Below are 144179 nucleotides of genomic sequence, written 5' to 3' on the forward strand. Positions count from 1 at the left end.
AATCGTCTCTTGTTTCTGCATGATACGCGAAGGCACACGCACACACACATGACTCGACCCCTGCAACCACAAATAGGTGAGTATACACAGGAGGTGAAGATGATATGAGGAGCAGCAGAAGAGCTGAAAACAAATGACAACAATGGAGAAAAAAGAGATGGGAGAAGGAAAGAAGAAAGAAGAAGGTCGTTCAATAATCCTTAACCTTCTAAGGCTGTCAGATAATATGATATGAACAGCTCCATGAAGCTGGAAATTGCAGAGGCTCTCCGTACCTACCAACTTATGCCTAATTAAAAGTCTTTAGTGTTACATTTGCATCTTTATTCAACATCTGTGGCAGCCATATTGAAGAGTTCTGTATACTCTGTGATTAAATGAGAATAAGAACATAAGGAGGAACACTGCAGCAACAGGCCTACTGGCCCATACCAGGTAGGTCTTTCTCAAACCCAAACCCACTAACAAAAACACTCGCCTAACTCATCTTCAACGCTGTTCCATCCCTAGAGATCATTACACAAATTGTTGCTTTTGTGACATGACGGGTTTTTTTTATTATAAGTGATAAACTTTGTATAGCATGAGTATTGTTAATGCCAGAGATCATAAATGCAGTTCTAGTTTTAAAGATAATGTTTATTGGTATAAAAATATCTGGCAACTTAACCCATAATTAGTCATGTCAGCGACATGAAAGATTCCAGTTTCATTTTTACTTTCGCTCTCATCTGGTTCTGGAAGTGGTAGTGACCACTCTACCCCCAAGCCATAGCCACAGTGGTAAACCACGTCTCTCCCGCTCTCTTTCTCTTTTACACTGGGTTTACAAGGAATGGGCAAGGATTCCTATCTTTATCTACAAGCTAAGAGCTATTGTCAAGATCATCTCAATTTAAAGCTTTTATATTGTTATGAAACATACAAAGATGGAACAGGAATCTTAGGACAGAAGGCATTTCTAGGAAGAACACAGAGATACTCCCGAGTTTCCCTTGACAAATATAATAAATGCATACAAATAAGATCTAAGGGAATGAATAAAAAATGTCAGTAACACAAAATAGCTGAGAAACGAAGTTAGTGGGAAATTTACCCTTCATGTTCCTTCCCCCAGCACAACGTTTCCCACCATCTTCCCGTCACAGAGATTCCGCTATTACTGCATTTCTCCCCTCAGGGAAGGTTCCTTGATGCTGGTGAGGGGCTCTTGATCTAGGGAATAGGATCTGTGTTTCGGTTCCCTAAATCGATGGAAATAAATGGTATAAAATACCGACACAATGGAAATATAAACACAAATGCGTAGTCAATAAAGGATCACATTATACTGCATTTGTGTTTATATTTCCCTAAATCAAGCCTGAATACCTTTCATAAACCCCCCCCCACACATGAGCAGTATAATCCTATGGGTTTAGCGCTCCCCATAATTGTAATTATTATAATTACATCCCTCTAAGACTAATTACTAAAGTAACAATTAATAAAATTGGGACAATTGAAATCTACACATCTCAAAGTGAGTGACAAGGTGTGCTCTAACAAAACCTACCAATGATAAAAGCTTGAAGCCGCTCAGAAAGTGCATTCTCCAGTAATTGATCTGATTCCAACGATTCCAAGTGTTTTAACTATTTCAACTCAGATAGGATTGCCTATCTATTTACAGACTCATACGACATAAACACACCACACACACACACACACACACACACACACACACACACACACACACACACACACACACACACACACACACACACACACACACACACACACACACACACACACACACATTCATCAACAGAAACACGCAAATACAACAGGTTAAACACAATTACATTACAGAAAGACACACCCAAATACGAACCCACTATACAAAGACAGACATGAACCCAATATAGATAGACATACCCAGACATGAACGTACTTCAGAAAGACACACCCAGTCAGACATGAACGTACTTCAGAAAGACACCCAGACATGAACGTACTTCAGAAAGACACACCCACCCAGACATGAAAGTACTTCAGAAAGACACACCCAGACATGAATGTCCGCAAAAAAACAAAAAACAGAAATAAGACACGTGTTTGGAAGAACCTTGACTGGATCTCACGAGGGTGGCATTAACAACAACTACGTGACCTGCAGTTACAATAATATAATATTAATTTGTTTAATAAGTTAGTTAGTTAAAGATTAGCCGGTATTCTCCCGGCCCGGGCCTTTTCCAAGTGGTGGCCCGGCCTTGGCTCCCTCTTTAGGGAGTGTCTGAGACCTAAGTCTCCCATGGGAGGAGGCACAAGTACCTCCTCATCTTTGGGACCAACTGTCCCCAGGCCTAGCCACAAGCTAGGCCTCTTTGGTCTGCCATCCCCGCCCCAAGGGGGCAAATGGGAATGACAGTCTTATGAGCTAAAGGCTCGGGCTCAGGCACCTACCCTACCCTAGAAGGGTTAGGCATGGTGTCGATCTGTTTAATAAGCTTCCGTAAGCTAATAAGAACATATCAACACTCGCACATACGCACATAGTATTTGTGTATGCAATAATTTCGCAAAAATCATTTTGAATCTAACGAAAAAATATATTTCATTGTGTTTGTTTACTATTAAATTACTGTAAACCTATATAAAATACATTTAGTTGGATTACACTAAATAATTTGCGCTTGTTATAATAAGGTCAGGTAAGTTTCCTAAAGTTCTTTTGGTACAAAATCATTAATTTTTATATTACCATAAATGAAAAAAATATCTTTAAATGTATAAGAGAAACTTTTAGAAAAGACTTAATTTTAAAGAGTTCTTTCTAATTGACCAATTTTACTTATTCGGCACGACATATATATATATATATATATATATATATATATATATATATATATATATATATATATATATATATATATATATATATATATATATATATACGCAAACCAACCACTCTGAAAGAATAGAGAAATTCCAAGCGCTTTCGTGACTACTCACATTATCAAGTTCCTTGATAATGTGAGTAGTCACGAAAGCGCTTGGAATTTCTCTATTCTTTCAGAGTGGTTGTTTTGCATATTCTGAAATCACCTGTTTACTGTGATCTTATTGCATATATATATATATATATATATATATATATATATATATATATATATATATATATATATATATATATATATATATATATATATATATGTATATATATATATATATATATATATATATATATATATATATATATATATATATATATATATATATATGCAAAACAACCACTCTGAAAAAATAGAGAAATTCCAAGCGCTTTCGTGACTACTCACACACACACATATATATATATATATATATATATATATATATATATATATATATATATATATATATATATATATATATATATATATATATGTATATATATATATATATATATATATATATATATATATATATATATATATATATATATATATATATATATGTATATATATATGTCGTGCCGAATAGGCAGAACTTGCGATCTTGGCTCAAATAGCAACGTTCATCTTGCCATATAGGACAAGTGAAAATTTGTGTATGCAATAATTTCGCCAAAATCATTCTGAACCTAACTAAAAATATATATTTCACTGTGTTTGTTTAGTATTAAATTATTGTAAACAAATCTAAAATATATTTAGTTGGGTTAGGCTAAAATAAATTGTTCTTGTTATAATAAGGTTAGGTAAGTTTTCTAAGATTCTTTTGGAGCAAAATTAAAAATTTTTACATTAACTTTAATGAAAAAAATATATCTTTAAAAGTATAAGAGAAAATTTTAGAAATGACTTAATTTTAAATGAATTCTTGCTAATTGACCAGTTTTACATATTCGGCACGACATATATATATATACATACATATATATATATATATATATATATATATATATATATATATATATATATATATATATATATATATATACTTGTGTGTGCGTGTGCGTGTGCGTGTGCGTGTGCGTGTGCGTGTGCGTGTGCGTGTGCTTAGGAAACTGCGTTTTAATACGATTTGTTCAAGAGAAAACAAATGTTGAACTATTAATTAAACACAATTAGACAAACATTGAAAGGAAGTGACGTGTGTGCGCGTGGAGATCTCAACAACTTGACTTACATCGAGTTAGTGGTATGCAAGAAGTGGTTCCCACTTCCTGGCTGATCGTAGAGCACACCAAGGTAACCAGCCCTTGCTGCTCCAACATTCTGGCTCTTCAAGAAAGGTGCCTTGATGCCTCTGAAAACCTCTTGATCTAAGGAATTAGAGCAAAGCTTCCCTCTATTACATCAAACTTTATTTTATCGGATTTCCCGGGAGATGTATGACTTTGACGGGTTTAGCACTTCCAAATGAGTTTTACCCCCCTCCCCCCCAAAAAGGGTTCTAGCGTCTTGGGTAGAGTGCTTAACATTAGACAATTATCTTGTTGGTTAGTCTTGGTTAGGTATGATCTTAGGAAGGGGAGGGTAGCTCCATCTCCATGGATGAATGTCCCTTTACAATCATCAAAACTAGGTCCTTGAAGGAACCATCTGTATCACTAACAGTAATTATTTTCTTCTGTAATTGCGGTACTCGTGTGCAGTATTCATTTAGCGAGCCTTAAATTCTAAACTTAATGTAGTGAATATCTAACACATGTTCACTCAATCTACATATATATTGCTTGCAGTGAGCGGCGAGTAACTGACTAACTAGGCACGCAGCCTAGCTATAACTAAATTTAATTTAGTCTATACAAGAGTCTATATCGTTAAGTGAACCCAGGACACATGGAAAGCGGAAGCCTATGGAAATAAGTCACATTGTCTGCCATGTATGATAAGACGTGTAACTGTATTTGTGTATACCTGAAAGAATTTACTTACTAAGCCTCATTTTTTAAATGACGCTTGTGCCCAACGGAGCTTGTGGAAGCACCATTAAGTGTCAAACTTCGTCATATAAAAGGCTTGCTCTACCCATGTATCTCTAATACACCATTTGAACAGAATAAGCTTTTAACAACATGTGGCTTTCACTTCAGCTTTCTCAAGCTCCACTGGGAGCGAGAAGTCATTGCAATAAAAGACTTTAATTGTCCGCGTATTTTTGGTTCACCTTACTTCATAGACTTTACAAAACTCGTTTAATGGGGCTACGCTGCGTGCCTTAAATATTACTAGTTTGTCGGCTACCCGACCCTCGCTAAAACAATGTATATTTGATCAATGACATGTGAGTAGACTGTGTTGATGTATGTTGGTACTGAAGAAATAATGTTTGGGATTAAGTGTCGCTAAATGAACACTGCATGTGAGTACCGCAATCACAGAAATAATTACAGTACTGCTGCTGGTGAAGGTCCATCGATCTGAAGAATTGCAGCTATCCCTCTCCTTCCTAAGATCAGACCTGATTTCTTATTGTTTCCCAGGATCTTTAAAATCCGTACTAATTTAGCGTTTTCTAATAATATTATTATTAATAACAATAATAATAAAATTAATAATAATAATAATAATAATAATAATAATAATAATAATAATAATAATAATAATAATAATAATTGTTAGAATACCACTACTACTATAACTAATACTACTACTACTACTACTACTACTACTAATAATAATAATAATAATAATAATAATAATAATATAGTAATAATACTACTAAGAAGAAGAAGAAGAAGAAGTAGTAGTAGTAGTAGTAGTAGTAGTAGTAGTAGTAGTAGTAGTAGTAGTAGTTGCAGTTGCATATCCATATCCATAGTACTATACATTTAGTAAATCCCTATTAAGACGATACGTAGTTTAATACACTTGCTGTGATAAATGTATCCAGAGAGAAGTGGTCGTCATATGCAAATACTGGCTGACCTGTATGTGACTGAGCACCATACTCGTCCGACCTGTGTGTGACTGAGCACCATACTCGTCCGACCTGTGTGTGACTGAGCACCATACTCGTCCGACCTGTGAGCACCATACTCGTCCGACTGACTGAGCACCATACTCGTCCGACCTGTGTGTGACTGAGCACCATACTCGTCCGACCTGTTCAACAAAGAGAAAAAAAATTTCCACAAGTTGCAAAAAATGTCAAGGGTGTTCCCACCTGCATTATCACTTACATAGTAAGTAGAACAACTGCAATAACCCGTTAGTGAGTAATATTAAAATATATTCTATTATTATATACTTTCCAATAAACGTACTTAGGAAATTATGTACATTGTTTTAGTAAACTCGTCACTAAAAATTCAGTGGTGCAGAGCAAGGTTATAATATCGAGACAAAGTATCGTTCTATATAGACCTTTGTCAAAGAAATATATTCAGCACTATTTTACTGAATTAAGAAAATCACAGAAACAGTGAATAAGCACATGTAATTTCAGTTTTAAATTAAATATATTAATTAGTCACAAGCTACAAGTAGGATATACATATTCAAGGAGAAACGCAAATTTGTCAATATACTAATATAATTATAACTATTCTGTAACTTTGAATACCGTGAAATAACTGAAGAATGCCTTATCTGGTTGGCTTCAAACTTCTTGCGCTGGATTTCTTAGCTCAGCGAAAGGTTTGCGTTTCTATTGTGTTGTGTAAGTCCCAGTCTGTCAACTTTATTTAAAAAAGAAAACGTGAAATCAATGGTTTCCATGCAATAACTGGGGAATGACTCTTCTGGCCAGCTTCAAACTTTTAGCTTTAGCACGTTTTACCTACTGGGAGGTTTAAAATTTAAATGGGCAAATTTTCATTGAAAAAATTTCTTGAATATTATATCAGCTTAACAGTAGCATTATGAAATCCGACATTTAAACTGAAAAACTAAAAAAAAATATATATAATTTTGTACACACCTACAGTATATAAATTACTATAAATTTTCCTTTACCCTTTTAGCAGATGTTAATTTTTGTTTACAGCCTACCACAAATTTTATAATCTCAGTGTTATGAGATTATGGTTTAGCATGTATCACACACTGGAGAATAACTTGTGTGAATTTCATTAATATCAGTGTATGTCAGTGTATGTATTAAGTTTCCCATGATTTATACGGGAGATTAACCATCTTATCAACCAGTCGCTGTGGCCTGCAGTGTCCATAGAGTTTTACAAGCGCCATGTTAATTATACATTTGCCCGACCATGTTAGAACTAGAAATTTAACATATGGCTGTAACTTAACCTAGTGATTCGTTAGGACAGCTGTCCGAGTTATAATATGAGAATATATCCACGGATTTGTTTCAGACTTTCAATGTTGATGTTTGATACTTAAAGGAAGGTCAGGATTATTGCATTTCGTAGCCGTCTTTTAAATGTGTTGGTTCTTTATGGTTTTGAGGATGTGAAGCTACAGATTATTATTATTATTAATATTATTATTATTATTATTATTATTATTATTATTATTATTATTATTATTATTATTATTATTATTATTATTATTATTATTTTTTTTTTTTTTTTTTTTTATTTTTTTTTTTTTTTTTTTTTTCAACAAGTCGGTCGTCTCCCACCGAGGCAGGGTGACCCAAAAAAAAAAGAAAGAAAATCCCCAAAAAGAAAATACTTTCATCATTCAACACTTTCACCACACTCACACATTATCACTGCTTTTGCAGAGGTGCTCAGAATATAACAGTTTAGAAGCATATACGTATAGAGATACACAACATATTATTATTATTATTATTATTATTATTATTATTATTATTATTATTATTATTATTATTATTATTATTATTATTATTATTATTATTATTACATTCATGGTGAAGTGCTAAATCTGTAGGGACTGAACCCCTATGAACCCCTAATCAGTACTTAATTACCTCCTTTGAGGGGATTTTAAGGTGTTGGTCTTCAGCTCCTGGACCCCTTGAAAGGAATGAGTTATAACTCCCAGGTCTCACTACAAGGAGTTTAGCTCTCCTCTGCCTCTTGAAGGCTTGAAGGTTCAACTACTGTGTCTCTTGAGTAGTTGAGGTAGAGGGGGCTGGGGTTATGAGATACTGGAATACATTTCTCAGATCGTGCTACGACTGAAATACATTTAGTTTTGTTTGAAGATGAACTCACTGTAACTATCGATAACCGGATGTGTAGGGTAAACTTACAGTGTTTCTGGATAACAGAAGGTGTAGGGTAAACTTTGTCTTCGGATAACAGAAGGTGAAGGGTAAAAAAGTTGGTTCAGAGACCCAGTTATAGTTTTAAAAATCCGGTAAAAAAAAAAAAAGTTGAAATACTGGTTTCAAGAGTGAACCTGTACGAAGGGTAGTGGTAGTGCGGGAACCTAAGATGTAATGGTTAGCGAAGTGTTACATTCAGGCCACGATGATTTTAATTTTTAATATCAGCAAGGCCACCAAGACATGGTCACCTAAAGAATAAGACAACACCTTCACTCTCACTCGTTCTCTGGCTGCTCTGCGAAAAAGGTTAAGGCGTTATGGCCAGATGTTGACCTGTTCAAACCCACCTTTATTTTTCGTACAGAGATCTTGATGATAATTTGGTTTTCCTGGATACTTTTACCTTTATTTTTTAAACGTTTTCCCCGTCCTTTTCAATCTTTTGTAAAAAGGAATCATACATGCTGTCTTTCACTCGTGTTTTCTTTCAGTCCTATGGCACATTTTCTTCTACGAACACCTGTACTAAGACACCATCTAGTCAAATTCTCTCGACTTATATGTATACTTATATATCGACTTATATACTTAGCTGCACTTGTGTTCTTTTACTTTACTTATATATATTAGTCCTAATCCTATCCCCTCCTGTTACTTTCCCCTATTATCTGCATTAGTGTTGCTTCACTTACTCTCTTTACACTCGCTTCCAACTCTTGACACTTCAGTCTTGATACTTCGGTCATGACACTTCAGTCATGACACTTCAGTCTTGACACTTCAATCAGATGTTATTCCACTTCAACCCAAGCACTACATTTCTGCCTTCGTTCCATTATCTACATTTAACAATAATTCAATATTTTCTTCTTTCCCTGAAAATACATGATTTTTCTCAACGGTTTTCTAATATTTTTGTTTATAATTTTTTTTAAAACTATTTTTTATTCTCAGCTAAATTTCTCAACAATTTCAATCCTTCCTCTCTCACTGACTCTCATTTTGCGGCTCTTAACCAATCTTTTAACTCCTATTTAATTTCCATTTTTTTATTAACCTTTAAATCTTATTCTAATAATTAGTTCTCTCCATTCCTGTACTCACCCTCCTTATAACCTGTACTCACCCTCCTTATAACCTGTACTCATCCTTCTTATATCCTGTACTCATCCTCCTTATAACCTGTACTCACCCTCCTTATAACCTGTACTCATCCTCCTTATAACCTGTACTCACCCTCCTTATAACCTGTACTCATCCTCCTTATAACCTGTACTCATCCTCCTTATAACCTGTGGTTCATGAAACAACAGACACGTGTGAAACATCTGGGTATCTATATTTATAGATATATCGCCATCCAGTGGCTTAATGAATACAAATTCAAGGACATAATGGGAAGACTAGAACTCTATACAAATGACGAGGTAATCAGTCCCTCAGCCTTGGAGTTGGTGATTAGCTTCGGTAGTCTCGAAGACTACGGATGGCAAAAAGGCTACAGATAAAGACATCCAGATGTTATACATAACCTCAAACCTTAGCTGCACACGTTGACACTGCCTTCTTAAAATCCATCACACGCTTTCTCGACATCCTTTTGATTTTTTCTCACACTTACTAACTTTTCAGCCTACAGTAGCTCATTTCCTTCCCTTTTAAAATTTCTTTCCAATTCACTTTCTTTCACATTTGTGTTTACCTGCTGACGATCTTATCCTGACTGCAGACAACAGGCTGTGACTGGCGGTCGCCTTAACCAGCACATATTTACCATTAAATTTTTGCTTACAGGAAAACCTATATCCCATTTTTCGTGTCCACGAAAAGGGGAATTATTTCTTAAGCGAGTTGAAAATATTTGTAGATGAATGGTTCAGAGAACCGACATGTTGATAAATTAGACACATGTGCAACTCTTGGGTATCTTTATTGAGGAAACGTTTCGCCACACAGTGGCTTCATCAGTCCATACGTAGGAGAAGCTTGAAGAACAGGAGGAGAATGAGGTAATCAGTCCCTCAACCTTGAGTCGATGTGTTCAGTCCACCAATCTTGAATAGATTGATGGACTGATGAAGCCCCTGTGTGGCGAAACGTTTCCTCAATAAAGATACCCAAGAGTTGCACATGTGTCTAATTTATCGAGTTGAAAATAAACGAATATAAAATAAAATCACTGTAACGCCCAAACAATCGTTTGAGCTCCCCTACACTTTCCCTGATTGAATTGCCACTACCCCAGCGGAGTCAGGAAGGCTATTTCATTACCCAAGCCCACAAATTAGGAATGAAAACTGGAGGACGCAGTGTTCCCTCCTGTACCGAGAATAGTTCTATATTTTGACTGCGACCTGTAGTCCTAACTTTTGTTTTGTACTTTGCTGATCTAAGTCGGTTTCTCTTCATTCTCAATTTTAGATTGGGTTTTCTTAGTTAAGTTTGGCGTGCTGCTAACACCAACACCATGACTGAACAAATCATCATGTGAGAGGTTTGGTCTGGGTCTGGGCTGTGGGTATCGGACTCGACTATAGGTAGATTACAGGTAAGTTAAGTAACCTTAACGTCAATTACGAAAATTTAACTAATTATAACATATATTAACATAAGTCAAAGTAATGATACATTAAGGAGAGACTTTATTTTTATGGCCGAACAGAAAACAGAAAACAGAAAACAGAAAACTCCTGAGGAACCAGAGAATGCAAATGTAACAGAACGCAACTTTCACATTTTAGCTCCACTTTCGCCTTTTTTCACAGGATTTAATCACAGTATATATAGTCACAGAAACTATGGGAATATTTTAATGAATCAGTCATGAAATATTCCTACATGTTTTCCACTCTGAACACCTCCGGTAGGTAGGTATAATGTTTGCCAGGAAACAGGACAAGTGTTTCCTGACGCGGGTCTTAGTCATATGATGACCCACAGCTGGAGTTTTCGGTCATCTGACCAAGACTTCCTCTAGGTTATCGGTCAACCTCTTTAAAAATCATGGTTATTATTATGATCATTAGTTGTTAATTGAACACCTCCGGATGTGAAGCATGCGATGGGTAACCTAAACTCGTCGCTTCATCCTCAGAAGGTGGTGAGCGAGTGGTCCTGGGTGCCACACTGTAAGGTTTCTGGTAGGACTAACATGCAGGAACTAAATTATGTGCAGGAACAAGTGATCTGTACATGAATGGTATGCAATACCAACAAGATGAAAATTAGACACATGTGTAGCATCAGATATTGCACATGTATTTAATTTTCAACAAGTGATTTCATATCAAGGGTGATTATAGCACCAGGCTTCCACTAGCCTTATGAGATACTACGTTTAAGATAATTGCGATGGTAACTTAGCCAATATGTTTAATTTCGTAGCTGAAATATGCCCGTTGCAGACTGAATGCAAGTTTTTGAAGTGATTGAAAAATGTATTGAAAAATGGCAGAACGTTCTTGTGCTTTCATTTTTAACCAATAGTGATGGATAATTGCAGATTTAAGCTTCCTACAAGTCGGAAAGTTCAAAGACTTCACAGAAGATGACGTATATTTATGCTTTCTTTCGTGCACTGTGCAGTCTGTTACTAATTCTGGTAAGATAATTAAATGATTTTGGGGAACATAGACAACCGGTATAAAGAAATATTCCCAGTGTTTTTCCCCTCGCTGGGAATCGAACCCAGACCCTCACCGTGTGAAGCCAGAGCTTTATCCACTAGGCAAAGCTGCTATTTCCGTGTCATGGTTTTCAAGAACCATGATTTGAAATTTTAAAAGGGATTAGCCGGAATAATTCAGTTTCATGAGATATTTAAAGATTACATTAATTTCTGATCAAAATATTGTAGCGAGCAGATCTGTATTGCATCGAGGAAAAGGCTAGAAGTCACACTTCTTTTTATCTGTTCCGAGCGATGGCTCAAAAAGTGAAGGTAACTGGCTGAATAGTTTAGTTTTTCTATAGACTAAGAAACTCAGTAGAATATTTATCATTACATCTGCAAATGAGTAATTCCCCTCAGATTTCCATTAATCTTTAAACTTAATGCTGGGGAACAAAACTTTGTGGGTTATCGAGCACTGACAGGAGTTAATTACACTTTGTAGATTGAGACACTTGTGCAACATATGGGAATCTTTATTCAGGAAACGTTTCGCCACACAGTAGCTTCATCAGTCCAATACAAAGTATAAAGGCGTAAGGAGAGGAGGATTTTGAAGTGTCTCAATCTACAACTTGTCGGTTTTTCAAACCATTCATCCTAATTACACTTTACCTATTCATACAATAGAAAGATAATTTAAGTGAATACCAAATGATAACAAGAGAGTCTCACGATTAGCGTTTGGAGGATCGATCCTCTTCCATTCCTTGCACTGAATGACACGCTGGTTTTGTGATTTCACGAGTGAAGAAAAAATGTTGACATGTAGATAAAATATAATCTAAGTCACTGAACCAGTGGATACCATTAGGTTTAATCTGGGGAAATACTGTGAGTCTGCTTAAAAGTACATAAATTGAACAGTAGATCACAAGGGATTTCCAATACTGTATTCGTATTTCTGGCGAAAAAGTATTGTTAAACGGAAAGACATTGGATGGTATGCATAATTTTGTTCAGATAATGATCCCTGCAACAGATAATAGCAATTCACGAGATTTTCATCTCAGAAGGTTAAGAATATGGTGGGAATACCATGGCTTAGCATTTTGATGATATGCAGGAGGAAACTCCTGATGAGGAAATCTTCAGAATGTTTTACCTGACAGTTTGAGATGTTCCCCATGCATAGTGATAACAGTCAGCTTAGCCAATTGATGATCATATATAGGAAGGAACTTCTGCTGGACTTTATAAGTCTATGTGATTTGCTTAAGACAGTAAAGAATCCCAGACATTAACTTACACCTCTATGTAAGAGATTATTCACTCTTTCTTAATAATCTCAGTCATAGATGTGATATAGATTTTCTTTTTTGTTAAGATTTTTCAAAAGTCATTTGGTCTGGCTAAAGGATCGAATTTGCATAATCTTCACATTCTGCGCATATACTATATATATATATATATATATATATATATATATATATATATATATATATATATATATATGTCGTGCCGAATATGTAAAACTGGTTAATTAGCAAAAACTCATTTAAAATTAAGTCCTTTCTAAAATTTTCTCTAATACGTTTAAAGATATATTTTTTTCATTAATGTTCATGTAAAAAATTTTAATTTTGCACCAAAAGAATCTTAGAAAACTTACCTAACCTTATTATAAAAAACATAATTTTTTTTTAGCCTAACCCAACTAAATATATTTTAGATTTGTTTACAATAATTTAATCCTAAACGAACACAGTGAAATATATTTTTTTCGTTAGGTTCAGAATGATTTTGGCGAAATTATTGCATACACAAATTTTCGCTTGTGCTATATGGCAAGATGAACGTTGCTATTTAAGCCAAGATAGCAAGTTCTGCCTATTCGGCACGACATATATATATATATATATATATATATATATATATATATATATATATATATATATATATATATATATATATATATATATATATATATATATATATATATATATATACATACATAGCGAAATAAGTAAATTCTATATTACCCATTCAATTTAACAATGGTTATTAATTACATATACAATATTTAAAAAATGTGAAAGAAAAACAACACTCTAAAAAGTCAAATATTTATTAACGAATGTACGGAAAAAAATAACATGGGACACATTTTAAAGAGTTTGACCATTTTTTTGCTTCCATAGTTGCTAAAGTACACTCCAGCGAAGATGGTGACCAGGATGGGTCGGTGCTAGTACAAAACCTGAAGTTCAGGGGTGAGTGTCAGTAGCATCTCATACTTCGCCCTTTAAATAACAGCTTCATGGTCACTTTTATTTGAAGTTTCTTGCCTTCTCTTCTTCTAGAAGATCTGTGTCATTATTAGATTTGGTGATGTCTCACCAACTGGCCTGACTTTCTCTAAGAATCATTTCTGTTACTCTGGAAGTAGTATAAGATTATTTATCTTCATAGCATCACCTGCCTTCTGTCTTACATTAGTAGCCTCTAACCTCACACAGTAACTTCTCCACACCAATCATTTTAAGTAGGATTCTGTCCTCTATCCTCTCAGTAATCCCTGCTCCTCCATATAAGTATGATTCTAGCCACAATCCTGGCAGCAACTCATACACTATTTGAAGGATTCTAATAAGTCAGCATCCACTTTGCTGTAGACTGGCCACTGGGCCCAGTGGCCATTATGCCAGCTTTTTTTACATAGCCAAAAACTATAACAAAGAACTGTTCCAGGTGATTTTGGCCTTGATGAATTTAATAATAATCTTCCTTCTGCTACTTCTAAAAAGCACTCGAAACTCTATCCTCTTCCTAATTATTTCCCGACCTCTGACCTATTCCATCCATTATACTTCGCTACCCTTTGCTCTTATCATTCCCTCCCCCACCTTTCTGCTAGTGACGTCGTGACCTCTACCCTTAATTCACTCTTCCCCTGCAGCCTCCACCATATCAGAAAATATTGAAAAACTGACAATTGTCCCAAATGGGTGGTGGCGCTAAGCAACAAAGTGAGGGTGCTAGTATGGTGTCAGGGCTGCTTTCTGCTGACCTCCAGACACCAAGGTGGTGGTGGTGGTGTTAGTATGGTACAAAGGCTGCCTTCTTTTGACCTCCAGCCACAAAGGTGTTAGTGGTATTATTAAACCTACAAGGGTCATACAGCGCTGCTAGTATGGTGTTAGGGCTGCCTTTTACTGACCTCTAGCCACCAAGGTGTTAGTGGTATTAGTATGGTGTTGAGCTGCCTTCTGCTGACCTCCAGCCACCAAGGTGGTAGTAATGTTAGTATGGTATTGGGCTGCCTTCTGCTGACCTCCAGCCACCAAGGTATAAGTGGTATGGGTATTGTGTTAGGGCTGCCTTCTGCTTATCTCCAGCACCAAGGTGGTAATAATGGTATGGTGTTTGGCTGCCCTCTCCAGCGTTAACGTCCAAGTAATGCTAGTATGGTGTAAAGGCTACCTACTTTTGACCTCCAGACATCAAAGTGGTAGTAATGCTAGTATCGTGTTGTGGCTGCCTTCTGCTCACCTCCAGACACGAAGGTGATGGTGATGTTAGTATGGTGTTTCGCCTGCTTTCTGTTAGCACAGAGTTAGTGCTACCTGTCACTAACATGGTGCTAACGTGGTGTTAATGCTGTCTTCAACTAACGTCCAGCACTAAGTGAGGCGAGTGAGGATGAAATAGTTGTGTGGAATCAAAGTTAATGCTCCCACAATAGTAGTGTAGCAATAAAAGGAGTGGCATTAATAGTAGTGTGGCAACAACAATAGTGGCCACAATGGTGCCCAGAGTGTTGCTAATAATGCAATGGCCACAGAAACTATGTGGCCTGGGAAGCAGTAATGCCAGATGTGCTGTGTGGCCTGGCAGGCAGAGTTGTATTTAGTACACTGTACAAGTATGTCAGAGACAGTGTAAAGAGGGTAACAATGTGATCTAGGAGACAGTGGGACCAAGTTGGCAGTGTGACCTAGGAGACAGAGGCGAGGTCGACAATGTGGCCTAGGAGACAAAGAGGCCAGGTCGGCAGTGTGGTCATGGTGGCTAGAAAGACAGTGTGGCCAAGGTAGTGTGGTCTGAGTGGTAGTGTTGCCAGTGAGGCAGTCTGGCCAGAGAGAGAGAGAGTGTGAGGCTTCGGATGCAGTGTGGCCAGATGTATGGTGTGGCCAGGGTAGTAGTGACAAGGCTTCTTGGGAGACAGTGTGGCCAGTGTGATCATTGTGGCAGTGTGGCCAGGGCGGCAGTATGGCCAGGGTAGTAGTGACATTGCTTCTTGGGAGAGAGTGTGGCCAGTGTGACCATTGTGGCAGTGTGGCCATGGTGGCAATATGGCCAGGGTGAGCATAGTGTGGCTTGGGACATATTGTGTCTGGCTTGGGCCGGGAAGTAGTGTGGCCACTGAAGGACGCCGTAGGAGGTATAAGACGTCACACACCTCAAACGGACACAACAAAAACTTTACGGGACTTCAGGTAAACTTTTTTTTTGTCTGAATCAGGACCTTGGCATAGCCAATAACGTAACTTAAGAGTTCTCGTAACCTCTTCTTAAAATCCCTATATTGTGGGTATAAAGTTTAATGTTTTATATCGTTTTTATTAAAAAATCTACATTTTGTGCTAGTTAAATAGGAATAGCAGATGCAATGAGACTTGCTTACATGTCTTGTCTTGGTCGGGACTTGAACCCGAGACCTTTTCCCACTGAACGACTGCTCTGACCACAGCACTAACAGAGACAATTTAACCCTATCGAATACTCCGTTTCGTTGGACTTATTTTTGTTACAAGAATAACTGTATAAATCATTTTTGAACAATTATATGTTTTTTTCCACCCATGTTATGTTGTAGATCAAACAAATTTACGGAAATCATATTATATCCAGAATTCATTCAGTGCTGAACGAAAACATGTGACAGGCATCAAACACCTCTTCCGACGAAAGTGAAACTTCCACGTCAAAATCCCTTTGGGTAGCGGTCACCAGTTGCCCCTCACGGTCATACGCACTCGTAGCCACACCTGGCCGCACACGCACTCACACATAGATACAGACACACTTACACACACACACCCACACGCTCTCCGACCAATGCCTCTTAAGCAGTAAGTGACGGAAGGGGACTGTTAGTGTCTTGTTTCCCGCCCGACTGAAGGCATGCGCGCTCTGCAAGTAAGTCTTGCTGACGCCCATGGCCCGGCCCTGGGGGGTCCCATCACTGTGAATATTGGTGTTATTATTCCTGATCGCTGCGAATGTTGACGTTGAGTCCTCATCTATGATTTTTCTATAGTGGAGGAATGTTGAAATCTACGATGTTTAGTGTGTGTGTGTTGTGGTGGTTCGATGTAAACAGAATCTGTCATATACTCTGATATTCAACGCTCAGATTTGATAAGTAATGATCACAGCTGCTATATGTGCTAGAAGGTTAAGTGACTAATAAATTGTGGAAATTTTTAGTAAAATCCATGATATGGGGTTTCTTCTTTACAAAATTACGTACTTTGAATGTTCTAAATTGGGTTTAGCTCATTTCTCGTCTAGTTCATGGATTTACATAGTAATATATTAGAAAGAGCATTATCAAATTTATATTACTGTGAAAATTTACGAGAATGCACGAATGTGTTAGTTGGTTATTATTGATTATATTCTGGGGAAAAAAGTTTAATTATAATAACAGAATTAACGAGATTATCACAAACGAGGTTATTATAAAATACACGTAATGTATGTTGAAACACACAGATACAAATATTCTGATACACACACACACACACACACACATACACATACACACACACACACACACACACATTTTAGGACAGGCCTCATGAGGAAGGAGCTGCAGTTACCTAGTTACCTAGCTGCAGTTACCTAGTTACCTAGCTGCAGTTGCCTACTGACGACTGAGTTTTTTGAGTTTCAACTCTATGCCCGCCCCCTAAAGCTCAATATTTTATTTATTTTTCTTTTGTTGTGGAGCAGCGTCTGCATAATAGGAGATAATCAGATTTGATTCGGGAAAGGAGATGTTAATTGTAATTCTTTGGATCAAGATCACTTCACTATCATCAAGGCTTCCCCAGTGAAAACTTAAGCTTGAATTGGCTGATTTGATTCTAATTTATCATATCTTACATGTCGTATATTTTCTTGGCTTCTACAATGTCACTCTCTAGTTTGTTTCGTCTCTATACTGTTAGTAACGTCTTTGCTGTCTCCCCTTTTTTGTTTCCTCTCATACCAGAGTTGCTGTCTAATTTGTTTATTCCCATAAGTTTTTAATGCCATCATCATGCCTTCTGTTTCTACGTTTTTCAGTCTTGGTGTGCTAGTTCTGGTTGTCTTTCTTCATAAATAACGCTTTTCAACTCTACACCAGTTTTGTTTCAAACCTTTGCCCCTTGTCGATTTTCACAGACTTGTCTGGGTTATTAGCTCTTTACACACACACACACACACACACACACACACACACACACACACACACACACACACACACACACACACACACACACACACACACACATACACACACACACACATACACACACACACACATGCATACACACACACACACACAAAGACAGGATGTTCCAGAGACTGGACACAGCAACACGGGGACACAGTTGGAAGCTGAAGACACAGATGAATCACAGGGATGTTAGGAAGTATTTCTTCAGCCACAGAGTAGTCAGGAAGTGGAATAGTTTAGGAAGCGATGTAGTGGCGGCAGGATCCATACATAGCTTTAAGCAGAGGTACGATAAAGCTCATGGTTCAGGGAGAGTGACCTAGTAGTGACCAGTGAAGAGGCGGGGCCAGGAGCTTGGACTCGACCCCCGCAACCTCAACTAGGTGAGTACACACAGATTATCAGGAGAAGAGTGGTGGAACACCTAGAAAGGAATGATCTCATCAACAGCAGCCAACTTGGTTTCAGGGACGGGAAATCCTGTGTCACAAACCTACTGGAGTTCTATGACATGGTGACAGCAGTAAGACAAGAGAGAGAGGGGTGGGTGGATTGCATATTCTTGGACTGCAAGAAAGCGTTTGACACAGTTCCACACAAGAGATTGGTGCAAAAACTGGAGGACCAAGCAGGGATAACAGGGAAGGCACTACAATGGATCAGGGAATACTTGTCAGGAAGACAGCAGCGAGTCATGGTACGTGGTGAGGTGTCAGAGTGGGCACCTGTGACCAGCGGGGTCCCACAGGGGTCAGTCCTAGGACCAGTGCTATTTCTGGTATTTGTGAACGACATGACGGAAGGAATAGACTCTGAGGTGTCCCTGTTTGCAGATGACGTGAAGTTGATGAGAAGAATTCACTCGATCGAAGACCAGGCAGAACTACAAAGGGATCTGGACAGGCTGCAGACCTGGTCCAGCAATTGGCTCCTGGAGTTCAATCCCACCAAGTGCAAAGTCATGAAGATTGGGGAAGGGCAGAGAAGACCGCTGACGGAGTACAGTCTAGGGGGCCAGAGGCTACAAACCTCACTCAAGAAAAAGATCTTGGGGTGAGTATAACACCAGGCACATCTCCTGAAGCGCACATCAACCAAATAACTGCTGCAGCATATGGGCGCCTAGCAAACCTCAGAACAGCATTCCGACATCTTAATAAGGAATAGTTCAGGACCCTGTAAACTGTGTACGTTAGGCCCATATTGGAGTATGCGGCACCAGTTTGGAACCCACACCTAGCCAAGCACGTAAAGAAACTAGAGAAAGTGCAAAGGTTTGCAACAAGACTAGTCCCAGAGCTACGGAGTATGTCCTACGAGGAGAGGTTACGGAAAATCGACCTGACGACACTGGAGGACAGGAGAGATTGGGGGGACATGATAACGATATACAAAATACTGAGAGGAATTGACAAGGTGGACAAAGACAGGATGTTCCAGAGATCGGACACAGCAACAAGGGGACACAGTTGGAAGTTGAAGACACAGATGAATCACAGGGATGTTAGGAAGTATTTCTTCAGCCACAGAGTAGTCAGTAAGTGGAATAGTTTGGGAAGCGATGTAGTGGAGGCAGGATCCATACATAGCTTTAAGCAGAGGTATGATAAAGCTCACGGCTCAGGGAGAGTGACCTAGTAGCGATCAGTGAAGAGGTGGGGCCAGGAGCTCGGACTCGACCCCCGCAACCTCAACTAGGTGAGTACAACTAGGTGAGTACACACATTACCAGCAGCTGTGACTCGACCCCAGCAACCACAATTTGGTGAATACGTAATTACTTAAAATGGGTGCGAGAGCGAGAGGGTAAGAGAGAGAGAGAGAGAGAGAGAGAGAGAGAGAGAGAGAGAGAGAGAGAGAGAGAGAGAGAGAGAGAGAGAGAGAGAGAGAGTCAGTCTCGAGGCAACGAACTGTTTATTACTCCTAAATAAGATCAAAGCTTTAATTATAAGTGTTTATGAAAAGTAAAACTTTTATTTATGAAAATAGATTAAGCTTGCTTCAACACATGACAATAATTAATTTGACAAATCTGCCTTTGCAATCAGAGGCAAACTTCATTTTAGCAATGAACATTATAGCTAAAAAAAACTTCAGGCATAATAACGTTTGCAGCTCAATAATTATGCTAATTTTAAAAGCTATACAACATACTTTCATATCTACAAAAAAAAAAAAAATCAACTGAAAGATCACTATGAAAAATTAAATGCATTTAGTATTCCATTTATATCGTTTGCAAACGTGGACTGGATGAGTTATGGAGCGAAATTTTGCTGGCCAAGTTAGGAATCTCAGAGCCAGAGTTCAGTGAAATGCTCAATGTAGGTCACTGGTTTGTCTTCTTGGTAACTCTGGTCTTCCCTCGTGATATGTATCCTCTGATAGTGGTGAAGTCAGGTTAATTGTAGTTTTAGTACTGACAAAAATAGTAATAGAAGTAGTAGTAGTAGTAGTAGTAGTAATAGTAGTAGTAGTAGTAGTAGTAATACTAGAAGTAGTAGTGATAGTAGTAGTAGTAGTACTATTAGTAGTACTGACAAAACTAATAGTAGTAGTAGTAGTACTGGGAGAAACAGTAAAAGTTCTTGTGGCAGTAGTACTGATAGAAATGGTAGTTGCAGTAGTAGTACTAGTATTAATGGAGGTAGTAGTAGTATTTGCAGTAGTAGCAGAAGTAGTAGTAGTAGTAGTAGTAGCAGTAGTAGTAGTAGTTTTAGCAGTAATACTTGCATTAGTTAATATATTAACATCATCGTATGAGCTTATATAAATAAATATTTTATATATAAATTTAAAAGCAATGTATATAAATACAGAAGCAAATTAATAAAAAAATTGATTTCCTTAACACGGAATAATTTATCCCAAAACACATACAATTGGGGACACAAAATTCTCATCATCTAATGCTAAAAACCTCCAGAGAGGAACAGAGAAATAGTCAAGCAGAAACACAGGCAAACAGACAAATGGGAAGAAAATCTAGCAGGCAGACAGCTAGACAGAGAAGTAGCCTGACAGACGGAAAGACGGACAGACGGACGGACAGATGGCCATTAGCACTGACCGATGGGTGGGCTGGCAAAAGGATGGACTTCAACACAGCCAGGCAGACGGATGGACAAACATGCAGACAGGCAGGCGGACAGATAAAAAGAGACAGAGACATGATCCACAGTGGCATAAAACAGTGGGAAAGAATGTAACTGTAGTTGCTCTGGTTATTATCAAGGTCGTTGGACCAGTCCATTTTACCTGTTTCATGTGGACACATATGAGAGAGGTAGCCACGGACTTTGTGGACACGTACGAGCGAGGCAGCCACGGATTTTGTAGACACGTATGAGAGAAGTAGCCACGGACATGTGACGCTTGGCAAGTTCATGATACGAAAAAAAATATCAATGTTTTACAAATATTATATATAACAATTTAAACTTTTAGGCATGCAATAATTTATGCTTGCGTACATATAATAATTCTAAATTATTAAAACGAATTGTTACCGCACTTTTAACGTCTCTTGTAAACATTTTAACATCAAAAGCCATGCAATGTTATCAGACACACCTAAGATTCACTACATAGTAAGATATATTTATAGAACATTAACATTTTCCTTTGCTTTTTTTTTTTGTACCACACGGGTTGTCTACCACCAAAGACTGGTGAGCTGAAAGAAGGTATCAGTCAGTATGTTTCATTCAATACCTGTCGTGCCAGAAGTGCGCTGACATCAGAATCAAATAAACTAGCCACTACCGTCAGCAGGATGAATACGTAGTGCACAATAAACTAGCCACTACTGTCCACAGGATGGATATGGGGTGCATAATAAACTAGCCACTACCGTCTACAGGATGGATATGGGGTGAACAATAAACTAGCCCCTACTGTCTACAGGATGGATACGTAGTGCACAATAAACTAGCCACTACTGTCCACAGGATGGATACGTAGTGCACAGTAAACTAGCCACCAATGTCCACAGGATGGATACATAGTGCACAATAGACTAGCCACCACTGTCCACAGGATGGATATGGGGTACATAATAAACTAGCCACTATCCTTTGTACTATAACTTCCCTGCCCATCCTTCAAGAATGTAAGCATAATTCCCGCTCCCTCCAGGACTTTCGTCTGGCTAATCATTTCCTCTCCAATCACTTCAAAATTCGAACAGAACACACGAACAGTTCTTTTTTTTTCAAGTTTACATATGATTATTATGATGTTTTTAGAATTTGGCTCGCTAAACCCGTGGGGGGAGGTCATTTAGGGGTACTTGAGGCTCGATCTTTCGTCCGCCCTCTGACCAGACAACAGGTTGATGCTCACTCTTTATTATCATAAATTAATAAAAGTTTGCTTCTTTAGAAATTCAGTGTCTGAAAAGTTCTTATTAACATGACGCCTTTAGAAGATTCATAAAAGATAAACTTGAAATAACAAACATTTTGAAGCGTCATTAGCGAAGCGTCTCGTTGGCCCAATTAAGGAAACAAGCAAACTCTCGCTGGGCTTTTAAAATATTTATTTTATAAGAAGATTTCTAAGGGAGCAATGTGAGGTATGTGGATAACAAGGGAGTAATGTGTGGTATGTGGGTAACAAGGGAGTAATGTGTGGTATGTGGGTAACAAGGGAGTAATGTGTGGTATGTGGGTAACAAGGGAGTAATGTGAGGCATGTGGGTAACAAGGGAGTAATGTGAGGTATGTGGATAACAAGGGAGCAATGTGTGGTATGTGGGTAACAAGGGAGTAATGTGAGGTATGTGGGTAACAGGGGAATAATGTGAGGTATGTGGGTAACAAGGGAGTAATGTGTGGTATGTGGGTAACAAGGGAGTAATGTGTGGTATGTGGGTAACAAGGGAGTAATGTGTGGTATGTGGGTAACAAGGGAGTAATGTGAGGTATGTGGATAACAAGGGAGTAATGTGAGGTATGTGGGTAACAAGGGAGTAATGTGTGGTATGTGGGGTAACAAGGGAGTAATGTGAGGTATGTGGATAACAAGGGAGTAATGTGAGGTATGTGGGTAACAAGGGAGTAATGTGTGGTATGTGGGTAACAAGGGAGTAATGTGTGGTATGTGGGTAACAAGGGAGTAATGTGTGGTATGTGGGTAACAAGGGAGTAATGTGAGGCATGTGGGTAACAAGGGAGTAATGTGAGGCATGTGGGTAACAAGGGAGTAATGTGAGGTATGTGGGTAACAAGGGAGTAATGTGAGGCATGTGGGTAACAAGGGAGTAATGTGAGGTATGTGGGTAACAAGGGAGTAATGTGAGGTATGTGGGTAACAAGGGAGTAATGTGAGGTATGTGGGTAACAAGGGAGTAATGTGAGGTATGTGGGTAACAAGGGAGTAATGTGAGGTATGTGGGTAACAAGGGAGTAATGTGAGGTATGTGGGTAACAAGGGAGTAATGTGAGGTATGTGGGTAACAAGGGAGAAATGTGAAGTATGTGGGGTAACAAGGGCGTAATGTGAGGTATGTGGGTAACAAGGGAGTAATGTGAGGTATGTGGGTAACAAGGGAGTAATGTGAGGTATGTGGGGTAACAAGGGAGTAATGTGAGGTATGTTGGTAACACGGGAGTAATGTGAGGTATGTGGGTAACAAGGGAGTAATGTGAGGTATGTGGGTAACAAGGGAGTAATGTGAGGTATGTGGGTAACAAGGGAGTAATGTGAGGTATGTGGGTAACAAAGGAGTAATGTGAGGTATGTGGGTAACAAGGAAGTAATGTGAGGTATGTGAGTAACAAGGGAGTAATGTGAGGTATGTGGGTAACAAGGGAGTAATGTGAGGTATGTGGGTAACAAGGGAATAATGTGAGGTATGTGGGTAACAAGGGAGTAATGTGAGGTATGTGGGTAACAAGGGAGTAATGTGAGGTATGTGGGTAAAAAGGGAGTAATGTGAGGTATGTGGGTAACAAGGGAGTAATGTGAGGTATGTGGGTAACAAGGGAGTAATGTGAGGTATGTGGGTAACAAGGGAGAAATGTGAAGTATGTGGGGTAATAAGGAAGTAATGTGAGGTATGTGTGGGTAACAAGGGAGGGGTAACAAGGGAGTAATGTGAGGTATGTGGGTAACAAGGGAGTAATGTGAGGTATGTGGGTAACAAGTGAGTAATGTGAGGTATGTGGGTAACAAGGGAGTAGGTATGTGAGGTATGTGGGTAACAAGGGAGTAATGTGAGGTATGTGGGTAACAAGGGAGTAATGTGAGGTATGTGGGTAACAAGGGAGTAATGTGAGGTATGTGGGTAACAAGGGAGTAATGTGAGGTATGTGGGTAACAAGGGAGTAATGTGAGGTATGTGGGTAACAAGGGAGTAATGTGAGGTATGTGGGTAACAAGGGAGTAATGTGAGGTATGTGGGTAACAAGGGAGTAATGTGAGGTATGTGGGTAACAAGGGAGAAATGTGAAGTATGTGGGGTAACAAGGGAGTAATGTGAGGTATGTGGGCAACAAGGGAGTAATGTGAGGTATGTGGGTAACAAGGGAGTAATGTGAGGTATGTGGGTAACAAGGGAGTAACGTGAGGTATGTTGGTAACAAGGGAGTAATGTGAGGTATATGGGTAACAAGGGAGTAATGTGAGGTATGTGTGTGGGTAACAAGGGAGTAATGTGAGGTATGTGGGTAACAAGGGAGTAATGTGAGGTATGTGGGTAACAAGGGAGTAATGTGAGGTATGTAGGTAACAAGGGAGTAATGTGAGGTATGTGGGTAACAAGGGGAGTGAATGTGTAACATGGGAGTAATGTGAGGTATGTGGGTAACAAGGGAGTAATGTGAGGTATGTGGGTAACAAGGGAGTAATGTGAGGTATGTGGGTAACAAGGGAGTAATGTGAGGTATGTGGGTAACAAGGGAGTAATGTGAGGTATGTGGGTAACAAGGGAGTAATGTGAGGTATGTGGGTAACAAGGGAGTAATGTGAGGTATGTGGGTAACAAGGGAGTAATGTGAGGTATGTGGGTAACAAGGGAGTAATGTGAGGTATGTGGGTAACAAGGGAGTAATGTGAGGTATGTGGGTAACAAGGGAGTAATGTGAGGTATGTGGGTAACAAGGGAGTAATGTGAGGTATGTGGGTAACAAGGGAGTAATGTGAGGTATGTGGGTAACAAGGGAGTAATGTGAGGTATGTGGGTAACAAGGGAGTAATGTGAGGTATGTGGGTAACAAGGGAGTAATGTGAGGTATGTGGGTAACAAGGGAGTAATGTGAGGTATGTGGGTAACAAGGGAGTAATGTGAGGTATGTGGGTAACAAGGGAGTAATGTGAGGTATGTGGGTAACAAGGGAGTAATGTGAGGTATGTGGGTAACAAGGGAGTAATGTGAGGTATGTGGGTAACAAGGGAGTAATGTGAGGTATGTGGGTAACAAGGGAGTAATGTGATGTGGGTAACAAGGGAGTAATGTGAGGTATGTGGGTAACAAGGGAGTAATGTGAGGTATGTGGGTAACAAGGGAGTAATGTGAGGTATGTGGGTAACAAGGGAGTAATGTGAGGTATGTGGGTAACAAGGGAGTAATGTGAGGTATGTGGGTAACAAGGGAGTAATGTGAGGTATGTGGGTAACAAGGGAGTAATGTGAGGTATGTGGGTAACAAGGGAGCAATGTGTATGTGGGGTAACAAGGGAGTAATGTGAGGTATGTAACAAGGGAGTAATGTGAGGTATATGGGTAACAAGGGAGTAATGTGAGGTATGTGGGTAACAAGGGAGTAATGTGAGGTATGTGGGTAACAAGGGAGTAATGTGAGGTATGTGGGTAACAAGGGAGTAATGTGAGGTATGTGGGTAACAAGGGAGTAATGTGAGGTATGTGGGTAACAAGGGAGTAATGTGAGGTATGTGGGTAACAAGGGAGAAATGTGAAGTATGTGGGGCGACAAGGGAGTAATGTGAGGTATGTGGGCAACAAGGGAGTAATGTGAGGTATGTGGGTAACAAGGGAGTAATGTGAGGTATGTGGGTAACAAGGGAGTAATGTGAGGTATGTGGGTAACAAGGGAGTAATGTGAGGTATGTGGGTAACAAGGGAGTAATGTGAGGTATGTGGGTAACAAGGGAGTAATGTGAGGTATGTGGGTAACAAGGGAGTAATGTGAGGTATGTGGGTAACAAGGGAGTAATGTGAGGTATGTGGGTAACAAGGGAGTAATGTGAGGTATGTGGGTAACAAGGGAGTAATGTGAGGTATGTGGGTAACAAGGGAGTAATGTGAGGTATGTGGGTAACAAGGGAGTAATGTGAGGTATGTGGGTAACAAGGGAGTAATGTGAGGTATGTGGGTAACAAGGGAGTAATGTGAGGTATGTGGGTAACAAGGGAGTAATGTGAGGTATGTGGGTAACAAGGGAGTAATGTGAGGTATGTGGGTAACAAGGGAGTAATGTGAGGTATGTGGGTAACAAGGGAGTAATGTGAGGTATGTGGGTAACAAGGGAGTAATGTGAGGTATGTGGGTAACAAGGGAGTAATGTGAGGTATGTGGGTAACAAGGGAGTAATGTGAGGTATGTGGGTAACAAGGGAGTAATGTGAGGTATGTGGGTAACAAGGGAGTAATGTGAGGTATGTAGGTAACAAGGGAGTAATGTGGGTAACAAGGGAGTAATGTGAGGTATGTGGGTAACAAGGGAGTAATGTGAGGTATGTGGGTAACAAGGGAGTAATGTGAGGTATGTGGGTAACAAGGGAGTAATGTGAGGTATGTGGGTAACAAGGGAGTAATGTGAGGTATGTGGGTAACAAGGGAGTAATGTGAGGTATGTGGGTAACAAGGGAGTAATGTGAGGTATGTGGGTAACAAGGGAGTAATGTGAGGTATGTGGGTAACAAGGGAGTAATGTGAGGTATGTGGGTAACAAGGGAGTAATGTGAGGTATGTGGGTAACAAGGGAGTAATGTGAGGTATGTGGGTAACAAGGGAGTAATGTGAGGTATGTGGGTAACAAGGGAGTAATGTGAGGTATGTGGGTAACAAGGGAGTAATGTGAGGTATGTGGGTAACAAGGGAGTAATGTGAGGTATGTGGGTAACAAGGGAGTAATGTGAGGTATGTGGGTAACAAGAGAGTAATGTGAGGTATGTGGGTAACAAGGGAGTAATGTGAGGTATGTGGGTAACAGGGGAGTAATGTGAGGTATGTGGGGTAACAGGGGAGTAATGTGAGGTATGTGGGTAACAAGGGAGTAATGTGAGGTATGTGGGTAACAGGGGAGTAATGTGAGGTATGTGGGTAACAAGGGAGTAATGTGAGGTATGTGGGTAACAGGGGAGTAATGTGAGGTATGTGGGGTAACAAGGGAGTAATGTGAGGTATGTGGGTAACAAGGGAGTAATGTGAGGTATGTGGGTAACAGGGGAGTAATGTGAGGTATGTGGGTAACAAGGGAGTAATGTGAGGTATGTGGGTAACAAGGGAGTAATGTGAGGTATGTGGGGTAACAAGGGAGTAATGTGAGGTATGTGGGTAACAAGGGAGTAATGTGAGGTATGTGGGTAACAAGGGAGTAATGTGAGGTATGTGGGTAACAAGGGAGTAATGTGAGGTATGTGGGTAACAAGGGAGTAATGTGAGGTATGTGGGTAACAAGGGAGTAATGTGAGGTATGTGGGTAACAAGGGAGTAATGTGAGGTATGTGGGGTAACAAGGGAGTAATGTGAGGTATGTGGGTAACAAGGGAGTAATGTGAGGTATGTGGGGTAACAAGGGAGTAATGTGAGGTATGTGGGGTAACAAGGGAGTAATGTGAGGTATGTGGGGTAACAAGGGAGTAATGTGAGGTATGTGGGTAACAAGGAAGTAATGTGAGGTATGTGGGGTAACAAGGGAGTAATGTGAGGTATGTGGGGTAACAAGGGAGTAATGTGAGGTATGTGGGGTAACAAGGGAGTAATGTGAGGTATGTGGGTAACAAGGGAGTAATGTGAGGTATGTGGGTAACAAGGAAGTAATGTGAGGTATGTGGGGTAACAAGGGAGTAATGTGAGGTATGTGGGTAACAAGGAAGTAATGTGAGGTATGTGGGGTAACAAGGGAGTAATGTGAGGTATGTGGGGTAACAAGGGAGTAATGTGAGGTATGTGGGGTAACAAGGGAGTAATGTGACAGGAGGAAAAAAATTGTACAAACTACTCTGATTATGTGAACATGTGTACACTCACCTACTTGTGGTTGCTGGGGTCAAATTTCTTCTTCGCTATCGTCCGGTTTTTCAGGTTCCTTGGCACATGGGCCCTATCGCAGCTCTGCTTGAAATTCAATCTCCCGCGACCACTTCTTTAACTAGAGAGAGAGAGAGAGAGAGAGAGAGAGAGAGAGAGAAAGAGAGAGAAAGAAAGTGGTTGTAGTGGTCGAGTCTCAGCTCCTGGCCCTGCCTCTGCTCGCCACTACTGGGTTCACTTTCTTTTGGCTTCGAGAGCTTATCGTGCCTTTTCCTAAAGCTGTATATGGTTCCTATGTCTGCCACTCCACTGTACAGGCCATTCTACATTCTAAAGCTGTAAAAAATCCTTCCTAACATACTGACTCATCTGTGTTTTCCTTTTCTTAGTGCCCTTGTATTCCTGTTTTCCGCCTCTCTAATAATCTGTCCCTGTCTACCCTATCGCTTCCTCTCAGTATTTTGTACATTTATCATATTGTCTTTAGTCTCTCTTTTCTCTAAAATCCTCAGGTTTAACTCCTTTAATCTCTTCTCATTGCACATATTCCTTATTTTCAGGACTGGTCTCGTTGCAATCCTCTCCACTTTCTCCAGTTTCTTGACACGCTTGATCAGTTGTGTTTTCGGTACAGCGGCTGCATATTCCAATATGAGCCTCGCATATGTCGTAAAGTGTCGCGAATGGCTCCTCGCTTAGGTTTCTGAAAACTAATATTAGATCTGCTAGACGTGCGTTAGCTATAGCAGTTATTCAGTTGATGTGCGTGTGCCTCATATGATATGCTCGGTGCAATGCTCACCCCGAGGCATTTATCTTTAAGTGAGATTTGCATCCTTTGCCTCGAAGCCTGTACTCCGTTTGTGGTCATTTTTGCCTATCGCTAATCTTCATAAATTTGCACTCGCTGGAGTTAAATTCTAGTAGCCACTTGTCATATCAGACCTTCAGCCTGTCCAGGTTCATCTGTAGTCTTTCCTGGGCCTCTTCTGTTTGTATTTTGAGAAATTAGACACATGAGCAACACTTAGGTATCTTTACTGAATAAAGATTTCGCCACACAGTGGCTTCATCAGTCCTATACAAAGGAGAATGGTGAAGATTAGAAGGAGTTTGAGATAATCAATCCCTCAGCCTGGAGTCGATATAATGAGTTCATAAGAATACAAAATATGCGCAAAGAAGTGGCTTATATACTGTAGAAAGGTGAAGTTAAGCAGTCGTAGGCGATAACACACTGGACAAATCCATAGTGGCAGTAGGTCATGCCAAGATGTTAGTGTGTCCTCATAGGACATATCCCTTAGCTCCGGGACTAGGCTTGGTGCAAGCTTGCACTTTTTCTAATTTCTTGACATGCTTGACGAGGTGTGGGTTCCATACTGGTACTGCGTACTCCAATATCGGCCTGACGTACACGGTATATAGTGTGGTGAATAACTCCTTACTTAGAAGTCGAAACTCTATTCTCAAATTTGCCAGACGCCCATATGCTGCAGCAGTTATTTGGTTGATGTGTATCTCAGGAAGAAAAGACCTGCTTCAACTCCGTAACTCAAGAACCCTGTACCAACATCAGTAGTGGTAGTGAGAGGGCAGGTGTATGTGTTTAAGATAGCTTCGACACACGAAGGCTAGTGGAGTTTTAGCTAGGAGGAAATTCAGTAAGAATGGAGATTAGAAAACGAATAACAGAGAAAATTGAGACAACTATAAGGTCCGATGAGGAAAGTATAAGGGAGTAAGACACCGGAAACTCCAGAGATACAGAAGCTTCGGTCAAAGAACCGGAAGTTCCAACAAGCGGGTAATCATATGACCCGCATGTTGGACCCTTGTCAGAAACATTTGTCCTGTTTCCATACGATTATATTATCACCAGCAGTTGTGGCCGGAGGTAACCTGATGCCTCCAACTGGCTATATACTCATAATTAGAATTAGGTCAAATTTGTTGTGCTCAGATCAGGGATGAGATTCGCCAGAAATCACTACCATTGGTAAGATATAATTTGGAAAAAAAATAGGTGTAGAAACACGAGAAGCAATCAATGAAGGGCTAAGAGAAATAAATTGGGACGAATGTTGGAAACAATGAGACATTAGTGGTGATGGAAAAGACGATTGACAAAGAAAGAAGCAAAATTTAAATTAAAACCCAGGGTAAAAGCAGGCAGTGGTAAGATGATGGGAGAGATTATGCTAGAAGAGGAGTTGAGAACTTAAATTTTCAGGAAGATGCAGGAAGTCGAGAGAAGCCTTATTAGGAGAGATCAGAGAGAGCTTTAAGAATATGATAAGGCTAATAACGGAGGGGATTAGCAAGACCAGGGGAAGGAGACATGATAACTCCAGGGACGATGTTGCCTGGGTTATACCTGAAGAGGGTTTGGGGGTCAACGCCCCCACGGTCCCGTCTGTGATCAGGCCTGATTTCACTGAATATGAGAATAAGTGGATTCCTGTTTTTGACCACAAAAAAAAAAAGGAAAATCTCGTGGTACCCCATGTGCCGAGAAACATAATTTTTGGCCTTGAATTAAAAAAATATGAAATAAAGATACGCAGACCGCTTGGAATAACTCAGGGGCCCAACTGGGCCTTTAGACCACAAGCAGGATATGAAATGCAAGATGTCAGAGTGGTGGCAGAAAACAATGAGAGAAGGAGTGAGATACAGAGAAGAAAAAAGCATCCTCATTTTCTAGTTAATAATAATAATAATAATAATAATAATAATAATAATAATAATAATAATGTTGTTGTTGTTTTTGTTGTTGATGCTGTTATTACTCTTTTGCTATATTTATAAAACTAAATTGGTATGACTCAAACGGGTGATTAAAGACTTTAAATCATGAAAGTATAAGAAGAAAATGTGGATGAAGATAAGGCAGGTGAAGACCAAACTTTTATTTTGACAGTGTGTTTTGTTCTGTGTAGAGGTTAATATGAAGCCATAAAAGCGTTCTCTGCATCTGTAAAATTTTTATATTGATGATGGCAGTCCGCCTTGATACCAAGGTATGGAACATATTGGATTCATGAGGACTGTAATATATGTGACAGTCTGAAATCGTCTCAGATAGAGTCTTATATAAATAATCTGATAAGAGGAACCTGGAGACTGAAATGAAATCTTTGGGGTACACACAAGTTCGATGCTTTATTATTGGAGGGAGACGTATCAGATGAAGAGAGACGGGAGGAGAAAGAAATGGAAAAGGAACAGAGGTCAGGGGGGATACTCGACGAATAAGGAAAGGAGGGGGAATTATATTTTCCCCAGAGGGAATCCCTCAGTAGGAAATCATCTTCGAGGTAAACAGGGAAAGATGACATACACTTAATACTTTGTACACTTTTAGACTTTTTTCCTGCTCCTCCTAGATGTTTTCTTTTTCCTCTTCCTCCCATCATCTCCCACTTACCGACTTCTCCCTTAACTCTCCCTCTTCAACCTGTAATTCGCTCTCACAAAGCAAGCTTCAATTGTGACAAAGTTTCTTTATATGCAGAGCTTTATCAAAGTAAATAAACTGGTAAAGCTCTACATAGATCGGAACGATATCACAGTGAAAGCCTGATCTGCACCTATGGTTTCTTTTTTTTTCATCATTTCCATCCCTGATTAAAACTTAATAAATATACGGAGGTAAAAGCTGGTAGAGAGTTCGAGGACTCACCATCACTGGTGGTGACTAATTGTTATTTTGACTGATGAAACACGTTCCAGTAATGGTCAATAAAAACTGACCTAAATCCAGAGTACGTTGCATTTTTATTTAACTCTTTACCAAACTAATTGTACATTACTGTGATTGCAATTTACTAAGTTTGCTGACAAAATAATGCTTATAATTGTTCTTATTTTGTAAATACTGTGGCTTAGTTACAAGAATTCGTATACGTAAGAAAAGTGAAGCGCTCATATTTCTCACGAATTTACATAATTAAAATATAAAAAAGGCCTAGTTCAGGTCTTAAAATGCAGCATATTTCCTAATAAGATCATTTTTTTTTAAGGATCCTATCTAACTGCTCAGCTTCCTGAGTACCGCTATAATGACCTTGACAGATGCCAACCACTTGACGAGAAAATATAGCACTCAAGACAATGTATGGAAGGCAAGGTGGTAAATGTTTTATTAAGAGATATAAAATTAAATCAGAATAAGCAAGGGAATGAGATCGAAGGCAATTAAGAGAGGGAGTGGCATTTTCATGTATCTAGTGTCACTAATTGATCGTCAGATTATAGTTAAAAATCACAATATCATCAAAATAATTCTTATTCTATTAGTCACAGTCCAGACCATGAAAAAAATTCAATCCATGCAGTAGGTAATAAATCACAATGCATTTTGACGAATGGAAAAAATGCAATTATGCATTATGATCTCTCAACCCTTCAGCTACTGTAAGATGACCTATAATTAGGAAAAAAAGGGGGATTATACGGTACCTATCTGGGAAGTGCAAGGAGGAGAAGTAATAAATTATAACAATAATGAAAAGTGTCAGAGAAAGAACTGAGAGATCCATGATTCACCAGTGGAACTTCTACTCGGCTTAATCAAAACGAAGATGGTCATAAATAACCAAGTAGTGAGGTTGAGGAACATAGGAAGTTGTAAGATTTAAAGAGCACTTTGATCTTTGAGATCACTCGGCACTCTTGGCAGTAAAATGCAAATATAAAGTAATTTAACAAAAATGTGAACTGCTAGCATATACAAAACCATATCTAAAAACTACTCCGAGCCCAAAGCTTAATGTCACACAATAGAAACATCAGTACCAGCAGCATCGAAGGTAGAAGCAATGTCACAGGCTGATGCGTTAGCAGTCACTGAGTTAGAGGCAGCAGCTGCAGACGAGGGGTGTGAGAGGAGGCGATAGCGACATCATCAAAAGTATCAGCGGTGGCAGTGTTAGGGGCGACGGTGTCAGTGGCAGTTCTGTCAGTGTCAGCGGCACGAACAGGGATGAAGTCTATGTATTGCAGTCCCAGCCATATTGACAAGATGCTTCAAATCAGACGTCATAAGTGGTATCAGCAGCGGCGGCTTCTGTGTCTGTGGCATCAATGGCGCTAAAGCCAAGCCATCAGCTTATACGTTCTTGGTTAAAAATAATATTCCAAAACAAATTTTGACCAAAATGGAAATTTTCTCACTAGTTAAACAAAGAAAAACAGATCGAGTCTCTGAGTTCATAGTCAGACACACAGTAGCTGCCCAGACACCACTACCACAGTAAAGTGGCCCACCATCGAGAAAAAACTGAGAAAGTTTACGTTAAATGAAGAAGTATTATGCGAGGAGCAAAACAGACGGTTAAGAGATGTTCGCTATGGAATCCAGGACAGTATAGGAGAAACAACAGCAACAAAAAAAAAGATATGGCTGACCAGCGGAGACTGGAAAATATCTTTACATCATGGGATTAACTGAAGAAAATACTAAGTAAACAGGATTCAAGAACAGCAATTGAAGATGATAATATATCTGTGTAGAATCTAAAGAAGCGGAAGCACTGTGTACATTAGTCAAAGTATTCAACATGTCACAGAAAATAAGGGAAACTACAAGAGTTACGAAAACAATGAATGTAATACCAATATTTAAGCTAGAGTCCAGCACGAGAGTACAGCTGTGGCTGTACTCAGACCACAGAGTACAGCAGGTGCAAGCTGGTGGTTGTTTCTGCCGTAGTTGATTTCAGTGGCATCTCCAGAAATTTGTTACATGAGGGGCCTAGGGGGTGTTACTCTGGTTAGACGGGAGGGCTGGGGGACCTGTCTTGACGATGGGTTATTAGCATTATTATTAGTATCATCTGGGAGGGAGATGCTTTGCGGCTGTTGGAGATCATGGAAGATGCAGCTTCCCTTGTTTTCCCTACCGCCTCCACTGGTTCCACTCATACTACTGAATTAATAGTAATAATAATAATAATAATAATAATAATAATAATAATAATAATAATAATAATAATAATAATAATAATAATAATAATAATCGTTGTATTTCTACAAGTACAATGTATAGAGGCCTAGCTGACAACGATGACATACTACGATAAGCCTATGTTATGCAGAGCATTTCGTACAAATTCGATGAATTTTATCCCCAGGATGCAACCCACTAACACCCAGGTACCTATTTTACTGATAGATGAACAGGGAAATACGTCCTAATGTTTCCACCCGTACCGGGGATCGACCCCCCTGGACCTCAGTATGTGAGCTGAGTGCGCTCAGGCCACAGCAGAAGCGGCCAGTGGTCGCTTCTGCTGTGGCCTGCCATAAAACCAACGGCTGCCTTCAACGGAAAATTTCGTGACAAGTAATTTTCCCTGACATTTAATCCGACATCAAGAACACGAATGGCATCGTGCATTTGCAGTTCGTTCAAGAAGCTCATAATTCCACTTGACGTGACGCAAAAGTCTCTAAAAACCCAAAGAAAAATCACTGAAAAGAGAGAACATATACCATACATGGCTTATGGTTTCTTCTGGAGGTGGTAACATTGTTTCACAGTGTGGCCTGACATGAGCTGATATTGTGGTTGCGATTATTTGATCTGCCATTGTAAAGGTTAAAGCGGGTGACCCTTGTATGATGGAAGCTCTTACGTGCTGGAAGAGTGGTGGGGCGAGGAGGAGGAGGGGGAGGGAGAGAACAAGAGGGAGGAATGGAAGCAGAGTGGAGAGAAGGAAGGAAGGAGGGATTTTTGGGGAAAGTAGGCATGAAGAAAATATTGAGGATGAAAGAAGAGGCAGGGGAAGGAAAGGCAAACGATAAAAGAAGAGGTTGATGGTATGGAGGGAGAGAAGGAGTTAAGTAGAGGGTGGTGGCGGAAAGGAGAAAATGATGGTGGGAGGGAGAGAACAATGGATGAGAGAATGATGGTGGAGAGGGAGAGAGTGAGGGGGAAAAGAGAGTGATGAGGGCAATGGAGAGAAGCAGGGGAGAAGTGACTGAAAGTGGTTAGAAGAGGGAAGAAAGGAGAAAGGGGTGATGGGAAAAGAGTGGGGAGGAGAGAGAGAGATGGTGGGGAGGGAGAGAAGAAAGGGTGAAAAGAGAGCGATGTAAGGAAAAATGAGAAGAAGGTGGAAAGGAAACAATGATGAGGAAGGAAAGGAGGCCAGAAGAGTGACTATGGAGAGGAAGAGAAGTAGAGAGGAGAATGATGGTGGGGAGGAGAGAATGATGGTGGGGAGGAGAGAATGATGGTGGGAGGAGAGAATGATGGTGGGGAGGAGAGAATGATGGTGGGGAGGAGAGAATGATGGTGGGGATGAAAGAATGATGGTGGGGAGAAGAGAATGATGGTGGGGAGGAGAGAATGATGGTGGGGAGGAGAGAATGATGGTGGGGAGGAGAGAATGATGGTGGGGAGGAGAGAATGATGGTGGGGAGGAGAGAATGATGGTGGGGAGGAGAGAATGATGGTGGGGAGGAGAGAATGATGGTGGGGAGGAGAGTGGTGAAGACAGCTGCTAAGATTCAGTTTCCTGCTCACAAAAAAATAATTTACTTCTTTAGAACAAATTGAGTTTCGGGGCCACATTTTTATGAGAGAGAAAGAGAGAGAGAGAGAGAGAGAGAGAGAGAGAGAGAGAGAGAGAGAGAGAGAGAGAGAGAGAGAGAGAGAGAGAGAGAGTGAGAGAGAGTGAGAGAGTGAGAGAGTGAGAGAGGTCTCATACCAGGGAATGAGGGAAAAATTAATATATTTGAATGTCTTGCAGTATCCTCCAAGGGTTGTCTTGACGACCAGGTCTGGTGTGGTCTTGACCAGGTCTGGTGTGGTCTTGACGACCAGGTCTGGTGTGGTCTTGACCAGGTCTGGTGTGGTCTTGACCAGGTCTGGTGTGGTCTTGACGACCAGGTCTGGTGTGGTCTTGACGACCAGGTCTGGTGTGGTCTTGACGATCAGGTCTGGTGTGGTCTTGACGACCAGGTCTGGTGTGGTCTTGACGACCAGGTCTGGTGTGGTCTTGACGACCAGGTCTGGTGTGGTCTTGACAACCAGGTCTGGTGTGGTCTTGACGACCAGGTCTGGTGTGGTCTTGACGACCAGGTCTGGTGTGGTCTTGACGACCAGGTCTGGTGTGGTCTTGACGACCAGGTCTGGTGTGGTCTTGACGACCAGGTCTGGTGTGGTCTTGACGACTAGGTCTGGTGTGGTCTTGACGACCAGGTCTGGTGTGGTCTTGACGACTAGGTCTGGTGTGGTCTTGAAGACTAGGTCTACCTGGATGGAATTCCGGGGATCAACGTCCCCGAGGCCCGGTCCACGACCAGGCCTCCCGGTGGATCAGGGCCTGATCAACGAGGTTGTTACTGCTGGCCGCACGTAATCCAACGTACGAACCACAGCCCGGCTGATCCGGCACCGTCTTTAGGTATCTGTCCAGCTCCCTCTTGAAGACAACCAGGGGTCTTCCCGTAATGCCCCTTAATGCTGGTGGGAGGCTGTTGAACAGTCTTGGGCCCCAGACACTTATTGTGTTTTCTCTTAGTATACCAGTGACGCCCCTACTTTTCACTGGGGGTATGTTGCATCGCCTGCCAAGTCTTTTGCTTTCGTATGGAGTGATTGCTGTGTGCATATTAGGGACCAGTCCCTCCAGAATCTTCCAGGTGTAGATTATGATATATCTCTCTCGCCTGCGCTCTAGTGAGTACAAGTCAAGTGCTTCCAGGCGCTCCCAGTAGTAAAGGTGTTTGATGGAACTTATACGTGCAGTAAAGGTTCTCTGTACATTCTCTAGCTCTGCAATTTCACCTGCCTTGAATGGGGATGTTAATGTACAGCAGTATTCCAGACTAGAAAGAATAAGTGATTTAAAAAGGATCATCGTTGGCTTAGCATCTCTTGTCTTGAATGTTCTCATTATCCATCCTATCAGTTTCCTAGCAGATGTGATAGTGGCATTGTTGTGATCCTTGAAGGTGAGATCCTCTGACATTACCACTCCCAGGTCCCTCACATTACTTTTCCTCTCTATTGTGTGATTGGAGTTTGTAGTGTACTCAGTTCTGGTTATTATTTCCTCCAGTTTTCCATAACGGAGTAGTTGGAATTTGTCTTCATTGAACATCATATTGTTCTCCGTGGTGTGGTCTTGACGACCAGGTCTGGTGTGGTCTTGACGACTAGGTCTGGTGTGGTCTTGACGACCAGGTCTGGTGTGGTCTTGACGACTAGGTCTGGTGTGGTCTTGACGACCAGGTCTGGTGTGGTCTTGACGATCAGGCCTGGTGTGGTCTTGACCAGGTCTGGTGTGGTCTTAACGACCAGGTAAGGTATTATGGCCTTGATGTCCCAGTCGAGGTCTTGACTACCAGGTTTGGAGTGGCATTAACGACCAGGTTTGGTGTGGCCTCAGCTACCAGGTTTGGTGTTAAATATACAACGAGATCTGGAGCAAATATAACGACTACTAGATTTAGTGTTGATCTGACTTGGTATAAATTGGCCTAGTAACCTGGTTTAGTCTTCAAGACTATAATAATCGTGAGGCGATTCCAGAATATCTTTGCTTTTTACCTTCTCTTTTGAGAGATAGATAGATAGATAGATAGATAGATAGATAGATAGATAGATAGATAGATAGATAGATAGATAGAGATAGAGATAGATAGATAGAGAGAGAGAGACAGAGAGAGAAGCAGAGAGAGCTAAGGCATAATTTGGTTTTTCTTTTATTTTGATTAATTTGCAAAGCACCAGAACCGTACCCATAATACGTTTCATTTCATCAGCCTCCAGTATCAAGGGATTTAGACGAAAGAGGAAGCATCCCATCATTTACGCCGTAATTGACTCTGATTTCCTACTCATAGACCTCATGGGGAGATGGAGAGAATGACTCTTCCCAGAAACACTTATCTATAACAACAAACTGCTGGAAGGTCACCATCATGTTAAAGTGACCCAGTCTCGTGGAGTCTTATTTATCTGTGATATCTCTAGTAGAATATAACTGAAAGTCCAACAGAATTAAGTGTAACTACTATTTCTTTCTCTCTTTCTACAAATTATTGCATTCCCTTCCTCTTCGAATTATTCCATTCTCTCTTTCTTTGAATTATTCAATTCTCTCAAATTCTGAACAATTTTGCTCTCTCTCTGAACATCTACATTCCATCTCTACAAACTGCATATCATTCCAGCACTAGCTAGCAAAATTATTTAGAAAAGATGGCTTTTTCATGGTGAATTGAGTTTAAGTCCTATAGATTAATCAAACTGTCAATAAAGATGTAAGTAAGCATGGATTACAGTAAACTCTTAGCGTATATACGCTGAGAGACATACACTTTTGGGCGTATATAACCTTGAGATGGTTTTGTACTTAGGCATTTCAAACGTAAAACAATAGTTTTCGTTGTATGATCTATGCGGGGAAATTTAAAAGCAACAACAACAGCAACAACAACAATAACAATAATAATAATAATAATAATAATAATAATAATAATAATAATAATAATAATAATAATAATAATAATAATAATAATAATAATAATAATAATAATAATAATAATAATAATAATAATTTTTAACAGGAAGGACACTTCTAATTGCTGAAGAAAACTAATTTCAAGTTATGGTTGCAGACAAATGGCCTAAAATGTCAGCAAGGAAGGAGCCACTGAAATAAATTGAAGGCTTCAGCCACGACCTTTCCAGTCGTCGGGGAGCATATAATTATCCACTTCAACTTATTTTACTCGAAATAAAAAAGACGCAAGCAATATGCAATTTGCCGCTACCCTCTTTCAACTACAATTTCCATCGTGATGAGGTATAGAAAAAGCATTTAACACTGATATATATTGCGCTTGAAAAATTTCTTTGTGAGTTTGTTCTACGCATGTAGTTACCACAGGTTATATATTGTGTGGGGTATATATATATATATATATATATATATATATATATATATATATATATATATATATATATATATATATATATATATATATATATATTTATTTATTATTATTATCACACTGGCCGATTCCCACCAAGGCAGGGTGGCCCGAAAAAGAAAAACTTTCACCATCATTCACTTCATCACTGTCTTGCCAGAAGGGTGCTTTACACTACAGTTTTTAAACTGCAACACAAGACCCCTCCTTCAGAGTGCAGGCACTGTACTTCCCATCTCCAGGACTCAAGTCCGTCTTGCCGGTTTCCCTGAATCCCTTCATAAATGTTACTTTGCTCACACTCCAACAGCACGTCAAGTATTAAAAACCATTTGTCTCCATTCACTCCTATCAAACACGCTCACGCATGCCTGCTGGAAGTCCAAGCCCCTCGCACACAAAACCTCCTTTACCCCCTCCCTCCAACCCTTCCTAGGCCGACCCCTACCCCGCCTTCCTTCCACTACAGACTGATACACTCTTGAAGTCATTCTGTTTCGCTCTATTCTCTCTACATGTCTGAACCACCTCAACAACCCTTATATATATATATATATATATATATATATATATATATATATATATATATATATATATATATATATATATATATATATATATATATATATATATATATATATGTGTATATATATATATATATATATATATATATATATATATATATATATGTGTATATATATATATATATATATATATATATATATATATATATATATATATATATATATATATATATATGTCGTGCCGAATAGGCAGAACTTGCGATCTTAGCTTAAATAGCAACGCTCATCTTGCCATATAGGACAAGTGAAAATTTGTGTATGCAATAATTTCGCCAAAATCATTCTGAACCTAACGAAAAAAATACATTTCACTGTGTTTGTTTAGTATTAAATTATTGTAAACAAATCTAAAATATATTTAGTTAGGTTAGGCTAAAATAAATTGTTCTTGTTAAAATAAGGTTAGGTAAGTTTTCTAAGAATCTTTTGGTGCAAAATTAATTTTTTTTACATTAACGTTAATGAAAAAAATATATCTTTAAAGGTATAAGGGAAAATTTTAGAAAGGACTTAATTTTAAATGAGTTCTTGCTAATTGACCAGTTTTTCATATTCGGCACGACATATATATATATATATATATATATATATATATATATATATATATATATATATATATATATATATATATATATATATATATATATATACATACATATATATCTAGTTTGGAGATTAAAAATATTCTTGTCTGGTGGTGAAAAGGTTACCATGAAGCCTTAATGACCTCGTGTAGTTGATAGGCTCTAAGCCCCATTAACCAAGTATCTAGCTGCCAGTCGAAACTGTAGAGGTCATGATATACAGACAATACTGGAAGTCGTGTTAAACGTCTGTTCACTACCAGAAGAAAGATTTGTCTGATACATTACAAAACACTTTAAGATTTGAGATACGTTAAACACCAGAAGATATGAGATACATAAAACACTAGTAGACGTGAGATACATACATACTTGTACTTATAACACTAGAAAACTCTGGGTATATATACATACAACATTAGAAGGCATGGACAAGCTTGCAGGCTTCGGTTAATTATATTTCCACCAGAATGTGTTCAACTTTACAAGAAAATAAAACTGAATTCATATTTATAAGTTAGATTTGTGTTTAAAGCTGTCCTAACTGCGAGAAATTTACTATACAAAGGGAAAGTGAATAAAGAGGCTTGTGCTGCACAGAAAAGGTGTTGAATATCATACACAGTCATACTGTTTAAGAAACACATAGACCTGATTCAGTCTCGTTTTCGATTTTTTTTTATTCACTCCCTTGATGCTGCGTTTCTGCCGTTTCCTCCCTTGATATTTCTAGCCAAAAAAATCAAATTTTTTGAAATAATTATTTCAAGTTACTCTTGTAGAGATAATTGCACTGTATTTTTATTATCCTTTCAAATTTTGTTTTCCCTTCCTTCCTTCCTTCTCTCTCTCTCTCTCTCTCTCTCTCTCTCCTCGTTGGAGTTCATCCTCTTGCGCCACGCGACCAGTAGGGTGAGGTCGGCCGGGGTCAGGGCCTATACCAGGGGAGGTACAAGGAACGTGACGGAAGGCTTGGGGTGTGGCAGCGCGCGGGGCCGCCCGGGGATGAGGAGTGGGGGATTATCGTGACGGAAGGCTTGGGTGGGGCTGGTGTGGGTATGCATGGGCTGGGGATGACAGGGCTTGGTCTTACCCTTTCTACTGCGACCTTCGGGGAATTCAGCTACGCCACCTGCAAACAACCGCCATGATTTTAATTAGTTTTAGCGAGTGAGTAATTCAATGTTTGATCATTTGAGTAACATTTGTAATTGAAAGGTCTAGGTGAAGCGTTTTTATCTTGCTCGAATCTTTAGCTAGCCAGAAAGTGGGACATTGAAGGCAAAGGCGAGATGTAGCACAAGTTTTGAGAGGAATGACGTTGAACTCTATGTACAGAGCGAAACGTTGTCCAAATAAATGCTTGTTCTGCAAGCTGTGTCTTTCACTTCATTCCTGTTGGAAATAAACCAACTCATCCATGTTGGGTCCTAACCACCAGGTTTGTGTTAAATCTCACAGCAATAAATTTCCAGCCATATATCTCCAATTTTAAAGGAATTTCTTTGAGAGAAGTTAGTTGTACAGTTTGATGATCTGATCTGATCTAATTTTCAACTTCTCAAGTGTTCATAGGTATATTTACATATTTCCTCTTCGAGTTTGCTGAAAATACGCGATGTGTAATTTTGCATTCACGTGAATATATGTATCAGTTAATAAGTAAAAACTGTTATATTCATTATTATAATTAAATTTATTTTGTATGTCAACTGGAAAGAAATGACGGAGTCCACTGAAAAAGGTTCTGAGTTCCGAACCCACATCATTTACTGATTTTCAAATAAATGATATCCCTTTACAACTTATAATTAGTGTACCTATCATTGCATTGTTTTATGTTATTTTGTAACATGAAATTAAGACACATGTGCAACATCTGGGTATGTTGCACATGTGTCTTAATTTCATCTTGTCGGTATTATATACCATTCTTACACATATTTTGTAACAGACAGCTTTAGAATATAAATCACCTGTAACGCTTCTGAATTTGTTCCTTAGAACCTGAGCTTCATTATGTTCCTGATAAAGTTTTTTCAGAAAATGACGCAATCCTTAGATAAATCACAATTATTAGCAAATTGCGATTTTCTTCATAAGTTGTCCATTATGACGATCAGACTGATGTACACAGAGGACCATGTTACCAAACACCTTGTTTCAATGTTTGGTGATATGATGTATGAGGAAATCATGCTGGAGCAGGACTCATGATGAATCCGAAAAGCCTCAAATTGTCCAGATGCTGTACAACCCTTACGGTTCATGATTACAATAATTGCTTTGTAGCTGTTTACCCTCTAGCCCCGGCAGTGGTCAGGTCCGGAGATCCTTTGGTAAGGAGCTTCCCATGAAACACAAACTCCAGGTAATCCACGAGCTGCATCTCATCAAAGAACCTGTATTCAAAGGTGTTCCAAGTAGTTAGTTGTATTTGACATTCGGTACAAGGTCTGGCGCTTCGAAGAAATTAACTCTTGAGAAAACGTGGGATGTGGGGATGGGGGGGGGGTAATTTCTAAGTTTAACAATGACTGCCTTTTTTATGCATTGTGTGTAAAGTTCAGGGTTTAAGGAGGGCATGATCACCCTTGGCTACTCGTGCTTGTGTGTGCACGCCCGCGCGTGCGTGTGTTGTAGTTAATGACCACACACACATACATGCACACATACATTATTGCTCATGTAAAATAGAGAAACATATATATATAGAGAGAGAGAAAATGAGAGTGTTAATTTCACGAATTAGGCATTCGGTAGAGGAATATTAATGCAAGCATTGATCAATGAATATTGAATCTCATATACAGGATTTAATCTTGTGCAGTGATCATGTGCGCATCAGTAGAGGACGCGGAGGCATCTTGGCCTTAACGCGAACCCATCATTTACTCTCCGATAATTATTTCTTATTATATATTGAGAAACAAATTTTTGGTGAAATGTTGATTTGCTTACCTATTGTTATTGTTTGATGCCATAAAATTCTTCAGGAGAATAATCAGTGTTCTAGTAGCAACATGGAATTTTGGGGTTGTGAATGTTGCAATGAGGAGGAGGAGACTGGAGGCAGTGGATATGGAATGTCTGAGGGCAATGTCTGGTTTAAATATTATTCAGAGAATTCGTAGTTTGGAAATTAGTAGGTGGTGGGATACTAAAATAATTATCCAGAAGGCTGAGGAGGAGTTGTTGAGGTGGTTTAGACATTTAGAAAGAGCAGAGCAAAATATGATGACTTGGAGTATGCATAAATCTGTATTGGAAAGAAGGTGGAGTAGGGGTCGCCCTGGGAAATGTAGGAGGGAGGGGGGTAAAGATGGTTTTGTATATGACGGGCGTAGACATCGAGCAAGCATGTTAGGAGTGGAAGCAAGTGGTTTTTATAACCTGACATGCTGTTGCATGTCAGTCCAGCAGTTAGCTGGACTTGAGTCTTCGAGATGGAAAAAACTGTGACTTTATTCTCAAAGAGGGGTGGGGATATTTGCAGTTTGGAGGGGCATTTGAACTAGAGTATCGGCGCGTCTCTGGCAAGATAGTGATGGAGTGAATGATGGTGAATATATTTCATCTTTTGTGGGTCACGCTACCTGGTGTGAGACGGCCGGTGTAATATTCTTGTGGAAGCGTTAAACGCATATGGGTCACAAAGAGCATGGGGAATGGATGGTAAGGAAGTTCAAATCCTCGGATCCAGAGCTCTTCATCGGCATCAAGGTTGATGCCACGATATGCCCTCTCGGCGATGCTCCCTCGGGAAGGATCTGATTTATTAGCTGACAAATAAAAAACAAAGACTTCAGCTCGGTTACGGCCATGCACCACCACGCCCTGAAGGCTTCCGGCGACCTCTAGCCTGTCCCCCATCGTACCCTCCCTTCACCCTGCCCCGCCGCGCCCCGCCGCGCCCCACCTCCATCACTCTCGCTTTCCACTGCTAGAATGCCAATCTCATTTTCACAGGAACTGTCATTCATGTTCTGACGAATCCTATTCATATTCTCTCACGAATGCCACTTATTGTCTCACGAATGTTACTTATTTCACGAATGCAACGCATTTTTCCTCATGACTGAGACTAATTTTTTCACGAATGCCACTCATTTTCACCTGAAAATCTTACTTTCGTTTTCTCGTGTTGGCATAACGACAATTTTTTTGACACTTCAAACGTTTTTTTGACGGGTTTTAAACTCGTAAGACCCTGCGGGGAGGCTTACTTTTTTCTCTTTGAATTTTACTGGTTTTCTCCTGACGAGATTCCTAATTTCTTTTTTTTTTCTTTTTTTTTTTTTTTGCTGTTGTCTTTTTACTTATAATTACGTCGGGTAAAGATACACCTGTAACTCATAGATTATTTCATTAAGGACACTTTTAAAGTGTTGTAAATTTTGCAAACTGAGACGTGTAAAATTTCCCTCTCTGTCCCACAACAATTATTTACCTATATGTTAAACACGGACAATTGAAAATATACAAGATATTCAGGACTGCTAAGTATCATACAAGAAAAAAAACGATGCTGAAACAAAGAGGGAATAAGCAATAAGGACAGTGGATACACACTGGGCTAGGATGAGGGAGTCGACTCCTGCTGGCGTGGTCACGACGTCCAGGCAACGGAAGTCCTTTACTAAGCGATGTAGGCGAGGTTGGTTAGGGGGCAGGAGTCACCTCGTGATCTCAGTGAGAGTGGTCTTTCCACCTCTCCAAGGACGCATGAGCCACCGCCCCTATCCCTCCCACTTCTCAGATCCATCTGTCCGTCCTTCGTAAAACCCTATCACCTGCCCCTCCCCAAAGGCCCCCACCTGCAACACCCATCCTTTCCATAGGATAGGCCTTCCGAGAAATGGTAATTCACAAGTAATAATAGCTCCAGCTCTTCTGGAATGAAGTCTTAAAGCTCCCGTAGATAGTGCTATACCTGGTGATATGCTCATTCCTGTACTGAAGTCTGCCAACTCAAGCTGACGGATTTCAACACTATGCGTGAAACCCATCCTCTGTGGAAACATAGCTAGTTTTTGTTCTCAGTATGTGATTATCATGTAGAATAGGGAAGCAGTACATTGAGGAAGTATCCAATTTTACAAAGGGAAAAAAAATCTTTTCTCAGAAGCTGTGTTCTCTAAGCACCGTCTTCAGTATCCCTTCAGCAGCCGTGTATCCATCTCAGCACCAACGCTGATCTCTCTCTAACCAGCGTCACAATCACCTGTTCCTTCTCTCCACTTCTCCCCTGTCCTCCTCTGCTTCATCACAGTGTTCTTCATCTCCGCACAGACTCGCCTGCGTGTCCTTCACCTCCTCACAGACTCATCTGCGTGTCCTTCACCTTTCCACAGACTCATCTGCGTGTCCTTCACCTTTCCACAGACTCATCTGCGTGTCCTTCACCTTTCCACAGACTCATCTGCGTGTCCTTCACCTTTCCACAGACTCATCTGCGTGTCCTTCACCTTTCCACAGACTCATCTGCGTGTCCTTCACCTTTCCACAGACTCATCTGCATGTCCTTCACCTTTCTACAGTCACATCGACTAAGTCTAAACAAAAGCCAAGTTCCAAACCTATTAATATTTACCAGCTTCCTCCTCTGTCTCCTTTATCGTCTACTCCTTTTTCGTCTCCTATTCCTCCGTTTCTTTTCCCGTTTTCTCCTTCACTTTCTCATCATCTACGGTTCCCTTCTTTTCCATTTTCTCTTCCGTCCCCTTCCTCTCCATTTTCTCTTCCCTCACTTTCAGATGACCTCAGTTTAACCCCATTTACCTCTTCCCTCTCATATTATCCTACTCTCCTTTAATCTTGCTGTACCTAGAGCTAGGACGTCCGGCTTCTTTTCATTCGCAACGTATACAATCAACTGGAATTTTTTTCATCCGTGGAACACGAACTCACATTTAGTCATTCCAATTTTAAAATAGCCTTTTTTTTATATTGAGTAATTTATATGAGAGAATGGAGGTTATAAGGGTTGCAGGACATTGTTGATGCATCCAATTTTGTTAAAATAAAGTATCTTCCAGCCCTTCCCTAACTCTCCCTTCAACACATCCAGCGAGTTTTTATATAGGCTCTAGGTGCATAACATACAATTTTTTTTACAGTATTCTTGAGGGCACATATATATTATGGGTACATATGAAGTGCATCATATAAATTTATTCCAGGATAACCCAGTAAACTAAACAATGTGACTTGTTTCCGTTGGATTCCCCGAGATCTCAGAAGCTGCCCAGTGTTCTCACGTACTTCTGTAAGAGGCTAAACTTCTTTATTGTCCACAAAATTCTTAGCGGCTCCACCACATTGTTCTTCGTCCCCTTTTCCTCTATTGCTGCCACCACCTTTCATTTCTCCTTCATTCGCCCTCCTTTATCCCCCCTTGTTTCGCATCTTTCCCTTCCTCACTCCTTTTCTTCACTCTCTCTCCTTGCTCCCCTCTCTCCTCATCCGGTCTCTTCCTTTCCTTCCCCTCGCCCTTCCCATCTTTCCTCACCCCCTTTCAAATGTTTTCACCCTCTTCCCTCACCCCCTCCATAAATTCCTTTCACTCTCTCCCCTCACTCCCTCACTGTACTTCCAGAACTCGGGGATTCTTGAATCGAAATAGATTAGGAAAGTTCCTGTCAAATAAAACCCTTGGGATCAATACCTCAAAACTTTATATCGGAAATGTGAACCTAAAGTTGGAAGTTGGTGGCTGCGCGTGTAGAAGGGGGTTTAGGGGCGTCGGGGTGAGCAAGGAAAGGAGACACAAGGTACCAGAAAAATGAGGAAAAGTCCCGAGGAGATGGGAGCTCTGTAGAATGGACGGACATAATAGACAGGAAAAAACCTACAGAACTGGGAAATAGGCAAACGGTCTACATTATTAATAGCAATTAGGAAACATCCCATACCACGGGCGAGGACAGAACCCGCGATCAGAGTGTCTCAAAACTCCAGACCCCAGGAAACATCACCTGCTACCATATTATACATGATAGTTACATATTAGAACGAAAGCTATTTTTCTTTTCCCTGTCATTTTCCTTCGTACGAGGTGAATATTAGTGTTGAAATCTTTCAGCCTGAGATTGGAGCCTTCAATAAGGAAATGAAGATATAGTCAATTACTCCACTGAAAGTTCAGCGGCTGCGTGAGCTTCGTTCTAACAGACACAGATTATCATTACTTAGTTTTTTTTATTAAGTTTTCTCCATCACTACAGAGTAATCTAATAAAAATTAAATAAAGGGAAGAGAAAGAAAAAACAGGATAAGCAAGGAGGCTGATACTCATAAAGTCCCGTTACAAATAAAAAAAAATAACCACATCGATATGGTAAAGTATTTGAAAATAAAGTTCTCAACTAAGATATCACAATTATTGTAACATTAAGTTAATATCGACACCATGCCTAATTCTTCTAGGGTAGGGTAGGCGCCTGAGTCCGAGCTTGCAGCTCACAAGACTGTCATTCCCATTAGCCCCCTTGGGGTGGGGATGGCAGACCAGAGAGGCCTAGCTTCTCCCTACGAGCCCCGTGAGGGCGGGGATTGTGGCTAGGCCTCGGGACAGTTGGTTCCAAAGATGAGAGAGTACTTGTGCCTCCTCCCATGGGAGACTTAGGTCTCGGACACTCCCTAGACAGGGAGCTAAAGCCGGGCCACCACTTGGAAAAGGCCCGGCCAGGGAGATTACCGGTGAATCAAGAAGAAGAAGAAGAAGAATTAAGTTCCCTGGCATGGATTGGATGTGATGGTCCATATCAAATGGTTTCTTTTAATACCAAGCTTTCAACATCTGGCTGACTTTGTAAAATGTTTTCCAAATACCAGGAAGTGACACATACACATATACAACTTTCTCTTGTAAAAAGGAGCTTATTGACAGGTCAATTCATCGTGATCATTCAGCGTCACCAGATATTGCATAATATTACTATTATATATAAACCATCATATAACAAGCTTATTATAAAAAGATATATTAACAAGCTGAAATAATGAAGTTTGTTAAAAATCAATACAAATGCTAAAAAAAACTATGTCATATACTTTAAATGTACACGTGTCGATTCTTTTTATCCTAGTCTAACCGATTGTACCTCGTAGTCACTCTCGTTTTCTTTATTTATTGGGTTTGAACCCTATCGACTTCACGAGGGTCATTAAAACTACATGTCATCGGTACACCACCAGACAAGACAAGGATACTTAATCCTCAATACAGGGATAAAAGTAAACTCTAAGTTTATATATACTGAGATAAACTCTCCTTCAAGAGTACATACACACAGCTCCTTTCATTGTATTCACAGTATAAAAAATATATTCGAAATGTCGTTTTCCTAGCAAAGGATCACAAAAAAATGTCATAACCTTGGAGAATGATTGTGTTATTTAAATAATATGGATTAGCAGAAGTGATATGTAGTAATAATAATAATAATAATAATAATAATAATAATAATAATAATAATAATAATAATAATAATAATATTATTATTATTATTATTATTATTATTATTATTACTGTTTTTAAAACATCTGGAGAAGACAAAAGTCACAACAAGTTAGATAAATTCAGATTTAGAGAGGACACTGAAATGAAATTTGTTCCATGGGTGGAACAAACTGCTAAGTATCATTTATGCAAATATTTAAAGTAGCTTCAAAAATAAACTAAAAACATGCATGAGTAAAAGTGGTTGGGCAGTAGTAGAACCAGCCTACCATGAGTCCGTAGGCAAGTAATAGTGTTCCAGTATTATTGTGTTTTTGTATTTATCATACATATTTCACCTTCCTCATGCCTCACTCAATGCTCATAACCTGTATAATCTGTACTCAGCTATCGGTATTTTTCTTCCGATATCTATCTCGAGCGGAAAAAAAAATGCCAGGTACGTATTGTTCAAGTTTTTTCGTCTCTTTCAAAAGCGCAACGGTTTTCCCACTTTTATATTGTTTGTTCAGAAGAGTATGCAATCATTCATCTGTCATGCATGTGTCAGATATCAGGTTACTCCTGTCAGCAGGAGCGACTAATATGGTTTACTCGTGTCTAATTTTTGAGATCTGGCAGGGAGGGGCAAGACCTTGTGGATTATATAAACTCTAGCTGGTGACATTAACTCACACTGCTGGTCCCGTTTGCTGAGAAATATCATAGGTTGCTGGGATTCCATAGTTTTTGCTATTCGACTTAGAAATCACTTGAGGAAACTGCCAAGTGTCGCCACTGAAGAAAATACTTAAACAGAATTGGTTAGACAAATTTATGAAAGGAAATGGCTGGGTGTGAACAGAGACTACGTTTCAGGGCCAGTAGTCCTATTACAGTGTCCTACTCTTATGTTGTTACAACTAATTTGGTGATGTTAACATCGCTTAGAGCTCATGGATGTAATTCAGCTGCTATTTTCCTTCCTTGTCGACCCCCTCGAGGCTTGTGTAACTATCCTTCAGCTCTCTATTTTTAATAATGAAAAGAAATCAGAACAGTGTTCCTGGCGGTCTGGTCCCCATTGTTTCATACTTCTACCTCCCTTTACCCATCCCTCTCACTACAACCCACCTCCCTCAGCCTCCTCTTCTTACCCATCTATTCCGCCACACCTTACCCCCCCTTCCTCTTACATACTTCCCTCTATCTTCTCCTCTTCATCTTCCTTCTCTTTTTCCTCTTCCTACTCCACCTACACCTCCTCCTGACATCTCCATCCCAACTCCACAGACCCAGGTTGCTGGAACATGATGTACAGCATATGTATCAACAGAACACAAGATACCTGTGCATTACTAGAAATTTTCATTAAGGGCGAGACGTTTCCAGTAAAATGTTCTAGTGTTGCAAAGGTGTTTTCGTGACATCCACTAACTCTGCTCCACCGTTTCCCTTCTCCACACCAGGCTGCCTCTTCGCCTTGACCTTTGGCTCGTCCAGACTGGCTGTTCACCTTAACCTTTATAATATCCGCTGTGTTGGGGATGGTGGGGGGGGATGGAGCAAGATTCAGGGGATGGAATCAACATATTGATCTTAATATACACACACAACAGAATCAAATAACTCCTAATAAATTATTTTCCCTGGAAATTTAGTATTATCATTAGGAAGAACTAAGCCCGTAAGGGTTTAGTTCTTCCTAATGATAATAATAAGAGAATGAGAACTGCTGAGATTTGATTCAAGGAAACAAAGGGTAGTTATTTTTCATAATCAAGGACGCTTCACCAGAATCAAGGCATCCCCTCTTTGGGTTTTATGGTAAAATATGTAAGTATATCTTGATGCATTTGGGGAAATTGTCGTGAAGGGAAGGTGAGGGAATCGACACCTGGATTTTAAAACTAACATAAAAGAATCAAATTCTTTCCGATTAAGTTTTTTTTTCTAGTGGTTAACGCACTGACCTGGGAGTTTAAAAACTCCCCTTGCATGGATTCAAACTCCATCCGTTCTGTAGTTTCTCGATAATGCGTTCATCTATTCGTTTATTCCTGTTCTTTGGTGTTGTAAGTTCGTGTTCACAGGGACACATGGACAACACTTAAGTACGATAAAGATATTTAATAAACAATTAATGATATCTGAGTGTTGTCTTACTCAACAAATTGTCACTGTTGTAACACTGCTCGGTGTTGGCGTGTCCACCAGCATGGTTGGGACCTTGTATGTCCCTGGGCATGGGCTGGGTTCTTATGATTACCACATTTGCAAAAACATGAATAACAATTACTTCTGCAGTGCTTGAATTGTATATATGCTCATATTCCATCACGCTCGCGCACGCACACACACACACACACACACACACACACACACACACACACACACACACACACACACACACACACACATACATCAGTAGCAATGTCAGGATAACCTAGAATATCATCTCCATTGGATGAGGTTAAATCATTTCGTCTTACCTTCATAAAGTTTGAAAATATGCAAAGGAGGCTTTCCAAAATGAGATCAAATATATATTTTTCACATTTCAATCACAGTGTTATAAAAACAGATAATGACAATTTTAAAGCTGTAATGAAGTAAAGATTGTGCCAAAGCAAGTTCTTACTGTGACAACTTTACGTTTAATGTAAAGTTTCAAGACAATACCTAATATATCATGCCAATATTTGACATAACCTTCCGTGTACTTGTCTTTTCTTCTTTACTGTGGGAAGTACACCTTTGTATCCAACTATAAAACTAACACAAATGATAATAATTTGAAGACAAAGATGAGCAAGAGTACAATATTCGAACATATTAACCGCGTGAACACCAACCATAAGGTGACATCCGCCTGTTTACATATTAACCGCGTGAACACCAACCATAAGGTGACATCCGCCTGTTTACATATTAACCGCGTGAACACCAACCATAAGGTGACATCTGCCTGTTTACATATTAACCGCATGAACACCAACCATAAGGTGACACCCGCCTGTTTACATATTAACCGCGTGAACACCAACCATAAGGTGACATCCGCCTGTTTACATATTAACCGCGTGAACACCAACCATAAGGTGACATCCGCCTGTTTACATATTAACCGCATGAACACCAACCATAAGGTGACACCCACCTGTTTACATATTAACCGCGTGAACACCAACCATAAGGTGACACCCACCTGTTTACATATTAACCGCGTGAACACCAACCATAAGGTGACACCCGCCTGTTTACATATTAACCGCATGAACAACAACCATAAGGTGACACCCACCTGTTTACATATTAACCGCGTGAACACCAACCATAAGGTGACACCCGCCTGTTTACATATTAACCGCATGAACACCAACCATAAGGTGACACCCACCTGTTTACATATTAACCGCATGAACACCAACCATAAGGTGACACCCGCCTATTTACATATTAACCGCATGAACACCAACCATAAGGTGACACCCGCCTGTTTACATATTAACCGCGTGAACACCAACCGTAAGGTGACACCCACCTGTTTACATATTAACCGCGTGAACACCAATCGTAAGGTGACACCCACCTGTTTACATATTAACCGCATGAACACCAACCATAAGGTGACACCCGCCTGTTTACATATTAACAGCATGAACACCAACCATAAGGTGACACCCACCTGTTTACATATTAACCGCATGAACACCAACCATAAGGTGACACCCGCCTGTTTACATATTAACCGCATGAACACCAACCATAAGGTGACACCCACCTGTTTACATATTAACCGCATGAACACCAACCATAAGGTGACACCCGCCTGTTTACATATTAACCGCATGAACACCAACCATAAGGTAACACCCGCCTATTTACATATTAACCGCATGAACACCAACCATAAGGTGACACCCGCCTGTTTACATATTAACCGCGTGAACACCAACCGTAAGGTGACACCCACCTGTTTACATATTAACCGCGTGAACACCAACCGTAAGGTGACACCCACCTGTTTACATATTAACCTCATGAACACCAACCATAAGGTGACACCCGCCTGTTTACATATTAACCGCATGAACAACAACCATAAGGTGACACCCACCTGTTTACATATTAACCGCATGAACACCAACTATAAGGTGACACCCACCTGTTTACATATTAACTGCATGAACACCAACCATAAGGTGACACCCACCTGTTTACATATTAACCGCATGAACACCAACCATAAGGTGACACCCACCTGTTTACATATTAACCGCGTGAACACCAACCATAAGGTGACACCCACCTGTTTACATATTAACCGCGTGAACACCAACCATAAGGTGACACCCACCTGTTTACATATTAACCGCATGAACACCAACATTAAGGTGACACCCGCCTGTTTACATATTAACCGCATGAACACCAACCATAAGGTGACACCCACCTGTTTACATATTAACCGCGTGAACACCAACCATAAGGTGACACCCACCTGTTTACATATTAACCGCGTGAACAACAACCATAAGGTGACACCCACCTGTTTACATATTAACCGCGTGAACACCAACCATAAGGTGACACCCGCCTGTTTACATATTAACCGCGTGAACACCAACCATAAGGTGACACCCACCTGTTTACATATTAACCGCGTGAACACCAACCATAAGGTGACACCCACCTGTTTATAAATTAACCGCGTGAACACCAACCATAAGGTGACACCCACCTGTTTACATATTAACCGCATGAACAACAACCATAAGGTGACACCCGCCTGTTTACATATTAACCGCATGAACAACAACCATAAGGTGACACCCGCCTGTTTACATATTAACCGCATGAACAACAACCATAAGGTGACACCCGCCTGTTTACATATTAACCGCATGAACACCAACCATAAGGTGACACCCACCTATTTACATATTAACCGCATGAACAACAACCGTAAGGTGACACCCACCTGTTTACATATTAACTGCATGAACAACAACCATAAGGTGACTCCCACCTGTTTACATATTAACCGCATGAACAACAACCATAAGGTGACACCCACCTGTTTACATATTAACCACATGAACAACAACCATAAGGTGACACCCGCCTGTTTACATATTAACCGCATGAACAACAACCATAAGGTGACTCCCACCTGTTTACATATTAACCGCATGAACAACAACCATAAGGTGACACCCACCTGTTTACATATTAACCACATGAACAACAACCATAAGGTGACACCCGCCTGTTTACATATTAACCGCATGAACAACAACCGTAAGGTGACACCCACCTGTTTACATATTAACCGTATAAACAACAACCATAAGGTGACACCCGCCTGTTTACATATTAACCGCATGAACAACAACCATAAGGTGACACCCACCTGTTTACATATTAACCGCATGAACACCAACCATAAGGTGACACCCACCTGTTTACATATTAACCGCATGAACACCAACCATAAGGTGACACCCACCTGTTTACATATTAACCGCATGAACAACAACCATAAGGTGACACCCACCTGTTTACATATTAACCGCATGAACAACAACCATAAGGTGACACCCACCTGTTTACATATTAACCACATGAACAACAACTATAAGGTGACACCCACCTGTTTACATATTAACCGCATGAAGAACAACCATAAAATGACACCCATCTGTTTACAACCAAGAAGGAAGAAAATAATCGTGATTCAAAAAATGTTTTTCAGTCGAATAAAACACGCAACAATGGTTTTAAAATTGCAAGCAAACTATTTCAGTGCAACGAAGTGAAATATTTTGCCTTTAATCGAGTGAAGGTAACAATATACAGACCGAGGGATGTACTTCTCTCAGTGTATATATGTTGAGAGTTTAGGTTAATTCCTGAATTACGAAATAGATTATCTCTGACTGATAAGATACAGGTGACATGCAGCCTTAATGATCCCCTCGCGAAATATATTGACTTTAAATTTAATAAAGCAAAGAGCAATGGAGTGATGAAGAAAAACAGGAAACACCATTTGAAATGATATTATATATACAGACGAACATAAGCGGATAGGAAAGGATTAATATTATGACACTGTGTGTGTGTACTCACCTAGTTGTACTCACCTAGTTGAGGTTGCAGGGGTCGAGTCCGAGCTCCTGGCCCCGCCTCTTCACTGATCGCTACTAGGTCACTCTCCCTGAGCCGTGAGCTTTATCATACCTCTGCTTAAAGCTATGTATGGATCCTGCCTCCACTACATCGTTTCCCAAACTATTCCACTTACTGACTACTCTGTGGCTGAAGAAATACTTCCTAACATCCCTGTGATTCATCTGTGTCTTCAGCTTCCAACTGTGCCCCCTTGTTACTGTGTCCAATCTCTGGAACATCCTGTCTTTGTCCACCTTGTCAATTCCTCTCAGTATTTTGTATGTCGTTATCATGTCCCCCCTATCTCTCCTGTCCTCCAGTGTCGTCAGGTTGATTTCCCTTAACCTCTCCTCGTAGGACATACCTCTTAGCTCTGGGACTAGTCTTGTTGCAAACCTTTGCACTTTCTCTAGTTTCTTTCACGTGCTTGGCTAGGTGTGGGTTCCAAACTGGTGCCGCATACTCCAATATGGGCCTAACGTACACGGTGTACAGGGTCCTGAATGATTCCTTATTAAGATGTCGGAATGCTGTTCTGAGGTTTGCTAGGCGCCCATATGCTGCAGCAGTTATTTGGTTGATGTGCGCTTCAGGAGATGTGCCTGGTGTTATATTCACCCCAAGATCTTTTTCCTTGAGTGAGGTTTGTAGTCTCTGACCCCCTAGACTGTACTCCGTCTGCGGCCTTCTTTGCCCTTCCCCAATCTTCATGACTTTGCACTTGGTGGGATTGAACTCCAGGAGCCAATTGCTGGACCAGGTCTGCAGCCTGTCCAGATCCCTTTGTAGTTCTGCCTGGTCTTCGATCGAGTGAATTCTTCTCATCAACTTCACGTCATCTGCAAACAGGGACACCTCAGAGTCTATTCCTTCCGTCATGTCGTTCACAAATACCAGAAACAGCACTGGTCCTAGGACTGACCCCTGCGGGACCCCGCTGGTCACAGGTGTCCACTCTGACACCTCGCCACGTACCATGACTCGCTGCTGTCTTCCTGACAAGTATTCCCTGATCCCCTGTGTGTGTGTGTGTGTGTGTGTGTGTGTGTGTGTGTGTGTGTGTGTGTGTGTGTGTCGACGTGCACGGAATATTGTGCACATGAGCGAGTATATTACACAACCCATTTTGTTCCTTAAGTCGTGTCGATATTTTAGAGGGGGAACTGATGTTCGCCGACGATAATGTTTTTCTTCAATATTTGCCGAGTGTGCATGTAGTATGTGTTTAGTTGTTTAGTGTGCTCAGAAATGTTGTTTATCATTTTATTAGCCTCTTTCCCTCCCCGGGAAAATATTTGAGTTGTCCTTGAGAAATAGACTTGTCCCACTTTGGTAAAAATCTGTCTGCTTCCTTCATTTTCATGATCCCTTGTGTCGAGCCCTCTCTTAACCAGCAAGTACCCCACCATTCTCTTCCTTTCCCTGTACCCGTTCCTCTGTGACCTTCCTTTTTCCTACACCTCTATACTCATTCACTATCCTTTCCTCTGTGCTTACATTTCTTTCCCTTACCTATCCTAATACCTTCCTTTATCTCCCCAGTGCTCACTCTTTGTCTCTGTGCCTTTTTATTGTTATGAGACATACAAGTAGGTGTTAGGATGAAGTTGGAGCCATCAGTGGGCCAGCATTTTCATTTGATCAGCTGACTTTATCTCGTTGACATCATTATCCTGTACGAATTTGTTCCACACTCGAGTCATACTGGGTATATATGATCTCAGATGGAGTGTTTTGGAGAAGGGTACAGCCAGAGTGAAGTTGCTGCTTTCTGCCCGTCTTGTGACATAAAAGCTTGTTTCACGCTGTCCTCGAAGTGGATCCAAGTGTGGTACTTTGACAATATTGGCCTTGTACAGAACAGTAAGGCCACCCACATCCCTCCTGTGTTGAAGGCTCTGCTGAAATGACAGATCTATCCAGGATGGGTCCAGGCGAGAGAAGAGACGTCTTGCTTTGTTCTCTACTCTGTCAAGCAGTCGCAGATGAGAGGGGGGCAGGCAAACCAAGAAAGTGGAGCATACTCAAGGTGTGAGCGTACTTGTGCCTAGTACAGAATCTTGCAACCCCTACTGTCAAGCAGATTCGAGATACGGCGAAGTGCTGTAAGCTTCCTGGCTGCCTTGTTTGCAAGATTTACAACATGGTTCTTCATTGTCAGTTTGGAATCAAATTTCACCCAAAGGATATCAACTTCTTCTCCAGGTGCCAACACCCTCCCATTCATCCTTACTACTGCACCAGCATTACCATCATGGTGCCTAGAGACGATCATCATTTGCGTTTTCTCGGGTACAAATGTTACTTGCCATCTATTTCTCCAAGCTGATATAGCTCTTAGCTGGTGATTGATGTAGCTTAGAGCAGCTGGCATTTCTTCTCTTGGATAAATGAATGTCAGTTTACAATCGTCTGCATATGCATGGGATTCTGGGATGAGATGAAGAAGGTCATTGAAGTAGACATGCCATAACAATGGTCCCAGCACTCTTCTTTGTGGAACATTGCCCCAATAAGATGTCTTGCTGATTCCGTTCCATTGAGAACTACTCTTAGAGATCTACCATGAAGGTAATCACTGAGGAGACATAGCGTAGAGCCTGCAATTCCCAGTGCTCGAAGTTTTGCTAAGAGGCCCTGGTGCCACACCCGGTCGAAAGCACCAGCAATGTCCAGTGCTACCACACAACTGACTTTGGATTCATCCAGTGACTGGTGCCACTTAGTGGAGAGGTTTAACAACAGATCAGCAGAGGAGTAACCTTTCCTGAAGCCATATTGACGGTCACAAAGTAGTGAGTGGTAGTCAAAAAGCTCTGTCATTTGTCTTGAGATTATTGTCTCAGGGATCTTACCAGTGATTGACAGGAGTGACACTGGTCTGTAGTTGCTAATTTCTGTTCTGCTCTTCTTTTTGTAAACAGGGACTACATTTGCCTCTTTCCACAGAGAGGGCCATTTACACTGTACTAGGCAGTGCTGAAAGATGCGAGTTAGAGGTGCTGCTAGCTGGTCTGCACATCTTCTCAGCAATATTGGGCTCTCTCTTCCTCTCTCTCTCTCTCTCTCTCTCTCTCTCTCTCTCTCTCTCTCTCCTTTTCTAAAGGCAAAAAAAAAAAATGAATTTATTTCCAAACCGTTCAACAATACAAAAATAATCCTCACAATTTATATACAAAGCAACGTGGTAATTAGGTAGTTCCACTATAAAATTCTTTTTGTAAGGCAAAAGGTGGAACAGATGTTCATTTACGTGTCTGTCTGCTGCAGAAGCATAGTCCGGACTATGTTGCCTACACCAAAAGGTCGACAACCTCGGTTTTTCATCCACGTACCATATGACGTCCTTGGTAAGGTCGTTTCTGCCTTCACACACACACACACACACACACACACACACACACACACACACACACACACACACACACACACACACACACACACACACACACACACACACACACATACACACACACACACACACACACACACACACACACACATACACGTAGCTCCTTCTCCATCATTACTGGTGGCAGATATATTTCCTGTCATTTCTCGCCCTTATTGTATATTATGTGATAGAGATGAGGATAGAGATATTTCATTAATATGTATTAGCATTGTGGTTGTACTTTCTGTTATCTTTTGATAAGAAAAAATGTGTGCATTAGGACATTGTATATAGGAGAGTGTTTAATTCCATAGGCCATTGTATAGGAGAGTTTAATTCCATAAGACATTGTATAGGAGAGTTTAATTCCATAGGACATTGTATAGGAGAGGCTGAATCACATAGGACGTCTAGTATGGGAGGCCAAGTTCCATAGGATGCTATAAATAGGTACTTGCTTAATCCTATAGGATTTCTCGTACGAATGTAATTTGCATGTTGTTGCTGAGGTAATAAATTTATTTTCACCAGGAATAAAATCATTTTCCTCTTTCCCTCTGTCATGGCGTTCTTGCCCGTTCTCTATTCCCCATTCCGTTCCGTGTACTTGTCTTCCTAATGCTTCCTCTTTTCCCCACGTCTCTCTCCTCGTTCTGGGTTCTTCCTACCCCTTTCTGTGTTTCCCATGATGGTGTACTCTCTCTGCTTCACTGTCTTCAATGTCTTTCATCCTACTTTCCCTGACGACCCCATTAAACTCCGGACATCATCCTTCTCTTTCCCTCTGTCTCCTTACTCAGTACTCAGTATCCTCCTCCTTTCTCTCTGTTCCCTGTAAGGATACAGAGTATCATTAATACAGGTTCCATTATATCCTTGACTGATCCCTGCCTTCCTCATATCCTATATGTGTGCGTGGTAACTACCTCGCAACTCAGTATAATCTCCCACAAGCTCTACATAACATAGCTCTTCCTCTCCTCTTCTCAGTACTTACACGCTCCTCACCGCTCGAAGACTCCTTCCTCAATTCTCAACCAACTCATTGGCTTTTCCCTCACCCCTCACTGATTTCTTTCTCACCCCTCTTCTTCCACAAGTTGGTGGTGGTGGTGAGCGCAGCGCTGCTTGTGCTGGAGAATGGACCGCTTGTGATGGTGGTGGCGACGCCAAGGAGTGCACATTCGTACTACAGGGTGTACAAGACTGTCCCCAGTGCCTCCTACTCCTACTCCACCAGACATAGGTCTAGCTCAAGCCGAAGTAACGCCGTGGCCCCGTCCTCGCCGCAAGGTACGCCGCAAGCCGTGCAGCGGCGCAAGGTGCAACTGGGTACGACACAGGCTAGGGCAGATGCCACGTATAGGAGAGGTAAGTGGCGTCACGGAATGTTTATTATCACGTACGGGTGAGTTGTGTGTAAGAAGTGTATTACTGTAATAACTGCTGCTTAATTATGTGTGATTGGTAACGAATACGATACATGTACGTGTCCTGGAGGTGGGAAGTACAGTGCTCGCTCTTAAGGATGGTGTGGATACTGCAACTCGGAGAGCCATCTGAGCAGTGATGTGGGCACGCCTCTAGCAAGACAGTGATGCAGTGATGGTGGGAGACTGCCGGTGTAGGATCAACTCACTCCTCTTAGAAAGTTAGAGTTGAGCTTCTTCAAGTCATGACTTGATAAAGCTCAAAATAAAGACTTGATCTGTAGAATGTGTTTACCATACTTTAAAGAGATTTGTTGTAATTAAAATACTGTTATCAGGGAAACTCGAAACTTTCCATTGTAAAATATTTTCCTGTGAAAGGGAGAGCAAGGAATTCTGTCTTACGTTCCTGCTAAATAAAGAAAAATCTGATCCATGAAAGAAGTTCCTGATAAAATGATGGATAGCGCTTCTTTTTTTAATGGAATCCTTACGAATGAGGTTGCCAGAGATATTTTCCCTACCTTGGGAATGAGAGAGAGAGAGAGAGGAATAGAGAAAGTAGTGAGAGGGAGAAAGTAGGGAGAGAGGGAGAGAGTGCGTCACAGAGGCAGGAGCAGAGGGCTGGGTAGTTGGATATAGCAGTTATCCACCTCACAATAATTAATGACTAAAGCTGAGGTGTCACTCCTGCTGACACCAGAGGTGACCACAGTCCACCCAGGGGAGGGATGGAGGGGATGGAAGGTGAGCGACGGCGAGGTAAGGGAGGCTACCCCTCCAAGAGTAAATTAGATATATCCGAAGTGTGCTGTTGGAGGGATGAGGAGAGAGAGAGAGAAGGGGGGGGAATGAAGATGGGAAGCAGAACAACGGGAGTAAGAAGGGAAAAGAATTAGGTCATGTGTTCTGGTAACTTAAAAGAAAATGTGAGTAAGAGCAAATGGGTGACGTTCAAAAGTGGGCCATTGCTAAATGGGAGGTGGACACAAAAAGAAAGCTAGCATCAGGTAGGGTAGGCTCCAAAACCTGGTGGTCCCTGGTCAAGGACAGACAAGGTTATCTGCCTGATGAACTCATTCCACCTTTAAATCGACAGGATGGGACCACCTCTAATAGTAGTCAAGAGAAAGCGGACCTCTTTGCCGAACACTTTGCTCCCAAAATACAAGTTCCTGCTCCAGCAAGGGACCCTCCTTGGCTAGCTGCAAGAACTGTGTCAAAACTGTCAGTTGTGACAATAAGGCAGGAGGAGGTACATTTCCTTCATAAATCGCTTGACCAAGAAAAGGCTGTGGGCCCAGACAAGTTGAGCCCAAGATTGCTGAGAAGATGTCCAGACCAGCTAGCAGCACCTCTAACTCGCATCTTTCAGCACTGCCTAGTACAGTGTAAATGGCCATCTCTGTGGAAAGAGGCAAATGTAGTCCCTGTTCACAAAAAGAAGAGCAGAACAGAAATCAGCAACTACAGACCAGTGTCACTCCTGTCAATCACTGGTAAGATCCTTGAGACAATAATCTCAATACAAATGACAGAGTTTTTTGACTACCACTCACTACTTTGTGACCGTCAATATGGCTTCAGGAATGGTTACTCCGCTGCTGATCTGTTGTTAAACCTCTCCACTAAGTGGCACCAGCCACTGGATGAATCCAAAGTCAGCTGAGTAGTAGAACTGGACATTGCTGGTGCTTTCGACCGGGTGTGGCACCAGGGCCTCTTAGCAAAACTGCAAGCTCTGGGAATTGCAGGCTCTACGCCATGTCTCCTCAGTGACTACCTTCATGGTAGATCTCTAAGGGTAGTTCTCAATGGAACGGAATCAGCAAGGCATCCTACTGGGGCAAGTGTTCCACAAGGAAGCGTGCTGGGACTATTGTTATGGAATGTCTACTTCAATGATCTTCATCTCATCCCAGAATCCCATGCATATGCAGACGACTGTACACTGACATTCATTTATCCAAGAGAAGAAATGCCAGCTGCTCTAAGCTACATCAATCACCAGCTAAGAGCTATATCAGCTTGGGGAAATAGATGGCAAGTAACATTTGTACCTGAGAAAGCCCAAATGATGATGGGCTCTAGGCACCATGATGGTAATGCTGGTGCAGTAGTAAGGATGGATGGGAGGGTGTTGGCACCTGGTAAAGAAGTTGATATCCTTTGGGTGAAATTTGACTCCAAACTGACCATGAAAAATCACGTTATAAATCTTGCAAACAAGGCAGCCAGGAAGCTTACAGCACTTCGCCGTATCTCGCATTTGCTTGACAGTAGGGGTTGCAAGATTCTGTACGAGGCACAAGTACGCTCACACCTTGAGTATGCTCCACTTTCTTGGTTTGCCAGCCCCCCCCCCCTCTTCTACGACTGCTTGACAGAGTAGAGAACAAAGCAAGACGTCTCATCTCTCACCTGGACCCATCCTGGATAGATCTGTCATTTCAACAGAGCCTTCAACACAGGAGGGATGTAGGTGGCCTTACTGTTATGTACAAGGCCAATATTGTCAAAGTACCACACTTTGATCCACTCCGAGGACAGCGTGAAGCAAGCTTTTATGCCACAAGACGGGCAGCACGCAGCAACTTCACTCTGGCTGTACCCTTCTCCAGAACATCACTCCATCTGAGATCATATATACCCAGGATGACTCGAGTATGGAACACATTCGTACAGCATTATGACGTCAACGAGATAAAGTCAGTTGATCAAATGAAAATGCTGGCCCACTGATGGCTTCAACTTCATCCTAATCCCTACTTGTATGTCTCATAACAATAAAAAGGCTTTCAAATGAGCTGATGTAGGTAACAGCTCTTAGCTTGTCAATAAAGTTAAGAATCCTTAACCTGTAAATAGCTTGACAATAAAGCTAGGGATCCTTAACCTTGTCAAACCCTGTGTAAAAAAAAACAACAAAAAAAAAAAGAGGTAGTGATAGGAGGCAGAGGAGAACTTCAAGTTCTGAAGACGAGAGAAATGGCAAAAGTAAAGAGAGCTCGTGATACGAGAGAAGACACAAGGAGAAATAAAGGACAAGAGCATGGAAAAACAACAAAAAACAGAGGATGAATAAGAACAAGGAAGTGAACAGGAGAGCCAGATACAAATATTAGCGAGAAGGAGAGAGAGAGAGTAGTGGGAGGGTGAGCAAGAACCGTGAGAAAACATATAAAAGGAAGCAGGTAGGCTGGTAAAATTAAGGAATGCAAAGATATTTTGTTAGGTACACGGATACCTTTTGCCCAACGCCTGAATATTTCCAGCAGGTGCTTGTGTTTGTTAAACACAGACTAAAGAATTTCTTTACGCAAGGTTTGACATTCCAGCGGGACTGAAGTTTTCAATTACATTTATTTTCCTGAATGTAACCCCAGCTGACACTCAAGTGCTGTTTTAGCTGTTTGATGGACAAGGGTAGCTGGAGTGTAAGGAAAATTTCTCCACGTGTTTCTCTGTGTCAGGAAATCGGACCCTGGGCATTGCGATTGTGAGTCGAAGACTCTCACAAGTGAGCTACTCGACACCCGAATGTAGAGGAAGCAAAGATAATGTGACTGGGAATGAGGGATAAAAATATGACTAGAGGGAAGAAAGAGGCAAGGACGTGTAATAGAGAGGAAGAACCGAGAACATGTGACGGAGAGGATGAGGCCAGGACATGTGTTGGGGTAATGACCAATGATTCTAAGTGGTAATAAAATACTGGAATTTTCTTGAGATTGTATCTCCGTGTCGAAATCTATAGATTAACTATGTAAAGTAATTGTAATATTTAAAATGAATGTAATATTGAAAAGATGTAAATATGCCTAGTCTGATTAAAACCCTTTGTGATATCTGTAATACTTATATTTTATACATCCGCTTTCAGAATGAGCATGAGATGCACAGTAAACTAGAAGCTCAGACAACTTAACTCAACTTGGAAGGCAAGCGCAGGATGTGATAGGGAGAAAGGCGATGTTTTTTTATGATGGTCAGACAGCTGGAGAGGAGAGACGTGCAGTGGAAGGGAGGTGTAGTAGAGAGGCAGGGGGGATTTAGGGAAGACCAATTATTACATTATTTTGACGAGGATTATTATTGTACTCATGGGGAAGCATTAAGCTCCTCTGGGTAATGGTCGGCAATAAGCTCTGATAAAAGGAAGGTGAGGATAGTCTCAATTCCTCACAATAAGATTACTTTCTACAGCGATTGTGACGAGAAACCAAATATGAGAAAGGGGAGGAAGAAGGAGAGCTTTGGTTAATACTTATTAAAACCCCATAATTCCCATGTACTCTTAAAACCCCATAATTCCCATGTACTCTTAATAAGGTCTTCAATTTTCTTTCAGATATTTTTGTTATGTAATTTGCTGTATCCTATGATTTCAGACTTTTCTACTTATTCACAAATAATAATGTTTGTCTAATTATTTACGCATTTCTACAGCTGGTGACATACAGGCAGGTGAATACATGCAATACCATCCTGTCGAGAACACCCCAGAAGTGAGGAAGGCCCGTGAGGAGTTCTTCAGACTTTATAACAAGCAAGCCAAGTGAGTGTATCCGACTTAAACACACACACACACACACACACACACACACTGTGAAATGACATCAGCCATCACTGCTTGGAGAACAAATGCATAGTTGGTTAATTACTGGGGTTGAAAGCTTAGCCACTATATAAGGGTTATTTGTTCTATCAGGTCACTTGTTCTATCTAGGCTGGAATATTGCTGCACTCTAACAGCACCTTTCAAGGCAGGTGAAATTGCCGACCTAGAAAATGTACAGAGAACTTTCACGGCGCGCATAACGGAGATAAAACACCTCAATTACTGGGAGCGCTTGAGGTTTCTAAACCTGTATTCCCTGGAACGCAGGAGGGAGAGATACATGATTATATACACCTGGAAAATCCTAGAGGGACTAGTACCGAACTTGCACACGAAAATCACTCACTACGAAAGCAAAAGACTTGGCAGACGATGCACCATCCCCCCAATGAAAAGCAGGGGTGTCACTAGCACGTTAAGAGACCATACAATAAGTGTCAGGGGCCCGAGACTGTTCAACTGCCTCCAAGCACACATAAGGGGGATTACCAACAGACCCCTGGCAGTCTTCAAGCTGGCACTGGACAAGCACCTAAAGTCAGTTCCTGATCAGCCGGGCTGTGGCTCGTACGTTGGTTTGCGTGCAGCCAGCAGCAACAGCCTGGTTGATCAGGCGCTGATCCACCAGGAGGCCTGGTCACAGACCGGGCCGCGGGGGCGTTGACCCCCGAAACTCTCTCCAGGTAAACTCCATTAAGATTGCTTGTTCATCGCCCTCCAAGATCACTTCGTTCCTTAAAATAAAGACTAAATTAAACTCTGAGCATATATACACTGAGAGACAAACGCCTCTGAGTATATATACGAGTACATTCTCGGAGAAACGACGCCATTACCTGTTTCTAATGAGAGGGTAGAGCTGTGTATACCTGAATGTTGTCCCCAGATATGCAAACGAAAAACTCTCATGGAAGATTACTTGGGTAAAAAGAAAGTTGCATAAATTTTCGAAAAAAATGCTAGTCCATTGTTTGCAATATAGCAGAGAATACTAGATCAAAACAGAGCAATAACTATACACCAAAAGAAAGGAAATTTAGTGGAAAGATGGACAGGCTGACAAAAATAAAGAAAATCAGGTGAGGCAGGAAAGGCTGGTAGAAAATTTAAATAAGGAAAAGAAAACTTTGAAAAATGACACACAATAAATGAAGTTTTCAGTACAATAAACGCTGAAAATTAAAAGAGTATGATTATATAGAAATAAGAAGATATGGATCTGGAATTATTAAAAAAATAAGGATGACATGAAAAAAGAGGTAAAAGACGTGTAAGAGAGCAAAATTTAAATAGAAGGGAGTAACACTGGTATTACAAGCCAAAAGACAGAAATAGAATAACAGGTGCAGCAAGCTAGCTCAAAATATTTCAGCGAATGTTAACAAATAGATAATTACATTACACATGTGCACACACACTATTATGAACACAGGTGTAGTCTTGTGGCCTGCACATCTGTTTCGTAACTCTCAGTACAATAATCAATTAGCAATATAGGACCGAGCAGAAGACAGCAGAGTGTAAATACTTACATTATTTTCCTTCCCCAAATGTACATAATATTTGTAAGATATTTAAATATATACAGTATGACAAGTTTACAAATAAGAGACATGGTGAGATCCGTGAACGACCAGACTTGAGGTAGGTCTGCCAATGTTGTTTCACGAGTCCCAGACATTTCTTCACAACTTTGGCGGGCTTTCTAGTGACTGGTGGGTTGAACCAGGCAGTTTAGCATTACAGTGGGGCACATCCTGCTATACTCTTGAACTGCTGGTTCGCTGATCGGGAGGGCATGCCTATATGGGCGTGTGACATACGTCAAATAAAATGCAACATGCTAATAGCATTCCACACACACATACACACACACACACACACATACACACATACACACACACACTCTCTCTCTCTCTCTCTCTCTCTCTCTCTCTCTCTCTCTCTCTCTCTCTCTCTCTCTCTCTCTCTCTCTCTCTCTCTCTCTCACACACACACATTTGTAAACACAGACACACCTTCAGTATGGAAACTACACCTGATCAAGCAAGTCATGAAACTGGTAAAAGTGCAGAGGTTCGCAACGAGACTAGTCCCAGAGCGAAAGGGATGAGATATGAGGAGAGACTAAAGGAGTTAAACCTGATGACACTAGATGGCAGAAGGACCGAAGAAGACATGAATATAATCTACAGAATACAGAGAGGATTTAATAGGATTAACAAGGATAGGCTGTCTGAGAGGAGGGAGGCAGGCGCACGAAGGCACAGCTGCATATGTGATATGTTAGGAAATCGAGTAGTAGTGTTAACTGTGATATTTACAGAGCATTTTGACCGTGTAAGTCACTCAACATTCATACCAATACAAAATAACGATATACAGAGCACGTGCAAATAATGAAAGTTGCAATTGTGAAAAGAGAACCGAAATGAAGAGGGAACAACTGAGGGAACACATAAGAAGTCATCAATTACAGGAAAGAGAGGCAGAGGGGATGGTAATAGAAGGAAATACCCAGCATATAAATATCTCTCAAGGCTCACCCCATGCCCATCTCTTAGCATGATCTTCCAATTCCTTTCCCTAGCTACTGATCTTCAGTTTTATGGCCCTTCCCTCTGTAACAATTCACCAATATTAACATCGCCTCTCTCCTCTTTATAAATGATTATAAAGGGCCAAAACAAATCAGATTATACAATAAGAAAGATGAATTAAAAGGATGGATAACAGAGGCAACACCAGTCATCATAGCTTTCACAGAAATAAAACTGATTGAAATGATAACATATGTGATATTCCCAGCAGTATATGAAGTAATGAGGAAAGAAAGAAGAAACTGGTGAGGGGGAGGGAGGGAGTTGCACTGCTAATAAAAAACTTGTACAGTTTTGAAGAGATCAAAATGGTAAACAGAAATGAGTCGAATGATTACGCAGAAAACACAAGCAAGACTGAGAGACTCAAAGAAGTGGTGAAATTAGGCTACAACCCACCACCAAATAGTAGATCAAGAAAGCAATGATTTTCAACATAGTGGAAGCAGCAAGACGAGCCCATGTGGCTAGAGCAAAGCTAATAATCATTGGAGATTTCAGCTAAATAGAAACTGACTTTTAAAACTGGATATCACATAGACGACCAGAAATGTGAAAGATTAAGATGAGGCGGAATGGTGATAGAAAACTGTGTCAGCATGTCAAGGACAAAGCGAGTGATAGAGGAGATACACCTATATCAGATACACTGAAAGTGTATCTGATATGGGTGAAAGAAAATATAAAAGGCCTTTGGTTGCTAGCGATCAAATGGCACTGAATTTCGAATATCTTGTGGAAGTAAACGTTAAAGGAAGAATAGCAGGTGGGGAATGGGAGAAACTAGATTTCAGAACGGATCTGGAAGGAAAATCAATGAATAAGATGAAGAAGTATTGGGAGGCAGAGAACATCATAAGCAGAAGAAGAAGAAAATAAGTGAATGAATATAATGAGCTAGACTTTCAGTCAAAGATGCAGAGACGAAAGAAGCAAACATAGAAGCGAGCAGTTCTAAATCTATCCGAAATCAAAAGAGAACTTGTCTTCGTCATAAATCAAGCCACTCGCATTGCACTAACTCTTTTTTAGACGTTGTGCTGAATCTACATGTCCCAAAATTTAGGTTAGGCTACATAAACCTATAGAAACTTACACATTTCTCCCGTTTCCCTCGTAAAAAAAAGGCCTCTGTTTTTTGGCAACGAGGTGACCGAGGAAAAGCACTCAGCGTTTTACCCTGAGCGTTTATCATTCTTTTCTTGCGAGTATTTGTTGCATAGATACGTACACATCTAGAGCGGTGCTTCAGGTCCTGAATAAAACCTTCAGAAATAGGTTCTTCCCTTCGTATTCCTCTCAATATCCTCATCCGGCTGCTCATTAGGGTCTTGCGAATATCCTCATTATTCCCGTGTTGGCTTAGTGCCATGAGGAAGCTGCTCGAGAAGCTCTGAGTGACGTCTTGCTCAAGAAGCTGAGAGACGTCTTGCTCGAGATGTTCTGTTAGATGTTTCGTGTGAGAAATTCCGAGAAACGTCTTTTTTTTTAAGGCGCTCTGCGTTGAGAAATATTTTGTTCGAGATTCTTTTAGAAACGTCTTGTTCGAAATGTCTTCCTCAATATATTTTGCTCTTGACGCTCCTAGAGACGTCTTGCTCGAGAAGGTCTTACAGTTGTCGTACTGGAGACCCTCGGAGAAGCCTCTTGGTCTAGACATTTCGCTGGAAACGATCTGCGGGACAAGTTTCTCAAATCAATGATCTCATGTGATTAAATTAAACTAATATTAAACTCATGCGTGTGTGTGTGGGGTTTATGTGTAATAGTTCTTATACTCTAGTTGCCAGGAGAGAGACATGCCTGGCAATACCCGTGTTTTCATGCTCTCATCTTCTAGCAGAAATAAACACCACGGAAGCTCAAGGTCAACATATTTGCAAAATAATGACGAGATATAAAAAAAAGAAACTCTTTGAATTTTTAAATTCTTTTAGTCTGAAATAATATCGAAAATGTTTTCTTAAAATCTTAGAATGCGAGCTTGTCTTAGTTTGTCTTACTTTGCGTCTGACTGCAAGTGTTAAATGTTAATACTACTACTGCTACTAATATTACTACTATTACTACTACTACTACTACTACCTCTTTACTTCCTTTCCTTCTACCTGTCTTGTCCCGTCTCTGTCTGCTGGCCTATGTATACAGCCTCCACTTCTCCTCTCGGACCGAAAGGAGACGAGGAGTTATTTGTGTATTGCAGCATTAAGGTGAAGTGCTGAAAGTGCAAAAGTAAGTCAGGTGGAACAGTAAGTCAGATGAGGCAACAAGTCAGAAGCAGCAACAAAGTCATCTGCAGGATTCAGTGCCTAAGGGCAAAAATAGATATAACATCAGTTTCCCATTCGCCTTGTAAAATGATACTTGGTCATGATGCAGTCATAGCCTACTCAGGAACTTTGTGTCATACATACAATTTATTGAATAACTCCTTCTTGACTCACGAAATCGTAATAACACAATTGCAAACACTCTCGTGGAGTTTTACGACTCACTCGCAATGAGTTCAAACCCCACCCGTAAAGTGATTTGTTTTAATCCCACTTCAATCTGTCAGGTACATGAGGATTTTTGTATAATAATTCTGGAGGCGATTCAACACTAGTGTTGAAGTAATTATAAAGAGGTTTGACGAGACTGAAGTGGTTTGTTATTCATTCAGTACATTAAGCACATATTCCAACAGAACTGGTCCTGCCATCAATCTTCCAGGTAATGAAGAGCAGACACAGGTGTACAGCAATTTTTAAAGTACTAGTACTACTTAATGGTCCAAGTAGAGTCGAAACCTCGTCATAAGTTTCGCTCACTTATATACGGGTTATGAGTGTATTATTCCAGTTATGGTATTGTACCTTTTTATTCATTTATTTTTAAAGTATCTCTCTATCCACAATTGTAAAAAAATGTCTTTATGTCCAATCTTTTCTTTAGCCCTTGTTTTTAATAACTTAACTGTGTTGAGCGCAGATCACGCCAACTATAATTAAAACTTTATTTTGACACACCACTAACTTCATAATAAATGTCTGAGCCTGGAGCAACAGTGAGAGCAGCCCAGCAAATAATAGCCTCTAATGAATCATCAATAACAGAGGCGGTGTTTTCTAACATATTTCATTTGTTCGTATTACATTTACCACTTTTTCATTTGTTAATTAATAATTAGTGAAGAATATAGCCTCTTAAATTATTATTATTATTATTATTATTATTATTATTATTATTATTATTATCATTATGATTATCATTATTATTATTATATTTAAACTACGCAAGAAATTGTGGAGGGTCGATCCTCCGTTCGCTTATGGGAAGAAACGCTCTTCTCGCAGCCTGGCCTCCCACGATCCCATCAGCTGAACGTATGGTCAATTTCTTGTACAGCGTCATGTGTTTCGCCGCCAGGTTGAAGCGTGCAGTCATTACCAGCCGCCTCAGATCACCAGGCGTGGCTGGGACGTATGGAAAATGATTATAAAATTTATACCTGTGCCATTGCAAGGAAGACCACAATACCATGAACAATGGCAGACCTATATGAAGGACATAATAATATTGCTGATACCTGACTCTTACAGTAAATTCTTACCATTAAAAATATGAACCTGGAAGAGCGTCTGGAAAGCCCAGTCACCAGGTTACATTTTACTAGAGGAAACCATCCACAATTTTGGCGATTTGTTAAATACACTGGTCGCTCAACTAAACAAGTGGGCAGGTCCCTATACGCACACCACTAATATCAAATTTTACTGTAGTCATTCTTGCAGTGAATAAAAATAATATACGATTTTATTATATCAGCTGAATTTGCATTTTGTATACAAGATTAGAGAAATATAAAAGTCATAATAATGAGCTACCCAATAATATACATAATTACTAAATTGTAGTTAACCTGGACAAATGTCTCTGTATTACCCTCAACTATATTGTTACTGATACGCCTTTTTTATCACAAAAATGTCTTAGTGTCTAGAGGTCACATTCTGGTCATACCACACTGGTTACAGTCACTGAATATATATATATATATATATGCAAGGACAATGTTTCGTTCCGCAGTAATGTATACAATTAAAGTTTCACATTTTACATACATGTACTACGTACAGATCAATACAGAGGCGTTTGTCAGCCTGAGGTTTATTCATAACCTCAGTTTTAGCTACATATTAGCTACAAACGCCAGACAAGAAAAGAATGGTGTGCGGTCCACCTACCGCAATAACTTATACCCATTACAACTAGTGTGTGACAGATCCTCCTTTACCTGGAACACGAACCTATCCGTGTAAACTTTATATATTCTGGAAACTAAGTTTAATATCATATAGGCACGCTGAGGTTGAACTCTGCCTAGCACAAAACCACGTCCGTTTAATTTATATTTTTCGTACACCAGACACATGTTGATTGTGGTGCTGCTGCTGCTGCTTCTGATGCCTATAATGCGTAGCCCTGCTAGCAGCATGAGCGTTATCTCCTGCATGTGAGGCTTCCAAACGTATCTTAGTCATCTCGTCCTTTGGCTCGCTTCCAACGTACAGTTCTCTTACCTCCTTTATCAGTCTCTGTAGTTCCTCCTTCAGAGGAACTACAGAGACTGATAACGAAGGTGCCGATATCCGAGAAATTATTCTGTGCGTGCTTAAATCTTAAACCATCTAATTTAGGTTTCGTCTATTTTCCTTAGGTTGGTCGCCAAGCCAGCTGACACGAAGCAATACGACACTCTGAGCTACACGCAGTCTTCCCTGATCGGAAGAAGAGAAGATGATGATGATGACGATGAACAGCAGCAGTCCTACGACTTGTACGGATACTCAGAGGAGGAAGAGGACCACGAGCACGAGTCCGGTTATTCAGAGGGAGAGGGGTACTACGAAGACCATGAGTCCGGATTCGAGGAGGAGAATAGCGAGGAGATTGACGAATACGAACAAGACTCTAATGAGGGCGATGATTCTTCCTCCAGCGAGGAGAGCTCTGAGGAAAATGAATGGGGCGAGGAGAGCTCTGAGGAAGATGAATGGGGCGAGGAGAGCTCTGAGGAAGATGAATGGGGCGAGGAGAGCTCTGAGGAAGATGGAGGCGAGGAGAGCTCTGAGGAAGATGAAGGAGGCGAGGAGAGCTCCGAGGAAAATGGTGAAGCTTCCGAGGAGGGAGATGAAGGAGGCGCAGACTCCTCTGAAGAAGAAGAAGAGGGGAATTCCAGGAACCTGGTGTGGGGCCCAAGAGGATGGGCATACAAATCTAAGCCTAGCGCTCGCTCGTCTCTCAATACGAATTTTCTTGTCCCGCAGCCTGTGACGGAGACTCCGGCGGTCAGGTTAGCCAAGAGGAAGTTCTTCGATCTTTATAAAGTACAAGCTGAAATGTCATTCAACGCTCCCGACCACTGACTTCTCACAGACAACGAAGTCACAGGTGCCACCTGCAAGTTATCGCTTTCAACCTCATCTTCACCTGCGTATGCAGAAATGGGAGAGAAAACTATCGATATTCTGATAAACAGTATATCTGTGACTCTCCAGGGCTTTATCCCGACATTGGTCTTCCTGGCCAGACAGTACTCAGGTACACATCGACGCATGAGAGAAAAAACATTAAATTTTGTTTACAAAATATATAAATTGAATGAGTTTTACTTACATTCTAAAAGGAGACGATACCTATGAGCGAAGAAATGGTAGGCTTCCTGCTGAAGTCGGGAACGATATATATATATATATATATATATATATATATATATATATATATATATATATATATATATATATATATATATATATATATATATATATATATATATATATATATATATATATATATATATATATATATATATACATATACATATATATATATATATATATATATATATATATATATATATATATATATATATATATATATATATATATATATATATATATATATATATCTTTCATTCAGCACACCGGCCATATCCCACCAAAGCAGGGTGGCCCAAAAAGAAAAACTAAAGTTTCTCTTTTAAATTTAGTAATTTATACGGGAGAAGGGGTTACTAGTCGTGCCGAACAGGTAAAACTTAATAATATCTTTATTTCTACAAATACATGTATAAGGTATACAGACCATAGCTGACATCAATGACATACTATTATATAGAAAGCTGCTTGTTATGCAGAGCATTTCGGGCAATTTAGGTCAGTTTTGTCCCAGGATGCGACCCACACCAGTCGACTAACTCCCAGGTACCCATTTTACTGATGGGTGAACAGGGACAGCAGGTGTCTTATGGAAACACGTCCCTTATTTTTTCCAGCCGTACCGGAGGAAATTCGAACTCCGGATCTCAGTGTGTGAGCTGAGTGCCCTAGCGATCGAGGTACGGGACACCTTAAGGCAAGCGAAAATTTGTGTATGCAGTAATTTCGCAAAAATCATTCTGAACCTAAAGAAAAACAAATATTTCATTGTGTTTCTTTATTACTAAATTATTGTAAACTTATCTAAAACATATTTAGCTGGATTAGGCTAAATTAAATTGCGCTTGTTATAATAAGGTTAGGTAAGTTTTCTAAGATTGTTTTGGTACAAAATTATTAATTATTACAATAAAATAAATGAAAAGAAAAATCTTTAAACGTATAACTGAAAATTTTAGAAAGGACTTAATTTTAAACAAGTTCTTGCTAACTGACCGGTTTTACCTATTCGGCACGACATATATATATATATATATATATATATATATATATATATATATATATATATATATATATATATATATACACATACATATATATATATATATATATATATATATATATATATATATATATATATATATATATATATATATATATATGCAATAAGATCACAGTAAACAGGTGATTTCAGAATATGCAAAACAACCACTCTGAAAGAATAGAGAAATTCCAAGCGCTTTCGTGACTACTCACATTATCATGTGATGATAATGTGAGTAGTCACGAAAGCGCTTGGAATTTCTCTATTCTTTCAGAGTGGTTGTTTTGCATATATATATATATATATATATATATATATATATATATATATATATATATATATATATATATATATATATATATATATATATATATATATATATATATATATATATATATATATACATGCACACACACACACATATAAAAAGGCAATGTTTCTTAGACCATGTTGAAGCAGGTGAAACGATACGTGAAAGGAGAGGGTTATATATCTAGCGACATGACTTAAAGAGGCGAGCACAAAACTGAGCTGACTGTCAATGCTGTGACAACATTAGGTTTCAAAATATCCCTGTGACATGCTGCTGAACGGTACAAATGCATTGACAACTGATTCAGTTTATTTTTTTAATTCATTTACAGTCTATAGTTCGCAAGAAGGATACATGTTTCCAGACACTGAAAGGGATAACAATTTCAGAGTTTTTTTGTGTTTATCATATAGATGGTTCGATGGTTCCAGATTTGTGGATTTTACCAGTTTGGCTTAAGTATGAAAATTTGCAGTTTTTAGGAAGCGATTATGTATATTCCTGGCTTTACCTGGTTAATTGGCTCATATGCTTTGGATAGCTTGTTATCGATTGTCTGAAGATAACCATCACTATATTTTATCGAAGAATAGTCTTTATATTTTGGTATTACTAAGGTTTTTTCTTATTTTTATCGTTTTGGCTTTTATGTACGTTACTTATTTATCAAAATCATTGATTTACATTTTCAAAGCATTCCGTATAAACCAGTCAGGATAATTCTGTTACAGGAACTCATAACTTAGTTAATTTCCAGATATTGATAATGTAATCGGAAGCGTACTTTAAAATTCTGAGTTACACGCCGCAGCCAACATTTCTTTGTATCTGTTCTGAGCGGCGGCTAAAAAAACGATGGTCGAATCAAGGTTTCGATAAACTGAGAAATGCTGAATAAATGTATATATATATATATATATATATATATATATATATATATATATATATATATATATATATATATATATATATATATATATATATATATATATATATATATATATATATATATATATATATATATATATATATATATATATATATATATATATACGTGTTACATTCATGCTAAAGAATATTCCTGAGTGGGAGTCTATTAATTTCGAAAATATTTTGTTTTAAGTAAATAGTAACTAGAATAAAGTATATTGTTTATCACTGTGCTGTGAAATTGTAATTTTTTCGGCCTGTACAATTTGTCAGCTGTTGTGACTACCAAACAGAAACTACAGCTGTCTGCCATAAAGCTAGGCTTTTGTCTCTTGCATTAAAGCGTTTAATTTTTATTTGTCAAGCAAAGTGAGCTTATACTTATAAGCAGAAATTTAATATAAAAAAAGTTTTAAATAATATTACACAAAATAGAACACTTAATAATGAAATTATTCACTATTTTACTAACGATATCCTTAGAGGTATATAATATACTTTAAGTAGTGTTTTTCCATCTGTTTTAGAGACTACTCAGTAACAAATATATTATTTACAAAAAACTGCCCTCTATCAATTCAGGTCATGCTATACAACATTTGTGGAATAACCATAATAGTGCTTTGAAGGCAAAAGGATCTACTAGGATGATCTAACGGGCGCCGCAACCAGACCTGCTCCACACAGAGTTGCTTTTAACCTAGTAAAAAGAGACTTGGTCTTGGCAGCAGTTTGAGAGTTGTTCTCTAATTCAGTTGGCTTCAGCAAAAATTCAGTTATTTTACTTGGCTATCATGAAATCACTTCATCTGAATGTTCGTCAGGGAACATTCTGATGCTTCAGTCCTCTTCTACATAGCGGTAAGAAAACTCACATCCAGACTGTACAGCTAACTCAATATTTGGTACGTATACGATGGAAATCTATAAGGTACGGAGGAGTCCCTGGAAGCGGATGCTCGACTGGCGAAGCTTTGGAACCCATCCTCAAGCCTTCGGAGTACGTAATCATCTCCACAAACCAGGAAATACTAAGTTACGAACAATCCTACCACAAGCCTCAACTACCACCCCTTCCAAAAGCATCCTTTAATGAGAATAGCTGTGTTGTCAGGCTATCAACACTGTCCTTAAGGACAAAATGAACTACCCGAATTGAGTGGATGAGAGGAAAAGTGATTTAGATCCTCACGATATCCTGCACTTCCTCATGAGATGTCTAACTCTTCCTAGACTAACTTATTTCGTGGGGTTTGCACCATCTTTCAACAGCCCAATACTGAGTGAATATGACGTACTCCCATGATCTATTTTAGGAAGGACTGAATCTGTCACTGTTACATAACCAGTGAAATTAAGCAACACTTCCATTGTGTCTGGGAGGTATAGGGGTGCGCAAAGCAACACAGGTAGCATTACCTACATTTCTGTTCTCGTATACTGCATCAGGTTAACTAATAAATGAAATAGTTCTGAAACGCTTGAGAGGTGCCGTAGGAGCTCAGGATCCAAAGTTCATCGAAACATCTGCGCAGTGGGATAGCTTTGCAGACTCTTTCAGCAGACAAGCTCCTTCCAGAGATCACAGTCTGACTGGGACAGACCCATCGTGGAGAATGCTCAAAAGTACCTCAACAAAGCTCGTCTCCTAGCAGTAAAGGCACTACATTCCAGAGATTTTCTTTTGGCTGCCCCTAATTCCTCCTTGGGCACTCGTCTCAACCCTCAGGCTCTTCGGACTGGTGGAACTCTTAGCTTAGCCGTCCACATACCGACAATACCTACAATTCTCTGAAGTTGAAGGAATCTTTTAAAAATATTAAGAATTTCAGTCGTCAGTCTAAACGGTTAACTTTGAGCTTGCAATACCGAGATCTCCAAAGAACATTTGATACGAAAGCAACTTTACTAAACTCTTCAGTAATTCTCTGTTGTGTGTGTGTGTGTGTGTGTGTGTGTGTGTGTGTGTGTGTGTGTGTGTGTGTGTGTTTGGTTATCGTATAAAAGTATTATTGCTTATAATATAATAAATTTAAGTAATTGCCACTAAATTGACCTCTGCAGGAGTTAAGATTATTATTTTATAATTACCTTAGGCTCAAAAATAAATTTACTTGTCTTGTACCTCTTCCTCTCTTAGGTTGTTCCACTTGCCCACCATGAAGAACTTACCAACAGCCGTCTGGATCATATGGGTGTTGCGTTTTCAAAGAATCCCTTCCATCTAGTTTCTAATTTGTCATACCATCTAAATATACCTTCTCAGTTCATCAAAATATTTTTGTTTATTACCTAAACAAATCTACTGACTTCCGTCTCCCCTCCTGGTACTGCAATTTCAGGCATTGGGGTTTTAAAAAAAAAATCACATAGGCCAAAAAAAAAAATCTGTTTTTCAATGTTTCTCAGTACACTCAGTACAATACTGACCAGTGGGATCACTGGTCAATAGTGGTGGTGGCCTTTGCTTATTTAGTGGTCTCACTGGTTAGACGTTCATGGTCTCATTCTTGTGGAGAAAAGTTGGGTAACCAACACATCACCGAGAAGATCACCATCATCTCTTTCCTCGCTCCTCCCAACTGACTGTAAAGCTTCTGTATAATCTAAGATGTTGACACACTTAGCACAGAGATGAAAATTACCCTTCTTCTCCCTCTCCTCCACCTACTACCATTTCCCTATTCATTTTTCTTTTTGTATCTATTTAATATTCCTATCTTCCCCATTCCCCTGCTCCATCTCTCATCATTTTTCTCTTCCCTTCGATAGACAAAATAGCTATAAGGATTCTTTTTTATAAAATATATGAAAAGAATCCTGAAGCAATGTCTAGAAAATCAAGAAATGTAGACTAACATAAGCTAAGTTATTGTACATGATAAGAAACCTTAAACTATAAAACGAAGCCCAGGAGTTAGTGATTCTACAGTACCTAGAGTACTTAGGATACCTAGAAGTTAGAGCTAATCCTACTATCCCCGTCCTCACAAATTCTCCCCACACACCCTTCGGCCCCATCCTACACTAAACTCTCCCACATTCTCTTTCAGCTCTCCTCATGCTAGAAATTCAGTGCCCTTCCATTAAGAATCCAACGCCCCTTTCCATGTCGCTCGAAAGCCCTGGCTGCGTGTGTTATGACTGTTACCCCAGCAGGGCAGGGCGGGGTGGGACAAGGTAGGGCAAGATTGTTTATAATGATAGTGATGATGATGTTGGTGACGAGCAATTGAATGGGTAACTGTCAGTGGGTGTTGTGCACCCATCTATAGACGGGTCTGACATTCCTGACTGATCACTAAAACCTATTTCCAAAACCGACCTTCTAGGCTTGGCCTCCAAGAGACCTTACAAACATCTCACAAGGGAAATCCTACAGGACTGCTGAAGCAGAGCATAGCTTATTGGGACGGTTAAAAGAAATAGCAAACGACCTTGACACTAAAAAATAAGAACTTAGGAAAGCAATGGAAAGACTATGGAAATAGGTGGATGGGGATACGACAGGGACGGTGGAAATGTTACTATAGAAAGTGAAGAATGTGTACAAACAAGCTCACCAGACCAAAAGAAAGGATGAGTAAGTAGAAATGTGAAGACACCATGATGAAATATGAGTGGGGAGGGCAGCCAGGACGGGATAAATTGCAGGAAACACAAAAAGTTAACATATTAATGAAACAAGAATAAGGTGAAAATAATCTAGTAGTATTTGTTCACCCTAGACAAACAGGGCATTTGGAAAATAGGGGCTGAAGAAAAAATGGAGGAAGAGATCAAACGGGAACTCAGACTAAAGGGGACTATTAAGTTATGAAAAGAAATCTGAAATAAGTTCAAAAAGAAAGGGAACTGGAAGGTACAGCAGTACCAGAGTTATTAAAGGCAATAGAGCTGAAGTTTCAAGAGGCAAAAGAAAGATTAATACAGAATGTTATTACCAGGATACCCCAGGAATATATTTAAAAGACAGTATTCAAAATAAAGTTGCTAGTAAAGGCAAAGCAATTGCTCAACAAACAAAGAGAGATAGAGGGGGCAACGAGTGACTAGCTCCCTTAAGGTTTACTATACAAATATTAGGAGTCTAAGAAATAAGATTGATGAGCTAATATTACGTGCAAGTGCAGGTAATATAGATGTTATTGCTATAACAGAGACCTGGTTCAACTTGAAAGATGAAGAAATGCATTCTGAATGCAGCATACAGGGTTATAAACTATTCCACACTGATAGGGTCAGCACGAAGGGTGGTGTAGTGGCGATGTATGTCAGAGACAATTAGAAATGTTGTGTTAGACAAGATGTAAGATTAGAAACATCGAACACAGACTCTGTTTGGCTACAGTTTCTCGAAGGTCGTGAAAAATTTATTTTGGGTGCGATTTATAGGCCCCCAAACCTTGATAGGGAGGGCAGTAAGCTGTTATGGGACGAAATTCATAAGGCATCTAGATATGAAAATGTTGTGTTAATGGGAGATTTTAACTTTAGACAAATTGATTGGAACAATCAATTCATTCTAATGAGGACATCAGAGCACTACAGGATGATTTGAATAGACTGATGCAGTGATCGGAGAAGTGACAGATGCAGTTTAATATAGACAAATGCAATGTTCTAAATGTTGGACAGGAAAATAACCATGCCACAAATAAACTAAATAATGTAGATCTTAATATTACGGACTGCGAAAAGAATTTAGGAGTTCTGGTTAGCAGTAATCTGAAACTAAGACAACAGTGCATAAGTGTTCGCAGTAAAGCTAACAGTATCCTTGGCTTCATAGCAAGAAGTATAAATAATAGAAGTCCTCAGGTTGTCCTTCAGCTCTATATATCCTTGGTTAGACCTCATTTAGATTAGCTAAGATGTTGTGTAGTTTTAAAAATAGGTTGGATAAATACATGAGTGGGTGTGGGTGGGTGTGAGTTGGACCTGACTAGCTTGTGCTACTAGGTCGGATGCCGTGCTCCTTCCTTAAGTGACGTGTCTGACCTGACTAGGTCATGGCATTGCCTTAAGCCGGTGGGAGACTTGGACCTGCTTCGCATAGGCCAGTAGGCCTGTTGCAGTGTTCCTTCTTTCTTATGTTCTTATGTTCTTAAGGACAGAGAGCCCAGAGTATAACCAAGAATGTAGAAAAGTCGAGGAAAGGCGCAAGAGGACGTAGGAGAAATACAAAACACTTAAAACGGCAGAAAACGGGAAAGGAAACAGGAGAGCTAGGAACGAATATGCAAGGATACTATGGAATGCTTAATTCTTTCTCAGAAATGATACCACATCAAAAGTTTAAACTGGTCCTAAGATCACGAGCAACCAATAAATTAGAAATGAAAGCTAGATGTTTCCACCTGTCCTGTAACATCTGTTGAGCAATCTGGAGACCAATGCTCCTTTCATAACAATCTGTGAACATGTGCCAGTTGGCTAAGAAAAATAACTTCATTTCAGACGGAGACATGACTCAGAAACTTTAAACGATATGTACCCGAGAGATAACCCTTGCAGATGTTGTCTTGGCCTAATACGTGCAGGAAAGAAGTCTATCTCTCCTCTCTCACAAGAGACAGGAAAGACAGTGGCTTCAGGGTATTGTCTAACGAAAGGAGAAGGGGAGTGAAATGACTTTGCAACATTAGGGTACACAGACTTCAATTTGTCCTGGTGTACAGGGAAATAAGCGATCCATCCCTCCCTCTCCCCATGGACAGCCTCAGTGAATCTATACACATCTGGGCCTTTCAGAACGTGTTTGATGTATCTCGCGAAGATGGGTACATGTGTTAGCGGTGGCTGCCCCGCACCATAGACGTTTCTTTGATGCCAGCTGTGACATATGCTGTGAGATGCATTGAATTCGGTCCTTTGAGGAAGCGACAGGATTTCTTGGAATCATCAGTCACTCCCGCCGGTGAATGATGCAGGTTATCCTGGTGCATTTGCACTCAAGCCAAAACAACTGCCGTAGATAATTTTTTTAAGAGGCATCGTACCAGTATCCTTAGAACCAGTTATTTATTTATTTATTTATTTATTTGTTGCAATAGTGCAAATAATTTTCTCATAAATAAAGTTTTCATTACCAAGCAGATAAGAAAAGATAAGAGCAGTTCCTGAATTTTAAATCAACTGCTGCTTTTTTCTGGAATTATTTCTTAGGTGCAATAAATATAACTAAACTTATCGGACAAAGACTTGTTCTGCCGTCATGTTCTGTCGATGTAGGGATTTGTCTACATATATGTCGGCCCTAAACCCTTTAAACCAACAATTTCAGTGTTCAGAATCTTTCTGACAAAGCACATGAAGGAATCCAGTCTGACCACGATCCTTTTTGTTCCTACAACAATAGCATTTAACAGGGGTTGATTTTCTTTTATATTCCTCTCTTTACTGTGTCTATAAAATATTCCAACCTTTCTTTTCTCTTATTTTCTACAACAAACCTTTTGAAAAGCACTAATACCAGGCTTATTTATCTTAATAAAACTGAAATCTTAGGTGATAAAATAATATTACCCTCCATTTTATGCATACGATTACCTAACTACCAGGATTTTTCCCCAGAAAATATGTAAATATATCAGGCAAAACGATTCACCTACTTATTCATGTTGACATTATGTAGAGCGGGATGCTACTGATATTCGACCTGAGTCGCAGTTATAAGAGAAATATTTACCATGATTAAGACCAAGCGTATAATGACAATAGTTTGCTTACAGTTGTGATCGACCAGCGAAAATTTATTTTGAGGTAGGATTGGAAATTTGAAAATACGTATGAAGTGAAAAAAAAAAAGTGAAGACGTGAATATGCAAGTTTCTTTCAACAGGACTAAAAATTTCAAGAATTCGTGAAAATTCTGATGCTTTTCAGTACTGTGAAAAACGTGTACAAGCAACAACCTACGGCACCTCACTCATCAACAAGTGTTGAAGATTCTCCTATGGTATTATAGTTTTTTATGCGATCACAAAAATAACTACATGTGTTTCGTTTGCTACGCGATCCGAGAAAGGCATCCCCGAATTCTATAATTTTAGCCCTCTCTACCTCAATGCAAGCAAAGTAAATATTGGAGGGAGGAGAGTTATAATATTAGAGGCGGGGTTATAATATTCCAGTGTAGCAATGAATAAAAATATGTATACGAGTGTGTATGTTTATACATATGAATTTTTTGTACCTATGTATACATGCATGCGTATGCAAATGTGTATTCGTGAATTTACGTATGTAAATTTTTTGGATGTACACTTGAGCATATGTATACATGTGTGTATGTGTACACGATCTTAAACACACACAGTTCTGTGTATATCAGACATTTATCTCTTTTCTCGGGTTTTGTGTTCTTTATTAATATTACTGTATGATTTAGGACATAATATACTTGTGTATTTTTATTTCAGGAAGTGCCAAATCCTTGAGGGCCATTCAAGGAGTGGTGAAGGCTCGATCCTCCATTCAGTAACCCTAGCTCATCCTCTGACCAGCTAGACTGAATGTGTTAAATTTATTTAACATCTTTTCTAAATAAATTGGGATTTTCTCGTCTCTATTTCCCAAGTGGGAACAGATTCAAGTGATTTGAATCCGTTCCCACTTGGGAACTTGGGAATCTTCGCCTCTGATGTTATTAGGAGACTCTAACATGTAGGTCTGACAGTTGCGTTATAGTGTTACTATTGTAGTGTTGATAGAATTACCGACAATGTGTTAGGTAAGAGACCATATACCCTCGTATTGTTTGTGACAAAGTTCCTGGAAAGCTAAATAAAATTTTCCACAATAAAAATGTAGCATTAATTGAACATGTTTCCTTTTACCTAACATAGTGTTACTATTGTTTCGAACGCTTTATACTTTAAAGTTCAAAATGAGAAACTTAGCAAAGAGACAGAGACAGACAGAGAGAGAGAGAGAGAGAGAGAGAGAGAGAGAGAGAGAGAGAGAGAGACAGAGACAGACAGACAGACAGAGATAGCTTGTCAATAAAGCTAGGGATCCTTAACCTAAACTTGTCAAACCCTGTGTATAAGAAAGAGAGAGAGAGAGAGAGTCCTCGTGACCACTCGGTCTTTGGACAGAGCTCTCATCAGCTGCCACAATCTCCGGCACGAAAATCCGATGAAGTGGGCGTGACGTCGAACAAGCTGGGAGAGGACGGGGAGGTGGAAGGGAAGACAGGAAGGGAGAAATGGAAGTGAGGAAGAGAAGGGAGGCGGGAAAATGAAGAAGAAAAGGGAGGAAGGGGACGATGCGATGTGAGGAAGTAATGAAGAGCCAGAGTGTGAGGAGTGAGGGAGTTCGATACTTGACGAAGATAAGTGAGCAGTGGCAGGGTAGGTGAGGGATGGGGTAGGAGACCCAAGGAGTGATAGTGGGGTTTGGATGAGAGGGGAGCCGAGGGAATGTGGGTAAGGGGGTCGTGAGGAGGGAAGTCTGGATAAGTGAGAGGTGGCGGAGGAGAGGTGGGGAGGAGAGATGGGGTGGTCGTTTCTACACAGGAGGCGTGGCACACGAAAGGCGACGATCCTTAATAAAATCAGTAAGCCCCTCCAGCTGGTAGGTTATTACTAGACACACCTGGTAGAGAGAACACTGATCTCTGAGGTGTTCACCCATCTCTCTCATCAGAGTAACTTCTCTCTTTCTCTTTCCTCATCTCATGTGTTTACTCTGTGTGCGTGTGCTCGCGGAGATGCGATATTATCTTTTTTTTTCAATTTTGCTAAATGGTTGTTTGTGAAGTTTGATATAAATTTACGAATTTAGTTCGTACGGATACTTAGGAGTGTTCTTACCTTCTGTGAAGCTGACGATGAATAAGAGGTTTTTACAGCGAGTTCTATTGAATTTGATATAACAGTACATGAACCATCTACTGTGAGTGTGAGTGATGTAACATTATGCGACCTCCACCGTGTCACAGTTTTATGTGATATTCTTCGATCTTTCTTCTGTGAGTGTGATTGTGTTAGATATATAAGTAATTTTAACTTTCTTTAGTGACTGTCAGCGTTTAATAAAAATATACATAATCTTTTCCTGTAAGTGTGACTATGTTTGATAATATAGGACTATCAGGGTAAGATAAACGTTTGTTTGTACAAAGAAAGAAACCCACTTGAAGCCAGAAAAATATGTAAGGGAATATCTATCTGTTTCGTCCTCCAGCTGTTGAAGAGGATCTTCAATGCCACGAAAACTCACAGAGCCGTAAACAAACACCCAAGTCAGTCAGTGAACAAACACCCAGGGTAGTGAAAAGAAACTCCCAGGGCAATTAACAAACACTCAGGGCGGTGAATCAGCACTCAGGGCCATGAACAAAAACCCAGGGCCATGAGTAAACTCCCATGGTCATGAATAAACACCCTTGCCATGAATAAACACCCATGGCCATGAATAAACACCCATGGCCATGAATAAACACAAATGATCATGAATAAACTCCCAGGGCAGTGAATCAGCACCCGGGTGGTAAAGAAATGCTAAGGGCTTTCAACAAACATCCAAGATAGTAAACAAACACCCAGGACTGTAAACAACACCCAGAGCCTTGAACAAACACCCAACCATTAAAAAAACAAAGCAGTAAAAAGCAGCTAGGCCCCTGGGCCCAGGATCCTGGGAGGTCAAAATATACAGATTCTCTATTATCTCCGTTTCTGTCTACATGTCGATTTTTGATCCGTGTGATAATGATAAGTGAACAACTTGCTCGTGTATACATTCATGAAAACTAATATTCGATAAATAAATCACATACATCTTGAAGGGGTCTCTCCTGATGTATTTCAAACTCTTTATCCAGCTGTCTCAAAACATGAATCTTCCTGATATGCCTAAGTTGACATATGTGACATTTAACTCGTTGAAGTTAACGTGTCGTTCAGCATGTTTAAGCTACTAATGTGTATGGCTTTAAACACGTTTTAGAGCGACGTACGTGATATCAAAAGCGTTTAATGTCTCCCACTCGCTGTTAAACACGTTCATTCTGACTTGCTGACATCAGTCGCGTTCGATCTGACGTACGTAATATCAAAAACATTCAATTTGAAGTAAGAAAAAAAAATCATTTTGAGAGACATGCCATCGAACACGTTCAAGTAACGTAACTGGCTTCAAACACTTTTAAGATGATAATGACATCAGTCACGCTAAAATTGATATTCCTGACAAAAACACAGCATGAACGGTGTACAACGTGACATCACGTGAATAAATTTACTTACTTACTTACTTACTTACTTACTTAATGCCTCTCGGCTCCTCCCATTGACCTCAGAATCCTCACACACTTGGCCTCGTCTTTCCTTGCTAAAAATAATACTGGAAGCCACTGAGCGGGACATCGGTATTAATTTTAGTGTTACAATAATAACTGTTAAAAAATATTAACTATCAATAATATTATTAGTACTTGTGATTATACTACAGTGGCTATCTTTAACTTTTTTTTTTATCCCAGGGCAGAGTTGGTGTTCTAATTTAAGAAGGGAATTCTAAAACACGTCTCCTGAGAATCCATAAAGGAACCCCTGAGAAAACGCTGACAGAAAAGAGCTATAAAGCGTCAAGACAAAAGAGAGAGAGAGAGAGAAAGAAAGAGAGAGAGAGAGAGAGAGAGAGAGAGAGAGAGAGAGAGAGAGAGAGAGAGAGAGAGAAAGAGAGAGAGAGAGAGAGAGAGAGAGAGATCAGGTGTCGTCACTTGATGCTAAAAATACGTGTGTGGGTTATCTCTTAATAAGAGAAGATTTCGAGAGCGATAAAGCACAATTTTTTCTTGTGATTGTTTGTGGTTCAACCAAAAACAAAGAATAAATATGAAAATCGACGAAATAACAATACTTTAGTAATTTACTCAAGTGTTAACGTCAGTGAATAAAAATATATGTGGAATTAGAAAAGGGAGAAAATAAGAAGGTGGAGGATAAAAGAAACTTACACTTAATGTACAAATGTATCAAAGATTCAGAAGAAATGGCATGATAACAAAGGTTATGGTTGCATTGCACGATAATGCAAGGAATATTTAAAACGCACGATATCGAAAAGAACATTTAAATAATCGGGGAATTGATCAGTAACATAAAGAATATTTACATCATTCAGTAACATAAGGAATATCTAAATCATAGAGTCACATAAGGATTGCTTAAAAAAATATCTGGCAAGACTGCAGGTAAGTTTGATGCCAGATATGAGGAATAGAAATATGCAGGTAGAATCGACATCATTCACTGAGACAAACTCGCACACCTCATGGTGTGGGTCAAGGCTATACTCATTTTAACGGAGGATAAACCATACCACGTGTGGGGATAGAACCCGCGATCAGAGAGTCACAAAACTCCAGACCACCGCGTTAGCCACTGGACCAACTAGGTATATTTCTACACCATAGGAAGGTTAGCATAGGCACCACGGAGGATGACAGGGTAAGGAGAAATTCACTAGAAAGGGAAAGTAACACCACATAGAAAACTAAGGTGCTTTCATCCACGCAAAACTGCGCTCACATCATTTGCTAAGTAACAATCTCAGGCAAAGTTCCTTCCACACATGACTGATCTGGCTTATCATTTCCCGGTGTTCACTGCACATGACGTGACCTCTCCTGCCCCTCCACGTCTCAGGAATGTATATAATACTCAGTGGAAATTTTGTGTTTATTACCCCAGTCACCATTACTATTATTATTTTTAACATATTATACTAATATAAGTGAAATTCATTAAAACTGATTAATAACTGTTTTAGAGTAAAATTGAATTTTCTTCCATATCAACTGATATATAAATAGGATCTCGTTAGGAAGTCAGCGCTGAAGAGTATGATAAACCTCACTAAAAAACCATACCACGGGCGGGGATAGAACCAGCGATCAGAGAGTCTCCAAACTCTCTGATCGCGGGTTCTATCCCCGCCCGTGGTATGGTCTGTTTGCAATCGTGTCATTACGATTTCGTGAGTCATGTTGACGGCTTTGAGAGGACTTGAGCTAGAGTTCGTCACGGCCACGCTAGCTGGAGATTTGTCTGTAAAAACTTGCATTTGTGGTCACAGTGGTGCCTATGCTAACCTTCCTATGGTGCATAAATATACCTAGTTGGACGAATCTTATTGTGGCTAGCTGGTCCAGTGGCTAACGCGACAGTCTGGAGTTTTGAGATTCTCTGATCGCGGGTTCAATCCCCGCCCGTGGTATGGTTTGTTTGCAATAACTCAACTTCTCTAGGACTTGAGAGTGACTTTAAATGATCACATTTTAACTGTTTGCTAATTTACATAGACAATTTATTTATAAATCTCCAAAACTTTTCCATTAGTATAAATTTAGTTATTTGGACCAATAGCGAGTGAATCCTAAAACTCACGAAGAATGCGTAAGCCACTTTTACGATTTCGTGAGTCATGATGACGTCTACAAAATATAGATACGCAGATGTGCTCCTGCATCTAATTCATCACCCCAGTAATGTGTCGGGAGGGGGGAAGGAGTGTCGTAAATTCTGGCACAACAGGATAATGACCCGATACACGGGTAGGTAGTTCTCAGGTTCCTATAGTTCATTCAGAGGATGAATCATTCACTGATCTTAGTTACAAAAAAATACATCACGCAAAAGAAAAGACTAAGATAACGAACAATTAATAAACTACTACTTTTGTAAAAACTGAACACACATAACCAATAAACTATCACAGCGAGTTACCAACATCAATTAAAAATTCTATTAAACTTTCAGTTTCCCTGAAATTTCTACAGGCACCCAGGCAGTTAACATAAGAACATAAGAAAGGAGGAACACTGCAGCAGGCCTGTTGGCCCATACTAGGCAGGTCCTTTACAATTCATCCCACTAACAAAACATTTGACCAACCCAATTTTCAATGCCACCCAAGGTAAGACACATATGCAACAGTTAGGTATCTTTATTATGAAACGTTCCATAGTATGAAACAATATTGTTTCATACTATGGAACAATGCTCTTCTCCAGACTGAGGGACTGACCACCTCAAAACTTTAAGGGTGATGGACTGATTACATCGTCTTCAAGTATCTTCTGCTTCTATCAACTTTTCTGTACTTGACTGAAGAAGCCTACTGTGTAGGCGAAACGTTTCATAATAAAGATACCTAACTGTTGCATATGTGTCTTACCTAACAACCTGTCGGTATTTTATACCATTTTAATGTTCAATGTCACCCAAGAAATAAGCTCTGATGTGAAAGTCCCACTCAAATCCAACCCCTCCCACTCATGTACTTATCCAACCTAAATTTTAAACTACCCAAAGTCCTAGCCTCAATAACCCAACTAGGTAGACTGTTCCACTCATCAACTACCCTATTTCCAAACCAATACTTTCCTATGTCCTTTCTAAATCTAAACTTATCTAATTTAAATCCATTACTGCGGGTTCTCTCTTGGAGAGATATCCTCAAGACCTTATTAATATCCCCTTTATTAATACCTATCTTCCACTTATACACTTCGATCAGGTCTCCCCTCATTCTTCGTCTAACAAGTGAATGTAACTTAAGAGTCTTCAATCTTTCTTCATAAGGAAGATTTCTAATGCTATGTATTAATTTAGTCATCCTACGCTGAATGTTTTCTAACGAATTTATGTCCATTTTGTAATATGGAGACCAGAATTGAGCTGCATAATCTAGGTGAGGCCTTACTAATGATGTATAAAGCTGCAGTATGACCTCTGGACTTCTGTTGCTTACACTTCTTGATATAAATCCCAGTAATCTATTTGCCTTATTACGTACGCTTAGGCATTGCTGTCTTGGTTTAAGGTTGCTGCTTACCATAACCCCCAAGTCCTTTTCGCAATCTGTATGGCTAAGTTCTACATTATTTAACTTATAAGTACTAGGGTTATGGGCACTCCCAAGCTTCAGAACCTTGCATTTATCTACATTGAACTGCATCTGCCACTTTTCTGACCAAGAATAGAGTTTGTTTAAATCCTCCTGAAGTTCCATAACATCTACGTTTGAATCAATTATCCTACCTATCTTTGTGTCATCGGCGAATTTGCTCATATCACTAGTAATTCCCTCATCAAGATCATTGATATATATTATAAACAACAACGGGCCCAAGACTGTTTCCTGTGGAACGCCACTTGTTACAGATCCCCACTCGGATTAAACCCCATTTATGGACACTGCTTCCTGTCAGTGAGCCATGACTCGATCCACGAGAGCACTTTTCCCCCAATGCCATGAGCTGCCACTTTCTTTAACAGTCTATGGTGCGGAACTCTATCAAAAGCCTTACTAAAATCTAAGTAAATAATATCAAATTCTTTATCGTGGTCAACAGCCTCAAAAGCTTTACTGAAGAAAGTTAATAAATTAGTTAGACAAGACCGGCCTCTTGTGAATCCATGCTGAGTATCATTAATCAAGCTATGCTTATCGAGATGGCTTCTTATAATCTCAGCTATAATTGACTCTAGTAATTTGCCTACAGTTGAGGTCAGGCTTATTGGGCGGTAATTTGACGGTAACGACTTGTCCCCTGTTTTAAAAATAGGAATTACATTAGCCATCTTCCACATATCAGACACTACACCTGTTTGAAGAGATAAATTAAAAATATTAGTTAATGGTTCACAGAGTTCCATTTTGCATTCCTTAAGAACCCTTGAAAAAACCTCATCAGGACCCGGCGACTTATTTTGCTTCAGTCTGTCTATCTGCTTCACAACCATTTCACTAGTGACTGTGATGTTACATAATTTATCTTCTTCTAGCCCACTATAAAAATTAATTACTGGAATATTGTTAGTGTCTTCCTGTGTAAAAACTGAGAGAAAATAATTATTAAAAATCGAGCACATTTCATTCTCTTTGTCAGTAAGGTGCCTATAGTTATTTTTAAGGGGACCTATCTTATCTCTAACTTTTGTTCTATAGACCTGGAAAAAACTTTTTGGGTTAGTTTTAGAATCCCTAGCAATTTCATAGTCCCTTTTAGCTTTTCTTATCCCCTTTTTAATGTCCCTCTTAATGTCAATATACTGATTCATAAGATGACCCTCACCTCTTTTGATACGCCTATAAATTCTTTTCTTATGCCCTAGTAGATATTTGAGCCTATTATTCATCCATTTTGGGTCATTTCTATTTGATCTAATTTCTTTATATGGGATAAACGTTCTTTGAGCAGCATGTATAGTGTTCAGAAAACTGTCATATTGATATCTCACTTCGTTACCCCAGTCAACAGATGATAAGTGTTCTCTAAGCCCATCGTAATCTGCTAAGCGAAAATCTATCGTACTTCCATTCAATGCTAAATGTAATTGATTTGTGGTCGCTAGCACCCAGTTCCTCTGAAATTTCTAAATTATTAACAAGGGATTCATTGTTTGCCATAACTAAGTCAAGCAGGTTATTTCCCCTAGTAGGTTCTGTCACAAACTGCTTCAAAAAACAATCCTGAACTACTTCTAAGAAGTCGTATGATTCTAAATTCCCAGTCAAGAAATTCCAATCAATATGACTAAAGTTAAAGTCTCCTAGAATTACTACATTATCGTGCCATGTGGCCTTAACAATTTCCTCCCATAGTAGTCTCCCTTGTTAAAACCAGGTGGAAAATCTAAAAAAATCTAATCTAACGAATATAAAAACTACACAGGCAGTAGCTATCAGCAGCGGTTATTAAGTTCAACCTCTTGCTTTTCAGGTTTCACGAAGAACTCTTCAAAGAGTGAAAATGCACGCCCAGCGATGTCCAATGGCTAAACTTCGGGCAGCCAGCCAGCAGAGCCCAGAGGTCTTAGATCAAGCCACCAAGCATAAAAGTACCAAGACCAGCATCCTGCCTTCAGTGATCAAACGTGTCACCGAGAGAAAAAAGAAACATGAGAAGTTTCGTCGAGGTCAGCGAAACCATTCAGCCAGGAGCCAAGAGAGGCCTTCGTTCTTTCAGAAGCTGCATGGAGATGCCGCTTCATGTCTGCCGCCTCGACCTCAGATGTATAGTGATGACACTTGGAAGACAAACCAATGCAGAGTTGTTTCACCGGTGACACAACAGATATTCTACAGTGATGGTGCTCACAAGTTACTGCTGCTTACATCTGGAGATCAGCCTCTTATTTACAACGAGAACTGTGAAGTTCATGGCCGCAATAGCTCTCATTCCTCCAGTATGTCAAAGAGTGTGAGCTGCTCTTCTGCGGTTCATTCACAACCCAGGCAGAACGTCAGTGGCGAGCGGCTGAAGAACTGGCGTCGGAATTCTTTCACCTTCACAACAGCTAGTAAGGTTTACAATAACGCGACCGCTCGGAGGCACGTAGAAGCTACCCATCGATCGGTTTCTTTAGAACAAGATTTACAATGCTTGCCGTCAACAGCCAACCAAAAAAGAAATAAGCCCCGAAAATCAACCTCGGTGAGTTCCAGCCTTTCTTCTGCTGTGCCTTCATCAACTTCATTTATTAAAAGCGATGCTGCCTTCCATGAGGACCATAACAGAAGGTCGCACTTTAGGCGGGCATGGTCGCTCTTCTCCATAGCATGCAACGAGGTTGAAAAGGAGAAGCCTCCGCCCCAGAAAATCCTCCGGCAGCCGACGCGGCACGTTTATCGCAGAGGTATATCTGGCTTACCGATAGAGTGTACCAATAGACATATTATATTCTCTTGACAATTACGGTGCCATTTTTATTAAACGCGCACCGTCTGTGAAATACTTAGTAGGTGGGTGGAATGTTAAGAGGCTGTTAATTACATGACTGGAAAAGTTAACTTTCCACCGAAGTCTCATGTAGTTAATTAACCCCACAATTTCCTTATTGCAACGCCTACTTAATATATTTACTGATAATCTTCTCAAAGAACGTCCAACAAATAAAGCAAACAAAAAAGTTGTTTTAAACATAGAAATTGCATGCTGAAGTATTGTACAAATTCATTAATGTTTACTTAGCAAATTTGACAAATTAAAAAGTTGTCTAATAACACGAAGGCCAGTCACTAATGTTTTGTTCGTTGACAGTAATACCAGAGGCAGTACAGATGTTCAGAACCTCGTTGTTCAACATATCGTTCAACATATCTCTCACTGGACCTTACGGTTTTTACTTACGAATGGAGGAGGACTCGAACGGAGGTTCTTGCATGTAACAGGTCCATCGCTGTCCCGAAGAATGAAGCTTACAATAGGGTGGTTTCATAAAGAGCACATCTGTGACAAGTTTGTATCAACATGATCAACTGAGACCCTCCTGTCTCATCCCACACCCCTAGAAGATTCCATGGTAATTTTGTTCTTATAACCCTCTAAGCCAACTATTCCAATAACTCAAGATAAGTGGTAATGAACGATTATCAAGGACCACAGTTCGATCCCCCGTCCATTCTTCTGTTTAATCGTTGATAGTCGTTCATTATGACTATATGGCTGTGAAGAGCTTGAAAACAGATATACCATGGAAGCTTCCGGGGATATGAGAAGCGACAGTAAGGTTACAGTTAGTGCCGCTGAGACAAACATCATGGAAGTGCTGTTTGTAAAGCCATCCTTTTGTAAGCTTTGTGGCTCAGTGGTGCAGAGTTGGGCCTGTTGGAGTGTGAGACTGAGACTGGTAATATCTCTGAAGGAACTCGGAAAACAATGTATGATAGGGTGGCAACGTGACTGTTGGTGAAGCTTGTGTGTACACATCTGCAAAGACAACTAAGGTGCAAGTGATGGTGAATGTGATTTCGTTCTTTTAATATCCCTACCTAGGTTATATTTATTATTAAATTCATAGGTAGGCGCTTAACCCGTATGGGATCACACAGCGTCTGAAGACTCTGAGGGAATTAGGTTCGATTTGGGAAGAGGGTAGCTTTAAGTCCTTGGATCAGGAACCCATCACCTGTATCAAGGTACGTCCTTCGAAGTACAGGCTGGAATGGTTAGGTATATTGTTTATAAGATTTTATTCCATCTGCATCCTGAAAATATTAGATTCAGCTTGAAGTGCATTCAGAATTTTTAAATAGGATTCTTCACCAGCATAGAGATATAGACTAATATAAATATATCTCATAAATTCATAATTTCTCAATAAAGGTTTCAAGTATTAAAAATGAATTCTTTAGTGTATTTTAATTACCCTAAATACTGTTATTTCAGCTGTACCAAAAAATTGCCAATTTCAAAAATTTCTTCATAAATATATTGAGTTTTTTTTTTGGGGGGGCTCTTCATTGTATAGTAAAATGGACTGAACTCTTAAACCGTGATGCACTATATACGTGGGCCAGAGCGTAGTACTGAGGTGGGCAATAACCAATACCCGGACCAGTGCGTGCCCAGAGAGAGAGAGAGAGAGAGAGAGAGAGAGAGAGAGAGAGAGAGAGAGAGAGAGAGAGAGAGAGAGAGAGAGGACAATAACCAGCACCCTGACCAACAGTGTCCTGTACGGTAAAAACGGTTATCACACCTTTTACTAGAGTGTGGCTCGGCGGGGCTGAAAGGGAATCAGAAAATGGTCAGGAAATTACCAAAACCCATTATCCTAGACTAGAATGTGGTTTAGGTAACCAGTGCAATGGACCAGTGTGGTCTGGGATGTGAGGTAAGGTGGCCAGTAACTAGGGCACTGGACCAGTGTGGTCTGGGAGGGGATAAGAGGGCCAATAATCAATGCACTGGACCAGTGTGGCCTGGGAGGGGATAAGAGGGCCAATAATCAATGCACTGGACCAGTGTGGCCTGGGAGGGGATAAGATGGCCAATAACCAGTGCACTGGACCAGTGTGGCCTGGGAGGGGATAAGATGGCCAATAACCAGTGCACTGGACCAGTGTGGCCTGGGAGGGGATAAGATGGCCAATAACCAGTGCACTGGACCAGTGTGGCCTGGGAGGGGAAAGAGGGCCAATAACCAGTGCACTGGACCAGTGTGGCCTGGGAGGGGAAAGAGGGCCAATAATCAGTGCACTGGACCAGTGTGGCCTGGGAGGGGAAAGAGGGCCAATAACCAGTGCACTGGACCAGTGTGGCCTGGGAGGGGAAAGAGGGCCAATAATCAGTGCACTGGACCAGTGTGGCCTGGGAGGGGATAAGATGGCCAATAACCAGTGCACTGGACCAGTGTGGCCTGGGAGAGGAAAGAGGGCCAATAACCAGTGCACTGGACCAGTGTGGCCTGGGAGGGGAAAGAGGGCCAATAACCAGTGCACTGGACCAGTGTGGCCTGGGAGGGGATAAGATGGCAATAACCAGTGCACTGGACCAGTGTGGCCTGGGAGGGGATAAGATGGCCAATAACCAGTGCACTGGACCAGTGTGGCCTGGGAGGGGATAAGAGGGCCAATAACCAGTGCACTGGACCAGTGTGGCCTGGGAGGGGATAAGAGGGCCAATAACCAGTGCACTGGACCAGTGTGGCCTGGGAGGGGAAAGAGAGCCAATAACCAGTGCACTGGACCAGTGTGGCCTGGGAGGGGATAAAAGGGCCAATAACCAGTGCACTGGACCAGTGTGGCCTGGGAGGGGATAAGAGGGCCAATAACCAGTGTACTGGACCAGTGTGGCCTGGGAGGGGAAAGAGAGCCAATAACCAGTGCACTGGACCAGTGTGGCCTGGGAGGGGATAAGAGGGCCAATAACCAGTGCACTGGACCAGTGTGGCCTGGGAGGGGATAAGAGGGCCAATAACCAGTGCACTGGACCAGTGTGGCCTGAGAGGGGATAAGAGGGCCAATAACCAGTGCACTGGACCAGTGTGGCCTGAGAGGGGATAAGAGGGCCAATAACCAGTGCACTGGACCAGTGTGGCCTGAGAGGGGATAAGAGGGCCAATAACCAGTGCACTGGACCAGAATATGGCTGAAGGAACAAACAGTACCCTGAACTAGTGTATATTCGGAGTGAGGTTAATGTAAAGAACACTGCCGTAACGCTATTAATCACTTTCAGCTAATTTCTTTTTTTTTTTAACTGCGCTAGTGTTATTATTTGCAGATATTGTCACGAATTATTTTATCTTGAGGTACAGCTCCTTCCTTTTCCTCCGAGACTCCTGCAAGACTCGGTAACTACTGCACAGGCGCCACAACAATATCGCCACACTGAATCAGTGGCGCCTTCACCATGTCAAGACAGTGAGTATCTTGGCTGGAAGACATGTTTATCTGGAGAGAGTTCCGGGGGTCAACGCCCCCGCGGCCCGGTCTGTGACCAGGCCTCCTTAGGTCAGTGTTCCAGGATGCGACCCACACCAGTCGACTAACACCCAGGTACCCATTTTACTGATGGGGAACATAGACAACAGGTGGAAAGAAACACGTCCAATGTTTCTACTCTGGCTGGGAATCGAACCCAGGCCCTCACCGTGTGAAGCGAGAGCGTTAACCACCAGGCCACCAGACGGTTTGCCTCAGCCTGTCGCCCACGTTGTACTAATTAGGTTAGGTTAGGTAAGGTTCGTCAGGAAACAGGACAAATGTTTCTTAACGCGGGTCTTAGATGATGACCCGCCATTGGAGCTTTTGGTCATCTGACCGAGGCCTTCCGCTGGCTTACTGGTCCACCCCTTTAAAAATTATGGTCAGTTATAACCATTTAGTTATTACGTTGTACTGGATTTATTATTAAGATTATTTTTACTAAGCACCATCAAATCCTGTATTGTTCTTACATCGCCTGGGTAATGCCATGAAATATGATTTGATCTAAGGAGAGTGTAGATCCAATTTCTTGGATCAAGAGCCCTTCACTGGCATCAAGGCACCACCCCTGAGCGTAATTGGATATATACTGATATTGCATCTATTCTTGACGTTTCAATCGCTTTAAATTTTTTCGTCGATAACGTGAACTCTCTTCGTGAAGAGATAAAATGCAATTATATCCGATTAGATCTAACATGCTCGGTACTGAACGAGCAATTTACTGACCCACGGTTCAATTCCACGACGAATTTAGAGGGTTTAGAGCAATCTATATAGTGTTCGGCGACTAATGGTGAGGGTAATATTTTGTACCATCGTTTAATAGAAATTCATCGTCTCGTATTACGTCATCATATTGCACAGGTTTGTCTGTATTTTCTCTTAGAGTATCACCTATTTTTTTCCTTTCCCATTTATTTTTAAGACAAAATCTATACAGAGTTCCCTTCTTTAATTAATATTTCTCTGAACTTTTCTGTGGCTTCTCAGTCCTTTTTTTGAAAGACCTCTTTTTTGAGTTCATTAAAGTGAGACTTTGAGAAGAGTGCAATGATAATTTTTCAACATGGAAAGCATGTAAGTCACTCGTTGACAGGTTCACAGACTGGAAGGGAAATAAAAGTTTTTTGAAGCTGCCATAATTCCATTTTGCAATATGCTAATGAACTCTAAGTAAGCAGGAACACAGCTTCTTATTTCATCAGATGTAGACTTGCTCGTGGCAGAGGAATCTGCCATGAGAATGGTGAGTACCGCGTAAACAAAACGACTTTAGCATGGTCACAGACCGGGCCGCGGGGGCGTTGACCCCCGGAACTCTCTCCAGGTAAACTCTCCAGGTAAACGACCAACTTTCTGAGTTGTCGTAAACATCGACGTTTCCACTGTGTTGCTGTTTCGATGATAGGTCGTAAGAGGTTCAAAGTCTGATAACAAGTGGGGTCACTGTGGCTGCATGTCTCCAGTACACCACCGGTCAAGAATAATTTCTTCCCTAAAATAAAGAAAATAACTTTCAATATATATATACATATATATACATATATATATATATATATATATATATATATATATATATATATATATATATATATATATATATATATATATATATATATATATATATATATATATATATATATATATATATATATATATAAACAGACTCTTTTACTTAATATATCTTTGCGTTATTATTTTCTCTAGGTGACCCTCTTAAGGAAGGTTCTTTGATGAGGGTGAGAGGTTCTTGATCTTATTATTATTATATGTATTTTTATTTCTTACATTAGATTATATATTCGTTGAAGAATTAAACATATGCGCAACAACTGGGTATTATTATTTAGTAGACGTTTCGCCAACCAGTGGCTCTATCCCGCCTACCAGTGACAATGCCTTCATCTCATCTAACTCCAGTACATAAGCCCGCTTTTTCCTGCCTGTGATTAAGATTAATCAAGACTGCGGTATTGAACACCTTCTCCTAAGCTGAGGGACTGATCACCTCATCTTCTACCTCTCCAATCTTCTATATTGTAAACTGAAAAGGCCACTGCTGGGCGAAACGTCTACTAAATAAAGATTTCAAGTTGTTGTGCATGTGTCTAATTCTTCAACTCTCGGTTTTCTAAACCACTGATGTTTGGATTATATATTCCTGGGGAAGCTCTAAATCCGCCGGAGTTCTCGAGCGCCCAGGGAGTGTGATGGACGTGGGTAATCAGGTTCGATCCGTAGAAAGAGCCGATAAATAGGTAAAACAAGTGTGCAACACTTAGGTGTCTTTAGTGTCGCAACTTTTCGACTGTGCTGCAAATTTCTTTAGTCGAATACAAACAATTATAACACTGAAGACAGAGTTATAATCTCCCAGATTCGACTGAAGATGTCTACCGCACAGGTGAAACGTTTCAACAGTAAAGATGCCTGTTACAAATATGTCTTACTCATCAACTCTTAATGCGAAAGAGACGGTACTCCAATTCCTTAGCAAAGGCGCCACTCACTATCATCAAGGCCCCCGTCCATGAAGGTTCATCATTTTGGGTTAATACAGCTTCCTCGTATTATCTCTCTCCACTGTTCTGATTTTTTTCTTCTGCCTTTCCTTGCCATTATCCTCAGTTTCTTTTGTAGTTTTGCCTCCTAATATTGCCTCATATTCTTGCCATTAACATACCCACAACAAAGGAGGCAGTGCCTTCGTTGTCTCTGGGTCTTCATCAGGAAGACAATACCATCATCAAGAAACAAAGGGCTTTCTGGCTCTCTCTCTTGGGCTAGCGGGAAAAATGGACGCCACAATTACAGGAATTCCTACGGTTTATCAGAAAAAAAACATTTTTGTTCTCTATTACAGGAATTTCTTTGGTGTCTGAGTCCAAGTAGTTTGAAAGGTACTAGTCCAAAAAGTTTGAAAGGCATGAGTCCATTAAGTTTGAAGCACAGGAGTTCAAGAGGTTTCAAGCGCACGAGTCCAGGAAATTTGAAGTGAACGAATCCAGGAAATTTGAAGGGCATGAGTCCAGGAAGTGTAAAGAACAAGAGCATAAGAAGTCTTTGGGACACAGGCCCAGGAAATCTTGAAAACACGAGCCCAGGAAATTTGGATTGCACGAATCCAAGGAGTTCAGAGGACACGAGCCCAAGAAGTCTGGAAGACACGAGCCCAGGAAATGTGGAAATGTAGATCGTCAGTGTTAGATGAACTGCGTAAAACAGTGCTATAGGTTTTTCTTGTTAAAAGGAGTTATCCATCTAAGAGGCATCGTACGTTAAAGACGAAAGCGCAGGAGTTGTGCATAAGTAAAAGAGGAGGTTGAAATCAAGTTCACATGTATAGAGGTATGAAGAAACCACGAGTCACGAGATAGGACAGTGAAAAACATTGCCTACATATAAAACGAATATGTACAAGTACGAATACATAAACTACATCACCTTGATTAAATTTGTTTCTTTGAGAAAGTGAATCAGAGAGTTGAAGACAAATGGATAGCTGTCGTGGAGGAGAGACTCAGATAAGGACGGGGGGTGTTTCCGTTCACAGAGATGAAGGAAAGCACACCGAGGAAGGGTGTAGACAGGACAGGATGTGAGGAACGGTGAGGAAACTGCTGCAGGAACACTCTGGGAGTGGGTATATTGACCTCCGAGACGAGGATGAGGTGAGTGAGGTCATTATATTTGAGGCGGAGACGAGAGAAGACGACTTCATCATGTTGTCTGGTGCGACAGAAGTAGGCAAGTCTGCGATGAAGGGCTTAAATTTGCTCGGTATTACCAGGCTGGTTCACTGAATTTGCCACATGTGTAGAGTGATTTCTTACCCAAAGAAAGCAGTTGCCCCGGCTACTGTGGGAGCTAAGAAAATCGCACAAGCTCCGAGGCAGATTTTGCAGCATATCTGCTGGCTCACTGACAAAAGTGTTACGGTGGCCACATACTCAGATTAAGGTGATGGGCATGACATAAAAGTTTACCATATTAATAATATTACCTAGTAACTCATGAGAGACAGTGACTCCAGTCTGTACAGCCGACTGCAGATAATATAACAAATACAGCAAAACTGACCTGGTTTTGAAGAACTGCATAATCTATGGCTCAGGCAACAGCAAAGAGTTTAGCAGTAAAGACAGATGTTTGATGGAGATAAATGGTATAAAATACCGACAATATGGAAAGAGAGAGAGAGAAAGAGAGAGTTGGGAAAGAGGAGAGGAAAGAGAAATGCTGAAATCGTCCTTGCTTGAGTCAAAGAAAGAATAGCTTTTAGCTGCAGGAGCCTGCTGAGAGAATCTGATCTTATTATAGCACTTCTGAACGGTTGAGGAAACCACGTGATAGAAGATCACACAGAAATGGAAAATGGGATGTAGGCTTTCACTCCATTACAATATTATTTTCGAAAAACTGCTCAGCAACCTTGGATGGAGACTATAAAAGAAGCAATATATATATATATATATATATATGTCGTGCCGAATATGTAAAACTGGTCAATTAGCAAGAACTCATTTAAAATTAAGTCCTTTCTGAAATTTTCTCTTATACGTTTAAAGATATATTTTTTCATTAATGTTAATGTAAGAATTCTTAATTTTGCATCAAAAGAATCTTAAAAAACTTACCTAACCTTATTATAACAAGAGCAATTTATTTTAGCCTAACCCAACTAAATATATTTTAGATTTGTTTACAATAATTTAATACTAAACAAACACAGTGAAATATATTTTTATCGTTAGGTTCAGAATGATTTTGGCGAAATTATTGCATACACAAATTTTCACTTGTCCTATATGGCAAGATGAGCGTTGCTATTTAAGCAAAGATCGCAAGTTCTGCCTATTCGGCACGACATGTGTATATATATATATATATATATATATATATATATATATATATATATATATATATATATATTATATGCACAACATTGTTATATATATATATAGTATATATATATATATTACTTTTATGCACAACATTGTTATGAATATATATGAAAATAAGAAGTATAATGAACTTGAGCGAGAACACTCTGATACACCTGCACTCTGATACACCTGCTCTCTGATACACCTGCTCTCTGATACACCTGCTCTCTGATACACCTGCTCTCTGATACACCTGCTCTCTGATACACCTGCTCTCTGATACACCTGCTCTCTGATACACCTGCTCTCTGATACACCTGCTCTCTGATACACCTGCTCTCTGATACACCTGCTCTCTGATACACCTGCTCTCTGATACACCTGCACTCTGATACACCTGCTCTCTGATACACATACACCTGCTCTCTGATACACCTGCTCTCTTTTACACCGTGAACTGATATATTGCAAACATTTTACGGTATAATACATTCTGTGTGAACTTGAGCGAGAACACTCTGATACACCTGCTCTCTGATACACCTGCTCTCTGATACACCTGCTCTCTGATACACCTGCTCTCTGATACACCTGCTCTCTGATACACCTGCTCTCTGATACACCTGCACTCTGATACACCTGCACTCTGATACACCTGCTCTCTGATACACCTACACTCTGATACACCTACACTCTGATACACCAACACTCTGATACACCTACACTCTGATACACCTGCACTCTGATACACCTACACTCTGATACACCTACACTCTGATACACCTACACTCTGATACACCTACACTCTGATACACCTACACTCTGATACACCTACACTCTGATACACCAACACTCTGATACACCTGCACTCTGATACACCAACACTCTGATGCACCTACACTCTGATACACCTACACTCTGATACATCTACACTCTGATACACCTACACTCTGATGCACCTACACTCTGATACACCTACACTCTGATACACCTGCACTCTGATACACCTACACTCTGATACACCAACACTCTGATACACCAACACTCTGATACATCTACACTCTGATACACCTACACTCTGATACACCTACACTCTGATACACCTACACTCTGATACACCTGCACTCTGATACACCTACACTCTGATACACCTACACTCTGATACACCTACACTCTGATACACCTACACTCTGATACACCTACACTCTGATACACCTGCACTCTGATACACCTACACTCTGATACACCTACACTCTGATACACCTACACTCTGATACACCTACACTCTGATACACCTGCACTCTGATACACCTACACTCTGATACACCTACACTCTGATACACCTACACTCTGATACACCTACACTCTGATACACCTACACTCTGATACACCTACACTCTGATACACCTACACTCTGATACACCTACACTCTGATACACCTACACTCTGATACACCTACACTCTGATACACTCTACACTCTGATACACCTACACTCTGATACACCTACACTCTGATACACCTACACTCTGATACACCTACACTCTGATACACCTACACTCTGATACACCTACACTCTGATACACCTACACTCTGATACACCTGCACTCTGATACACCTACACTCTGATACACCTACACTCTGATACACCTGCACTCTGATACACCTACACTCTGATACACCTACGCTTTGATACACCTGCACTCTGATACACCTAAACTCTGATACACCTACACTCTGATACACCTGCACTCTGATACACCTGCATTCTGATACACCTACACTCTGATACACCTACACTCTGATACACCTACACTCTGATACACCTAAACCAGCATAATCACCCACCTATGACTATGAAATGACTTCCGTACATTTAAGTGGTGACACCTGATACCTCACTGACTCTCACACACTTACCAAGTGACCACCTTCCAATACCTGCAGTGGTACACTCAACGACCACCTGCCTCACTCTCCACATTTACCTAAGTACCACATACCTACACCCTTCCAGTTACCTACCCTCCAGCCCCGCACTCACCCGGTGAGCACCTACCTAACGACCACTTACACTTAGCGGCCGTCTCACCAAGACCAGCTGAAGACTAGCAGGACGCCCGGATGGCGTCGACGTAGTGTATCTTAGTGGCTGTGTATGGCTGCGTCAGCCACTCCGTCAGTGTGTCCAGGTTTACCTCGGCCACCCGCAACACAGCTCGCTGCAAGAGAATTTAAGATTATTATTATAATTAAGGGGAAGCGCTAAATTCATAGGGTTCATACAGTGCCTGAGGAATGGGAGGTGATATGTTTTGATCCAAAGGGAAGGGATCGCTAATTCAGTTCAACATGAACGCCTCACCAGCATCAAGGTACTGCACTGGACCTTTCTAGATAGGTACTCTGTTCTTTTGTTCTTTTCCAGTATCAAGATCACCTTGTTGCTGGGGAAGGGTTCTTGATCCAAACAATTAGAGCTGCCGTCCCCTTTCTGGATCAAACCTAATACCTCCCCTTCCTCTCCGCGGGTTTGTGGGGTCTAATAAGGTTGTAAAACTATGTTCGTTGATTTTTTTAAATGCTCTATTTTTCTAGAGAAAATCTACCACACATTAGATTTTTTTGGTTTATCTTTCATTGTTGTACGATTTTGCTATGGTGTAGGCAAATTTAATTTGTTAAAGACGACTTTTTAAGAGTACTCAGTAATAAATGATGAGATATGGACAATATTTTTACAACACCTTTTGTCACTCTGAAATATTGGTAATGTGCACCACGTAGATTTTTTTTTTTAATGAGGGAAGCGTTAACTAAACAAGTAGGAACCAAACATTGCTTTGAGGAATGATAGGCAATCAGATTCACTTCAAGGTAAGAAAGGATAACTTCATTTATTTAGATCAAGAGCTCTTCACCGGCATTAAAACACCTTCCTTCAGTGGAATGTAATCCATAATCCAGTACGTTTATAACATTGTATGATGAAAGTCGATGCAGGAGCAGGTTCGAAGTTCCCACAATGGTATTTGACAGACTGATATATTTACGATATTGTCCAATGTCAGTCTGCAATTTCTGAGTGCGGTATATGCGTATGGAATATGATATTAGAATTATCAGAGGAGAGAATTAGAGATAGAGAGAGAGAGAGAGAGAGAGAGAGAGAGAGATTGATAAAATTCAAGGCATTTGTCGAGTGAACAATCAAATTCTTCTCTGTGTTCTACAGCTGTATTGTTTAATAAGGCTTTCGTAGGTCCAGTATTTTTAATGAGATGAGGCAGATAACAGATCATAACTTCTGAATTAATTAATGTAATTCTTACTTAGCCTTCTTCCCACAGAACCCTCGTGACAGAGGAGGAATTGAATGAAAGAGATACATCGCATATTAATTAACTAGTCTTGTCAGTATTAAATACGCCCTGAAGAACAAAAACTACTCTATCTGGAACAATTCTCAGTAAATCCACAAATAATTTACTGATAGAAAATGGAAGACGGTTGGCTTGTTCTGGCACAGTTTTAAGTCGCGAAAATTTGTTAAAGAATCTCTTGCTAATGGTCCAGGAAGGAACGAAGCGTCGTCTAGTTTCCATTCATCACTTGTATTAATTGTGAACTAGAGCACCATGAAGTGTGTTTTGTCCACGTCTGTCTTACTTTTGTGATGAGTGTGGTGTGTGTGGTGATGACGGTGGTAGTAAGCGGCATGGTTATGGTGAGCTGCATTCGCTGGGTGAGCCACTGGTGCTCTGTGAGCGTGTGAGTGACGGCCAGCGTGGTGATGTCGGTGGTGGTAGTGGTGAAGATGGTGGTGGTGGTGCTTGTCTCCACCAAGACATCAGTGTTGGTGAGCAGATCTGTAGACGTCACCAAGGAGGCCGACGGCACCGTTACCTCTTCATTCACCAGCTAAGTAAAGAGGGATCGACGAGGGTTGGATGAGCATACATAAGCACTGTTGCAACGCTGATACAGAGTTAGTAAAAGAATAAGTTATATTGAGGCATTTGAGGAACAAAACCCATGTTATACACCGAGACATCGAACTGCTGAGCTGAGGCTCAGAACTGCTGGAATAAGACTCAAAATTGTTGAAACGAGTCTGAATTGCTGATGCAACACTTAGAACTGCTGAAAATGAGGTTGAGAACTACTGATTGAAGACTGAGACCTGCTGAAAATGAAACTGAGAACTGCAAAATGAATCAGAAAACTGCTGAAAAGAATCTCAGAACTGTTGGAACGATACTCAAAACTACTGAGAATTCGCGACTGAACTGTTGAAATGAGACCAGGCATATAACAGGACCCTTGAACCTGGTGTATTCTCTCTCACCTTGGTGGTGGAGAGGGTGATGGGTGGAGGCTGCACGGTGACCACGGTGGTGACAGTGAAGGTAGTCATCCGGAAGGCTGTACTGGTGACTAGCGACATGTGTGTCTGGTACATCGGCAGCGCCTGCGTCGCGAACGATGTTACCGGGTGAGTCAAGAACGCGTCGACCAGCTATTGACGGGAAAAAAAATGTAAGATCACCCAAGGTTCACCAAACTCGGCAAATGTTGTTCTGTTTGTGCTGCTTTTGAGACAGAAACTTTTGAAACCGTAAGACTTTCCCTCTGAAAACTCAAGATAAGAAATTCCTTAAGCATTTGACAATGTAGAGCCTTCGGCTGCATCATGACAGATAAACCTTTCAAAGGATATTGAGCAAATATATAAAAGTGAGTAACTGTGAGGTGCGAACCAGCTAACATTGTTTCCGAAACGTTATAGATGCTTCTGCAAGAAATTCAAGAAAACTATAGAAATTGGTGTTCTGGTTAAAGTTGATGGAGATACTGATGAGTTCATATTCAGGGGCTCATTTTCTTTTGTCCTGAAAAGCAATTAAGTGATTGTGAGGATAATGATATATCACACATGTGTTATTAAGGTTGTCCTGTTAGCATAATGGTGTTCCGAAATTCGTAAATTTTGCCACATTTGCTGTAGTTGAGTTATGTTAGATGTGGATTTATCTCATAATATTGTTGGTGGTGAACAGGCTTTCTGAGAAGATTTTTGAGATGTGTTTTGGCAATCTAGTTGTTGGGGAGAACTACGCATCACTTTTTGGTGGCGCAGGTCTGAGTGAGCAGGTAATATAGACACGTCGTCTGCATTTCCTGATATAATGTCGAGGGAAGTGTTGTTTGGTGAAGTGTCGTGGTGAGAGTGGAAGTGGAAAACACTGGGTTTAGTCCTGGTGTCGTGGTGAGAGTGGAAGTGGAAATCATTATGTTGGATTGTTGATTTTCAGTAAACATTAAAATAAATTTCCTTGTCGAACTTACAGAGTCGGTTTCCTCAAGTGTAAACTGTATGGAAGGTTCAACCTGGTTGAATTTGCTCTGGAGGGCCAGTGATTAGAATGACTGGATTGGAGGACCAATGATTAGAATGCCATTCACAAAGCGAAACCAGATAACGGAGGAAGGAATGATAAAGAAAAAAATATTCAGCTTCAAATTGATCCATATTTTAAACTTGATATAGCCCTAGTTAGGACGAAATATATTTTATAAAGGTTCGTTCTTGTCTGTGTTTTATACATTTACTGACTTCATCCCCGTTGCCAGGCGTTACCCTACCGTACCCGTAATTCTATTATTAAACTATACCCGAATATAGTTTAATTATAGGTTAAATAAGTAACCTAATCTATATTAACTAGTATTTATTGCCTTTTTTTCTTAAATCGTACAAAAATTAATGTGCTGTAACACGTTCGAAAACGAACTTTTTATCTAGAGGACAGCTTGGCTGTTCCCCAGCTATGTTTCAATTCCTGCAAATATTTTAACTCACTTTTTTTACAATGTGCAGCTCGGCGAAAAAACAGTAAAATCCATGCCCACTCACTATGGCTTAAGAGCGCTGTCTCCCATTACCTCGTAAAGCTTCCAAGAATTCCACTTTATGGTAGTATAGAGCCCAGGCAAAAGTGCTTCCCCTCCACCCCTTCACACAAACACGTTCGAAACAAAAGCGAATGCAAAAATATTTTTTATATTTTCCCCTTTGTTGTGAGTCTCCCTACCTTGCACGCACTTAACGGGTGACACAATGGTTGCTAGGGAAGGATGAGTGAATTCAGTTGTATTTATGGTTACATGCATTTATGTGAGTGTTCTGATAAGTACGCATGTACGCATCTATTTGTACTCACCTATATGTGGGGTTGCAGGGGTCGGTTGTCAGCTCTTGGGCCAACTTTTTCGCTTGTCAGCTCTTGGGCCAACTTTTTCGCTGGATGTTAATAGGTTCACTCTCTCCTGACTGTTTCGAGAGCCTTATCGTACCTTTTTATAAAACTATGTATGGATCCTACCTTTACCACTAAACTGTTCAGGTCGTGCCACTTTCTGACTGAAGAAATAATTCCTTACATCTCCGTGACTCATCTGTGTTTTCAACTTCCAATTTTGTCCTCATGTTCCAATTTACCGTCTTTAGAACAACCTGTCCCTGTCTACACTATCAATTTCTCTCAGTATTTCGTACGTTATCATATCACTCTTAGTCCTTCTTTCCTCTAGTGTCATCATGTATGAATGTTTGCATGTAAGTGTTTATGCATGTGTGCATGTATAAGTGCATGTATGGACATATGTACGTATGAATGATCTTCGGATTATACTGACTGGGGAAAATCTACCTGATAATAATATTACCAGAGATTCCAGTATTGCTTAGATATTTACAGTTCTCATAGATATTGCCTCAGGGTATCTTGTGACCTTCCACGCCATTGTAAATAAGTAATAATTCTCTGATGTTGACTATGATAACAGACCGATGCAGTACGTTTTGACTTCATGAAATGTTACCTTAAAAGCCGGAATTTGGAACAATGACACTACTGCTTCAAGAAAAGCCTTGGTTAGTTATTACTTTTCGTGAAAAACATGTGATATATCTTCTTGTATATTTTCTCAAGCTCGGCCAGAAGCTTATGGTTATCCTAAACACCCACAGATGATTTATGGGCTACACGAAGGACTTACACCAGTTTACCAGCTTTAGCAGAGTCCTGCGTGAGAGTTAAATTTTTGGAGACGAAGCACGAAAGTAAATTGATGGCTCCATCTCACATACTTCTGATGTAACAGCCACAGTCTGTGACTGTCATTCCGCCAGGTAAGGAGACGGGAACTTTTGGCAAAGCTGCAGTCTTGCAATAGGAAGTGCTGTCAGTGGGGTCAATGGGTATTTCAGTGTCTTCCATTGTTATCTACTGAGTGTTTGTGAAGAATGAGGCAAATGTGCAGCGCTTGTATATCATCATTGGCGAAACATCACGCCTATGCAACATGCTTCTTCAGTCTAATAAAGAGTCGATTTTAATACGGAGATAGTGAAAGAAGCACAGAAGCAGTTTTGAGGAATTCATCACCTCAGCCCTGATGCTGACGTGTCCAGTGTCTCAACTTTACTCACCACCATTATAAACACATCACTCCCAATGAAGTGGAAAGCAACTGATATCACCCATACATTCTGTTTTTTAATATTTTCTCTCAGATTTTGTTATTTCTTATTAACTCATTTATTCTTATCTCGAGAACATAAAACGTACATGAATGACTCGCCGTAATTAATCAGTTCTGAGCTATTAGCAAATAATTTGGTAATTGTGTCCCACATTTCACTCATAAATATACTCAAATTTATGATGTATTTACATAATACACGCTAACATATCTCCATAGTCTTGGTACTCCTTGATACTTTGTATGATTATTCTTTCCCTTAAAGAATAATTATGGAATGTTTATGTGATAGTAGCCGCAGTTTGCTAGTAGCGTTCATGACTGCTATAACTGCTAGTATCGTTCATGACTGCTATAACTGCTAGTATCGTTCATAACTGCTAGTATCGTTCATAACTGCTAGTTTCGCTCATAACTGTTAGTAGCGCTCATAACTGCTAGTATCGTTCATAACTGCTATAACTACTAGTAGCATTCATAGCTGCTAGTATCGCTCATAACTGCTAGTATCGTTCATAACTGCTAGTATCGTTCATAACTGCTAGTATCGCTCATAACTGTTAGTAGCGCTCATAACTGCTAGTATCGTTCATAACTGCTATAACTACTAGTAGCATTCATAGCTGCTAGTATCGCTCATAACTGCTAGTATCGTTCATAACTGCTAGTATCGTTCATAACTGCTAGTATCGCTCATAACTGTTAGTAGCGCTCATAACTGCTAGTATCGTTCATAACTGCTATAACTACTAGTAGCATTCATAGCTGCTAGTATCGCTCATAACTGCTAGTATCGCTCATAACTGTTAGTAGCGCTCATAACTGCTAGTATCGTTCATAACTGCTATAACTACTAGTAGCATTCATAGCTGCTAGTATCGCTCATAACTGCTAGTATCGTTCATAACTGTTAGTATCGTTCATAACTGCTAGTATCGCTCATAACTGCTAGTAGCGTTCATAACTGCTAGTATCGCTCATAACTGTTAGTAGCGCTCATAACTGCTAGTATCGTTCATAACTGCTATAACTACTAGTAGCATTCATAGCTGCTAGTATCGCTCATAACTGCTAGTATCGTTCATAACTGTTAGTAGCGCTCATAACTGCTAGTATCGTTCATAACTGCTATAACTACTAGTAGCATTCATAGCTGCTAGTATCGCTCATAACTACTAGTATCGTTCATAACTGTTAGTATCGCTCATAACTGCTAGTAGCGTTCAAAACTGCCAGTGGCGTATATTAAATAAACTAAATTCATTACACATAAGATTTATATTCCGCATTGCCTTTTAGTGCTATTTTTTTCCTTAGAAAATAGCAGTTACCTGTTATAATTTCACAAGTAAAATGAGTGAACATTTATCTTGTTAATGAGAGACAGAAAGAAAGAAACAGAGAGAGAGAGAGAGAGAGAGACAGAGAGAGAGAAACAGAGAGAGAGAGAGACAGAGAGACAGAGAGAAACAGAGAGAGAGAGAGACAGAGAGACAGAGAGAGAGACAGAGACAGAGAGAGAGAAACAGAGAGAGAGAGAGAGAGACAGAGACAGAGAGAGAAGTGTCATAATTTTAAAAATACGAACATCACACTGTTTTCCAATGAACCATGATTATCTCCGTAGCAACATAATCTCCTGCATATATATATATATATATATATATATATATATATATATATATATATATATATATATATATCAACAACTGGTTCAATAATTGTCTGAGTATACTTCATCATTCATAACCAGTATACTGCTTCCAGGGTTATCTCATGTCTCCATCGGTCTTAATTAGGATCAGTTTCCGTGTTGCTGAAGGTTCTTGTATATACATTGATGCATTTCTCTCTCTTTCCCTCTTCCCTGTTTGTACTCTCATGAGTTAACGTAACGAGGTAAACAGGAACTTACGTGAATGCCTATTTCTGTAGGACAAGCCATCCTAATTTTTAGTGATCGTAGACCTTGTACTTGCGGTTGTAAAGGTAGCTGTGGCTGCTGTGACTGTTGCATCTGCTGTGACCCTTCCAGAAGCTGTGATTGTTGCACCTGTGAGGGTAGAGGTGAGTGCTGGGATAGTTGTGCGTGCGCCTGCAAAGGCAGCTGTGATTGTTGAGACCCTTGAGGCTCCTGTGATTGTTGTGCCTTCTGGGAGTGTTCTTGTTGATCACGAACCGAATGCTGAAGAGGCTCATACAACACGAGCTTCGGAGGATCTTCCTGCTGCAGAGGAAGGCGTTCTTCACCTTCGAGCAAAGCCATGTGGGTGTTGAGGGGCGGGTACTGTGGTAACGTCTCCCCCATCTGCGTCGCCCTCGGGCGGTAGATGTGGACAGCGCCTCCTCCCGTAGATATTGCTACCATTACCAACAGCGTCGCTCTACAGAAAGAATTTAGTAACATGTGTCAGTTTCACAAAATAATATTCTGAAGTGCTTATTACAGCAACATAAAAAAAAATGCTTAAAATTCAGCAGCTACTTTTAATAATAATATTAATTATAAAAGAATATAATAATAATAATAATAATAATAATAATAATAATAATAATAATAATAATAATAATTTAATAATAATAATAATAATAATAATAATAATAATAATAATAATAATAATAATAATAATAATAATAATAATAATAATAATAATAACAAGGAACAACTGAGATGATACATTCATATCTGATGTTCTGCAGGTCACTGGAACTTCAAGACATTATGACAACCTATTAGCATATCATTTTACCACTTCGACACTAGGACTCGAAGTGTTGTACCTGCATGTAGCAGGACCTGCTTGATTTACCAGGTAAAATTATTGGTTACTTCGAGATAACTAAATAATGTACTCCTCGATTGGCTTCAAATCTTCAGCGCTGGTGCATTTTGTTCAGAGGAAGATTGGAATTGTTATTGGGCAAAGTCCCAATTTGCCAATTCTAATAAAATAGAAAATTGAGTATATTTATGCATTTAATTTTATTTTTTTAAATGCAAAATAATAATATATATTTTAAAATAGCAGAACAAGTTTCCGCGAGTTTCACAATAATCATTTATTGATTTCGTTCATATGATTATTATTATTATTATTATTATTATTATTATTATTATTATTATTATTATTATTATTATTATTATTGTTATTATTATTATAAAAAAGAAGCGCTAAGCCACTACTTCAAAACTAGTCTATTGCTATTTAATTTAATGCTAAACACTGTGGATATGACAAGCCTAATTCCATCTGATTAGTCTCACAATTTTAACTGGCCGAGTTCCAGCTCCTTTGCCTTTTGACAGTATTGACTTGCAGCTCCTTGACGTTTTCTTAAACTTCCTTAACGTGTTGAGTTAAAGTCTCAAGGCCTCTTGAAGGTATGGACCTCAGTCTCCTGGATTTCTTAGGAGGGTTGAATTATAGCTTCTATGACTCTCTTTAGAGACTTGACCTATAAGTCCTCTTCTGCTTCTTCAGGATTTTCAAGAACAGCTGCTTGGCCTTTGATCAAACAGCAAACAAAACAAGTCCAGTGTTTGTAGAAAAGGGTAGAAAATACCGACAAGTTGAAGATTAAGATACATGTGCAATCAGTTGATTGACTAATTATATTATCTTTATTTCATTTCTACTGCCCCCTTTGTATTTGACTGAAGATGCCTGTTGTGTAGGCTAAACGTTTCATCAGTAGAACGAAAAACTAATGTAAAAGACCCGGGAGTGATAATGTCAGAAGATCTCACTTTCAAAGGCCACAACATTGTATCAATCGCATCTGCTAGAAAAATGACAGGATGGATAATGAGAACCTTCAAAACTAGGAATGCCAAGCCCATGATGACACCCTTCAGGTCGCTTGTTCTATCTTGGCTGGAATATTGCTGCATACTAACAGCATCTTTCAATGCAAGTTAAATTGCTGACCTAGAAAATGTACAGAGAACTTTCACGGCACACATAACTGCAATAAAACGCCTCAATTACTGGGAACGCTTGAAGTTCCTCAGCCTGTACTCCCTAGAATGCAGGCGGGAGAGATACATTATATACATTTGGAAAATCCTAGAGGAATTAATGCCAAACTTGGACACGAAAATCACTCCCTATGAAAGCAAAAGACTCGGCAGACGATGCAAAGTCCTCCCTCCCAATGAAAAGCAGGGGCGCAACTAGCACGATAAGAAACAACACAGTAAGTATCAGGGGCCCAAGACTGTTCAACTGCCTCCCAGCATATATAATGGGGATTACCAAGAAGACACTGGACAGGCACCTAAAGTCAGAACCTGATCAGCCGGGCTGTGGTTCATACGCCGGGTTGCGTGCGGCCAACAGTAACAGCCTGGTTGATCAGGCCCTGATTCACCATGAGGCATGGTCACAGACCGGGCTGCGGGGGCGCTGACCCCCGAAACCCTCTCCAGGTATACTAATAAGGAAACCCAACCGTTCCACGTGTGTCTTCATCTTCAAGTCTAAAGTTTACTAGTAAACTGCACGAGTTGGACACTATTTTGTAATTAAACTGAAAAATTATACACCATGAAATCAGCAGAAAATTTCTGGTACACCTTTAGATAAGATACATCAAAGGTTTAAATGTTTAAAGTCGTTATAAAGACGCAGTCTCACGTTAGTGCATGGAACACACTCTCCCAAATTGTTAAACAAATAATTGTCCCGTACACAGTCCTAAAGCCATGAGTGATACACCAGTGAGAGTTTGAAGACGATCGGAAGGGGCATTCTCTATTTATCGCATGAAAATCAATACATAAATAACCCGCACATAAAAGAGAGAAGCTTACGACGACGTTTCGGTCCGACTTGGACCATTTGGTTCTTTGTGTATCGTTCCAGTCACGGTATTGTGCCTTTTTTTTTTTGTTATTTATGAAAATCAATATTCTAAATTGTTTAATAAAAGTAGGAAATTGGAACTTGCACAGCATACTAATAATACAAACTTTTCCTAGAGCAAAATTCACCAGTGCTGAAAGTTTAAAGACTCATTTCCCTATTTCTCGCACGTAATGCAGTAGTAATTGTGTACAGTTTTAACTATTAAACATTTACAAACTGGACAATACTCATCCTCAAATTACTCTGTTTCTTTCTTTGGATTAAACTCATCAGCGTCTAAAATTTGAGGCAATTCACAAGACATTTCCAAGTTATCATACAGAAAATTGTACCACAAGCTTTCCTGAATTTAAATGACAAATTATCAACCACATAGTCCTATAGCAATGTCAAGCTTCCATTAAATAAGATACACTAGCGTTAAGAGTGTGAAGTCCATTAAGCCGTAACGGCTTGGCAAAGCTCCTGGAGAGCGAAACGTTGCCACAATAAAATGTCACATTAGTTGCACTTGTGTTCATTTACTTAACATATTGTCGGTAATTCTACCAATATATATACCACTACTATTACTACCACTATTATTATTACTACTGCTACTACTGCTATACTACTACTATTACTACTGCTACTACTGCTATACTACTACTATTACTACTACTATTACTGCTACTATTACTACTGCTACTACTGCTATACTACTACTATTACTACTACTATTACTACTACTATTACTACTGCTACTACTGCTATACTACTACTATTACTACTACTATTACTACTGCTACTACTGCTATACTACTACTATTACTGCTACTACTATTGATAATGCTACTACTAATACTACTTCAACTTCTATTACTACTACTACTATTACTATTAGTAATAATAATAATACCATTGGCACTCCCTTCTTCCCCTGCCCACTACTGTATTGTCTTTAGGTCTTGTCTACTTTTCTTACACCTTTTGTGACTTGACAATGGTCCGGGACCGACCGAAACGTCGTTATGTAGATCCTCTCCTACTGTGTTTTTTTTTTTTTTTTGGCGGGGGTGAATTGTTCTTGCCATGGTATTTTGACTTTTCATTCAATAATAATAATAATAATAATAATAATAATAATAATATTATTATTATTATTATTATTATTATTATTATTATTATTATTATTATTATTATTATTATTATTAATAATATTATTATAATCACTGATATAATTTAAATATATTTAGAGGTTTCAATTATCTGCAGTTTACCGTTTCACTGGAAAAACTTTACTATTGTATATAATTGAAATTATGGACCAGTAATCCTCCTGCAGGATATTTCGTGGTATCATCTGACTGGATGAGTTGATACCTCTAAGTGAAGTATATATGTAAGAAATCACTAATTAGGATTAGTGACAAACTTTGGCAATAACTCCATAAGAATTGAGGAGCACCGTATTAGGCCTACTGCCATAGCCACTCCCATTAATGCATCTGTCCAACTTATTTTTGAAGGTATCCAAATGTACTCACTGCAGTGACGACGCTTGCTTTTTTACTCCACTCATCCGAAACTATATTGCCAAAACCGGTGTTTCCTACATCCTCTCTATGTTCACATTTATTGTAGGAACGAGAAATTAAGTATAGTGTCATAAACTTACAGGAAGGTGGTCATCGTGGACGTCTCAGGCATGAAGAACGGCGACCTCTACTCCCTACACGAGCTTAGACAACTGACCAGACCTGACCTGACGTCAGGTATTTCAAAGGATTGTGAATGATTAGCATCGCACGCTTGAATGACAGTGACCCCTTTCCTAAGAATAGTTAGTGGCAGTATTAGAGAGAGAGAGAGAGAGAGAGAGAGAGAGAAAGAGAGAGAGAGAGAGAGAGAGAGAGAGAGAGAGAGAGAGAGAGAGAGAGAGAGAGAGAGAGAGAGAGAGAGTTTCCTGGCTTCGAGAGCGTTATTGTACCTTATCTTAAAACTATGTATGGCTCCTGCTCTACCACTCCACAGTTCAGATCTTTCCACCTCCTGACTACTTTACCCTGAAGAAACACCAACCATGGAATAGGTGGGGATTGAGACCAAAGTAATCGTGTTATTATGATTTCGTGAGTTATGGAGAAATGCATTCTAACAACCCTGTAACTCATCTGTGCTTCCACTTCCGGCTGTGCTCTCGTGTTCTTGTTTCCAATCTCTCGAGCAATCTGTCCCTGTCCACCCTAACACTTTCTGTCATTAATTTCATTGTAATCATATCACCTCTAGAGTGTCTTTCCTTTAATATTATAAGGTTCTCTTCCCTTAATCTTACCCCATTGGACGTACCTTTAGCTCTTCAACTAGTTGATGAATAAGACACATGAGCCACACCTGGGTGTATTTATTCTGAAGAGTAATCTCGTTGCATACCTCTAGACTTTCTCCGGTTTCTTCACATGCTTAACAAGTTGTGATTTTTATACTGGTGCTGCATATTCCAATATGAGCCTAACATATGCCTTATACAGAGTCGTGAATGACTTCTTGCTCTGGTTTCTGAACGCTAGTCGCGTGAGGCTGATGTCAGTTATTCGACTGTCTCCTTTCTTAAAAATTAGAACTACATTTGCTCACTCCCACACCTCAGGTAGTTGCTCTGTTATGATAAATGAGTTGAAGATTGTTGCTAGTGGCACACACACAGTGCCTCTGCTCCCTCTCTCAGGATCCATGGAGAGATGCCCGCTGTGTTTACTCACCTAGGTGTACTAACCTAGTTGTGGTTACAGGGGTCGATTCACAGCTCCTGGCCCCGCCTCTTCACTGGCCTCTACTAGGTTACTCTACCTGCTCCATGAGTTTTATCATACCTCTTCTTAAAGCTCTGTCTGGATCCTGCATCCACTACATCACTTCCCCGACTATTCCCGTTCTTGACCACTCTGTGATTGAAGAAGTACTTCCTAACATCCCTGTGATTCATCTCAGGCCTTCAACTTCCAACTGTGACCACTTGTGTGTGTGTGTGTGTGTGTGTGTGTGTGTGTGTGTGTGTGTGTGTGTGTGTGTGTGTGTGTGTGTGTGTGTGTGTGTGTGTGTGTGTGTGTGTGTGTGTCTGTGTGTGTCTGTGTGTGTCTGTGTGTGTCTGTGTGTTTGTACTTTATACAAATAACGCACTGATGCAATCATTATGTTCACAACATTTGCCTTCCAGCCAAATTAAATCATCACAAACTGAGTGATAAACTAATAAAATTATTAACATAAAAATAATTAAATAAAATACATATTTTTTTCCTCCGAGTACGTTATTACAAGTAATAAATTTTGGTATGAAAAAAAAAAAACATATCCAGCCCTTTTTTAACAGGCTGATGACCCATGTTTTAACTATAATAGAAAAGTGTATGCTTTATGTTAGTGGATTTAACCTACTTTTTTTTTAGTAAATTTGTTTTATTAATTTCTAGGAAAGTAACTCCTCAGGGGGGTCTTAACAGCGCTCGGGAATTGGCAGAAAATCCGCTTCGATTTGAGAAAAAGTATAAATTTACAGTGTACAGCATCTATCTTTGACTGTCAGTATTTGCGACTAGTTCCCGTTACCAGAGAGGGTATGGCATATTTTTTCCAGGCCTACTGCCACCAGGAAGGAGTAATTACGATTTATAGACATACCCGGGGAATATAGAAAATTTCACAAAAAAATCTGTTTCTATTCCACAATTAACATATTATCAAAAAAAAAGGTGTTTGTGAAGTGGGTGATACGAGGGTTGGTACAGAACTCACACAGAGAACACACAGTGTTTATGAAGTGGGTGATACGAGGGTTGGTACAGAACTCACACAGGGAACACACAGTGTTTATGAAGTGGGTGATACGAGGGTTGGTACAGAACTCACACAGGGAACACACAGTGTTTATGAAGTGGGTGATACGAGGGTTGGTACAGAACTCACACAGGGAACACACAGTGTTTATGAAGTGGGTGATACGAGGGTTGGTACAGAACTCACACAGGGAACACACAGTGTTTATGAAGTGGGCGATACCGTGAGTAGAGCAGTGTCAACACAGTGCCATCACAGGAAGCACAGTAATTATGAAGTGGATGAGAGCGTTGGTGTAGCACCAATACGGGAAAAACACACTGGTGACCATTCACTGTTATTTGCCCATTATATTGCCATACCAGTGAAACTATAGTTTAATAAAAGTACAAGTTTTATCTGTTATGGCATCATTGAAAAACAGTGACGTGTTTGTTAGGGGATCAAATTTCCATGTAAAAGTTTATACAGAAAATCGAAAAAAAAAATCATGATGATTTTTTTAACCAGAGAATAACAAGACTAAATTTAATATTGCAGAAATATTGTTTAAAAAATATATGCATAAACAACACTAAGATAACGTCTTTGACGGATCGATGTCATATTTCAATTATCGATAAATTATTTATAAGATTAACTCTTAAGATGACAGATGTTGTCTTGGCACCTGTTTATTACTTCATGTTTCATCCCAGCGGCGTGCAGAGGGGGGGCGCAGGGGCGGTGGCCCCGGGCATCCAAATGAGGGGGGCATCCAATTAGAGAGGGAAATAAGATAGTGATTTGGGGCATACAGTCAAGGAGTCTTTGGGACATATAATCAAGGAGTCTTAGAGGCATACAATCAAGGAGTCTTTGGGGCATACAATCCAGGAGTTGGCTCCGGGCATCACCAGGCCTCTGCATGCCACTGCATCACGAATCTCTCGTTTATTCGATCACCATTTTGCTTGTGCTGACAGCTTCTCAGTGGTGACAAGGTCACTTTCCTCAAAACAATAAAATCCACGACCTTTAAAATGGAATTGAATGTCAAAGTAATGGCTTCAAGAAACGTTCCAACCCGGAAACTCAGCAATATTCCTTAATATCGCAATTGTGTTATCTTGGCTTCAGGTGAACGAACCTTCAGCTACAGGAGGATAATCCATCCATTATGAGACAAGCTCATTATTTCATTAATGAAGGAGCGCTAAACTCATCAAGGTAATAAAGCACCAGAGGAAATAGATGTCAAAGAGATTCGAGCCCAGGGAAGAGTAGCTCCATCTCCCTGGATCAAGTACATCAGTGCAAGGCAGATTTTCCTCGATGATAGTGAATTTTGCAACTGAAATCGCCAGAAAATATTTTATAAATAAAAATTATTTAAAAATTTTTTCACTGTTTACAGCTAATAAAATAATTTAATTGGATATACTATATGAGGCAGCAATACTGACTTACATGTGTAGCTTATTATCTTATTCCCCGATTATTTGGGAAGGCTAGATTGGCCTCACTTAAGCTCGGTGTAATAATCAAGTAGTATATGTTGGAGGCCACTGACACTATTAAAAGGGCGCGTGAGTGCCCCTTTATCCCAGTAAAATATTAATTTTTCCACTGCAATCTACCTTGTCCATAATTACCACCGCATTTGCTTTGTCTGTTTTCGTAAGGTGAAGTCCAGGATCTTTCCTTAATTCAAGGTATGACTCAACAAATCTTTGAGGACAGTTTTGTTGCACAGGTCAGACCTGCTCTTTGTAATTGTACGCAGTGCCCTTTAATGCAAAAAAAAGTAGTAGGAGTTTGGAAAAGGCTCATATTTTAATTTGAAACTACGAAATGCAAATAATACTCAAATTAACAAAAAAAGGCACAATACCGTGACTGGAACGATACACAAATAACCCTCACATAAATGAGAGAAGCTTACGACGACGTTTCGGTCCTACTTGAACCATTTACACAGTCACACTGACTTTGTAAATGGTTCGAGTCGGACCGAAACGTCGTCGTAAGCTTCTCTCTTTTATGTGCGGGTTATTTGTGTAATACTCAAATTAATGAGTTACCTATCTCATTTGGCTTTCAGAAATGATTACTTATATGATCATCTCTTCTGTCACTTGAGAGATTCACAACTTTGGCAAGTTACAGTTTAATTACTTTCGGGTTCTTAAGTGGGAAAACCCTGCGCATCATTTTGGCTTTGTTGTATATGATATTATGCTCGGCTACAAACGTTTCTGCCAATGAGGTTCTGTAAAGAAGTAACATGAGCCATCATAGCCTAGACAGATCATGGGTTCCCAAACTGAAGCAAAAGTACGCCCAGGAATGACCCAAGAGATTTCTGGGGGGATTACGTGAGTAAGTTATTATGGCTTGTTATGCTGTTTTTGTCATCATCGATTTTTTTTAAATATATCTATTTATAATCAGTATTTTATTGATGAGCTTAAAGTTCCCAAATATATCTACTGTAAAAATGTCAGTCCTCCATGTGTCGGAAAGGCGCCATCACCATAATATAGACGCTTTGTCTGACAGAGAAAAGAAGTATGGATTTTCTGGTTTGTGCATCATTTAAACCAAATTTCATGCTATGTTCTTTGTAGACAATAACCTCAGTGTGCTCTTTTTGTAAAAATAAAAAAAAAAAAAAAAAAAAACAGCACCCACAACTTAAGCCCTGAATTTTAATAACCAGGCACATTCTTAGTAATGAATTTCCCAGGAGCTAATACAAAAGCGAAAATATTTCATGCCATAATTAACTATTTGCAGTTTATGCCTAAATAACCATCTTTATTTCAAAAAAAATATGCGTTTTCCTTCTTAAAATGAAGATTTTAATGATAGACTTTAAAAATGAAAAGACTTCAACAATGAACAGAGCTTGTTTCGCAAGTTCATCTTTTCCCTATAGGAGCTACAGTGTTGTACACAAAAGTTATACACTAAGGTAGTAGGCAGGTAGAGAGTATCTACCCAGGGAGGTACTACCGTCCTGTCAAATAAGTGTGAAGTGCAAACCTGCTATTTTATTTTGCACTTTGTCACGATCGTTAGTCATTTTCTGTCTCGTGAACATATACAATGCCAGATAAATCTAACAGACTTGTATTCAGTATACACATTCCTTTAATTTCCTTGCACTTCTTAATAGTTCCTAATATACTAGCAGTTCCTTTCCATCCTACCAGTATACTATATAAGAGCTCCTGTTGACACACCAACACGAACAAAGGCTTTGCTACCATAGAGGCTTCTTAGTACATTCCTAAAATATATGTACATTATGCATCTAGTTACTAAGGTATATAAAGTGATGCTGTCTTGCTATCTAAAACACTGATGCAGCTCAGAGTATTATATTAGTGCCGATACAGAAACTAGTATTTGTGCCTTCAACTAAGGAGAGAGAGAGAGAGAGAGAGAGAGAGAGAGAGAGAGACCACAGATAGCTCCAACTTCATCCTGTTCCCTATCTGTATATCTCTTAACAATAAAAAGGTTTTTAAATGAGCTAATATAGGTAACAGCTCTTAGCTTGTCAATAAATTTAGGAACACTAAATTTAACCTTGTAAAACCTTGTGTAAAGAGAGAGAGAGAGAGAGAGAGAGAGAGAGAGAGAGAAGATAGCACTGTGTGTGTGTGTGTGTGTGTGTGTGTATACTCGTCAATATATATATACATACTTACCTGAATGTGACTGCAGGGGTCGAGTCTCAGTTCCTGGTCCCGTCTCTTCTCTAGCCACTCCTGGGTTCAATCTGTCCTCCATATATTCTTGCAACAGGTTAAACGTCGTTGGGTTTTGACAGCAAATGGATGGGTGACCTCGTGATCCCAGCCAGGAGTTTTCTCTCACAGACACTTAAAAGAAACCTATAGCCTAACCCACATGAAGCACCGCCAGATGCTTGTAGTAGAAGCCTCAACACGAGCCACCTGAACGTATGTGACTTCCTCAGACCCAGGAATTATTGAAACGACGAAAACGACGACAATGACAACAACGACAACAACTACTACTACAATTACTACTAGTAATATTATAATTACTACTAGTACTATTACAATTACTACTAATACTATAACAATTACTACTAGCACTATTACAATTACTACTAGTGCTATTACAATTACTACTAATACTATAACAATTACTACTAGCACTATTGCAATTACTACTAGTACTATTACAATTACTACTAGTACTATTACAATTACTATTAGAACTATTGCAATCACTACTAGTACTATTACAATTACTACTAGAACTATTGCAATCACTACTAGTACTATTACAATTACTACTAGTACTATTACAATTACTACTACTACTACTGCTGCTACCGCTACAATTACTAAATAAAGAAATATAACAAAATAAAAAACAGCAACACCAAAGAACAAGAACAGACAGCATCAGCGTATTAATCTAAACCCACAACAAATATGATGAGTATCATTTTTTTAATCTGGAATTCCGAGAACGTGGAGTCCCTTATTTTTTTTAATCTGGAATCCCGAGAACGTGGAGTCCCTTATTTTTTTTAATCTGGAATCCCGAGAACGCGGAGTCCCTTATTTTTTTTAATCTGGAATCCCGAGAACGTGGAGTCCCTTAATCTTCTGTCATCATCGTCAGTTCACCAGTGTCTTTCTAATCGTCCCATGAGACTCATTCGTCTGCGATGCTTTATCTCAAGTCCATGATTTCTGGAAACTGGGTGAGGCCGGTAGCGGCTTGGGGATACTACGGAGGTTTAATGGGAAGAGAAATAGGTACCTTTAGCCAGATGGAAATAAAAATTGGTGTAGAAATGTCAGTAATTAAGGAAGTTAATGGAAGTACAAGAGATCGAAGTGAACAGAAGTATGGGAGAGCAGCTGGACTAGGAGAAAGAAGTTAGTAAACACCCTGTAAAAATAAACTGTAGGAAAATATTAAGCACAAACAAACTCTGTACAAATACCTCGGACAAACACACTTTTAAAATATCCTGTACAAATTAGTTGTACAAATGCTCTTGGGAAACACGCTGTACATATATTCTGCAGAAATACGATGTAACCTACAAATACTTACGAAACACCTGACTTCGGGGTAGACTCATACAAAAACCATGACTCGTGATCTAAATTGGCTGACCGAAACAATCAAGGCAAGTGAGACGTATGAATCATTTTTGTTCCATCCACCAAAATACAGCAGTCTATCATCACCTGAGGTATGATGGGGTATATTCTCGTGTTAAAAATACATGTGTGAAGAAAGTGTAGTCTAAATCCTACTTGCCTTCCCATTTATCTGCCTCCTCGTCTACTTGTATAAGCGTCTACCTGCCTACGCATCTGTCTACCTACCTGCCTACACTTCTGCCTCCTTACTTACCTAGCTGTCTACAAGTCAACTTATACTCACGTTTACCTGCTTTAAAATGTAACCGTATTCACGTCTATATGTTTTTTCCGTCTACCTGCTTTCACTTCTGCCTCTCCTCATGTCTACTTACCTGCAGTTACACCCTGCCAACACGTGTACTTCCCTCTATGTGTACCTGATATTACACCTACCAGCCTACTCATGTATCCTCCTACTCATTTGCAAGCCAACTCATTTCCCCGCCAACTCATTCGCTAATCTTCATTTCTTCTTGTTTAATAGTAATCTACATGCCATTAAAATGCCTCCAGAGAGAACGAGTTAATTATTATCTCCCAGATTATCCCAGTGATCAACTTGCACCTTAATGACCTCAATGGTCATTGCTATGATTCTCCCTGACCTTTTTCCTTCTTGGGTATCATCCTGCTCCCTTGTATACAACTATACAATCCATTTCCGTAATCACACACACTTATTTCAACATTTCGCGGCCATTTTATTTAATAACTATTTCTGTGGTTAAATATACGCTTTTTTATAAGTTTACTTAATATGCCTTATCTCCCCCCCCCCTAACTTAACCTAACTTAAAATAATGACATTCCAATTTGTATGTTTTCCGGAAGAGTTGAAAATTAACGCTGGGAATAGCGTAGAAAAATTAACGCAGTAAAGTGATGGAATATGGCAACAGAGGAGTGCTACAGTAGACCTAATGTCCCATGACAAGCAACTCCTACTCCCACCCTCCCATTCTCAGTCGTGTATTTAACTATTTCCAAATTTTCCCAATCCTATCGCCTTTTCTCCCTATTCCTATCTTTCCGTGTACTAATACTACTCATATTTTTTTCCAGTTCTTCTTTGTTTACCTGAAATCTTTCCTCTCCTTCTACCAATTCTTATCCTCTTTTTCTTTCTCTTCTAAAACCCTTTCGCTCTCCTATGCCTCTTCCCGGGACGTGAGGTCAATATTCAGCCTGAGGTTTAGTGTGTGACTGGATGGACATCGATACAGACTCGTCACTGGAGCCCTTGTTGATTGAGGACATTTTGGAAGCTTTACGCGCTATGGAATACCTTTTGTGTACTTACAGTGATGCATGTTTCAAAAATTAATCTCTTTTGTAATACAGATCGAATGATTAAGCTCAGACTACATAACTAGATGGAGTATAAATGTGTTTCAAATGAGTAAAATCACCTGACGGGGTTATTAATCCCATAATAACTTGTTCAGTAGGTCACTAAGAGCAAAGAATATGAAGTACAATTCTCAGATGTTTCCTACAGTACTAGTGATGTGGTTCTCCCTGGGTAGCAGCGCTGCTGCCCGGAGCTACCTGCTGCAGGAGGCGTCTCTTACCCCGCAGGCTCTCTGCCTTCCTTCCACACGCTGGGTGACGGTAGGTCCAAGTCGTGTTTTACATTACATAGCTTGTTACGATAACCACCACCACTTTCTTTTACGGATTTTTTTTCCAGGCTAAGAGCTGTGATTCACAAATAGCCCTTGTGGTACCTCACGTAGCTTGTTATGGTGACCCCCCACACCAGCTGGGTCACAGTAGGGTCTTGTGGTACCTCACGTAGCTTGTTATGGTGACCCCCCACGCCAGCTGGGTCACAGTAGGGTCTTGTGGTACCTCACGTAGCTTGTTATGGTGACCCCCACGCAAACTGGGTCACAGTAGGGTCTTGTGGTACCTCACGTTGCTTGTTATGGTGACCCCCCACACCAGCTGGGTCACAGTAGGGTCTTGTGGTACCTCACGTAGCTTGTTATGGTGACCCCCCACGCCAGCTGGGTCACAGTAGGGTCTTGTGGTACCTCACGTAGCTTGTTATGGTGACCCCCACGCAAACTGGGTCACAGTAGGGTCTTGTGGTACCTCACGTAGCTTGTTATGGTGACCCTCACACCAACTGGGTCACAGTAGGGCCTTGTGGTACCTCACGTAGTTTGTTACAGGGTCCACCACAACTGGGTCACAACAGTTTCTATCTCAGGTTGACAGATTTCAACACCTCGTATGAGCCACATTCTGCTTGACGGAATATGACAAGGAAACACAATTAGCTTTTGCTCCCATTGCGTTGCTTCATACAGATCAGGGAAGCAGCTCACTGCTAAATAATAATAATAATAATAATAATAATAATAATAATAATAATAATAATAATAGATTGTGATTACATTATTATTATTATTATAATCAAGGGGGAAGCGCTAAACCCGGAGGATTATACAGCGCCTGGGGGGGGATGTGGAAGGCATTCAGGCTTAATTCGGGGAACTGGAGCACAGATCCAATTCCCTAAATCAAGAGCCCCTCACCAACATCAAGGAACCTTCCTTGAGGGGTAAATTGTGATTACAGTTCTAATTTCTTGTTGTCACTATGTCACAGGTGACAAACACGCGGGTAGTTCCTAAGGTGGTCTACCGCACGGTGACATCACCCGAGTCGACGAAGGTGACAGCTTTCATCGCCAAGACGGTAGTTCAACCGTCTACCACCACCGTCACCACCGCCGTCACACTCTCACTCAACCCTGACGTAAGTAACGTTATACTTCTTTTCTTTTTTTCACAGAATATTTAGACAGCGTTGTTATGCAGCTACAGCTGACAGTAAACACTATTAAAAAATCCCTGTAGATCTCGTCAGACAGAAGAGACGGGGAAGACTTTGCTCCTGAAATCGTTAAAAAAATATAAATTTATTATTAACTATAAATTTAAGTATGGATTTGCTATGTAAAATATAGTATGAAGAAGCGCTAAACTCGTCAGGGACATACCAGCGCCGGGTGAACAGGAATCAAAGTTTATCCGAGACTAGAGTTGGGTAGCTCATATTCCTCGAATCAAGAGATTATCGTGATTTTCAGAGAGATTCCACGGAGGTTATCAGAGAAATGAAAAAAATTTAATAAAAACCCTGAAATATCTCCGATATAAGCCAATATCTGTCCTAAATTATCCACAATGAATCAATTATAATCCACTTTAAGAGGCCGTTTAAATATCAAGTAAAAGATCGATAAATATCATTATTTAACAATATAATTTACTACTGATGTACATACGTTAAATTCTAATAAAATCGTGTTGTATTTGCATGAATATAAATATATATATTATGCGATAAAACAAATTTGCATTATATTTTTTTTTAGTATAGATGTATATCATGATAAATTTTTAGACAAAAATGTACGGAAAATAATTAATTTACTAAACTCATGCACTTATTAGCATGATAACTGTTGCATAGATTCAGTTTTAAAAGAATAATGATTGTGTGTGTGTGTGTGTGTGTGTGTGTGTGTGTGTGTGTGTGTGTGTGTGTGTGTGTGTGTGTGTGTGTGTGTGTGTGTGTGTGTGTGTGTGTGTGTGTGTATTCACCCAGTTGTGCTTGCTGGGGTCGACTTTCAGCTCCTAACCCTGCCTCTTAAACCCCAATAGCCGTCATTATAGGTTACCACTGTAGTCCCCGTATATCTCTGTGCTCAGTCAGACATTAATCGGTCTGATGATTAACGTCCCTAATGAGTTTTTCATGAATGAGACTCAAAACGCTGCCGACAGTCACACATTTCCTTACGTGACCCTAACCCACTTGACCTTGAAAAACCCACTAATAGTATGCCCAGGTATTATGCCTCAGGTAGATTCATGGAACTCGAAATTAAATAAGAATCAAGAAACCGCTATTTCTTGCCTTAAATTTTCTATGGAAGAACTTGGACACACGATTAGCCCACAGTTCAATGTAGACGAGAAAGATACATTATAATCTACACCTGGAAAATTCCAGAGGATTGACATCAAACCTTCACCTATACTGAAAAGCAGGGAAGCGACGAGTACGCTAATAGAAACTCTTGAAAGGTATAAGAGGGTCGAGATTATTTATCACCCTCTCTTCATGCATAAGGGAAATTATTAATTAACCCCTAGCTGTCTTCAAGAAGGATCTTAATAAGCTCCTCAGGTCAGTTTCTGATCAGCCAGGCTGTAGTGCACATTTTGGTCTGCGTACTGCAGACCTGATCGAGCAGTCTGCTCGATCAGGTCAGCATCCCTTAACTGGGACAGGACCGCGACAACAGATAACTTACAGGTTATTCAGTCACTTGTACATGTCTAACTGTCTAACTTGTTTATAAAGTCACCCAGATATTTGTTTCTATGATGCTACTTGGTAGTTTGTTCTGGTAAACTAAAGTAAAATGTTAACCAGTGCTTTTCTATACAACTTATTAAATCAGAGTTTATTCTTATGTGACCGCAGATAAAGCTTGAAACTCAACAGTTTACCTCTACTTATTATGTGACCTCTGCTGCGCTATACACCGTAATGGAACTCCGCACTGCTACCTCCTCCCTATACCTGACGGAGGTGGTCGTCGACACAGCGTTCATTACGCACACAAAAACTGCTGTCCGCTACACTACCACGACGGAGACTCAGACAGAGGTTCTCACTGAGACCTCCACCTCACTCCTGACCACGTCTTCCTACTACACCGTCACTGAGGTTAGGTCTTCCTAATACACCAACAGTAAAGAAGATCTTGTTGCTTACATGATGTTAGGAAATAGACGCAACATTTCATTTTCTTTACTCTGTGGCCAAAAACTTTCCACTTGTTTATTGAGTCTAAGTTCTGACACACTAGGTTCACGACACTCTAAACCATTGGACCAAACAATCCTACAAACATCATGTGCCTAGCAAACTAGGCATGTTTGATGATTGCGAGGACATCCATTGGCGTGGCAACCTTAGAGCTAATTTCATTCTACTCCCCGTTTGACGTATCAGCCTTCACAAGCAGTACACAAGTGATATTTAAGCAATTACATACTGCGGCTAGCCAAGGGATCAAACCCGTGCTGTTTTGGCTCGCCTCGTGGGAAGCAAGTCAAAATTCACGACGCTCTAAACCACTGGACCATACAATCCTACAAACCTCATGTGCCTAGTGAACTAGGCATCCTTCATGATGCGAGGACATCCATTGGTGTGGCAACGGGGAGTAAAATGGAAGTAGTTCCCAGGTTGCTAGATAACCAGTGTAAGTAGAAATAACTGAATCATTAGTAACTACACGACTAATGAAGCAAATTGTGCATACCATTAGCACTGATGATAATAACAAAAAATGATCAGAGTTTTCATTGTATTTATAGGGATGCTCTAAATCTGCAAGGATCATGTAGCGCCTAGAAGGCAATCAGATTTAATCTGAGGAAGGTAGGAGGAAATAGCTCAGTTTCCTTGGATTAAGAACCACATACCAGCAACAAGGCACTCACCCTTAAAGGGTTACTGGGGTTACGTAAATGCACTTAGCTCTTGCTGCAGCCTTGTAAAATATAAATTTAGGGCAACCACGCGAAGCAGTTTTATTTATTTTTAATACAAAAAAATCACGTTCACATAACCATGTTTCTTTGTCTGACTCCACAGACGAGGACGTGGAGTGAATTTGTGACTACAACCGAGACGATGCAGTTCCCGGTCCTCCGCACGATCACCGAGACGAGCTACGATCACTCCTGGATCATGGTCACTGTTACCTCCACTCGCAAGCCCTCCTGCTTCTGGACATAACTTAGGAAGCATCCTAACACAAGATCCTGTAACTTGATCTTGGGGTTTTTCCCAAACCCGACCCTGAGAACTGATCCAGGATCGTAACAGCCTCAGTACAGTTAATAAATACATCAAGCCTCAAGACAGCTGATATTCTTGTTTCTACACACAGAGACAAGTGTTATCATTACACCTGAGACAGTTGATATCATGAACTCTGAAACAGCTAATATCCTTGCTCATCTTCTCCTCCCTACTCATCGAGCTGATTATTTAACACTTACCGCATCAAACATCACTTCTGGTTAATGCCCTTGCAGAATAAACTACAGTTTACATCACTGTTGTCTTTCCCAAAACTCTAACTGTAATACTACTTTTCCTGTCCATCATTCTGGTTAGAAAAAAGCACCTCTTCCTTTTCACATTCCAGCAAACTGACAGGACTAACCTCTCCCAAAATTCCAGGCAGCAGACAGAGCTACACCGGTTGTAACAATCTAGGCAAGTGACGACACTACCCCTTCCAATATTTCAAGCAGATGATGGCACTCCCCAACTCTTCACTCTAGGCGAGTGGCAGCACTACTCCTCCCAACATTCTAGGCAGACGTCCTGTCACTGGGATTTTTCAAAATTCGTCAGACTAATTAAATATGTAGCCAGCGCTAACCGAAAGTTTTGTTACTGTTTGTGTTGCAGTTTTATAGCAACAATACAGTTTAAACGTTACGCAGTGTAACGAACAAATTGGCAGACCAGAAGCATTCGCCTGTGTTTTGTGACGCAGATATTTCATTGAAAAAAATGGAATATCAAAAGGAATGAAACTGAGCAAGCGTGAGCGCAACTCAAACATCAATGGAAGATATGACGTATATTTTTGCGTATAAATGTAACATGTGGAAGAGGTAGCGAGTTGCCACCTAAATGTAAACAAACAGAAAAATATTAGGTGAATATATATATATATATATATATATATATATATATATATATATATATATATATATATATATATATATATATATATATATATATATATGTATATATATATATATGAAGGGAGGAGTATATGAAGAGAAAAAGAGAGTTTAAGAGAGTGATGAAGGAATGTAAAAGGAGAGCAAATGAGAGAGTGGATGAGAAAAGGCTATTACTCCTTTGTTCCATGATAAAAAAAAAAAACGATATTACTTAGTGGTCCCACGAGAAGGGTAATCCTCAGTGATCCAGTGAGGGAAAGGATATTCTTCAGTAGTCAGTAGTCCCACGAGTAAAAAATGGTATTCCTTAGCGGTCCCATGGGGAAAAGCGTTTTCTTCAGTGATCCCTCGGTGGTCCCTTAAGGGACCACCGAGGATCACAGTTGTCCCTTGATGGAAAGAGTATTCTTATTTCGCAGCAGTCCCTTGAGGAAAAGAGTCTTCAGTAGTCCCATGGGTCAAAGAGTTACTAGCGAGCCTGTTTTAACTCAGCAGTTGGCCTCTTTAAAACCACAAGAGTCTTGAAGAGCCCAGCGGGACAATTTCGTCCGCCTACCAACTCTGAAAGTCAATTTGCAAATGGAATCCAGTGGGCGGGATGATCGTCTATAACATATGTCGGGGAGATCAGAGGGATGTTCCAGCACTCTTGGGCCTCTTCAAATTACGCACCATTAATTTTGATTTTTTACTTTACAAATTGAATAGTTCAAGATGCAGCATGAAAATTTGTGTAGTAATTTTTTTTCTTTTCTATTCAGTTTAATACGATCTCATTATCAATAAACATTTTCCTAAAGAAATACTTTGAATGCTGATTTTGATTTTAATTATTATATTATTTTACAGTTATCCACTTTTATGCATGATACTCTAAACTCACATACATGTGCATAATTATGAACGTACAAATATACTGTAAATGAAACACAAATGCTTCATAATCAAGTAAAAACATATTTTACCCCTCTAATGGGTAATCGTAAACTGGAAACTGGATATCCAAAGATGAGAGCCAACCCATTTCAAAACTATTTTTAGTACCAATTTACTGTATGTTGATTTAACATATAGTAACTATGGTTGTCTGGAAGCTTAATGGTAACGCCTTTGGCTCACAAATGAAGAACTAGAGCTCAATCCTGGGCTTGTTCAGACATATAAGAACATAAAAAAGGAGGAACACTGCAGTAGGCCTGTTGGCCCATTCTTGGGCCAAAACCAAAACCAAAGCTAAAGCCAAAACCAAAACAAAACCAACCCACTAACAAAACATTTGGCCAACCCACTTTCAGTGCAACCTTAACAATAAGCCCTGACAAGCCTCTTTTAACCTACTGTCTTTGTCTGACCTAACAAAGGGAAGAGTTATATGTCAGCAAGTAAACACTTATTGAGTGTGCCTTGCCATGCAATACGCCCACGTAATTGCGCTACGCAGCTCGTAACAAAAGCCGCCCACATAGCAAGCAGGTGAGAGCTAACATCCGCTAAAGTCAGATTTCGTCAGAGGATGTCAGCACGTTTATCATGCATCAGAAGCTTCATTCAGTATCAGACAAAACTAATGACCATCTTGAGTCATCAACGAGGTTGTTTTGACACCTACATATCACTAGAAATTACAAGTGCATTGCATATGAATGTGCTGCTTATGAATAAACAGAATGATGGAAGAGGGTATCGAACCGTGGCTCTGTCAGTAGCAGGTTCAGTGTTTCAGCAGTCGTTGTTATGACTTGTATTGAGAATATTCTGCTTGTCTTTCTTGCTGGGTAGGTAGTGCCAATGAGAGTCGACGAAGGATGAAGGAGGGAATTTAGTCTTAATATAAAGAAATCTATTAAACGCTTTTAAATGCTATAACTATCCTTAAATAAAAGAAGAAAAAAATATTTATTTCCAGAAGAAAAAACTCAACAATACCCTGGCTAAAACAAATCGCAATTAACCTTCAACTGAGGTTCTTCAGACAACGTTGTGGTTTGTCTTGGACTATTATTAAGTTCTGATTAGATATTGGTCCAAGACGGTGTGAAGCAAGTTATTTGTTAATCATTCTCAAATATTTTGGTTTGTGAAAAAAAAGACAACCTCAGGGAAACCTTTTATTGTGACACCATACTGTAGACCTTTATCATGTTAATGGCAGTCTTCTGGCAGACTTTAAAAATCTCTACATAGAGCGATACGTCTTCACAATGAAAGCTTCTGTACCTGTGTCTTTTTTACATTACTGTCGGCAGTGCGACTTTGTATCGATGCTGCATTGACAGAATATGAGCAAGACGACTCATCTCACGTCAGGAACCAGCCTGGAAAGATGTCATTTGAGCAGAGCCTTTAACATCAGAGAAAAGTGGGTGGCCTTACTGTTATATACAAGGTCAATGTTGTTAAGGTCAATGTTGTTGTTGGCTCCACTTTGTAATCAGCGAGAAGAGAGCTTCTCCGACAAGACGGACAGCGAACAGCAAGTACACTCTGGTTGTACCATTCTCAAAAACATCATTTGAGATCATTCATTCCTAGAATGACCCGAGTCTGGAACATGCTCGCAGAAAATAATGACATCAGTGAAATAAAGGCAGCTGATCATTTGAAATTGCTGGCCCACAGATGGCTCCAGCTTCATCTTATTCCCTATTTGTATGTCTCGTAACAATAACAAGGATTTTAAATTAGCTGGGGTAGGTAACAGCTCTTAGCTGGCAAATAAAGGTAGGAACTAATAGTCTAACCCTGCGAAACCACTCTGTAAATAAAAGAGAGAGAGAGAGAGAGAGAATGAGAACCAGACAGAGACAGAAAAAGAGATATAAACAGAGCTGAGACAGCACCCTCAAAACTTGTTGTTTTAACCAGATGGCAAAACACACCCACACGTTACCCTTGATTTAACTGGGAACTGATGACGCCTACGCCTTGCTTTAACCAGCCAATAAAACACTCTCGCACATTACTCTTCCCACACCAAAGCGGTAAGCCCCACGCAAAACCCAGACGAAATCCTTGCTATTCCACCTACAACACATCTTACATTCATAATTTTCTACGACATGAAAGAGCCCAATAGAGACCAAATGGTCTGATGCTATTTCCGTGTTCTCTGAAAGTGTTTCTAATTCCTTGTAATCCTTTATAACTTGGGTGACGGATGACGCTGTTACAGGGGTTCGAATCCCACTGAGGCTTTTACATGTATCACATGTAGTCTCTCTCAAAGGAATCCTACCCTTCAGTCACGAGAGTTTAACTATCAAATGCTCTCTGGAGAGGGTCTCGGTGTGTACATAAACGCAGCGACAGACAGGGATAGTATGGGCTGTGATATATAACTCACTGATAGAGCGTTCTCACAACTAATGACCTTACAGTAAACATGATAATCTCGGGTGTTGATAATAGCATCCTAAGGAAGTCGATCGAAAGTAAGTCTCCGTAGTAGCTTACTTGGGTTAGCCTGGATAATAATGGACAAGGGTTAGTGATTCACAGAAAGTTTTCTTCTCGGTGCTCTGGAATGAAGTGCTCGGTCGTATGAGATGTGACATCTATATCCGACGGATGTTACGCAGACTCTTATTATTTCCTCAGAACTTAATATTTTAGGCTTTCAAAGAAGTTATATACATATAATAGATAATATGTAATGTAAAGTATATGCAAACATATAAAAAGAAATTCCTGTGGAATACGAACATACTTTTCTGGGATCGCGTAGCGGCCGCGGTACATCTAATTATTATTATTATTATCATTATTATTATTATTATTATTATTATTATTATTATTATTATTATTATTATTATTATTATTATTATTATTATTATTATTGCTGCTGTTGTTTTTGTTATTACTGCCTGAGCAATGCTGCAGGAAGTGTTGGGTTTGCTTGTCAGACAAGAACGACACCTACAGGTAGGTAGACACCCAGGGGCTACCATTAATGAATCACATCCATGTGGGTCCCGACATGGCTGGGGACAGTGTTAGGATTCTCAACACGACAGGAAGCGACGGGAGACCATAGTTTAAAATGAAATTTCTGGATTTTGAAGGCTAGCGAGAATATATTTAGATATATTTTTTATATTTTATTCCATAGATTATGGGAATTATTTGGTGTAAAAAAAAAAAAACAGGAAAATCATTGTGGGTAAAGGGGGAGATTACCGGTGAGTTTGGAGGACAGTAACCAACCTTTCCCCAAATGAGTGTGAGGGCCTGAACAACCAGGCTATAACTGCCGGTCGCATGCATGCCTTGTTCCTAAGTTTTGCGCTGTTTACTCGACCTTTACCTTGTCACAGTCTCCAATGACTGGTTGTGGTGAGACTTTTGATACATTCAGCTTGGTATTGTGTCTGTTAATGTTGCCGTGTGTGAGCGTTTTGGAGGCGTTAAAGATAACTATTGGGAAAGATAAGAGCTATTTTTAAAGTGGAGTCAGTATGTGCTGAACTGTTGATGTGTATGGCTCCCTTTTTATGTCATTAATGAAGGAAGAAAGTGTAATTCGATGATGATTTGATGAATACAGGAGCATGTCTCGTCAAGAAACCTGTTACAGTAAATGCAAAATAAATGTAAATACAAGCCGTAGATAATGCCTTGTTTAATCTTATCATGGGTTAGTAGACCCACTGGGTTGCTAATGCTCTTACTTTGTGCACCTCATCATGGTCCCTTGATATACCCTCTGTGTCCTTGAATTGTTTGAATTCGCCTGATGAAGTAAATCGTTACCGTAATAAAAGCCTCGTTAGTTTCTCTTGTGTCCTTTTATTTAAAATATCATCCATATAATTATTATTACAGGGCGGCACTAAACAATTAAGGGTCATAGAGTGCCTGGCGAATGGGAGGTTATCGGGTCTGATCCAAAGGTTCCAACTGGTGAGTCAAGAGCCCATCATTACCATTTAGACACTGACCCTAACACCCTTGGGTGATTACTGAGTAGATAGAAGTCAATATTATCAAAGTGATCGTCTTGTACTGAGGTGATCCTCTATGACTAAGGAGTTTAAATGAAGAGGTCACACTCAGGACGATGAAGCGGCCAGGTCTTGATAGTGGAAAGACAGACAAAAAAATGTATAAAGGGGGAGAGAGAGAAAGAGACATATACATAGAGAGAGAGAGAGTGAGAGAGAACATATTCAGTGAAAGCTAAGAGTAAAATTCTGTTAGTGAAACAGTGGGAGGAGACTCGCTGAGGTGGAGGCAGACTGAGAAGCAAGATTCCTCAGAGATGAGAGTAGTGAGACTACTTAGCTAATGGACTCGAAGAGGCCAAAAGTGTTGGACTTGAAAGTGACTTACCCTCCGGGGGAAAGCCTTTGAAGACGCGGATAGGGATCTGCAGGTAATGAGACGATGAGTTGATAGAAAATTCTAAAGAGAATACGAATTATAAAAGGATACATCTGTGGTGAATACCAGTTAAAAAGGTTGTTAGAACTGTTGCCGGAAGAGCGATGGTTGTATGCAATAAAATAGATTGTAGGGTCAAGGTCAGTTCATTTAGCCTTTCCTCATAACTCATGCCGCTAAATTCTGAGGAGAGTAACTTTGTATTCCTTTGCATTTTAACCAGTTTTTCAACATGATCAATCAGGAGGGGTTGTGTTCTGGTGCTGCATATTCCAAAATGGGCCTGACATGTTGTCTAGAAGTTTTTGAACGACTGTTGAGATTCCTGAAGACTACTTTTTGATTTGTCAGACGAACAATGGCAGCACAGGTGATTCAGCTGATGTGTTCCTCCGGCGATATCCTTGGCAGTCATCCCTGCAGTCTCTGTGCCCCCGAGTCTGTGCTCCGTGTCTTGTCATCTTGTCCCTTTCCCAATCTTCATAACCGTGGATTTTCTGGGGTTGAATTCAAGAAAGCACTTAGCTGAGCAATCTTTAAATCTCTCACTTTCTTGACAGCCACTTTCTGTTTCCTTACTCTTTGATCCACTGGAGAATGTTCCCTGTTATTACTGCTGGAGCCTCAAGTTTTTGTTCAAGCCTCTTGTGAGGTACAGTGCTGAACGCCTTTTTTCACTCTAAAAAAATTCCTTCTACCCAACCTTCTTTCTATTGTCAAGGAACTCCAAAAAGTTAGTAAGACAAGGTTTGCCATCACTAAACCCATGTTAGTTATTGTATATTATACCATCCCTTTCCAAGTGTTCCATCACTCTCCCATAGGTTAGTTTCTTATTACTTTGGAAAATATGCATATCAGAGAAAATGATCTGTACTTTAATGCCACCTGTTTGTCTAATAAGGCTGTATTAAATGAAGCATTTGTTTGTTATAAGAACTGGAAGAGCAGAGACGGTGGTGGCTAAGATTTTTTTAGGTTACTTGTCTATGTGGCAAACTGGTGTTAGCAACGTCAGGAGAGGAAAAATAATGTAGAGTATGGAGAGGAGGATGAACACTCTACGGCAATCAAGCAGCTTACGTGAGTATAGAACTTAATACAACCATGTAAGAACAGTGTATGTTGTAAATAAGATTAGTAGTATTTTACAAAGTAAATATGTAGGGTTTGCTGAAATTAGATAATAATATCTTGCAGATAATGATATTTTAGATAAGCAGGTTCTTAGTTATAAACGACGAGTGGCAGAACACATTAAGTCACCTCTTGGGGCAGAGTGTCTACTCGCAATGAGCTGTCAGGGCATCAAGCTTTCACTGATCCTACCTCTGAGTAACCCACACTTGTTTAGTGTTTTCCATACATATAAGAATAAGAATAACAATCTAGGCATGGGTAAACAATAAATTCCTAAGAGGGACTCTAAAGATGCTAGGCCATGGCCTGGAAACAGGTGTCCTGGTTCCCAGGAGAGGCATTTTAAATCAGGCGTCGGTTGGTGGCGGTAGTATAGCGAACCTTCCTGGTTCAGCGCCCTGGAACATCGACAAGAGCGTCAAGGGATATTAACTAGAGCACACTAGGATATTAACGAGAGCCCTGGGACATTAACGAGAGCGCCCTGGGTCATTAAATAGAGCCTAATAGAACATTAACGAGAATGCTCTGGGACATTAACGAATGTGTCTTGGGACGTTGATAAAGCGCCCAAGGACACTCATGAGAACTCCCTAGGGACTAGGAGACTGAGAGAGCGCTCTTGGACTTTGAAGAGGTCCGCTGCCGCTAACATTCTCCATCCCCTTTTTCTCGTCAGTCCCTTCCCTCTCGCTTGTAGGTTAAAGGTTAACCCAAAGCTGAGAGCAGAAGCCGGAAATTCCGGACCCGCTCCCACGAGAAGAACAAAGTACTGAGTTCCATAAGAGATGATAATTATTACACTGTTAAGTAAATGGACACAGATGCAACTAATGTGACATTTTATTGTGGCAACGTTTCGCTCTCCAGGAGCTTTGTCAAGCTGTTACAAACATTACAGGGACATCGAGTATATATACATATATACATATATATATATATATATATATATATATATATATATATATATATATATATATATATATATATATATCTTTATATATATATATGTATATATATGTATATATATATATATATGTATATATGTATATATATATATATGTATATATGTATGTATATATATATGTATATATGTATGTATATGTATATATATATATATAATGTTCGGGTGAGATATAAGCGACTTTTGGCAGAAAGGTGGGCTAGTGCAAAGATGAGTAGTGGGGGGTTGAAGAGGGTTGGAATAGTTTTAAAAATGCAGTATTAGAATGTGGGGCAGAAGTTTGTGGTTATAGGAGGGTGGGGGCAGGAGGAAAGAGGAGTGATTGGTGGAATGATGAAGTAAAGGGTGTGATAAAAGAGAAAAAGGTAGCTTACGAGAGGTTTTTACAAAGCAGAAGTGTTATAAGAAGAGCAGAGTATATGGAGAGTAAAAGAAAGGTGAAGAGAGTGGTGAGAGAGTGCAAAAGGAGAGCAGATGAAAGAGTGGGAGAGGCACTGTCAAGAAATTTTAATGAAAATAAGAAAAAATTTTGGAGTGAGTTAAACAAGTTAAGAAAGCCTAGGGAAAATATGGATTTGTCAGTTAAAAACAGAGTAGGGGAGTTAGTAGATGGGGAGATGGAGGTATTAGGTAGATGGCGAGAATATTTTGAGGAACTTTTAAATGTTGAGGAAGAAAGGGAGGCGGTAATTTCATGCTCTGGCCAGGGAGGTATACCATCTTTTAGGAGTGAAGAAGAGCAGAATGTAAGTGTGGTGGAGGTACGTGAGGCATTATGTAGAATGAAAGGGGGTAAAGCAGCTGGAACTGATGGGATCATGACAGAAATGTTAAAAGCAGGGGGGGATATAGTGTTGGAGTGGTTGGTGCTTTTGTTTAATAAATGTATGAAAGAGGGGAAGGTACCTAGGGATTGGCGGAGAGCATGTATAGTCCCTTTATATAAAGGGAAAGGGGACAAAAGAGATTGTAAAAATTATAGAGGAATAAGTTTACTGAGTATACCAGGAAAAGTATACGGTAGAGTTATAATTGAAAGAATTAGAGGTAAGACAGAATGTAGAATTGCGGATGAGCAAGGAGGCTTCAGAGTGGGTAGGGGATGTGTAGATCAAGTGTTTACATTGAAGCATATATGTGAACAGTATTTAGATAAAGGTAGGGAAGTTTTTATTTCATTTATGGATTTAGAAAAGGCATATGACAGAGTGGATAGAGGAGCAATGTGGCAGATGTTGCAAGTTTATGGAATAGATGGTAAGTTACTAAATGCTGTAAAGAGCTTTTATGAGGATAGTGAGGCTCAGGTTAGGGTGTGTAGAAGAGAGGGAGAATACTTCCCGGTAAAAGTAGGTCTTAGACAGGGATGTGTAATGTCACCATGGTTGTTTAATATATTTATAGATGGGGTTGTAAAAGAAGTAAATGCTAGGGTGTTCGGGAGAGGGGTGGGATTAAATTATGGGGAATCAAATTCAAAATGGGAATTGACACATTTACTTTTTGCTGATGATACTGTGCTTATGGGAGATTCTAAAGAAAAATTGCAAAGGTTAGTGGATGAGTTTGAGAATGTGTGTAAAGGTAGAAAGTTGAAAGTGAACATAGAAAAGAGTAAGGTGATGAGGGTTAAATGATTTAGATAAAGAAAAATTGGATATCAAATTGGGAAGAAGGAGTATGGAAGAAGTGAATGTTTTCAGATATTTGGGAGTTGACGTGTCGGCGGATGGATTTATGAAGGATGAGGTTAATCATAGAAATGATGAGGGAAAAAAGTTGATTGGTGCGTTGAGGTATATGTGGAGTCAAAAAACGTTATCTATGGACGCAAAGAAGGGAATGTATGAAAGTATAGTAGTACCAACACTCTTATATGGATGTGAAGCTTGGGTGGTAAATGCAGCAGCGAGGAGACGGTTGGAGGCAGTGGAGATGTCCTGTCTAAGGGCAATGTGTGGTGTAAATATTATGCAGAAAATTCGGAGTGTGGAAATTAGAAGGTGTGGAGTTAATAAAAGCATTAGTCAGAGGGCAGAAGAGGGGTTGTTGAGGTGGTTTGGTCATTTAGAGAGAATGGATCAAAGTAGAATGACATGGAAAGCATATAAATCTATAGGGGAAGGAAAGAGGGGTAGGGGTCGTCCTCGAAAGGGTTGGAAAGAGGGGGTAAAGGAGGTTTTGTGGGCGAGGGGCTTGGACTTCCAGCAAGCGTGCATGAGCGTGTTAGATAGGAGTGAATGGAGACGAATGATACTTGGGACCTGACGATCTGTTGGAGTGTGAGCAGGGTAATATTTAGTGAAGGGATTCAGGGAAACCGGTTATTTTCTTATAGTCGGACTTGAGTCCTGGAAATGGGAAGTACAATGCCTGCACTTTAAAGGAGGGGTTTGGGATATTGGCAGTTTGGAGGGATATGTTGTGTATCTTTATATGTGTATGCTTCTAAACTGTTGTGTTCTGAGCACCTCTGCAAAAGCAGTGATAATGTGTGAGTGTGGTGAAAGTGTTGAATTATGATGAAAGTATTTTCTTTTTGGGGATTTTCTTTCTTTTTTGGGTCACCCTGCCTCGGTGGGAGACGACCAACTTGTTGAATATATATATATATATATATATATATCTATATATATATATATATATATATATATATATATATATATATATATATATATATATATATTGCTTGAGGTGAAAGATAGGTGGTAGTAACAGTCGTAGTAATAGTAATAGTAAGTAGTAGCCCGTTCCTCATACATCACATGAGGCTTTGTTTACTTATTCCTCTTCTCCCAGTCTTTCTTATTCCATCTCTCTCTCTCTCTCTCTCTCTCTCTCTCTCTCTCTCTCTCTCTCTCTCTCTCTCTCTCTCTCTCTCATTCCATCTTTCTCTCCCTCAACCTCTCTCATTTATTACACCTCTCTCTCACTCCCTCCATACCTCAGTCGCTGAGTTAATTCACACATATATTGCAAAAGAAAGTGAGAATAAAAGCATAAGGCTGAGAAAGGTCGTGGTATAATAATTACTAACTTATTAAAATCTCAGTGCTCATTAGATCTGGACGTGAACAGGTATGTAAATACCCACAAGGTGGTGAAGTGAATGATATTTCGATGCTGTGTAAACCTTAGTGAGAACGTTTTGTTTACAAAGTAGCCTTATCAAGCCAACCCGAATAGTTGACACGGAATTGACGGTATCAGTTCGATTGATAAATGCTACTAAACCATAATTACGACCTTTGTTATGTCTGCACCTTTGTTTTTTGCTGCCTTCTGAAACGCTTCATATTGTTTTCTCTTGGATCTGCTGCACAGACTTGACATATATTAATGTTTCTTAAGTCAATCTTGGTCACATTATTCTTTTCTCTACTATTTCCACTTTTCTTATTATAATTTCCTTTCACGTATTGTAACTACATGAGAAAAGGTAGATAAGAAAGGTTTTGCAGAAAGGTATCCCGTATTGCATATTGTCAATCCCTTGTTTCTGAGTGCATGCAATGAGCATATTGCAGAGTGCGGAGTAAATTTCTGATAGAGTGAAATATTAACCTTGAAAATTTTGTTCAATAAAACCGGTAAACCAGAACAGTTTTAGACCAAAACAAGATCAAACCTTCCATTTAGAAACCTCTGCTTTGAGCGTTTAAAACCAAACTGAAGTAGCTTTCTCTTGTTATCTCGGTGAGACCAATATCCTGAAACAGAGCATTATTATTATAATCAAGGGGAAGCGCTAAACCCGGAGGATTATACAGCGCCTGGGGGTCTGTATAATCCTCCGGGTTTAATTCGGGGAACTGAAGCACAGATCCAATTCCCTAAATCAAGAGCCCCTCACCAACATCAAGGAACCTTCCTTGAGGGGCTGAAACAGAGCAGCAAATTAAGTTTTATTATCTTAATATCAGGGTCGAGTGACTGATCACAATCAGAAATTATCGCACGAAAACCCGTTCTATAATTATTTCAATTTCTTCCACTAAAAAGGCGAATTGAGATCTACACTGGGAAAATAAATTCGAACTTTTTACAGTGGTCTTGTTGGCATGCAAAAGTAATAAGCACATAACATATACACAATGAAGAATACTGAAGATAAATCCATTAAGTCAAACACTGGTTTATTTCTGATCAGAAGAGACATCCTCCAGATATTTCAAGGAAACCATCTTGTTGAATAAAAATGGCAAAAAATGGCAAAATATTACTTATAAAACGTAAGATCAAGGGAGTTTCCCTTGAGGAAAACACTTCGACACTAAGAACTTGAAGCTGACCACAAGATACTTCCACCAGTTACTGCACAGCATCCAGTCTCAAGTTTATTGACTGTCATTATGTAGAGAACTTTGCAGCTACAGTTTTAACTTCCAAAAACATTTTCATTCATACCATAAGATGCATCAGACATTAAAGATTAAGTCTTTCAGATTTTTGTATTTGTTTTAATCTAGAGAAAGCGATTAACCCGTTGGAGTCATATAGTGACTAGAGAATGGGAGGCATTCAGAATCGATCCAGGGAAGGGGTGGATAAATCCAGTTCCTTGGATCAAAAAACCTTAACCAGCATCAAGGCATTCTCCAGTTTTTTTTTATGCAATACAATAATATACCATTTTGAAATTAAAACTGACAAAAATAGCTTCTACACTCAATTAATAATACCAACCAATAGAGTTAAAATTCTGAAGCCACTCAGAAGGAAGCCAATATCGGAACTGAAATATATATATATATATATATATATATATATATATATATATATATATATATATATATATATATATATATATATATATATATATATATATATATATATATATATATATATTACTGTGGACAGTAGCTCTAATTCCTAGAATCAAAAAAACTTCATCAACCTCAACGCATGCACACAGACTATCTTTGAAAAGAATGGAGTGTGTGTAAGCCATCAGAAGGGCAATATTGTAAACCTGCTGGCCATCTTTTTGACTCTTCACTATCATTCTCGCTATTCTTGCTGTTGGTTTGAATATAACTTTGTCTTGGCCCATGAAATGGGGTCGCAGCAGGTAGGTAAATGGACCGTGGAAGACCAGGTGAACTGGGGAAGGAGGGATTGCGGGAAAGGTGGGTAGATGAGAGAGTGGTTAGCCGGGTGGCTAGGCGGGGGAACGTGTGTCTGTACGGGAAGATGGATAGACGTGCAGGTGAACGAGAGTGTGGGTGGTCGGATGAGAGGACACGCCAGTGGACAGGTGGTCGAGTGAACGAGCGGGCTGTTAGACAGATGGGTGGAAGAGCCAGGAGACAGCCAAGCCAAACATTTATAAATGCAAGAGATCTGTGTTCCTTTCGTGTCGTTAGCTTGTTTAATGATCACGGGAAAAACTTCCATAAATATTTACTAATAGATAAAGAGGGGGGAGGGGATATTACTTTTTATGTTCTGATTGGTTAAGAAGCACAAACACTTCGTCAGCCTTGATCCTCTGATGCTGCTTTTTTATGAGGGTGATACTGAGGAATATCAGAGATATTGTATGTCACTGCGCATCACACACAAAACCTGCGTATGAGTCCCTTCTAAAAATAGATTACATTGTGTGTTCTTTATAATTAAACATGATAACACACAACATGAAGGATCTGGCTAGCTAATTCTCTCTCTCTCTCTTTCTCTCTCTCTCTCTCTCTCTCTCTCTCTCTCTCTCTCTCTCTCTCTCTCTCTCTCTCTCTCTCTCTCTCTTCACATTAAGAATAAACTGCTAACAAAAACATAAGAGAAGCTTAAGAGCGATGTAACAGGGAAGCTCCTAAAATCATTGATGAACAATCTGACTATTCCTATTTCTAATCTCAATAAAAAAAAGCCTTTATACCGTCATCCATTTCTAACCGACCAGTTACATGGCCAGAAGGAATGTGGTCGGGTGTTTTTTCTGCTGTATCAAAAGTCATTTGTTTATTAGTCTTTGGTTATATTCCAAGTGCAGAATCGTGTTCTCAGTTCAACCTTATTAAACTGTTTTTCTATGTAACTTAGTCATTATATGGTTAACTCTATTTTTTATAATATGTCACCACTTAAAACATTCTTAAATATTTATCATATTCATATATAACCAGGGATTAATAATTTCATGTTTAAAATTGCAGTATCTAAGTGCAAGATGGCTCTCGGCTGGAATATATGACCAGAGTATGTCTTGTAAAGAGCTGAACCAATGTGGGTCGTTCAGCCAAAGAAGCGGTGGAGGTTCGATATTGTTTACGCTCTTCGCGACCCTTTCTCTGGACGCGAATAACGGCTATCATATTCTTCTGGTCTCTTCGCTTGTTGTTGCAACTGCTGTTGTCTATGTCGTCAATTCAGAGACTAAGAGACTGTAACACCCCAGGAATGGTGCATTATTATTTATATATAAAAAAAAGCCGAACCCTTATAACGAATTGTGTAAATATCAGAAACAGGTGTGAACTTAATAAAGGTATACATTACCTACCTAGTAATCTTCTTCAGTCGAATACAGAGGAGGTAGCAGAAGCGGAGGAGATGTAATCGGTCCATCACCCCTCGAGGACGTAGTTTTGAGGTGATCAGTCCCTCAGCCTAAAGAAGAGGTCTGGTCCATAGTATGCAACAAAGTGAAGTTCAAGCATCAAAATATAGATTTATAAACTGCCAAAAGTGAGACTCAGAAAATCTTGAAAGTGATAAAAGAGACAGTGCATCAACACTACTAGGTAGGTCCCTCTCAAATCCACCCTTTCTCGTCGTGGATGGTTTTGATAAAGACCTACCTTGCATGGGTCAGTAGGCATGCTACAGTGTTCCTCCATTTTTACGTTCTTATGTATGTTCTTATGTAAGTAGTGATCAGGCACTAAAGTTATGGAAGATATCCTGTCAATAGATACCCATGTGTTGCCTACTGAGTAGGCGAAACTTTTCGGAACAAAGATACCTGTTGCACACGTAACTTATTGATCAGTATTAGGTATCCCCGAAGGGATATCTTTTTCCTGCTTTTCTTTTTTTTTTTTTCCTCCTACTTTTCGATTTTATTTTATTCATAACCCGAAAACACCTCATACAATTGGCTTCAAATTTTCAACACTTGTGTACGGTAACGAGGACCAAATTCAAGAAACAATTGGCATGTTCACGTACCCTATAACCAAATAATTGAACCCATTCCCAACATTCTGGAATGGCTGGGATAACTTACAAAATTCTCAGTGGCGGACCTTCAATAAATCACTAAAGGTGCCAAAAAATACAACGACAGAAGAGAGTGAAATTTAAAGGTGTAGGTGCAAATGAGGATGAAGAGTCAAAACCCCTGGTCACTATCTATGATACCCACAAAATTTATTACTGAGACAATGCTGCGTATGATCGCTATTACGTGTTATGATTATCTCGTTGACTTTCAAATAAAGAAAACCACAGCGTATAAAATTATTAAAAAATGAAAATAATAATTAAAAATATTGAGCTAATCTATTCTAATAATTACTATAGTTAACAAGTAAACAAAGTAAATCACTCGTGACGTCAAGTTTACACAAACATGACGCACCAAGGGACATATTGCTTAAATATCACGGTGGCTCGTTTGTCAAAACGTCTGTACCATGTCTGACGTGACGTCAGGGATTTACGTCGTAGAGTTGATTGTTACATTATTGTGCTGCCTTACCGGTTATAACAAAAATTAGAACTAAGTGAGGTACAGTAAAATCTTATTAATATTTTTGTGCGGAAATTATTTATATTCATTTTGAACTTCTTTGGAAGAAAACAGTGTTGTTATATCCATTAATAGCGATCTGACTAGCCACAGTCTCCAAGGACCTTATCAGTAGTCAATTCAGTATTCCCCGAGACTGCAGCGCCGGTCTGAAGCCCATACCTTAGTAGCCACAAGAAGCTGGTGAAACTTAAGAGGTTTGCCGAAATACTTGCACGATTCCTTCAAGATCATAAGCTATGACTGAAGTCTTTCTGCTGTTGAATGTCCCCAGCACGGCCCTAGACAGCCAGCTACACAAGTTCCTCGAAAATTTG

General features: G+C 39.9%; 2 protein-coding genes across 5 annotated transcripts; both read left to right on the top strand.

The window, feature by feature from the left end:
• The first annotated feature begins 16802 nt into the window (after positions 1-16802).
• On the top strand, positions 16803-72935 carry LOC128692127 (RNA polymerase II-associated factor 1 homolog). 2 transcript variants are annotated; one of them, XM_053781145.2, is made up of 4 exons: positions 16803-16923; positions 59746-60016; positions 64525-64633; positions 71996-72935. In XM_053781145.2, exons 2-4 carry the CDS (start codon positions 59800-59802, stop codon positions 72702-72704), a joined length of 1035 nt encoding a protein of 344 aa, XP_053637120.2. In that variant the 5' UTR covers positions 16803-16923; positions 59746-59799; the 3' UTR covers positions 72705-72935. The 2 variants fall into 2 exon arrangements, with proteins under 2 accessions (XP_053637120.2, XP_069941465.1); XM_070085364.1 differs by lacking the exon at positions 16803-16923 and adding an exon at positions 16930-16990.
• A 10946-nt stretch (positions 72936-83881) lies between these two features.
• On the top strand, positions 83882-93391 carry LOC128692129 (uncharacterized). Of its 3 annotated transcripts, none has more exons than XM_053781147.2 (2): positions 83882-83936; positions 91026-93391. In XM_053781147.2, exon 2 carries the CDS (start codon positions 91056-91058, stop codon positions 91992-91994), a length of 939 nt encoding a protein of 312 aa, XP_053637122.2. In that variant the 5' UTR covers positions 83882-83936; positions 91026-91055; the 3' UTR covers positions 91995-93391. The 3 variants fall into 3 exon arrangements, with proteins under 3 accessions (XP_053637122.2, XP_053637121.2, XP_053637123.2); XM_053781146.2 differs by lacking the exon at positions 83882-83936 and adding an exon at positions 83965-84260 and having other exon boundaries at positions 91026-93390; XM_053781148.2 differs by lacking the exon at positions 83882-83936 and adding an exon at positions 85384-86489.
• The last annotated feature ends 50788 nt before the right edge of the window (positions 93392-144179 follow it).

This window comes from Cherax quadricarinatus, chromosome 15, assembly GCF_038502225.1.
Source record: "Cherax quadricarinatus isolate ZL_2023a chromosome 15, ASM3850222v1, whole genome shotgun sequence".
NCBI classification, from domain to species: Eukaryota; Metazoa; Arthropoda; class Malacostraca; order Decapoda; family Parastacidae; genus Cherax; species Cherax quadricarinatus.

What these genes read in the sequence shown, in the direction of transcription:
- LOC128692129 (XM_053781147.2), top strand. Translation starts at nt 91,056, where the DNA reads ATGCACGCCCAGCGATGTCCAATGGCTAAACTTCGGGCAGCCAGCCAG.
- LOC128692127 (XM_070085364.1), top strand. An exon ending in AGATGCCACGTATAGGAGAG is followed by an intron (nt 60,017 to 64,524) that starts GTAAGTGGCGTC and finishes GCATTTCTACAG; the next exon opens with CTGGTGACATACAGGCAGGT. An exon ending in CTTTATAACAAGCAAGCCAA is followed by an intron (nt 64,634 to 71,995) that starts GTGAGTGTATCC and finishes TATTTTCCTTAG; the next exon opens with GTTGGTCGCCAAGCCAGCTG.